Source organism: Triplophysa rosa, linkage group LG22, assembly GCF_024868665.1.
Source record: "Triplophysa rosa linkage group LG22, Trosa_1v2, whole genome shotgun sequence".
In the NCBI taxonomy this organism is placed as follows: domain Eukaryota; kingdom Metazoa; phylum Chordata; class Actinopteri; order Cypriniformes; family Nemacheilidae; genus Triplophysa; species Triplophysa rosa.
Genome location: NC_079911.1, coordinates 16,470,259 through 16,614,437, shown reverse-complemented (window position 1 = coordinate 16,614,437; position 144,179 = coordinate 16,470,259). Strand labels below are relative to the sequence as shown.

Genomic DNA, 144,179 nt, shown 5'->3' with positions numbered 1-144,179 from the left:
GTTAACTGGCCAATCATAGCACACCTCGCTTTTTAGAGCGATGAGCTTTGTTAAAAATCCGCACATTTCAGAGAGGCGGGACAAAGAGGAGATGCAAACATGCATGGTATGTGGAAAATACAGCGTACACATTGCATTACATCTAAAACAAACGATAATATTCATTTTAGCCGTGTCATATGACCCCTTCTACAAAGATTATTCAGTCATTTTAGCTCATTTTAGCTTATACATTCACTAATGTTAACAAATCCAACCTTATTGTAAAGTACCAAATGTTCTTTATATTATTATACATATTGTGTTTTGTAAACAGAAGTTACACTTTGTATTATTTATGCAAACCTTGCAGACGTTTGAATAACCCTGAATATGTAGATCAAATACAAATAAACCAAATAACAAAGATGAATAATAATTCAATATAATAAAGTGTTACATTTGTGTTATATTTCAAGGAAATGTTTTGATTTTCTCTGAATATACTCTACATGACCAGCTCAAAGTCAGCTCTATGGGTCATGGACTTTCAGCGCAAACATTTCCACAAATCTCTCTTAAATGTGAAAGGTGCCTTAGTGTCAAGCAATCACACTGAGGCCAGACTGAGATTAGAACTATTGGATCTAAGGCCAAAGGTTAAAGAGAGGCCCCTCGTGCCCTATGCATTGTACCAAAAGGTGCTGGAGATTCATTTCCACTCCCAAAGTTAAGAAAACTCCCCAGACTGACCCGTGAAACCTTTGCATTACACTTCAGATGAATGTTCGGAGTGCCGGGAGATCGTATCTATCTATCTATCTATCTATCTATCTATCTATCTATCTATCTATCTATCTATCTATCTAAGCAGCTTGCTATAAATAAAGTCTTAAGGGTGTAACATGAACTCAAATGTTGTCACATGTGGCTGCCTCTGGTAGGGTGTAATGGCCTCATGATTTGCGTGACCTCTGACCTGAAAATGTAAAGTAGTGATACTGTATTTTATGTAACCTGAGAGAGCCGTGCTTGTTTACTGTACAGAAAATAGCTCTGATATTCCCTAGACGTGTACAGTAGATATGCACACGCAGTGAAATATCACATGCCTGAGGGTTCATGAGAGATCAAACTCCATATTTACACAGAAAGAAACTGGAGCAGGTCTACAAAACAACTCTTTCAGTGTCACGGGTGTTAGTAACATGACACCTATAGTAAATAAAAGTGAAGCAGATACTCCTCTTAAGGTTGTGTTCTCGTTTAGAGTTGCTAATTCAATGCTTTTTTTATTGTTCTTGCAACCAAAGCCTTCAAATCAAAAGCATTGTTTGAAAAAAGTCCCTGAGGTAACCATCAGATACAAAAGCTTTCATAGCTTTCTTAACCAAGTTTAAAGTGCAGTACAAACATTCTGACCTTCTCTTGTGACTTTGGTGTCCTTTTAGACTTGTACACTTCAGTCTAGGTCCGAGCTTATGCAACTTTCTATTGACTGAAAATATATACACGAGCGCCGCCTGCTGGAAGGTTTAAAAAGGTTTGAAATGTCAGACGGCACACTGTAGGAAAAATAAATCTTTGAAATTGATCTTTTAGTTGTCTGTCATCAGTTAGGGGTTTATAAAGTACGGAGAACAAAAAACAAGGACAAAAAACAGAGGTAGCCTATATTTGTCTAAATGTATCACAAAGAAAGTCTCCACGTTTAGTACTTTTCACATCTGTAATAAAAACTTTATTAACACGTCTTTAATAAATAAAAAACTTCCAATATAGGTAATTACAGTAATTCTTAATGGAAACTTTGCTGCCCAAAGACTTATGTTTATTATATTTATTTTCACAGGCATGAATAACCTAGCTGTGGATGGCTAAATTCAGTTACCTTGAAATGTATTTTATTTTATTTTTTAAATTCAGGAACATGATTTGAAAACTATAAAAAGCATTTAAATAATTCAGTAAATAAAAAGTACAGTCCTGCCTAACTATTTATAATTAAACATGTTAATTATGTAGTTGGATAGCCTATAGAGCTTGTTAATCGACGTCACGCCGCGTTGAATGTTGCGCCATCTTGGGAGGATCGCTGCTAGTGTGTTCAATGCAGTGTTTTGTTTTTCTTGTTTGATTACTAAATATAACTATGGTAGGTCGGTCTTGCTGTGTTAAAAACTGCAGTGGCATTACGCAGAGTCGTTCAGGAAAAGCCCCTGGTTCTTTCACTTTCGATTTATCCATATATCATACAAAACAAGTAACGGTACATATCAAAACAATAATATCAACAGAGTATGATCCTCCCAAGATGAAGTGAAAGTGACCTATTAGTCAGATATGGTGACCCATACCCTAAATGTGACCTCTGCATTTAACCCATCCAGAGAGTAGTGAACACGCACAGCAAGTGGTAAACACACACCCGGAGCAGTGGGAAGTTATCACTGCAGCGCCCGGGAGCAAGTAGGGGTAAGGTGTCTTGCTCAGGGGCACCTCAGTCGTTACCCGCCGGTGTTCTGCCAATTTATGCTACCCATAAATTTGTGCTACCCTCGTGTTGTGATTGGGTTGGGGGAGGGGTTATTTAGGTGTAAGGGTTGGGTTGGGGGAGGGGTTAGTCCTGTTTTGTCTGGAGGTAGCAAAATTTGATAGGGATGCATAAATTGGCAGAACACCGGCCCTGGGAATCGAACCGGAAACCTCCTAGTCACGAGTCCGACTCTTTAACCATTAGGCCACGACAAAGATGGCGGCGCAATTGCGGCGTGACATAGAGCTTCACATTCTCTATTTATGATATTTGCTTTATATTCTGTGTGGGTTGAAAAAGAAACACATTACTGATCTCTAACTTTCACTTTCATTTCTCTGTTACAAAACTATACCTTCATTACAAAACAATGGAGTCATCTGACGTTAGTCTGTGCACGTGTTTTGTGTTGTGGGTGTGTCTTAAAAAAATCCACGTTTGCGTTGTTGGTTTAGTTTTGAATGAATGACTGAACCAATGAAAGAACGGAGCTTTTATTGCCAAGTAAGCTTATGGACACAAGGAATGTTCGTGGTTAGACCGCTTCCAGAGCACAAAAACAAACACGATTACACAAAATAAAGATCATGAATAAAAATATATGTAAAAATATACAATCGACAAAATGTCATATGGGGATACTGAAGCAGGAGTGTTTGTATACAGCAAAATCGCCAGTGTTAAAAAGGGTCAAATTAACTCTCACAGTGTTTATATAATCCACATTTTGAGAGTGTGGATTATATATACACCGTGAGTGTTAATTTGACCTTTTTTTAACACTGGCGATTTTACTGTGTATGAATATTGTTTTGTTGTCCATGTTTTAAGGTGTGTATTTTCGTCGTTTTTAAGTAAGGGCCTGTGTTTTGTTTTATGTAAATATTGTTTTGATTATGTGAGCATTATTTTGGTTGTGTGAGTATTGTTTTGCGTGTTTACTCCATCACTCTGACGTAGGCGCCAGTGTGTGTGTGATTCAGACCCAGCTAATGGATGTCAGAGTTGTCAGATGAGTCTATGCTGCTCGTGTTCGCTATGGCGCCGTTGCAGCGCGAATGAGTACGGGAGATCTTCTCTTTTAACCTCTGCCATCAGAAACTCATCTAGCTCCTGTATGCTCCGTGTTTTACTCTCGAACCTAAATCCATTTCGCCTGGATCGGAACCGGCCATGACCGTGGAGCAGAATGTCCTGCAGCAGCACTCTCAAAAGGTACGGGGCTCGCCGTCCGAACACGCAGACCTGGTTCGGCCCAGTTCGGTTCGACTCGGTTCGGTCGGTGTCATAACTAGGTTTGTGGGCGCGTGCAAAGTTTCTGCGGGTCAGTTTGATTGCTGCGGCCTAGCGTTAGCATGACAGTAGCCGCGCCCCACGTTTCTGTGTTTACTTTTATTTAACTTAAATCTACGCGTGTAAGCTTATACATTTCAAAAAATTTAAACGGTTTTACATGTTTGTGATATCAGTGAACTGAAAACAAAAGAGCACACGCACGCAAAACTATAATAAAGGTGCGAAATTGACGGGTGTGTGCGCTAACGGCTACAAATGCTAAACTTCGGCATGACACACTGAAATCTCACTTCCACTCAATTAAATCTCACCTAATCCTCAACATAGTGTCTGTGAGTGTTTAAATTGATTTAATAACTCAATATTGAGTTTTTGTTTGATTTATTTGGTTGTGTTTATGTTCTGTCACTGCATTATTTTGCTAGATACGGTGGAGATATTGCGTCCTTGTGTTTGTAAACACTGGGCTTTTCTTGGTGGTTAGTGGTATATATTTCTGTTATTGTTGATTTAAATGTCGTCTTATTGTAGTTGCTAGTCGATTTCTTTCAAATTATTGTTTTGTAGGTTTATTTGTAAACAACTTTCTTATTACTGTGAGTTTATGTGGGTGTAAATTATTGACGTCTCTAAACACCCGAGCTCTTTACTGGGTGCGTCATAGTGTATTTTGTGGTTGGAATTTATTTGTAAACATTAGGTGTTTATTTCCTGTTAGTTATGTCATATAATATTTTGTGGGTTGAAACTAAATCTGTTTATACGCATGACTCTCTTTTGAACACCCTTAGGAGAAATTAAATAATTGAATTGTGGTAACCTTTTTGGCAGTTTGAATACTATTTGTTATTACCATAATTTTACCACAAACACCGCGGTTAAACTTTGGTTGTTGAGGTGAGACTATAGTAAATTTGTGGTTACTATGGTTTTACTACAAGTGAAACAACTATGGTTGCTATAGTAAAAGCGTTGTTCATTTATATAAGGGCTAGCTGTTTGCTGCAGTGTATTTAACATTTAAAACCGAAGGTTTTGTTCCATATTAAAATCTCTGGTCAGGTATTTCGTTACGTTTATGGATTATGTACCAGATTATTTTGGTCCCTATGCAGTAATTGAATGGGTAAATAAGAAACATTTATTCAAACTTGATTGTTTGCTGTAAGTAACAGCAGGTGTTGGGAAATCAATAATCTATGTATTTCGCAGTAATTGAAAGTGAACAGTTAGGTTTTACTTTCACCCGCCTTAACTTGGCACAGAGCTTGTGCAGCTTTATCATGTTACTCTTGAGAAATGTGTGTTACTCTGGCCAGGTCGTCCATACCAGAGGCAGGCTGGGTGGGGTGTTCACCTTCAACACTGAGTGTTAGGACATGCGCGCTCCACACATTCCACGTTTCATGTCATATCTTGATCAGAAAGTTAATAGGTCAGCGCAGCATCCTTTCACCCCTGGCATTGAGTTTGTTATGTAACCCAGACTTAGGGTTTGGTTCTGGCTACATATGAGAGAAAACACTGGCACAAGAAATGACGAGATGAATCCTCGAAAAAATTGTATTGTGGTAAGACAACTTGATCTCTGGTACAGTTGGAGAATTGTTTGTCCTCTGTATAAGGTCATATTAAATAGTCTGATGAATAGAAAGAATCAGTCACTCCTCATTTCAGTCTTGGGTGGAGTGCTGTTGTTTCCTCCTAAGGCCGACACAGACCGTGCTTGACTCATGCTGGGCCTGATCACAGCCAGCGCTGTGATAAAAGGGACGTGGCCGTACTTGGCGTTTGCTCAAGCAGAGGTGTGCGTCTGTCGTCTGACGCTTCTGAGTTGGATCCTGGTTGTGCAGCGCCAGACTTGACTATTACAATAACATCTCGTCCACTTCACAGCTTGTTCTGACTTGCTAAAAACACCTCTTTAGATTTTCATTTTCTTGCTGTATTATATTAATTTGGGTAATTCCAGCAACTATCAAGTTCTCATCGTGCACCTGAACATGTTGCTTCTCAGCGGAACACTGTGCATCCTGGTCTTGACAACCTTGCTCTTGACGTTTTTGTTTGCAGCATGAGGTATAAAAACACGGTACATGGTTTTGTGCTTGTACCAATTTAGAGGATAAAGCTGACTGAACCGTGATGTTGGCAGACCACACCCATACCAGAACGTCAGTAGTGAGCAATGGAAGAAGTGAGCTCACAATGTGGATATCTATATATGTGTATCTAAATGGATCCCCTTGAGTTAACCCATCTTGCTTTTTGTTTGTTTTACAGCACCAGCAGACATTACTGAACCAGCTGAGGGAAGTTACTGGAACCACAGATGTTCAGCTATTGCAGCAAGCCCTTCAGGTGAACTGTCACATATAATATTAGTTTTGTGCTGTTTTATATTTATGTATGAGGTAGGTTTGGTCAGTGTGTCTGATGTTTAGACATCACTCTGTTCGGGTTTAGGTCAGTAACGGTGACCTAGCCGAGGCGGTTGCCTTCCTCACGGAGAAGAATGCCAAGGTACCGCAGCAAGATGAAGCCACCTACTACCAGACAGCTCAAATTGCCAACGATAGATACATCAGCGTGGGCAGCCAGGCTGACACAAGTACGTATTAAAATCTCAGAACAATGATTGGCTGGTATCCAGGGGAAGGTTACGCTGCTCTGATGCAGTGCCATGAAATGCCAGGATGCAGACGTAGAACCAGCTGCAAATGTTCTGTTCCCGACGGTCGGCCAACTGTTTCCCGTCAAGGGAATTTGATAAGATTAATGCTAAGATTACTTGACAAGCTTATTATTAAGTCTTATATCTAAGAAAGCGGTTACATTTTGTGGTTCAGGGGAATTTCGGATTGATTTTCTAACCAGTAAACACTAAGCACAACTGTGAGTTGTCCAATCACTACAGTGTCAGATCGAAGAACGTACAGTTATGGCACAAGTTGTGCTCAAATTCCTCTTTTGGAAAGAGACACTCATAACTGGAGCATTATGTAACTCGTAACAGTGGGTGTTCTGGCAGCACACTTATAAATACACACATACATGCACACTAACAAACAGCAATCTGAGAGATCCGGAGATTTAAAGTATTTTCCTGTCAGTTCTCCCCGCTTGCTTTAAACAGTGACGAAATATCCCAACCCTAGTGCTTAGGAAATGCTGATGGGGAATTTAAAGAGCAGGTTTCAAGGTTTTTGTAAGTGTCCTAATGTTGTATTAGAGACCCCAACAACATGTTCAAATGCATCAAAGGTAAAAAAAACGGTGCTATTTTCTTAAAATAAGCATTTAGTATCTATCCATTTCTCAAAGATCCCTAAACGATTCCTCCGAAGCTGTTCAAATGTTCCGCTTCTCTAAACTCCTCCCTACCACATGTCCAGTGTGCTCCGATTGGCCAACTGGTCCAATCAGTTGTGATTGGTCTTTCTTCATACACTGCGTGTCAGAAACGAAACGCCCATTACAACAGTTCTTATCTCAGGAAGGTTTTTGTAAACAAAGACGCTGTGTGTAAAAATGGCATCAGTATTACCATATCACAAGTTTTTATCTTCATAAACTTATCTTCATAAACCATTCAGACTATTGTTTTCTGTTGATCTTTTTTCGTCATAGCTGTGGGAGAACAACAACGGCTCTATCCAAAAGTTGATCATTACTTTGATTATACAGAGAGGAGTAACTGAGCAAGTTAGCGAGAGCTTCCAAAGATAATGCACACACCTTTACATAATAAAATGATATAGTGCTGTAGTCCGTTTTTTAAATAATGACAAGCAAACCGTTTTGTTTGAAGGGGATCGTGACCACAGCTAAACTTTGCACACTTGACAAAACCATAATGTGAGACACGTTAGCAAAGTGCTACCGTGACTAAACGATAAAGGGATTCAGTTTGTACAATACTACGACATGTAGAACGACAGCAGTCTACAATAACCGCCACATTATTAGGTAAGAGTTGGATTATTAAAACTGTAACACTGTTAATTTATACGTTGTTTACCTGGAAACCTACAGCTGTACTAAATATACAACACGGATTAGCACATTTACTTTAACGTATATTGTAAGCACTCAATTTAACAGGTACACATAACGTATTTATCATACTTACAGCTTGTGGTTCTGAGACGCTTGTTAGTCCAAATAAAGTTGGTATTGACTTATCTTTAAGGGTCTAGCGGCTGGCAAATCCCGCGTTGAACTCGCCAGAATTTGAAAAGCAGTCGTCGGTAAAATGACGAGCACATTACACAAGGTTGGAATTGTACTGCAGTGGTATCGTGGAAAAAAAAATGTAACCACTGATCCTTCACATCGTCATCCTTTGGCAGCGAAAACAAAGTACATTTGCGTTCACAGCACAAAACACAGCGTCCCCTCGACATGTTGTATACGCAACACTACCTGAAGTGCTAGTGGGCAGGTCAGAGTGTTCCTGTTTGGCGGGAAGGCGGGGATTGTGCTGATGCGTTACACTGTGACGTATCGATGTTACACTCAAAAGATTCTAAAGCCTAACGATTTGTTTGGGCGGTTCGGAGTCGACTCCTTACTTTGGAAGCCAATATCTTAATTTATCATGGACTTTTTGGAATAACAACTTTGCAGATCGTCAAAATTGAAGGAAAGCTACGTTACACACTGAAATGCCGGTAATTTTATGAGATTCATGAAACCTGCTCTTTAAGTTTGGCATCCTTTTGTGTGTTTTATTTGTGCTCTTGGCACGGGCATAACGCCTCGATTTACTCCACCAGTGACTCGCGGCGACAAAGCGACTTAAAGGACTGATAGCCTTATGAAGTGAGTTGGGTTTTGTGTGAAGTTTGAGCACACATGATGCTCAGAAATGCTTTTCAGGCATAGCTATATAGGCTAAAACCTAAACACTATTCAAATCAACATTTAAACATGCAATAAATAGCCTGGTCTTGGTAGATCACTTGGTCTGTTACTGTTCTTTAAAGGGATAGTTCACCCAAAAATGTCATCATTTACTCACCTTCAGGTTGCTTCAAACCTGTATAAATTTCTTTGTTCCACTGTACACAATTGAAGATATTTGGAAGAATGTTTGTAAACTAAGGGTTCTGGTGCAAACTACTATGGTAGTTTAGTGCCCCATAACTGTTTCCCACGTGCTTCAAAATAAATATAAGAAATTAATAAAGATTTAAAACAATTTGAGAGTAAGTAGATGATGACAGAATTTTCATTTTTGGGTGAACTATCCCTTTAAGGGTTCTTATGTGGTTTTTGATGGTTCAATGCCGGTAACATGAGATTAAAAGTGTCTGATCATTTCAGATGTAATCGATCTCACTGGAGACGATAAAGATGACCTTCAGCGAGCCATCGCCCTCAGTTTGGAAGAGTCAAGCAGGGCCTTCAGGGAGACAGGCATCACAGATGAAGAGCAGGCCATCAGCAGGTACGTTCCCACAATTCTCTTTCAGTTTTGTGTTACGCATCTCAAGAGAAGAAATAGTGATTCATTCAGGAATGCAACAATGTGATGTGTTGTTGTGTAACTGAATATTGAGTCAATTACATTTTGGTTCTTGACGGATTTATAAACATTTGGTTTCTCTGTGCTTTAGAGTTCTGGAGGCCAGCATTGCCGAGAACAAGGCTAGCCTGAAACGTACGCACACAGAGGTATGGAGCGATTCGCCCAATCCTCACGACAGGAAGCGACAGGAGAACTGTCCCGTAGGGCTGAAGAACGTGGGAAACACGTGCTGGTTCAGTGCGGTTATACAGGTCAGTGTCAGCTGGCGTATACGCACTGCGTTCAGTTAATCTCTATCAGACACTAGCAAACACATTTGCTTATTTAATAAACCATTTAAACTAATGAAAGCAACAAATGAAAATGTAACTGGTTACAACAGCTCTTAAAGGAACATTTCACCCAAAAATGAAAATTCTGTCATCTGTCACTCACCCTCAAGTTGTTCCAAATCTGTATAAATTCTTTGTGCTGATGAACACAGAGAAAGATATTTGGAAGAATGCTTGTAACCAGACAGTTCTTGGCCACCATTGACTACCATAGTAAGAAAAATGACAATGGCAGTCAAAAGTGCCCCAGAACTGTTTGCTTTTCTACATTCTTCAAAATATCTTCTTCTGTGTTAATCAGAACAAAGAAATTTATAAAGACATTTTTCCTACTATGGTAGTCAACGGTGGCCAAGATCTGTTTGGTTACAAGCATTCTTCCAAATATCTTTCTCTGTGTTCATCAGAACAAAGGAATTTATACAGATTTGGAACAAGTCGAGGGTGAGTTAATGATGACAGAAATTTGTTTTTGTGTGAACTGTCCCTTTAATACACAGCTCATCCGATCAGGTTTTTCTTGTAATGATCATACAGTTGTATTATAGCACATGATCCAGATGGATTGCAGACTGGAATAGTCATTTTGCTAGCGTAATAGAGGAATCGTCTTTACTTTTTGATGACTTCAGGTTTTACTGAGAGCTGATGTTTGTGTCTCTAACATGGTGTCAGAACATGAACCGTGTATAGACACACGATTAAGGACTGCTGAGTGCTGTCACATGCTGTTTACCTCCCGTGTGTAACCTGATTCCTGAAGAAGCCCTTGTCCGTGTGATAACCACAGGCAGCGTGGCGCACAGAGCTCGCTGGATTTATAGATCTGAATGTGTAAATCTATCACCAAAACAAGCTGTCAGTCATTTCCCATGATGACTATAGTGACGCTTTGAGTGAGCACGAAAAAATGTCATTTTTGAGAGTAGCTTGCGACCTGTTTATTTTGTCTGATGAATCATCCAAGGTTGTGTTGACGTTCACATGTGGTATGTGCTTTTCTCAAATAGCCATATTTATCTCTTTACAGTCTCTGTTCAACCTGCTGGAGTTCCAGAGGCTGGTGTTGCATTATTCACCCCCTGCACGGATGCAGGACCTGCCCCGCAATCAGAAGGTAAAATCACATGCGCAGACTCCACTCGACTGCGGTTAAAGGGATAGTTCACCCCAAAAATAAAATTCTTCCATTATTTATCATATACAAAACCTGTTTGTGACTCTTTCTTCGTAGAAAACAAAGGAAGATATTTTGAGAAATGTCTCAGTGGTTTTGTGTTCACACAATGGAAGTCAATGAGGGCCAATGTTGTTCGGTTACCAACGTTCTCCAAAATAGCTTCTTTTGTGTTCTGCAGAAAAAAGTAAAACATACAGGTTTGTAATGACATGAAGGTGAGGAGGTGATGACTTTTTTTTCATTTTTGGGTGAACTATCCCTTTAACGACTGCTCATGTGCCATCATAGCTTTGCTTACTTTGAGACACATTTTTAAATCTGGTGACCTTGTTTGACTCCCCCTTGGGTTTTCACTCATCTGAGAGGCTTGTGTCCAGGGGAGGTGAACCCATGGAAGTGCTTTTAAAGCTTCTTTATGTGTCAGTTGTCACGGGAGTCGTCTCCTGCTGTATTTAAGTGTGAGTGCAGTGGAAAGCGTCCGTCTCGGAAGGCCAGCAGCTATCTTTGTCATTTCTTTCTTTCTGCGGGCCCCGAGCTTGTAAACGGGGTCAGCAAACATGGCCGCTAATCTGGGCTCATCTCGATCTTCCGTTAGGAGACCACAGAGCCCTGGATTAATCTATTTCTCTCTCGATAGTGCCATTTCTCTTCATCTCCCCGGTCAGTAGAGAAGGTCTTACTTTTGCTAGACTTTAATTCAATTTTCAATGAAAGCACAAACCGTACTTTGAGGAAAATCCAGCCGAAATGAGCTCACAAATGTTTCAGACTCGTGTGGCATTGAAGTTTTAAGTTGTCTCATCCAACCATCTTGAAGTTATTACACAGAGAGTTGGTTCTAGCTAGACAGGACACGGTTAAGTGATTAACCGGTTAAGACATTTTATCGGTGGCTTGGTTTCTATTTTTGTTAAACATATAATTCTTTTCAATACATTACTGTTCCAATGTCTAAAAGTTTTGTTCTTTCTGTAGGAGCACAGGAACCTGCCCTTCATGCAGGAGCTCAGATGCCTCTTCTCCTTACTGGTGGGTTCCAAGCGGAAATACGTGGACCCATCTAGAGCCGTAGAGATCCTCAAGGATGCCTTTAAGTCCAGTGAATCTCAGCAGGTAAGCTTTAATGGTTGAAATTTTAAATAGGAGAATTGTTATTAAAACACATCAAAGCTGACCAATGACAGATGACATTAAGAGTAGGGCTGTCACGATTATGAAATTTGGCTGACGATTAATTGTCTATTAAATAATTGCGATTATGGCAATTAATTGTCTGTTCAAAGGCTTTGAGAATTATAATGATTAATTACAATGAATTTATTCAATGAATCAAATATAAATACGTTGAGAAATGTGAAAATTATGTAAATGACTATTAACATTCCCTTTAGAGTGACCTTAACAGAAAAGACTGTTTTAACAGAATGAAATAGGGGATGAGTTTGATGTCGTCTTGCTGTGTAGATGCAGCAAATCTGGAATCGCTTTAATAAACTTATAAACACAAAAAATAAAAATCTGATACAACTCAAATGATGAAGAAACGTCATTCGAACGTAACAGTGAGTGCAGATCAAGGACGGTGGATGTAAAATGCGGCAGGTCACCCTTGTTTTCTAAGGATTTGCAATAATTGCGGTTATCTGAAATAATTGCAATTAAGTCAAATAATTGCGATGAGACGATTATTTAAGAATTAATTAACCTAACCTAATTAGGAGTGCCGAGCCCTTCCCATTTTCATGAAATCTTTCACCGCAGATTGCTGTTCTATACTTATTCTGTTAAAATGGATAAATGTAGCATCAAACCCTGATATTTAATGCTGTTTTTAGGCTTTTTTAATAGGTTTGGCAAACATGTTTTTTAAGACAAAAAAGAAAACATTTGTTGACGTTGTGTTTGTTTGTACAGCAGGACGTTAGCGAGTTCACCCATAAACTCTTGGACTGGCTGGAAGACGCGTTTCAGATAAAGGCAGAGGAGGACAGGTGAGACCCTACACGGCCCACCAGAAGAGCTGATGGTGAACTCACAGCTTCACACTCCTTCCCTCTGTGTCTCTCTGAATGATGTATGATCGCACCAGATATTCGTCTGGAGCGGTTGGACAATAATGATGTTTAGTGCAGTACATTAACCTGCATGACTTCAATTAGCACCGCTAAATACCCACTGTAGACTCTCTGTGTGACTCCAATGCAGAACATTTCCAGCCCATTGTGACTCCATATTTGTTCTTTTTCTACACAGGGATGGAGAGAAGCCAAAGAACCCGATGGTTGAGCTGTTTTACGGGAGGTTTCTGGCCGTGGGCGTTCTGGAAGGTGAGGCGAAGGGTTTTATCCACATATTATATGTCTTGTAGTAGGGAATGAAAAGTGACTTGCGTCGTTTGACGTGGAAATTCATGGTCTTGAATCATATACTGTCCCTTGACGTTTAAGTGACAATTTGCTTTTTAAACATGACAGGATCATAGCTGGTTTGATTTCCTGACTTAATAAAAATATACTGATCAAAAATGGACATCTTGATTCCACTGTAATGCACTAAGGGATGTCACTGTTTTCACAGGAAAGAAGTTCGAGAACACAGAGATGTTTGGCCAGTACCCTCTCCAGGTGAACGGCTTCAAAGACCTGCACGAGTGCTTAGAAGCTGCCATGATCGAGGGCGAGATCGAGTCTTTGCATTCTGCCGAGAACTCCGCCAAATCAGGACAGGAGGTTTGTAATGACAGTGTCTTTATTTTCCACCCTGGTGCTCTGAAAAGAGATCTCTACAGATCTGAAACTCTTTCCTTTCTAAGACCGTCCTCCTTTTCTCATCCAATCATGATCTTTGCTATGGGAAAAACACGTGACCTTTGACCGAGATGTTTATATAATGGCTTTTCAGTCATCAGAGCGGCCCCGGGCAGATCCCTCTGCAGCTGCTTCCTGCTAATTACTTCAGATGAGTGCGAATAAAGGACGAGATTCTCTTGTGTGTGTTATTCTGAGCACCAATAATCCTGCTCAGGCTGGGATTTTAAAAGCCCAGTGCACAGGGCTCAGAGAGCGATGTGCTCGGCAGAGCCAGGTAAACAGCACTCATCCTAGTTGTCGGCACACAGGGTGGTGCTCGGATGGGTCACATGAAGCATGCTTGGAAAGAAAGACTGAAATTTAAGAATTCCTCCAAAATAAAAAATCCTGTCACGATTGATTCACCCTCGTGTTGTTTAAAGTGGTTTTGTGTTCATACAATCGAAGTCAATGGGGTTCAATGTTAGGTTTCCAACGTTCTATCAAAAATATCAACTTTTGTGTTCTGCAGAAGAAAGACATACAGGGGTTGAGAAAATGCTAAAATGATTTTGTTGACAAGAGCCAGCATCAATGTTAAAATCTAGTTGTTAAACTATATTGCATTTAATTCCAGCACTGGTTCACGGAATTCCCACCTGTTTTGACCTTTGAACTGTCAAGATTTGAGTTCAATCAAGCCTTAGGTCGACCTGAGAAGATTCATAACAAGCTTGAGTTTCCCTCCATGCTGTACATGGACAGGTGAGCGTGAGATTTGTTTTTATTTGTTACTGTGACCGGTTGATGCTGTCGGTGCAGTTTTCTGTGAGTGTTGTGTGGTTGATTTCAGGTACATGGACAGGAACAGAGATATCACACGGATAAAACGAGAAGAGATCAGAAGACTAAAGGAGCACCTGACAGTCCTCCAGCAGCGACTGGAGAGGTTTGTTATTTCAGTCCATCCTCGGCTCAGATCAAGAGCTAAACCTGCTGTTAACTAACATTCTCTCTCTCTTTGTGTTCTCAAATGTTCTCTGTTGTCGTGTAGGTATCTGAGCTACGGCTCAGGGCCCAAGCGGTTTCCTCTAGCCGATGTTCTTCAGTACGCCATGGAGTTTGCATCCAGCAAGCCTGTGTGCACGTCGCCTGTAGAAGACATCGATACAACAGCCCCACCTGGTGGCACAACTGCACAGGTGCCACCTGCAGCAAGGCAAGAACCAGATGTTCTTAATATTTTGTTCTGGAAAGATGTCAGACACTTGTATACTTCCTTTTTTTGTATTGATCAAATGGCTGGATTTATTAATGTTTTTTGGGTGTTTATTGGAGATGTTGTTTTATTCTGCAGTGTAGGGGAGCAGCCCGATGCCTCTCTCTCTGCGGAAGGTTCGGGCACAGGTCCACAAGCCCAGCAGCAACAGCAGCGGGTTCCGATCCATAAACCTTTCACTCAGTCTCGTGTCCCGCCGGACATGCCCATGCACCCCGCCCCCCGACACGTCACAGAGGAGGAGCTGAGGGTGCTGGAGGGCTGCCTGCACCGCTGGAGGAGCGAGGTGGAGAACGACACCAGGGGTACACACACAAGCATATAAACATTTTTACACACATTTATGCTGCCATTACATTATCAGACATGATCAAACCAGATGTACACACATTTAGACAATTACTATTGTTATGTATATCCTGATCGGTTTGGGCCTTCCTTCAGATCTGCAGGCTAGTATATCCAGGATCCACAGGACTATTGAGCTCATGTATTCTGACAAGTCCATGATGCAGGTGAGAAATTCAATTTATGCACTAGGCAGATGCTTTTGTCCAAATAAACAAAATTAAGCTACAGCAAAAATTAGCATTAGCAAATCAATAGCATCAATATAGTTTTCTGACCTTATTGGAAAGAACGACAGAAAAAAGTCATTCTCTGGGTTGTGCATTTATCCCGCATGGTTCCATGTTGCAGGTTCCGTACCGGTTGCATGCTGTTCTGGTCCACGAGGGTCAGGCTAACGCAGGTCACTACTGGGCGTATATCTACGACCCACATCACCGGCGATGGATGAAATACAATGACATCTCTGTGACGAAATCGTCCTGGGAAGAGCTGGTCCGAGACTCCTTTGGTGGATATCGCAACGCCAGCGCTTACTGCCTCATGTACATTGATGATAAAAAACCCTTCCTTATTGAAGGTAACACCATTTGCATATGCTAGTTTACTATCTGCTAACAGTACAGTTAATAAGCTGAGCAGTTAAATATAGAAGATATTCATTTAATTTTCATATTGACAAAAAACTTGAAATGGGAATTGCCGTCTCTGTGTTTACTTCAGAAGAGTTCGATAAAGAGACTGGGCAGATGTTGAGCGGTTTGGACAAGCTCCCTTCAGATCTGAAGGAGTACGTGGAGGCGGATAATAAGCTCTTTGAGAGAGAGATGGAGGAGTGGGACGCTCTTCAGGCCCGCAAACTCCAGCAGGAGAAACTGGCTCTGGCTGCAGCGTCCAGTGTGGCCGCCCAGCCCATGAGCACAGAACCATGTCCTCAAGACAACACAGGTGAGTCTTCAGATCTCAGTGCGTGCTCTTGTGGTGTGTATTGAGATCCAAAGTATACTTTGAGTTTAATATTTAAAATGACTACCTGAAACGGATTCTCTGGCGCTCTAGCAGCCCCCCAGCAGGAACCAGAATATATGGAGCAGCAGTCACCCACCGGAGACGCCAAACACCTGCAGGAGGACACAGAGAGAGCCATAAGCAAAGCTGCGGCTGAACACGACGAGAAGAGCCCGGAGGCTCTCCTTAACACAGTAAGAAACGCCCACATACATGTGTGTATGATGAAACGGATGTGGGTCTAAACACTGGATGGATTTTGTGTGTGCCATTGATTTTCATGACATTGACGAAAATCACGAAATACGCATTCGTTTTCCACATCATGCTGTTCATGCTTTCTCATTAGTCTCTATATCCAAAGAAGCTCTCAATCCATCCGGTTCGTTTTTTATGCGCAAACAATGTTTGTTTTGCTTCCTCCATTAGACCTTAACATCTTTGAATCATAGAGTCACATTCGGGTTTAATTTAGATTCAACAAAACAGTTTGTATCCATCATGTTGTCACTGAAATAATAATAAAACTCGAAGATGAATCGGATTCGTTTCATCATGAGGACACAAACTCATCCTCTTGGTTCTTTCTCTTGCGGCGAGCTTCTCTCTTTTTCTCTTTCTGTCTCTCTCAGTCTCAGTCATATCATCCTGACCACCAGGTGACCTCTGACCCCTGCCCTCCCTCTGACCCTGAGCAGGACGACTCCGCCTCCTCTCCGCCCGAACCTCAGCGGGTGGTGGAGGTGGCCATTCCTCATGTAGGAACCTTCGTTATTCAGTCGAAGGAGGGAGGTTATGATGATGAGGTAGAGTTCCTGGATGCCCAAACCACCGGGGTGTTTGGGCATGAGTTTATGTGCAGCCCTGAAACTCCCAGCATCCCCCTCACAACCTGCTCGGACATGCCAAACCCATTTCAGAATAACATCATTTGCAAGTTACTCCCGAAGGCTCCCACTTTACTAACTGTACTTTGTTTTTTTCCCACAGTCGTGCCATGTCATGACTTTGAGATGATAATAATAGTCTCCTTTAAAATGTCATATGATAAGAAACATTTTTTGTTCTTGCCTGAGTGTTTTTCCTTTATGACGATTTAGCATGTAGCATGGGCTTGAGATCATGTGACTGTTTATTTTTGAATTCACGTTGCAGACCGCGCCGCTAACTATGGCATTGAAAACTAATCGGAAGATATAATAACAGCATGATTTTATTTGGTTTATTGTAAATGCTGTGGGCATGACTTTGAATTGGCGTTTATATACAGTAAATAATTAGTTAATCTCAGTGGGTTGGCCTCTGTGAGTAAGTGACGCATTCATTGGCTGTTGGCTGAGCTGTGGTATGGTTGGCATGCGGACTGCCCAATGAGAGTTTTGGAGGCGTGTAGTAATATCCTTCCCTCCTTGGGCAGGCGATGATGACCCCAAACATGCAGGGTGTCATAATGGCCATTGGCAAATCCAGGAGTGTTTATGACAAGTGTGGGCCTGAAGCAGCGTTCTTCAAGGTACATGACCTGCTGCATGCCACGCCCTCATGCATCTTATTAGCTCTTTGACCACACCCCCTTCCCCTGAGCTTCTCATCACTGTGAGCTCACTTTGACTTATTCTTCAGATTAAAGAGGCACACGTATGATTTTATGGATTGTTGTCAGTTTTTTTTTTTTTAAACACCAGAGATGGAATTTGGAGATCAGTCTTGTTTTATGGTTTACTTGGACAACTTGGCAAGTTTTTCAGTGCTCTGAAACAGTTGGAGTCGGCTATAATGAAGGGAAAGTTGACCAAAAAATGAATTCATCATTTACTCTCCCTCATGTCATTCCAAGCCTGCATGACTTACTTTCTTCTGCAGAACACAAAAGAAGATATTTTGAAGAATGTTGGTAACCAAACAACATTGCCCCTCATTGAGTTCCATTGTATGGCCACAAAACCACCAAGACATTTCTCAGAATATCTGCTTTTGTGTTCCACCGAAAAAAGAGTCAAAAGTTAACAAGTTTAACAACCCTAAGGGGATAAATAAAAGACGTTTTTAATCGAACTGTTCATTGAGCAGGGCAACACTTGTTTGCCACATTAGTTAAAGGTGTTTAGGTTTGTGTTTGTATTATAATTTGTAAGGTTTTAATAACAAACACTGGTGTGTCATGTCGTGGGGGATATTGTCGGCATCTCTTTGCAGCTAAATGTAACTGTTTCTGAGTATAAAGAGTATTTTTAATTATAAACCAACATTGCATTGCATTGTTAGTCTGGCCTAAGGAATATGTACTTTACATTTAAACAAACAAATAAGACCAATATTCAGTTAGTTGTCCAGTTAAAGTACATTTCTTGCTTTATAAATTGGTTTCCGCTTTTCTCTAAGTTTCCCTCTTCCTTTATGTCTTTAACAGGCAATGAAAGTAGAGTACACACGGTTACTGAGGTTTGCCCAGGAGGACACGCCTCCCGAGAGGGACTATAGGCTACAGCACGTCATCGTTTACTTCATACAGAACCAGGCGCCCAAGAAGATCCTGGAGAGAACTTTGCTCATGCAATTTGCAGACAGAAACCTTGGCTTTGATGAGAGGTACAAATGATACGATTCATCTCTCTACACACTAAGCTAAATACAATAGTTGCATTTGAGGCTAGTTTCACACTTAGTTCCATTGCTTTGTTATTGTAATTGATTATTGATTGTTGTCTAATGCAATAACATTCAAAGATTTCAAAGTTAAACTTTTTCGACACCCCAACAAATTACACCATCAGTAATGTTTTCTGTAAATTGCTTTCATACCAATTACAATACCTTATTTTTTTTTTTAGATTTAGATTTAAAAAAAAAAAAAATAAAAAAAAAATAAGGTATTGTAATTGGTATGAAAGCAATTTACAGAAAACATTATAACGCCCGAAAGGCGAATATCCAATTACAATACCTTATGGAGTCTGCATTTACCATCACTGTTATAGAAACAAACCAACTAAACATCATGTACCAAAAACTCTAGCGTAAAAGCGCTTTGAAATTAAACCTTTGACGGAGTTCGTACCACACACTCATTCACATCGCTTAATTTCACATTGACAAATATGAAAGACAATCATTAGCCACACAAAAAAAATCTAGACGGCTTACTGATAACTGATTTTTGCAAGAGGGAACCCAGAGCTTTCCAGACTGACACATTGACACAGATTATCAGTTCGTCACAGCACTCGCCACCATTTCACATCATTGTGTTACCCAACAAGTTCCTGTCTGCACGCCCGAAAGGCTTTTGTCTCACTACACAACCTTACACGTCTCCAGAGCAGACCGCACGCTTCAGTGAGAGACGTTATCCATATTCATAAGCAAATTGATTTCTTTCTCTATTTTGAGCAGTGTAATTAGATTGATGCAGGAGCCGCCTCAGATGCGACGCTCCAGAGAGCGTTTTCCGTTTTGTTTTGGGAAATAAAGTATGATTTATGGCCACAGCTTCCTGCCTCGCCTCGTTTCTGTAAAGCACCTCGCCCGAGCTAATGTGGTGCCTGTGTTGTTTCCCTGCAGGTGTAAAAACATCATGAAGGTAGCACGCGCTAAACTGGAACTCATTAAACCTGACGAGGTTAACATGGAGGAATACGTGGTGAGCCTGGGTTGTGCATTGTTTAGAATTGAAACGGAAATGCTAATTCAATTTCAAATTTTGAATCGAGGTAGCAAACAGGATGCAGAATTTTAGTTTGTTTATTATAGTTTGGCTTCCTTATTGGGACCGTTCACCCAAAAAAAGAAATTCTGTCATTTTCTCGCCCTCAATTTCTTCCAAATCTGCATAAATTTCTTTGTTCTGATGAACACGGAGAAAGATATTTGGAAGAATGCTTGTAACCAAACAGTTCTCGGCCACCATTGACTACCATAGTAGGAATAATTACAATGGTAATCAAAAGTGCCCCAGAACTGTTCTTCTTATATTCTTCAAAATATCTTATTTTGTGTTCAACAGAACAAAGAAATTTATAAAGCGATTTTTCCTACTATGGTTGTCAATGGTGGCCAAGAACTGTTTGGTTACAAGCATTCTTCCAAATATGTTTCTCTGTGTTCATCAGAACAAAGACATTAGTAGATATTTGGAACAACTTCAGGGTGAATAGTTTGGGTGAACTCAATCATTGACAAATTATATAATTGCTAGTTATATAGTTTACAGTATGCCATTTTTCCAGTACAAATTACCCATTGAAAGATTACATTGTACGATTAATGAATTCTTGAAATGGCACCTATAGAAATGTATATATTATTTTATATTATAACATTTTTCATAGTAGAAAACACTTTTTTTTACAGAATACTTAATTTCCACGGCATATTATATAGTCAATAGCTGTACATTTTGCTGTTAAATGTTCATTTTGGTAAAGGTTTATGATTAAGATCATGGCAAAATTGTTTGGATCTTGAACTTGAATGACTGACTTATTCCTGCGGTGACAGGTGTGGCATCAGGACTACAGGAATTTCCGCGATACAACAGTGTTCGTGTTATTTGGACTGGAATTGTTCCTGAAGAAAAGGTGAAGCTCTCTTAGAGACATTTACAGAAGTAATAGCAAACACAAAGTGAGCAAAACAAAAAACCGAGCACTGTACACGATGTTACCACTAGATGGCAGCATATTCGCTTTTATCAAATGTAGCTTGCCAAACGTATGTATGTACATTTCATTGGGATATGAAAGAACAAATGGTCTCGTGTTTGTTTGCATTGTGTTCATTTCAGATACAAATCATTATTATGTTGTATTAAATTGCTCTTTCTCCTGCAGTTATGTGGAAGGATTGATGTACCTGATTTACGCCCATCAGTACAATAAAGAGCTCCTGGTGAAAGGGCCGTACAGAGGCCATGATGAGGAGCTGATCGCCCATTACCGTAGAGAGTGCCTGCTGGTGAGTCAATGAACCAATTCCCTTCAGCCGGAACCTAACTGTCCTAAAGCTGATCACTGATCTCAGATCAGTGCTAAAGCACAACAATCCCTGAAATCCTCGCAAGCACACTTTCCTGTAAACATTAGTGACTGCAATAAGCTTTGAGTTCTAAGTGCATTAAAATGAATCAGTTTGTGTGTGGTTGGATAGATGCAATTATTAACCAACGTCTTTTTTAAAACAAGAAATGTTTGAAAGCACTTTGAATTAAGTTTTAAAGGTCCGTCATGAATCAGCTTTAGCGAACATTTGAACGTTATTTTCTGTACGAGTATCTAGTTCTAGTACCGCTTCTGCACCCGATGACCCCCGTGCGGCCATTGTGCTCGTAATGTAATCATCGGTACAGAAATAGGAAGCATACGGTGCATGGAGTGTAAACACATTAGCGGGAAGCTCGTCGCTGTCCTTGATTCACCCTTTCCGAATGCTGCGAAAGGCCTTGGCTCCATCTCAAAGCGTGCTGTTTACCCTCTGCTCGCTTTAATTGAAAATACTGCTAACATTGACATAGCTAATGCACTGCAGTGTTTTTGCGCGTCCCAGCTAGTTGCTAATTCCGGCGAAAGGGGTCGTTGAGTTTACTGCCGTTTCCGAAGTTCTTTTAAGTGCCCCGGTGAGAACGACGGATCTAACGTCAATAAAAAGAGCTCTGGAACACTCTCGGACGAGGAGGACGCTTTGTCGAACAGACAAGGGCTTGCGGGCGTTTGTTTATTGATTTTTGTTTATACAGAGTTCCTGCACCCACGATCTTGAGTGAACGCAATGTGAATGTTTGTTTGCAGAAACTGAACGAGCATGCGGCCGCACTGTTTGAGACGGGCGAGGAGAACGAGGTGAACGCCGGTCTGAGCATCATGAACGAGCTGGTGGTGACCTGTATTCCGCTGCTGCTGGTGGATGAGATGGAGGAGAAAGACATGGTGGCCGTGGAGGACATGAGGAACCGCTGGTGCTCATATCTGGGACAGGAAATGGAACGTAAGTTCAATTTACGCTTGTCAGATGTCAGAAGGAAAGTCTTACAGAAGCAGAGAAGGTTTAAAATCTCTTTCTTTCTCCTTATCTTCTCCAGCTAATCTCCAGGAGAAACTCACAGACTTTCTGCCCAAGCTGCTCGACTGCTCAACCGAGATCAAAAGCTTTCACGACCCACCCAAACTCCCCTCCTACTCTACACTAGAGCTCTGCGAGCGCTTCAGCCGGGTCATGACATCACTCACCCAGAGTCGAACCCCCGCAGACGGCAGATGAGCTGACGTCATTTCCCTCCACTAACACGCAAAGCAGGCCTTTCCCTAACCTACCGAACCTTACTTTTCTCTTTTGCTGCTAGAGATTTTATCTTCATTGGTATTATTATTATTATTTTGAGAATTCTGTTATTTTAAAGCTAATGCAACAGTGGGAAAGGTATGAAAAGAGCACAGAAAAAGAAAGCATTAAAACTGAGAACGCCACGGCTGTGCTTTAGACATTAGCGCATGCAGCTTTAGCTTTGTGAAACGAGGTTGAGGATTTATTTCAATATTTTTTGTTTTTATTTGTTCTCAGTCGACCCTTTTCACATCAGAAGCGGAACATTCTGCTCATGTGATCCCAGTTTGTAACCGTGTTATCACATTAGGTTTTTTGTGTTTTCTAAAGGATGGTGTACTGAAAAGCTTGAGGTTCTCAGACGCGTCTGCAGACCGGACGAATGGGTCTTTAAAACAAGTTTTAAGTGCTGTGGTTGGCAGACATGGGGCACCCTGTGGCTTGTTAATACATTGAGAGAATAAAATTTTATTTATGGCTCTTTTAAGCCAGATACATATTTTTTTAAACGTTCCTAATCTTTATTGAACTTGGCATTGAGTGAATCTGTGCTATGCTACTTTGGGTATCTCAAAGAGAACAGAGTATGTTTTCCCTAGGGACTTGGATAGGTTTGACTCCTTTTTAGACTCGTCCTGAGTTTGGTTTACCATACAAAGTTTTACAGATACAGGAACAGCCAAGTATTGAACGAAAAGGCACAAACAAAAGAAAATTGATCCCAAAGAAAATTGATTCGAATACATTACTATGTATGCCAATTCTGTCTTTAACAGTCCATCGCTGTGCCGTCATATTAAAATGTCCAGAGGTGAAATGCTTTGATGCATTGTTTCAAAGTTGTGCACACAGGTCTATTGGAAAAATGGGGATTTGATGCCAAGCATCAACTAGGACTGGAATTTTAGCATTCACACTGGTGGAAATTTCCTGGATGGATGCACTCGTAAAGAAGTCTACTCTGACTATCATTGTATATATTTTTACACCCTTATGTTTGTCAAGAGTGTGATTATTTTTTTCTTTTTTTCATCAGAGCAGCCTGTTCTGTGCTTATGATTTTAAAAAGCTATTAAACAAAGCTGACACAAATAAACAAACCAAAACCTACTGTAAATGCATGATTTTCTTGGATTTTACAAAGGCATACTCATTAAGAGGCGGAACACACGTGAGACCACTCCCACTTGTTATTGCTTCCTTTTTAAAAACGACACAATCCTTTGAAGTAAATAGTAATTATAAGTGTAACAAGTAATTCCAAGAAGCAAACATTTAAACCTCTTTACATAAGGGTTGAACACAAGCAAGAATAAACTTTCTAGGAAGTCTTTTGTTGTATTTGATTTCTGCCAGAGCCGTGCACTGAATGACCCACTTCACAGTAAAATAAGGTTAGTGATGGACAGATGCAGAGCAGTCGCTTATCACCAGAATAACTAGACGTGTCTGTTAAACAGAAAGGAACGAATGAAATGATCGAAGGCACCAAACAAGATTTCTAAAGTCTTAACTACGTACTAAAATATGTGAGGCATGCCTAGCAAAAATAGATTGTTGACGTTTTTCCTGTCTTTTTTGTGATCCACCCATTCGACCTCTCTGACCATGTGCAAGTTTAGATTTTCAGGTTGAAGTGTTATTTTGTCAAAATAAAAAACTTGTTTATTTCATCTTGAATGATCCTGCACCTCCTCGCAGTAGATGGTTAGTAGAGAGACAGTGACATATTTAAAATGTGATGATCTGATAACAATTCTGCATATTAAGTATTATAATGTGATAGATAATATCATTAATAAAAGTGGTTAACCTTTTTAGACAATGGGCACACAATGAGTCTTTGGTTCACTCTTCAATTATAATGTTCCCCTCTCCCCAAATATATTTTTCAAAGGTTTGAGCCTTTGATTAGTCCAACATATAAATTTCCTGCAGAGGAGCTTTACTGTGACCACCTTAATCTGTGAATGGATTTATCTGCTTACATCTGATCATCCAACCAGGTCCAGACGACCGGAACTGTTACTTACCTCATAATTGAGTTTTTGGCCCCCTTGCCTTTCTTCTTCAGTTCAATGAATCATTGCTTTCTGATTCCTTTTGGGGCTTTTTTATTAGTTTGTCTTCAAAAGGTCAGACAAAGTATCTGTTTAAACATGACTGGTCCTAACTGTTGACTGTCACACTCCACTGATAACAGCCTGCCTGTTTCCATGGTGATATTTCATTGTCTGTCTGTCTAGACACCCAGTGACACCTGACACGACAGGCCCGGGGGTCGCAGTTGGCCGGGCGAGTCAAAAATCGAAGGCTCAGCTGCCCTCTGCGTCTGGTCTCCTGATTGCTGTTTAGGTCCACAGAGACGTCCCCAAATACAGAGCAAATGCAGGAGTCTTTAAATCACTGCTGCCTCTAATAATGTCGGGCTATTTATCACAACATAATTTTGTTTGCTTTTATCGCAATGGACATAACCATACATTCAATATATTTGTTATTTACCGTAAAAAAAGTGTAACATAACTTAGATTTTAAAAGGAAAGCAATAATTATTTAAAATAATTTTTATTTGCCTAAATTTGATCATGGTGTTTATCCACATGTCCTCCTTCTTACCCCCAAAATCTTATATTTTGATCTGTTGCTGTAAATCTGTTTTGTTCTTGAAATTCTTTTAAGTGAAATTGTCTTTTGATGTAGATTTTTGGTTCTGAATAAGCAGTATACTGTAATTATTGCTGCACGAAGCTCTGATTTGTGGTTACAAGTTCTGAGGTGTTTTTGTGCTTTATCGTAAACATATTTTCACTCAAATCTGTGTATTTTGTGCCACACAGTTCCACAGTATTCATTTTATTTAGACTTTAGGAAACTATCCAAAATGATCTTGTCTGAAAAATGCAAGACCAGCCATGGATAGAGAACGTTAATGGCTTTTAAAATATCCAGGGCCCTTTGAGGAAGCCAGAGGCTGTTTGCTGAGAACCCAGCGACTGCGGCTTCAGAGGACGTTCTGTTCAAAGCCATTCAACTGAGATTTTTTGTTCTGGAGAGGGTTTTTTTTTTGTCTTCCTGAACTGAATATCAATCAACGGTCGCCTCGTTGGTGTGCGAAAGCTTGCGAAAAGAACGACGCCACCTTCAGACTAAAATGATAAAAGAGCGGACGAGAAAAGTAAGCAGAAATTGCCCACCATCCATTTCCTTCCAGTTTAATGATGCTTTGTCGGAGTTGTTGGCGTCTGGGTGTCAGAGACCGTGATTTTCCCCCAGACACTGCAGCCCAGCGGGGTGCACGGTTATATCGAGACTGGTCGGGGGCAGTCAGGTTGAGAGAGCTGGGGGGGCTTGGGGTGGTTTCGAGACCCTTTCAAGGTGCCTCTTCCATGGAAACGCAGCTGTCTGAACAAAATTCCCATCAGTCGACAAATAAGAGACAGGCTGGGCTCTGTCTCCCTTGACGCACAGGCCGTGTTGTTACCAGGAGCCCACAGCCAATCCCATCGACTCAACGGCCTGTTTCAGCAAACAGCTCTGTTCTTGAACCAATCACAGGCCTCAGTGGTGAGGAGCACTATGACATCACACGATAATGAATCATAAAGCTTTTCAGAAGCCGATTGGCTCTCCTAATGACTGATACTGCACCGGGAGTCAGGGTAGGGTCTCTGATGGAGGGCCATCCTTCTTCACTACCCACGTCTGGGTTTGGGACTGCACAGTTGGGTCCTTGTGATCGGCCCCGTTGTTCACCAGCTCTGCGTTTGCTTTTATTGTGCATTAGTGCTGACCCTGACCAATCACTTTCAATCACCATAATTCTCTGATTACATGAAATATGGCATGAGACGGATGAATAGCTCTTAGGTCATTTCAACCCTGGACGGGTTCCAGTGTTTCACTTACCTCTGACATCCCGTCAGTCTCTCGCTCTTCTCTTATCTCGCTCTCTTTCTCTCCCTTTCACATGCATAGCTGGCAATTGATTCTGCCAAATGACACGATAGAATGTAGAGACACCATTTTATTACAAACATTAGTGATAGACGACGTACTGTATATGCCAGGCAGATTAACTGGCTAATTGATAAAACTGCATGTTTCCCCTTGTGTCCGTTTTAAAATCTACTGAATGTGTTGTATATGTATATTTTTAATGATAAAAACACAGCAAACCTGTAAAAATGTATCTTTAAAACATCTGGTTGGTCTAAGTAAATTAGGCCTAAAACTGTTTAGCATAGTATAGTTGGTATAAAACGTTTGACAAATGGGTTTTTTGACATACTGTTCAGTTTTACAACATAAAATAATCGTGAAGATAATGTTTAAGAGTAGCCTATCAGATTCCCTCAGAGTTAAGACCTTGTAGGAGCACAACATCCAACCTGTTTGAATAAACTGAACGAACGTAGCCAGCAATAAATTACTAACCTTGGCTTAATCCCCGTAAATTTTCAATAAGACTTCAGCAAAAAAAATTATATTTTATATTATACGTTCACTTAAAAAAAACGCCCACTAAAAAGAGAAGTATTGATCGACATGTAAACTAACCAATTGTCGATAAGAAGTTACATACGGACTAGCCAATGAGATTACAACTTTGTCTTTTTGATTCGATCGCTGACATGACGGGTCTTTACTTGTAAAGCGATCTAGCTGACTATCAAAATTTATTGAACATTTCTTAATTCTTTAAGAAAAAAGTAAAGCAGCATGGTGAAACAGCTTAAGGTAAATGTAATGTACTTCATCACTTTGCGTTGTAACAAAGGACTGTGGTTTTAATCAGATACAGTCGCGCGAGGGAAAGCTTTCATATGTCTGACTAACCATCGCGCAGGCGCACTACCACGACAGTGCACACTTGATATCTGCGTGATGTTCACAGGTTTCTATATTCTGTGTATCTTGTCCGCTTTCCTTCACTTTACACTGTTTTTCTGCCAGTATAGATTGCGCACTCGATCTGGTCTGGAAGTTTAATGTTTGCGCGAGACTTTTCTCCATGTATAATACTTCAACAAGACTGGTTCACCTTATGCATTTACAGAACATAAGATGATCATTATATATATATATATATATATATATATATATATGCCTGGCATATTCATAATTAGAAAACAAAACAGCTGGCTGTCATGGATCTTTAGAATTAACCTGTGTTCAGGTTTGATGTCCAATGACACAGAGCTACCCTATAACTTAGACAGACATATGCAGCTGTCATGATTTAACTTTCTGCTTCTTAGTAGATCAACACCATTGTTAACTATGGGAGTCACATGCTTGTCATTTAAAGTTTATTGTAAAGCTTTTGGAAAATGTGAAAAGCTTTTAAATGTTTATTGTGGCAGCCTGATTTATAACTCTTCCTTTCAATCTGTATGCATGTTGGTGTCTGACTCGTTGCGTCTTGAAAATAAATGAATAATGTTGGTTGTTTTGTAGTTACAGGTGTTTTAAAAAAATACCGTTGTCTTTAAAATAGTTTTAGATAAGTTTACTGTCTTTTTTAGCTTCCATGTGTTGTTGTTTTCTGGCAGAATATTCACCTCCCTGTAATATTTCACATTTTATATTTTAGGAGCATTGTGAGAATGTTTGGAACAAGATGTGTGCAACTGTCAAATATTGAAATGGTTTCATAGAAATGTTTTAAAATTGTGTGTTTTAAACATTTTCAAACTTTTTCCACTGAAAGAAAGTGGATTGTTTGCTATGCTGACCGTATGTTTTATAAAACTCATAATCAAAACTCATGTAAAAGTTATTTACAACCATTTGAATGGCACATGTTTAAAATTATGTTTTTCCTTGGTATTTGTTCAGACAGTTACCATCTTTTTTCTTCACTGCAGAAACTTTAAACGGTCACGTGTGTGAAAAGAACCACAGCCTCATTAAACATGATTTGAATTCTCCAAATTCTCTACTTGACTCTCCTCAAGTGACCCGACTGCCGCAGGAACTGATATCTGGAGTTTAAGAGCTTCTGCTGAAGGTGACAGAAACACCGAACACATTCCCTCTATTGTTTTATTTTAATAGTTCTATTAGTTACATACTTAGCCAACATGAAACAGCATTTGCAGCACGTTTTAGTTCCTTAATGCAATATATTTCCAAGTAAAACCGCATGTTCAGGATAATAAAATGTTGGGCAGAATGTTTAATACATTGGGATTGGAACGTGATAATTGGTCTCTGTGGCTGTGTCTAGAATGGTATACGGTTAACTAGGGATGCACCGCTAGGATTTTTTTTGACGTTACCGAGATTAACAAAAAACTATCGTCCGATACTGGTCGATATTATTACTGGTATTATTATTATTGGTAGATATTTTACAATACTACCTAGTTTTTTCTGCATTAAATTAATCCAATTAACATTTAAGAGAGGCACAAGTTAAGATAAAATACAATAAGACAACATGACAGTCTTCAAAGGTGATTTTTGCTATCCAATATTTCTTTTATTCACAGCATTAACTCATATTTGACATGTACATTTCTTTAATAAACTAAAGTCTGTGCTGTTGCTATTTAATTATTTTGCACAGAGAAAAAAATTTGATTATTCAAAAAACATGAAACTCATTGCCTCCATGCAGTTAATTAATAAACCATCGGTATCGACCTTTTTCATGCATTTGCTGATATGCCAATGGTGTTAAATTAATCCAATATCGGCCGATTAATATCGGTGGCCGATACATCGGTGCATCCCTACTGTTAACTGAATAAAGCTCAGCATAGTGGATACTGCATACTATTTTTTTAAGTGATTATAGGTATTATTTTATGATGAGTTTGAAACAGTAGTATGATACATTGTTAGCAAGTCTAGTTAATGTATTTGAAATAAACATATCTAATTTGCATGTTTAATCCAACAAGTGTGAAGTATAGAAATAGATTTGTTCATATTGGAAATGGAAGGTCAAGTTGACTGCATTGCATTATGGGTATTAAACACAGTTTGCTCTGTAGTCATACTAAAGGTCTTTGCACATACAGTCTGACATTTTCGTATGCGTTTTTCGTATTTGGCTCTTGTTTGTACGGTGTCTCTGAATTGTTAAAAAAAGGCCACTCAAAATGCTTGACGGATGCGAAAAACGCAGAAAATCGAACCCGGTCCGAATTTTTTTATGACGGACGAAAATATCGGAGGCAGTGTGTAAATGTGATTGACACAACGTGAGGTCGTATTTATTTTTTATTGTGCGGAAAATTCGGACGCAATGGGCTTAAGACTGTAAGGCCCATAACGTGAATTAAATTTAGATTTTTAAATAGAAGTTACATAAAGTAAATAACTGTTTATTAATTTTTTCTTGCGCGATACTTACACCTCGAGTGATTTTTGTCTTCCTGATTCAGCTGTGCCACACTTTCTCCAGACATGTCTCTTTAGCAGCTATGCCTGCTAAAACACACACACACTTGGGTCTCTTACACGCACTTGCCTCGTCTGACCCCCGGGTCAAGCTGAAGTGACTTTGAGCCCTGTGTGTAACTGGGCCTCTTTGAAAGTGGGCCTCACATTCCTGCTCCCTCTAACGGGGGATGTCCTGCTCGCTTCCAGCATGAGAGGGAAGTTTTCTGCCGTCGGGGATTATTATGCGCAGTTTCCTCACCAAGAAGCTATCGTCTCCTCCCACTTCTAAAAAAGCAGAGCGTCCACAAAGCTGAAAACGACATGAAGTAAATACCTGCCTCTCTGACCGCCAGCCTCACCTCCTTTGCCTCTTCCCTTCCGCCTCGCTCGTCTGCGCTCGTGCGCTCTTAGGGAGGAGGCGGCCGCTCTCCGTCCGCTTTTGTGTGGCTGTGCAGAAGTGCCTTGGTTGGGAGGAGGAGGCGGAGGGGAACAGCTGCTCCCCGCACAGAAGCTGGTTTCCCAGCCTGACGGGCAGCTAGAGGCAGTCAGCGCCGGGCCGTTTCCCCCTGGGGCCCTCGGGTTGGTTCTCCAGCCTCCACAGCTCTGATTGGGAGTATTTTACGGCAGCGCTGAAACACGAAATGGACCAGAACAAGTAGGATTCTTTTCCTTCCCAAAGGCCGGGAGCTTCTGTCCTCCGTGAGTACTGTTCTTTCTCCTAAAGTTGCATGGACACAAAGGACTTTGCTTTCTTTTGAGCCGAAATCTGTGCTTGGTTGTTCTCTTTTGCCTAGCTCTAACTGTAGAGAATATCGTCAGAAAGTGCTCTTTCCTGTGAGAAACAACTCGGGCAGTTTATCAGTCGCATTGAGCTGCAGGTTTTCATGAAAAGAGAGCTTTGTGCTTTTGAATTGCAGCTGGGCTAAAGGGTCATGGCCAGAGGCATCGGTGCTGCGTGTGTGTATACACATACCAAATACGGATCCAATCTGATAAAGGCCTTTTTGAATCTCTGAAAAGCTTTTGTTATTACTTATGCGTTTTTGCAGGAGTTTTAATGCATCTGAAAGTTATGGGACATGGCTCTTGCTTTGAACTTTCGGCAGTGAAACTTTGCTTAAACTGTTTGAAAGACTACGCACAGTTACACACCTCATATCTGCCGGGGATTGAGTCTGTGCTGCTTTCACAAAGTATTTAAAGTATTTTCTGAACCGTTATTTTGACAGACTCCTTTGCCAAAAGTAGCATTACATTTTGCAGCTTAAATATGTATTGTATCTGAATATATATCTGTATAAAGGCCCACATTATCTTTTGTTTATCTAAGTAGGCAGTCGTTTTCAATAACACAGACACAGATGAATACGCAATATTTATCTCAGTTGAGATCAATCTCACAATTGTTTTATCGTCCTCAGTTCCTTCAGTTATCTGAAGAAATTAAATTATTCACAGTTCAGCTGTTTCTACGTGTTCATGTATTCGGGAACTCGACAATGGATTCAATCTGCTTTTCATGCATTCAAATTAACGAAGCCAGTAAAATCTGTGATTTTCTGCTACTTAAGACGCTAAAAGATATTTTTAGTTTGATTCTTGTGATTTCATTTTTTATTTGCATGATTTTGTTTTTGTTTAGACAGCCTGTTTGTCTGATGGGCTAACGCTTCACCCCTTATGTTCCGGAGCTCGATTACTGTCCGATTTTATTCTCTCATATAAATCCCAGGTTCACCTTTTCTGTTGCCCCCTCAGATGACCTCGTGTCACAGGAATGAGATGTTTGGACAGGCATTATCGGACGGCTTTCTCCTCCAAAATGCTGTTTCAGAGGATGGCCAGAGGCGTGAAGAAAGAAAGAAAAAAAGAGCCTGAGAGAAAGATAAAAGAACAGCGTCGATTTAGCTCAGCTCGGGTTCTAGTGCCGACATTTTTTGTGTGAGGTGGTCTGCTGTAGAGAGAGAGAGAGAGAGAGAGAGAGAGAGATAGGCCACCAGTGAATCTAGTTCTCTATTTTGGGTATGTAGGTCAGTATCCTCTGAAGTAGTAGAACTGCACACCTTCTTAATGAGGACTTCTGAAGACTTTGTGGCAGATGAGATATTTTTGCCTCTCGCTGTTCTATATGAAAGTTTCTTCAGGCCACGTCGAATAAATGGCCAGGCCTTGTGTTCAAAAACAAAAGGATGTTGATCTGACACTGGTCAGATGTATAGCTTGAATGCACTGTAAGGTGCTTTGGAAAAAGGATCAGCCAAATGGATCTAAATGTCTTATCTTTGCCTCTTTAACCTGTAAATTTTGGTTCGTTGTGCATTTCTTCTGAGCACCCGGAGCATGAGCCTGTGGCCCATATCTGTGCTATTCAGCTCTAAAACACTACAGTACATTTCTTTATTAGGTTATTTATCCCATTGTAGTGGTGTTTCATTTTATAAAGTAGCAAAACCAATTTAGAGGATATTTTTGCAGGGCATTTTTGCAGGTTTTTAGGCTTGTGCCATGATAATCACTTTTAATAAGATGGCGTTGGTTTTATCTCCTTGAGAAAACCAGGGAATATAAGACAAAAATAACCATGCATGTCCTTTGTTGTCGTCTGTGTTTGGAAACGGTCATTATTTGTGTGTTTTTGTTTGGTGCTGCTGTGAACTTGAAATAAAACATGTTTCAATGTGGCTCCTTCACGTTCATCAGTGATGCATACATATATAAGTAGATGTGCGGTTAGATGCTGTTGAAACGGTGTCCTTCAACTCTGATTAAACGGACCTCTAGCATGTTTTTGAGTCTTTCTGCGCTGAATGTTTGTGTAGCTCAAAGGGAGAATGGGTTCAGCCCCTAATGAGCAGCACTTCTCTTAACTTAACGATTTTCAAAGAAAGGAAAAGGACATTATGTTTTGTGTGTGTGTGTCGTCTGCGGTTCTAACGGGCTGAAAGGTGGATGCGCACTTACTCTCAGGTGACAGGCAGAACGCTGAGTGCCGAATGTGTTTAACTGCCTCACTGGCTATAAATTTGTCACACTGTCATTTGCTGGCTGAAAAGCGAAAACCGCAGTTCGCCACATATCTTTATGAGCTGTGAGTTCCAGGTGCTGTGTGGTCATGCGGTTCTGGTGATCAGGAACTAGGCCTGAATACTGTTTTTCTTGGTGTTTGGTTTCTGCAGAAGGTTTGTGTCTTCGACTGGCATGTTTTAAAGATCATTTCTGCCTGGGTCTTTGTAGATTGCGGTATTTAATTTTCTGGATAAAAAAAGTTTTTTTGTATTTTTTGTCGCAGGTTATAAAATGGAGAATTCGTTTTATTTATTTAATTAAAATGTTTTGGGCAACCCAGTGTTTTTCTTTTTATATGTAGATTTTTGTTTAATAACTTATGTCTGTTGTTGATACTCAACACTTCAAATGCTATAAATTTTTACCTGTATTAATAAATTCTAATTAGGGTTGATTAAACTGTTTCACGAAATAATAAACAAAATCTTTGAATTACTACATTTTGTGATTATCTTATCCTGATTTAAGACATTTTTATTATCAAACATAAATCCCTGTCATTGTTTTTGGAAACATAAATCTTTCCCACTTTCCTTCGGGCTTCAATTCATTTGTTCAGTCAGACTCTGACACTCCACAAATTATTAGTCTGAATACAGTTTTCACTGTCGAGGGTTCCAATCCTGGTTTTAGTGTGATTTATAGACACACACACACACACACTTTCATCTTGTTATCTAGAAATGGCACTGAGAAGCTTTCTCTTTCTCCCTTTTTTCTTTCTCTCTTGCATACACACAATTGGTGTCCTGGAGGGCTGTAAAGGAGGTGATGTCATGTCTGAAGTGAGACTGTGTGTGTTTGCTCCGATCCGTCTCTTATTCAGAACCGTTGAATGGCTCGCGTCGCTCTTAAAGAGAACCAGTAAAACCCCTGAAATCCCCAACAAATTCATAGCTGAAAGTTCCGTACTCTGTTCAAATTGAATTTAACTTGAGTTTCTATAAAAACATGAACCTGGTAGTGTGTGCATGTGGCTTTATATCTTTTCCTGGATGATTTATAAAAATGAAATTGAATTCATGAAATGAAATGAAAGTCCGTGGGGTTGAAAAATAAAGGAAATAGAACGATATGAAAGAATGTCATAATAATCCTCAAAAGCTGTTGAAGGTGGAAATGGTTTTGCTTTCTCAGCTCGGTTTAATCTCGAACATTAAACTAATGTCAACATATTGAATAGCAAAATATTTAATGGCAAAAAGGAGAATAGATATTAATCTCTGTCACCGGAAGATGTTTTTAAAAATTGCGTTTGAAGAATGTTTTCCATAAGGTTTCATTTGATCTTATGAATCTTTTGGGAAAATAAGTAATATATCCTTTTAGAGGGTTTTTCTTATTTGCTTTAAATTTCCTGAAGCCAGCTGCAACAAATCCCTTAAGAAAAGCTTTGAGTGATAGTAATCTAAAGAGCTTGAGTTTTGATACAGCTGGGAACTTGTAAAATCCCAAAATATTACCATTTCCTCAAACTCAAACAGATTGTGTTTGGTTTGGGTTTAGTCCTCATGTCTTCTTATTCACGTGACATCATTTCCTCATTGGCAGGTGTTTGGTTACGAGGCTTTGGGGTGAAACGCTTGTTCCCGAAATCCTTGTCTTGTCCTGGTTTACTTGTTAAATGTCCAGCAGTCTTTTGTTCTGGCCTCTCTGACCAGAGGTGGGACTTCATTAGGAGATGCTCTTCACCAGTGGCTTTTGACTGCTGTGTGAGGACTGGGGAGTATTTTTCACACAAAAGACAACCACAAACATTTAGTGTGAGACAAAGGCCGGTCTGAGGTGCTCAGTGAGAGGTTAAACTCTCCTATTGTTTGCATGCAATTAAAAGATCACTGGTTTGTCCTGCTGTGTCATTAAGACTTGAGGATGAATGTCACGAAACCTGTCAAGCATATGTTGCTCATACTTCAAACCAAAATCATAGCGAGAATGCATGATTACTGTGATGAAAATGATGATAATAATTATAGTAATTTATCGAAATGTATGTAAAATATTTGATGTTTGTTGTTTTGTTATTGATTATCACAGACTAAAATAATCATTTGAGCTCTACTGTGTGGAAATATTGTATTACAGAAATGAGAATCACCATAATGGGGATTGCAAAAAAGTCATGAAAATATCTCAGTTTTGTCTCATTTTCTTTGTGATTTTGGGGTGAACTGTAATTCTCATATTTATTCTCATATACACAGTGCTGTTGGAGCTATAAATGTCCTGTCTTTTTTTTATGGAAAATGAAGTGCTTATTTTTATAACCGTACAGTTAAAATCTTTGTCTTTTGGGCTGTCTTGCCTCTTTCTCTCACTCCTTCCCCCTCACTATTAAACTGTGTAAATAAGCAAGTCATTTGAGCCGTACAATTTAACATGCTAACAGTGATGTAATATCCGCTAAATGTCAGGGATGTTTAGATTTGGATAAAAAAGGCAGACGCAGGGGAATGCATTTGTAAAGTGTGTATGTATGTGTTGGACTAAAGCGCCCTTGAGAGTAGAGGCAGGTTTAGAGGCACTAAAGGGTGATGTGGGAAGTGGAAACTCAATAGCGGCCAGGGCTTCTGTTGCTATTGTGCTCATGAAGTCTCCAGCATCTGTAGACACCAGCCTGTGAAGTAATGAGTCGTCTGGCTTTATATTGACCGGTCTGGTGCGGTGACCATGGGGACGATTACATTTGCTATTGAGAGTGAAGGGATTACACATCTAAAATAATTTAAATGCAGGGAATGAATAGATGGAGGTTGAAAATGAGGCGGGCACTCTGCTAACTGGCCTGCCTCCATCTCACATTCGGCTTTTTATATGAATGTGACGTATCAAAAGTATGGTATGGTGGATATTTTACTATAGCTTATTTTTGGCTTAATGATGTGTCCATTCAAACTAAAATTTTTGTACATTGCTAGTTATTGTATGCTTTATTATCTTAAATGTATCTGATGTGAACTGTAAAGGCATAGTTCACCCAAAATACAAAATTCTGTTATAATTTACTCACCCCCTTGTATTATTATATAATATAATGACAGTAATATTGCTTTTTCCTTAAGTAACTATTTACACTCATTGAATGGGAAAAAACTAGGGATGCACCGATATGTAAGATTTGGCCGATAACAATAACCGATAATTCTTTAGCATTGGCCGATATGCAGTATCTATAAAAAAGACTGAAACAAAAGTTTACACTAGGTAACGATTCTTTAACCTTGAAACTTTTCTGGTATGTTTTTTATTTAATAAACAAATTATAGATGTTCTTCCAGAGCAACCCAGAAAAATGTTCTTAATAGCCACATGTCTAACAGGCCTCGAGACAGAAAGCATTCAGACAGCAGTATGATTCAAACAATATGCTTTTGTTCCTATAATTATCACATTCATAAATACTGTATCTACATCAACAATGTTTTGCTAATAGCAGTGTAAGTGAATGATCATGACAGAAAGACAGTACTGTACTGAATTTTAACTGTGAGCAGCATGCTGGAAACGATTTATGATTTATCGCTATAACGTATTGGCCTAAAAATTTTACCGATAACATTAAAAATGACCATTTATCGGCCGATACCGATATGGCCGATAATTTATTGTGCATCCCTAGAAAAAACGGCTTAGACATTCTGCTTGTAAAACCTTTTTGTCAACCAACCTTTTTGGTGCACTATCCCTTTAAAGAATCTCAGGCATTTAAAAGCAACATTTGATTCCTACAATTAAAACGTTCCCAGTTTGCTTGAGCGACGTGACACTAAGATTTTCTCTGAGGGTAGGAATCCGATCCGGGCCGGGCCTTCGGGGATCGGGGTTGGGTCTCTGTTTACGGGCTGTGTGATTGGTTTCACTTACGGCCATGCAGAGAAGCAAACACATGACAAAAAGCTCTGGAGGGGTCCGCCAGACCAGAGGGTGAGCGCTACGCTGCCGAAGGGTTCTGAAGTCTAAACCATGGAGCCGTCTGCTAGCAGTCGAGCATGGTGAACTCTGTGCCCTGATGTCAGCGAGAAGAGGGGGGGGTGGGATGCTTTGGTCGAAGTCCCCAGACCACACTGTAATAAGATCAGACCTTAATGGGGGTCGGGGTGTATTTGAGCTCTGGTCCGTATTGGCTATATCTAGAGTGTCAGTTGAATAAGTCGTGGCTTTAGGGCGGCAGCGGTTCGAGTGTATCTTTAGAATAAATAAGAACTGATGTCATGTTGTTATTTTTGTCTGCGTGCCGTGTCGGATCTGTTCCATCGCAAGGTCAATGGTAGTTTTTATGGGGACAGAAAATGGCAATTTCTCTTTTGTTAAGTTTCTTGGGTTCAGTCTCCTTATTACGGTTCTCTTGACCACAAAGTAGGATTTGAGTTCCTTTTCGTTTATTCAATTCGACGTGCTGTGTATTTTGGAGTTCTTGATTTTATCTCATGTTATTTGGTTTGGTTTGCCAGCTATTTCAGATCAAATGAAATAATTCTGGGTTTATTTTATCCGTGATCTGTTTAAAGTTCTGGAAGACAGGCAAATGGTTTTTTAAAGCATGTGTTTGATTGTTTAAAGGTGTATGAATACATAAGCCTGCATCAGAAAATATTAAGGCTTAATATGAGTGGACAACCTGATATCAAGGGAATGGGTCCATCCATACAATAGAAGTGAATGGGGTCCAGTGCTGTTCGGTTACCAACTTTCTTCAAAATATCTTCTTTTGTGTTCTGCAAAAATAAGAAAGTCATTAAGGTTTGAAATGACAAGAGGGGTGAGTAAATTTTCATTTTTCACTTTAATTAATATAAAAAATTGTAATATAATTATTAAAATCCTTAATTAATCCTTGGCTTTATTAATTAATAAATATTTTACAAATGCACTCCTGAATTAATGCAGCTGCTAAACATCAATGTGTCAACACAACCAGATACAAAACATAGTCAAACCTGATGACATCTAGAACTGAATATATAAATTGGACTTCCTGTTTGATTCTGTTTTATGATCTCTGTGTGTGTGTGTAGCAGAGTGTGTTTCTCACCTCAGTGGCTGTAATACTTTCAAGCTTCTTCCTGTGTGTTCGTGTTCAAAATGACCCATCTCATCTGTTTATTATCTATTCCCATGCTTCCCGGGTCTATAGGTGTCATCATGGCGTCATAGGAAATGAGGTGTGTTCTGTGTAACCCGTATGCGTCTACCAGATCAGATCTGGGCGAGGTACCAAAGTGGTGCAGGCCGCTTGTGTTAGCGAAGCGTGTGTCTGCATGTGTGTTTGGGTTTGACAAGCTGCTCTGTTTGACATTGGGGTTGACCCTTGAATGTATGTGTGTGTCATGCTTGCATATGGCAGAGGTGCTGGTTAAGGAAGGGGATGCAGTGGGTCTATTCTGTATGAAAAGAGTCATTTTTTTGTTTCGTTCTCAGCCCCTCTGTTGACTTCCATGCTGACAGGATCTTGCACTCTCAGGCGCTGATATTATGAAGCATTCAGATGGTAATTTGCCCTGGGGGGGCAGATTCTCACACAAACTTGATTTGTCCGTGAACAGCAGCTTGTGTTTGCTCTGACCTCTCCACTGCCCAGAGACACCAACCATACAGACTCATACAGATTCCCAACACACACACACACACACACACACACAGCTTTGCAGTCTGGGAGAAAGAGTCTGTCTCTCTTATATAATATGTTTTTCATTGTCTTTTTCCCCAGTTCTTTTTTAAACGGATTCCCACAGCTGTATTTTCACTTTTCCTTCTCAACTGTTTATCTTTGAGCTGATAAACCGTTAAATATTTATTTCTCGTTTCATTATTGTCATCTTAGTTGATTTTTAGTTTCTTTATAATGATCCCTTATGCTACTTTACAGTAAGAAATTAGGAAATTGACAAAAAGTGTACCTGAAATTGAGTTAAATAAAATACAATACAATAAGATGAAATGTAAACATCAAGTACAAAATTCCTTATAATAAGAGTTTTTTATGGCTGTTTTGTTTTTAATTATTTTTTTCTAAAATTGCTTTAAGTGCTAATATTCTTTTAATATACTTATTATTCACATATTCACACATTTGTTACGTGCGATTCATAAGAAATAAATTGTATTTTTTTGGCAGCTTCTGTTTGTGCCACAGGCTTAGTAAAGTGTTCTAGAATCTATAAAGTGGCTTCAGGCTATTTTTTTCAGAATAATAACATTTGTCCTGCATGAAATTGTCCTCCGATCTGTTCTGGTCTGCCACGTCACATTATACACACTGATTATGTGTTAATCAGAACCCTCCAAACACACACACACAACATTTCCATACTTGTTACATTTGTTCCCTTTTACCGGCTCTATGTGATGGTTTGTTTGGTGCGTAAATTAGTTTCTTCCCAAACTTTAAATTTTGCATCTTTAAATTTAAATTTCAAAATTATTTTATGCTTGATAACAATAGTGATTCATTTGAATACATCTTTGTAATCAGCAAACACATTTATTTCGTTCTTATTGTCTTTTTTTGCAAGTGTTAAATGTTACATTATCTGTGTTCTAATTTTTGTATGTCTGACAGTCCATATTTTGTTCAATTGTACCTTTTAATTCTCATTAATTTAGCGTGAAAAAATCAAATCCCTTTTTTGTAATTTAGTAATTTAGTTTGTAATGTAGGCATTTTATAATTTAGTTGTCCTAACGCAGCTAATCACAGACCTCTCTTAGTTTGTCTGTGCACTTGCCAAGGGCTGCAGATGGTCAGAACTGCAGATGATCCTAAATTATCAGCTCATTTTTCTGACTGCAGGAGATGGTCTTGACCTTTCTGCACTTATATTCCGAGACGCCCTATCCGAGCGAAAATAACCAGACCTGTGAAGTCACCGGAATCCCCCTTTAAATATGACTGTGACATCAGAGGATATCTGGTCTGTGTCATTGAGATTTTTAAAGGGGACACCCTAAAAAATTATAATAAGATTCGCACAGTCTGATGTACAAAGATATTTGTGTGTATCTCAAGGGAGAGACCTGTGCTACAGCGTTACTCTTTCCTAAAAATGTGTGTGTTTAGACGCTCCAGGAGCTGTAACACCCTGCCGTCTTAAAAGGAAGCGTTTACGGGTCTGCACATAATTATACGATCCTTGTGCTGTGATTATAGTGCTGCTCTGTTCCTGTTGAGCTGATCTGAAATCAGGAAGGTTGGGGTTTATTGGAGTTTAACATCTCGGAGTGTTTGCTTTACATTTGATGGTTTGTGGGATGGAATATCTTCGTACTTTTTAAATCGTATTCATTCGAAAATGCTTGAAGGTTGAAATTGTGCCCATCAGGTGCTTAAAAGCACTTGCAGAATTGACGGCGGTAATGGGCAATAAGCTGTGTTAATTACCTTTTGTGTGTCGAGTTAACAATACGGCCGAGACAATACGTTAAATAACAATGCGTCTGTTGCGGCATAGTCTGAAAGCAGGTGAATGTATGTTTGGCCTATAGGGGGTGGGTGGGGTTCTAAATGTCAATGACAGAGCTATTGTAAAGGGAATGAGACCCTATCCTCACTAAACAGTCACAGGGTCTTGTGGATGTGTAGGTTTTCAAGCAGTGATCAAATAATTATCTATTCTTTTCCTGTTTGTGTTTCTGACACATTTTATTTAAACAACATAAATAGTGCTGGACACTATATATAATTTGTCACGGTTTATTATTTCAGCAGGCAGCTAATGGCACACTCTTAATGTTTGTGTCAGGTGTCCTTTAAATGTCTCATTTTGACTGTCTGTCCTCTTCCGTCTGATGTGTCCTCTGTCTCATTCCTCCATTTAGTCAGTTTTGTCCTGATGTCATTCAGGTTTGGCACAGATGAGATAGATAATTGACAGCCCATATAAAATGTAGATCAGAATTCAGACTAGGAATTATTTTGGTCTGGGTGATTTGAAGAAAAGCAGATGGATTTAGTTGCTTGTGTGCAAATTTACGTATGTTATGTATTTCATCATAATCAGCATCAATATTAACATTTCTATAAATCAGCAATTAATCTTAACCAGGCTTTTTATAGCCTACTGGAATAACACACAAAAAAATCAAGATTTCATGTGTTTGTAGATTATAGAAGTGAATAGTCTGAGTGTTACTTGTTGTGTGCGTGTGTGTGTGTGTGTGTGCGTGTGCGTGTGTGTGTGCGTGTGTGTGTGCGTGCGCGTGTGTGTGTGCGCGTGTGTGTGTATCCGTGTGGTCCATTGGTTCTCTGGAAGAGATTAAACTCTCTGTTCACGCTGTCTCAGTGTGTTTTCTGCTTCTCGTCCCGCCCAGGTGGATCTCTGCATGTGGTCGTCATGATCACCCCATTTATTTCTCACAAACTAGCATTCCGCGCTTATAAACTTTTCAGCTCTTCTAAACTTAAAGTATTTCTATAATTTTCATAATAGAATCAGTTGTGCAGATGGAAATAGTAAATTAAAAATGAACAAAGCTGCAGAGCTCCTCTGCCTTATTCACTTCTTCAGAAAATTTAAATTGAACACAATTAATTTGAAATGAGAAAATGTTTGTATTTTTTACATAAAAATGATGTGTTTTAAGATTTGCACTATATTTATTTAGAATACATATCTGAGTAATAGTTGCTGTATATTTTTAATGCTTTATATATTTATTAAAATGTTGAATTGTTTTCTTCCCTGTAATTTAATTTCAAACAAATAGATGCTAATGAACTTTATTTGCATTTAATAATTAGAAGTCATTATAAATAAATGTATTACTACAACAAATTAATACAGCTATTAATTCGATGTAATATTTAATTTTTATAATAAATCCAGCATTAATGATATTAGTTGTATTAAACAAGTATTGTTTTTGTTTAATTCCAACGAAATCAAATAAACTATTATCATTGATATTGCATTAGTATTACATTAAAATAATATTGTTACCTTTCATTCTATAAATTGTACTACACAAAAATCATTTTGTAAACAATTGTAAAGTATTTACAAACAATAGTTATTAAGACCTGCTGACAAAATACACATTTTAAATTGCATTATTTAAAACAATTATAATTAATATTGATAATTCAATTGAAAATTCATATTTGAAAGTCTGTGTGAAATAATTGGTCTGCACAGAAAGCTTTCTATTCCTTTTTTAAAACCAGTCTGAATTGGGAAAATCCTTCTCAACCTTTTAATAAATGACCCTTGAGAAAGATGGGGCTGCTGATGTTATGTGAAAGAGCATATTTTTATTGTAATTCTGCTCATTTCTCTGAGAACTGCGGTAAATTCCACTGCTTTTTATTTTGAGAGACTGTCTCTTCCTATATCTCTTTTTCTTTCTTCTACTTTCACGCTGTTGATTTTCTGTGTCCTGACAACAATGACATTGTCTTCTCACTTGACTGGTCTCTTTACTTCATTTGCCTTTGAATTTGCTCTTTTTGTGCTGTGGTTTTGTCCGTCCTCTACGTCTCTGCGTCAGATGGATGGCGAGTCTCTCTCTGTTCTTATTCAAATGATGTAGAGACAGAGACACTGATCTCTGCTTTAAAAACATGCATTTCACTGTTGAGTTGTCAGATTTTTGAGAGGTAAAATTATATCTTCCCAAAAAATCATTTAATGACATTTAATGCATGTGTGTGCAAATATTTGTTTTTCTTTGACATAAAAAAATATATATTTCTAAATGAGATAGATAAATTCAGAAAATGATCAATTCCTCCTCACTTTAGGTTTAAAAAAATGAGAATGAGAAGAAATATTTTGGAGTTTAAAACTTTTAAAATTGTGGTAATTGTATATTTAATATCATATTGACTTTTGCAGGGTGTGTTGAAGATTAAAAATGTCTGGTGTTTGTTCTTTATTGTTTAATATTGGATTCACATTTAAATGTCATTTATAACAATATTGTCTAGATGTTTACTTGTTTGTGTGTGTGTACCAGCAACCTGTAGTCATTCGAAGCATGTGAGACATGATTTAAAGGTGGCAAATATTTAAATCCAGCCTGTTCAAGTTTACAAATGCAGACTCTTCATGTTACCACTAAAATAGCACCATTTTAATAGGAATAAGCACTAAAAATGATTAATTATAATTACATAAAAAATATTAAAGCAAAAATTAAAAAGGTAATTTAAAGTAAAAGGTGAATACAATACTTTATAAATAGCATTATTTAATAATGTCAAATTACATTGTGGGTGGTATTGCGAACTTTAAAACCTTAATTTCACTCTTACCTCGTTTAATTTTCATGCTGTTTTATTGCCTTATTGCACAAATGAAAAAGAAAAATATTTCTAAATGCTAAATTTTGATTTAGTATAAACAATATTAAAATCTAAATTTGTTTATTTCAAATCAGTGATTATTGCAGATATACAAAAAATGTCTGATCATTAATTGAAGTTAGAAATGAGGAAACGTGGACTCTGACCGTGTAAAAAAAAAATGCTGGCTAAGCTATCTGTTTCACACACGCACCGACAGAAGGTTCGATATGCATTCGATCGATGAATGAAAAGGCACAATGGCAAAATCGGACGGGCTTCTTTTCAAATCCACGTCCCCAGTGTTTCCCGCAGTCTGCAGTTCCACGGCAGGGAGCAGGGGTTATATCAAGGCTGCTCTCTGGACCGTGCAAACGAGTCTAGACCAATGACCTGCTGAATAGCTCCTTTTGAAGCGCACGCAAGTTCGGTCAGGATGAAGAGAAATTGAGGCGGACCCTCTTTTGAGTGCGGAGCAGCCCGTGGCCGCTGGGAGGTAAGGGGCAGGGGAGAGCCAGAGCATCTGCTTCCATGGTTACTGGCAGGGCATGGAGACCCCGCTATTGTGGAGAATCCGTTCTCATGCTCCCAAGAAGGAAATGTCACGCATTTTAAGAGCGGCCGGTCCGGGACGCTCTCTTCATCAGCTAGACGCTTCTTTCCGAAATGGTAGCACATGGCGGTATAGAACAAGCAAAAAGTGTGTGTGCGGCGGGGTGTGCGGAGAGAAAGATGTTCTGTCACATGTTCCGAAAATCTAAATCTTGTGTTGGAGTAAGATATGTGGTGGGGGGAATTTTTTTGCCTCATATTGTGATGAAGGATCACCCTGGAAAGGGCCAAAGGTCAAGGTTTATATTGTGTAGTCAGAGTCTTTTGTTTGTAGCATGGAGGTCATATTTATGTAATTTGGTTTCATTGCAGTTTGCTTGGACTTGGAGGAATTTAACTGTGAAATGTTAAGTTTTTTTTAAGCTTTTAACGTTTGATAAAATATGTTTTGTTTAGAATGTTATAAACAAAGTGTCATATTTATTGACCAAATTCTTTGGGCGCTGTATAGAAAGGCAGGATGATGTATATGATGATGATGGCTGTCGGGTGGATGCGGATGCTGTTGGCTTTGGTGTTTGTCTTTCTGTGGGGGTTGTGGTGGAACGCTGAATTTGGCCGTGCAGCTGACGCCTGCCCTCCCATTGAGAACACAGTGGGGCCAGATGGCAGCGGTCTACCGAGGGTTCAGGAACAGGATTTTGCCTGGGGATCGTGGGAAAGTTTTAGGCTGAGTTCACCTGCTCAAAGAACAGCCTCAGGATCAAAACTAGCCAAGATTTAAAAGGCGATCCTGAACACAAATAAAGTCCATTTAGAATTGTGCTACCTGGATTTTTTTGTATGAAAATGTGAAATGTCTCTGAATAGGCTTTATTTGACTAACCTAATTCAGTTTTGTTGCATTTGTGTTTGCCATTACTTTAGCTTAGGTGCTGATAACCTTTTTTCTACCGTTTTTTTAAATACTAGTATATTTGTACCCAAAAGAAAATGTATAATTCAGACATTTATTATATGTTGTATCCTGTATAATAAGGACTGTACGCCCCCCAACCCTCATCTTTCTGTTTGTCTCTCACTTTCAGCTCTATATTTTTATTTTATTTTAAATCCTAAAATAATTGAGGTATAGATTAATATTAGAAACCTAAAAAAATGGAAATATAATCTATTATCTGGATTTAGTTTTAGAACGAAAGAGGAAAGAATTAAATAATTGTAAAGGTTTAAACATTGCATGCTGTGATGTAATTTTTTTCCCCTCCCACTAAATATTGAATAAGGAAATAAGGCACCTACCTACAAGATTTATTATTTATTGTAAACTAGTTTATTCATAATTATTAGAATAAACAAGTTAATAAATAAATATACCAGAATAAACTAGTTTTTCTGCTATGTAATATTGTTCCTTATATAGGCTGTTTGTGGTTGCCAAGCAACAGCGAATTGGTATATGTAAAGTAAATGAACAGCCATTTTCTTCTCCCACCTCAATCCTGAAATTAAGCATCTGTTTAATAGCATAATTAGATTTGGGTTATTGTCAAAAGCATGGTTAAATATTCAATCATATTATCATTATTGAAAATCAAACTCATTGTTAAAAAGTTCATGTTGTGTTGTGGCTGGAGAAAGACGTTGTGAATGTCATTAGACTGCACAGATGAGAGCTCGTCTTGTGTTCGTTTCAGCGATTTCTGCAGCGGTTCCTCGTCGTGAGAGGTGGATCCTGGCATGGGATCAGGAATTTAGGCCAAAAGGGATTGGAGGTGAGGACAGAGAGTGCTCTGTTAGCAGAACCACGTGAGGACACTCATCTTTGTGCGTTTCATCCAAGTCCCTCATGTTTCGTAGAAGCAGCTGAACGCTGGAGCCATTAGCGTTAGCTTGCTGACAGGACGGGGGCATCGTGGGTCAAACACGAGACCTCAAGCAGCTGAGAGATCAAACCCATCCACACGATGCTGAGTAATGATATACCGCTCGACTAACTCTTTGAGTATGTTCTCTTTGAGTATGTTTGCGTATGTTTTAGAAGCCTCTCTTGACTTATGTCATACAGCCATTAGATTTGTTTGGCTGCAGTTGAGGTTTGCGTTCTGGTTTTTACCGTCAAGCCATTTGATTTTTTTTTTTTTATGTAAATCATCTGTAGTGGAGTGTGGAAAGTTTTTGTTTGGAAGTATGAGCTTTTTTCTTCGTTCTCTTTAAATCTGGCTTGCTCTTGTAGGAAACCTTTCTGCACCATGTTGTGCCAGCACCAAATTCACTAAAGGAATCATACAGATCGGGTTAGCAGGCAGGTGGGTTGGTATCTTGGGGTTAAAGTTACAAATCTGTGCTTATAGTTGTGTAGTGCTTTTGGCAGCACTGGTCCCAGACGTCCCAACAGAAACAAACTCAGGATTTGATTTGACAAGTGAAAGCGTTTATCTTGACAGCCCCAAGTTCTCAACACTCAATCATGTTTCATGCGAACGCATGTCTGTGTTGATCAGTCGTAGCTTTGATACAAAAGGCAGAGCTTCCTTACACAGCAACGGATTATTGTGTTTTGATTTGGAGCATTGAGAATCCGTAAGTGTCTCAGCTCTTGGGACGGGACCTATTGCAATGGTGTGTAACTCCTTTAGGATCATTGTTCTCAACAAAATGGCCCCCCGGGGCATGTGACACTTTTCTCAAAGGGCTCTTATGAGGGGTTTAACGGGTTAATGACAGACAAAAGTAACTGAGAACGTGTACCTTAGCAGGGGGCTCTGTGGAAACTCCAGGCAGCCATAATCTCAAGCCAGTCACTTCCTGTTTGCTTTACCTAGAATCAAGAGTCTGTAACGGGGCTTTATTTAAGATGCTAGCCACATGTTGAATCAGAAGGATATTGATGTGTGCAAGAAATAATTTGTTGATTTGATGCAATTGAACGACTTTTGGCAAATATTTTTGGGTATTTTTTCTCTCTTGCTTAGAACTACAAACAGTTTTGAAGGTCGTATGGCAAAAGATTCGACAGCAGAATTGCTAAACATTATGATGCTAGCTGACGGGTGCCGTTGTTTATATCACTGCTGTCTTTTTGAAACCTTCATATTTCATTCAGTAAAATTCATCAAAGTTCAGAACCATGGTCAGAATTCTTGGGTTTAATCGGTCCACCAGGATAAAGTGTACCATATCCTACAGTCCTGAAGTCGAGTTAAAGTTCCTATCAAACACATGATTTTATTTTTATTTTGTCATAAATCATTATTATTAGTCACCTTTTATGTTTTTCACGGGGTTTTGCAAATATCTTACCAATAAAAAGTATTAAAAAGTGCTTGTCAACTTTGTTGACGATATATCGTAGTGGCCAAAAGTTTTGTCTAAAGTGCATATTTGTACATATTAATGCCCCATCGATTTAGATTAAATCATGAAAATATGAGGTATATGGTGCAAAATTGAAAAATTGTGGTATGAGGGTTTTGAGGTTTTAGCTTTTCGTTGGAAAAAATTCAATGTTAAAAAGACAACTACATCATGTCAAGGAAATTTGGTTTTATTTTAATATACGAGAAAGCATAAACGCATTAAAAAACATAAAAATATGACATATGTGGTGCAAAATGGACAAAACACTAAACATTTAAGGTATTTCTTGGGCAAAATTATTTGGCAAAAAGGTAGCTTTAGCATTAGCATGGAACTACAGCATTTCAGAGAATGGGGATTTTATTCGAATACACAAAGAAAACAAAGCCTACAGAAAAGAAATGGTATTTATTAATATTTTGTTGATCTTCTCTTGTAGTAATATTTTTTAGCCAATAACTCGCAACAATAATATTTATTCATGTGTTGTGGGTTATTTTTTTGCCAATCCTCCTTATGTTTTCTCTCCAAACTATGCCACATACATACAAAGTTTTTCAAAGTTGGCCATCACTTTTGGCCACTACTGTATGTACTATATTACTTTACTACATTATAAATATATGCTGTACTAATGAACAGTTTATTTAACATGTCTCAACTGCATGTTATTTGCTAATTTGCATGAAGGAGACGATGTTGATTGGCTTGTCTGTTTGCTCAACGCTTTGATTTATTGTGAACCTGCCACTGTGCATTTCAGTTTTCTTGTACACATTTCTCTCTCACCTTTGCTAACCGTAATGATCGTCAATGAGCTGTCACTGTGATAATCAATATTTCAATGCTTCCAGATTCTGTTAGTTATTAAAAGGAGAAATGGGTTTACTCTTTGTATGCAAATCAGAGCTCGGTCGTACTGTCTTTGTGCACTCAAAGGTGGCGGGTTTCGCGTCGCACAGAAATGCTAAGCAATTTTGGTTCAGCAGTTTCCAGCTCGGTGCAGGGGTGAATCATAATTACGCCTTTCCATATCTTTCCTGCTGTGCCCTTACAGCCTTTTGCTGAATCAGCAATGAATCAGGCAGCAGAAAATGCCATGATTTCCATGGTTAACGCGTTTTATCATGGGTGCTAAAAAATGACTTTAAAACAGGAGCGATTTTGTGTGTGTGTGTGTGCCTTGAGTCTATATTAGTCTGCTATCTGTATAATTATATGAATTTTCCCTGGTTAAGTTTGTTTGTTAGGCTGACATCATCTCAAGTTCAGAAGAATAAACGTTGTGCCTCTAGATGTTTAAGATGTCAGAGACCAGGACTCATCAAAATCTTGGTGATGATTTTAAAGGAATTTGATATTCTCGATTGTGCAGGTAGTTTTTTAATGGCCCCTGTAATTGAAGATGATTGCTTTAAATGAGCCCGAAATGTGTATTTTAGGTGTGTAATTGTTTCTAAAAGCTTGAACACATTTGAGCAACGTCTGAGGTCTGCTGTCCCTGTCTGCTGCGTATTTTCTAAGACAACAAAAGGCCAAGGGAAAATCTGAAAGGAAGCGTTCAGAGGAGACAGGAAGTCCCATAATGAGCTCTAGCACCTCGCCGGAGAACCAAAAATGAATTTGTGTTGAGACAGGTTAAAACAACCAACTAATTCCCCAGCGCTGTCACATTATGACGGTGGAAACATGTATTAAATAATGAGCAAACGATTTCTCTTGCGGTTTTCTGACACACTAAGAACACTGGTTTCAATTATTTCTTGATAAGGAAAAGCCACAGCACCAAAATAATTGTATTTTCTTATTGCATTAGCCTAACTGGTTGCATGCAATGACAAACGTACAGTCTAAAGGTCTTTGCACATACAGTCCGAAATTTTCGTATGCGTTTTTTCTTATTTGCCTCTCGTTTGTACGGTGTCTCTGAATTGTTAAAAAAGGCCACTCAAAATTCTTGACGGATGCGAAAAACGCAGAAAATCGAACCCGGTCCGAATTTTTTATGACGGACGAAAATATCGGAGGCAGTGTGTAAATGTGATTGACACAACGTGAGGTCGTATTTATTTTTTAACGTGCGGAAATTTCGGACGCAAATTTCGGACTCAATGTGCAATGGGCTTAAGTCTGAACCTGAATCGATCATTACTTTAAAATTCCCTTACATAGAGACAGATTGTTTAGCATTCTCCTTTGTGTCTCAGTCTTGGTTTGTTGTGAAATGCAACGTTTTTTCCTCTGGATCTTTACCTGAGTGTCCCGAGACTAACTAAGCCTGAGGTCATGTGAATTCATTTTAATGGCTCTGATTAATTAACATGATGCTTTCTGAAGGCTCGTTTGATGCCATTTTTATCGATCCAGTTCTGCGTCGTCACGTGTGGAATAATATTAGGTTTAATATTCAGGATTCATGATGTATTGATTGAGCTTTGTGATGGTAAATAAGATCCGTGTCTGTTTGTCGCTCACGCTTAGCGGCGTTCCGGTAATCGATGCGTGCCGTTCATGCATTACGTCACTTCATTAAAAGCCCTCTTACTTTTCTGCACTGATGATATTGGCCAGAAGAGAACTTAGAGCTCAGGCGGTATATTTATTCTTTTTGATTATTCTTTTTAATTAGCATCAGTGAAATTCAGGTTTGTACTACTCCGTTTTGAAACGAGCGAGTATGTGCATTGTAGGATCTCCATGAGGAGGTGAACTGGAGGTGAAACTTTTGAGATTCGAAAACGTGCCTTTACGTGCCGTTCATCCTCCTCATTTTGCTAGCAGATCAGCCGATCGGGGTTTCTATTGTGATTCGATAACCTGTCCCAGGTTGTAAAGCTGCCTAGCAAGCATCTTACTATCTTACTCTTTTTAAAGACCTTATATTACTGTTATTGATTAACATTTAAGCCATACCCATGAATAAATTCATTAAATCAGCTTTAGTCTAATCAATGCTTAACCAGTTTCTTCTATGGGTTAAACTTCTATTGGCTGTTGGTGCGCTCTGCACCAGCTCTCTGCTTCCCTTTTCCCCATCAACAGCCTTGTTTCTTAACCTGTCTCCGCCCACACAAGGCAACCGCGGCCAATGAGGTTCGCTGAAAAAGTGCTGGCGTTTAATACGGACCCACCCAGCCTAACTGATTGGCAGTTGGGTCAAACAAAGTCATTTTCTTGGCTCGTTGCCTGGCAAACCTCTGCAAGCATTTAAGGGAGAACAGGAGGCATGGCCTCTCTGCACCGAGAGACCTGAAATCTCATTGCACAAAACCTATTTGTGCATTTCACAGTTATTTTTTAGACTGTTGTGTCTCCTGTGAGACTAAAGCAAACTAATGCTGACAGCTAATTACCGAATGCATTAAGAATAGCTGTTTTTACTGCGTTTGGTTGCATGTGAATCTCTGCCTTTGTTCTTTCTCTCACATTACATGATTTTCAAACTCATGCAGGGTTGAAATCCGCTCGCTCTGACTAATGCATGTCTGTTTAAACGTGCAAAAACATCAAACCAGACGCAATAAACACCTGATGGAAATATCTCTAGTGTATCTAGTGAACGAATGATATCCACCCATCGAGCTCAGATTCGGTGTTGCAAGTTTGTGGTGGAAGTTAACAAGGCATGTTGAAATAAAGTTTACTTTTGCCACTAATGATTTGGCTCAAATTTGTAGGGAAGGTCGGCGATGCAGACAAACGGCATTCTGCTTTCTCATATCTTCATCTTTAATCTTCTGCATTACTGAAGTACGTTGTTGATTAAAGTCAGGCTATTCCATCACTTTTGTTGACTTTGTTTATAGAGTCGGTGAATAATTGCCATTCGGAAGAAAAGCACCCAGTGTTGATTTTCTTTAGCCATCTGGTGCCTTCATCTCTGTACTGTGAGCAGCGCGTGCAGTTGGTTCGCCCTGGCGAAGGGACCGCATTACGACTGTTTCACATTACTGCGACGTCTGTCTGATTTTCCCCCTGTCTGGTTTTCAGTGGTTCGTTCTGTCCTGCGGGAAAACCTCTCTGTGCTCTGTGGATAGTTTTTTATTTATTTATTTTTGCCAGGCTCAATTGAACTTTGACCTTAGCGTCCCGCATCTTCGGATATGAAATCGCTCTTCTTTGAGGTGATGAAGCAGCGTTAGTTTCTGGTAAAACGAGATATTTTATAAAAATGGAAATTAAAGTACAATGCATCAAGGTTATTTATTACATGATGTTATTTTTGTTTTATTTGTGGATTTATGAAGTTGAATGTTGAAACGATGCATCTTAGCACTTCTCAAATTATTATTCCTCTATTTTTTCGGCTCATATTATTGCATCCTCAGAATGAATTGCTTTGTTGTTTTCCTCACTTTTCAGTGCAGTTTTTGGTTTAAAAAAGCATCTGTTAAAGCCCTAAATGTAAAGTAATTTAGGACATTATCGAAAATAGAAAATGGAGCCAAATGCAACGAAATGAATAGCTCTGAATAGAGAATAGAGTTTATTTTATTAATAGAGAGAATATAAGATGTGTGTGAACGTTTGTGTGAGAGAAAAGGGAAAGAAAGGGGAACTCTGTGTGTGCATGTGTGTGGATGAATCAACACATTTCTTGATTTTACATTTTTTCTTTCACGCCTAAAAAATACCATGTCATTTCCATATTATTTTTGGGCATGTACCAGGTAAATGCCATGTTATTTGGGACATATACCAGGGTATATATGGTCATAATTTAGTACCATTATATATGTCAGTGTCCCAGAGTATAACCATCTGAGAACATCGCGGCACTGTGCTACAGTCACAATACTGTTTTAAAGAGGCAGCCTGCAACAGAAAAATGAAAGAACATTCAAGTAACATGTGACAGATGCACCCGTCAGATGCATGTTTCTCAAACATAGACGATGCTGACGCAGCCTAGCGTTTGAAAGGTAAATGATGTGAGGAGAACACGATGGAATTCAGTTCTTTCTGCTGAGTCCTGTGGCGTGAATCAGTGATGGCTCTGCATTGACTCCAGAATGAGGCGAATGTCTCAGTCTGGGAAAATGTATTACGACTGGTACAGAACACATCAGCTTACCGCACAAACAGAGTAACCTCTATATTGAATAGTTGGCATTAACTTTAATTTTAGTTAAATAGACTGAGGTTTTCAGTATGTTGATCATAAAGTTTGGACAGACATTTATGAAACGATTCAAGCTTGCCTGTGTTCTTCACGTTGTCCTTCATCTTCATTGGTCCTGCAAATGTGAAATGTAAAGAGCTTTCTTATTAGCTGATTTGTGTGTGTGTGTGTGTGTGTGTGTGCGTGCGTGCGTGCGTGCGTGCGTGTGTGGCTGGCTTATTTTAGTGAACCAATAATATATATACAAAATAATCATGTTTAGCCTTAAACCTTTGTTTTTGCAAACTGAGTTCATTGAGTTCATTGGTCCTACAGTAGGACACACAAGTACACATGCATAAACATGAATAGATCTTGTGGTTAGATGCAGATCTGCTGACTGTGTTTGTGTGCTGTCAGAGACTACTGAGAAATGTATCCATCCAGGAACAAGGGTGGATGAGTTCAGAGTGATCAAATCCAAACATCTATTATTATAAGCTTCTCCGTGCCTAAATCAGGTTATTTTGTATTTTTTTAAATGGAGTGCATTGCTTTGTTATTATCAGATTATCAAGTTTTGAAAATAAGTGAATGTGGAAAAGAATGGAAAGAAAGAAGTTTCTCTGCGGAGTGTCAGAAGAAGCATTGGTAGAGAATTATGATGTGGCCTTTAATCATATTAGTTCCAGCAGTTCCAGTTTCTAATCCAGCGGTTTTAACGGTGGTGAGGATTACAGTGGCCCTATAAATATTGTACACTTCATCCACTCTTAATGTATGCATTTCATCACATTAGATAATTAATGATCAAACCAAGTGGTGTCTGCAAAAAAATATGCTAGATGTTATCACAAAACTAACTTTTCGTACTTCTAGCCAACTAATCCAAATACCATTTGATTGACTTTTGTTTCTCCAGAACCACACATGTTACATAGCTAAGTAACTCATGGGGATAGTTCATAATATATCTATCGGCATGTTTTTGACAACCAGAAAGTGTCCAAATACTTTGTTTTAATTTTGAAAACTGTATTGAAGGGGGAATTGATTGTGAATGCTGATGGCATTATTGTAGCACCGGATTCACTAAAGCAATTATACCCATCACATGCCCAAGAATTTGTGCCGAACACAGTTTGCTTACTGCAATTCCCCATTTAGCAGGCTAGCTTTGAGCACCAGGTTATGGGGATGCAGCAGACTACTGCAATCTGGCGTGCTTTGCTGGAACGGTACAGCGATGTCTCGCCGATGTGATCCAGGCACCTGAATTGGCTCTTTAAAATGCTGAAAAGATGCTTGATTTCTTGGCACATCTTGATAGACCTCTGGATATAACACTCTTCTCCGTCATTTATTCAGAATTTGATGAATTACTGTTGCCATATTTGCTCAAAAATCCCTTATCTGTTGCCAGCAAACTTTTCGTGGAATGTTTAAAGGGATACTTCACCCAAAAATGAAAATTCTGTCATCATTTACTCACCTTCGAGTGGTTCCAAATCTGTATAAATTTAAAAGATATTTGGAAGAATGCTTATAACCAAACAGATTTTGCCCCCATTGACTCCCATAGTAGGAAAAATTACTTTATCATTTTTTTGTTCTGTTGAACACAAAAGAAGACATTTTGAAGAATGTTGGACAGCAAACAGTTCTGGGGCACTTTTTACTACCATTGTATTTTTTCCTACTATGGGAGTCAATGGGGGGCAAAAATCTGTCTGGTTATAAGCATTCTTCCAAATATCTTTCTCTGTTTTCATCAGAACAAAGACATTTATACAGATTTGGAACAACTCGAAGGTGAGTAAATGATGACAGAATTTTCATTTTTTGGTGAAGTATCCCTTTAACCTGTGTGCTTGTTTGACTAAATGCCATTTTGTTTTAATTTTGTTTACGCGTTAAGAGTAGCTTACGTCCTCAGTTACTTATGTCTCTCTGTATGCAACGACAGGTAGAAGTAAATATATCTCTTTGAAACTAACAGGTGTTACGTATTCTTGTCATTTGCCCCTCATCTCATTTGTGGATTTTAAGTGTTTGCTTTAATGTTGATGCTACACCACGGTCATCCAAGTATTGCAGGAAACACCGACATGTCCCCTCTGTCTGCTCTCACGTTTAAAAAAACCCTGATGGGAACTTTTATCAGCCCACCACAATGTCTCATCTACAAACTACGATTATGACTCATAATGGATATTGAGTGTCTGTGTTTGAAATAGAGCTTCACTGAGTCACTCCAGGCAACGGAAGACGTATTCCAACGGGGCGTTTTACTACCGACTTCGATCCAAACGCACTCTTCACCAAGAATGACTTTAGCAGCCCTCAACTCCGTGATACGAGTTTCATTGAAATATCGAGAGGCATTTCCTTCACTTGTAGCATCTGACTTCCTTGTTAGAATTCAGCTCATCTCATGTGCCACTGCACCAGTTCGCCTGTCCTTACGACGGGCATCGTGCCAGGTGAAGGTTGCCATGGCTCCCAACGCCACCCCTTTTTCCCCCAGTAAGGTGGTGGGTTTTCAGGGCTGTGCTCGGGGGTTTGTTATGTAGACAAAAGATGTCTACTCAGCATCAGCTGAATACCTCTGATCTCAAGCAGAGCGTCACGTGACCCGCTTGTGAAGATTTTGTGAAAGTGCCAGCATTGAGAAAAGGAGAAACTTGGAAAGCGAAGCTTGTGTTTTTTTTCCTGACTTTTTTTCTCCTACTGTGTTTGCTTGCTGAGAAAATGGCGGAGCGCTCCGTGCAGACTTGCACCTGAGTTTGACCTGTTTTTGCACTAAAAGAACCACTAGTATTGTTTTTATTTGATCGTAAGGGCTTCCATCTTTCTGTCTCTTTTCTTGATCTCACAGGTTGGTTTAGCCGATGTAAAAACAATTACTAAAAGTGCAGATGTATGGGCGTAAAAGCTGCCGCTTGCATTGTCACAGCTCAGGTCTGCCGTGAATTTACATCCGATGAACATCAGTAATCGGTCGTTGCAGAAGAGAAGCTGCAGCTGTTCGTGAAATGCACAGTTTTCCATCTTGACAGCTTTCGTGTTGTCTTTTAAGATCGCTGTGCTCTTGTCAAAGCTCACCTCGTCCTCAGTCACGGTTGGCGTTCTGTGGCAGGGATGTGTTGAAACAAGCTTCTGCTGCCAAACCTTTCACTATTTTGCCAGCCGGAGTGGTTGTTTAACAGTCTAATCTTTTACTTGAATCAGAAAGTTCAAATCTTGTGGGTGAGACATTTTTTGACTATGATTAATTTCATTTTCCTACATTGACACGTTTGAGGAATATGCAGGTTGTGCAACTTACATTGTAGATTCGTGGACAAAATATTTTGTTGGCACTAACATCTCACCTCTGTGTAGATACGGTATGAACATAGGAAAGGTGTAAAGTTAACATAAAATCAAAACTGATGCATGTTTTTCCAATAAAAACACGAGAAATAATTCTGGCCCCTGCGAACTTTCATCAAGTATCACCAAGCCCTTTCAGTTTTGAACCCCTTTAACCACACCTCATAGAGACCATTTTTCTTTTAAATATCCCTTTCATTTAAAAACACACTAGTAACTAATTTTTTTGTATGTAGATAAGAAATGTATTCACATTTATTGTCTACTGGGTGCTGAGTTCTAATGTTGCGATTTCTCTTCACAGCACGAACAACAGAAGCAGACGTGGATTAAATCATCGCCACTGAAATTCAATCAGGTCAGTCTAACATGCTTTGCTTTTTTCACTCTTCTACATTTACAGTTGTTCATGCAGGGGAGTATCTCTGTGGTTTATCTGATCTGCAGTGGCTCATCCAAAGACTCTGAGACACGAGTATGACCTGGGTTTGGCTTTCATACGAAATTTTGACCACTTGTCATAAACCCGTAGATCCGATCTTGTGGCGTAATCGGCAACCCAAGCTCGATTCTGTGGGTTTCTGTCGCTGTGGTGAACTCGACGTCCTGTGTGAACTTTTACATTTACAGTGTGAACTCTCCCTGAAAGTGTCTTTTTCTGGTGTAAATGGTAAAAACAACATTTAACACAACTAACAATTAGTTTCAAGTATTTTTTATTTTATTATTTTATTTTTAATAACTAGCATGTTCCTTTTATCCGATGCACCTAAATGAGTTTAGTGATGTTTTTGATCTGATAGTGAACTCATGGACCTCTTGAAAGAAGCTCTCCTTTATATCATCCATAGGGATTCTGGTAGACTATCATATCATATTCGTGCAAAAATTAGAACCGTTTCTCCCGTGAATGTGCAGAGGATGTTATTTTTGGCTCCAGAAGGTCCAGCGGATCAGTATGGACGTGTGCATCCAGGATGAGGTAGTAGGTTGTATGGTTTCGAATGACACCATGGGAGTTAACTGTACAACCTTCTAGCTTTCCTTGGAGTACACTTATTTCATCAAGCAAGACTCTTTCTCTCCACAAAGAGCAAACCTGTAAAATAGCCAACCCGGTCTCATGAATTGCGTATAAATAACACGCTGTTGCATTATCGTGTAATACGTACGCCAAAGTTAGATTTTGCGTGCATATGATACGCCAATGTTTGCGTGCACCTCGCTGGAGAGCAGCCATTTTGAAACGTACATGAAGAGGAAACTCTGAAATAATTTAAATAATACTGTTAGGTTTAGGGTTTGGGTTAGGGTAGAGGTTATAATATGCACGCATGCTAACATTAGGTTTAGGGTTTGGGGACAGATTAATAAGACAAATTGCCGGTTAATATGCACGCGCGCTAAATTGGCGTATCATATGCACGCAAAAATAGGCGTATCATATGCACGCAAAATCTAACTTTGGCGTACGTATTACACGATAACGCAACGCGCGTGTTATTTATACGCAATTCATGAGACTGGGCTCAAATAGCACATGAACCAGTGTCCCTTAGATCCCTTAAAAGATGGTGGTTTGGATATATGGGTCGGCGCATGTGTGCTAACTGCAAAAATAAGGTGTGCTTGTGTCTGTTTGTATTACACTTACAATGCAAATCTAGAACTATATTTCTTTAATAGACAATATTTGAGGATTAGCGCAAGATCTGTTTTCAATGCAGTTTAACACAGAGATGATTCAGAGTCATCCCGCTTGCTAATTGACATTTCTTGTTTCTCTTAAATTGAACAGGCTGTCAGTTTCATTGTCATTTACCCTGTTGTTCAGTCAGCTGATGCCACAGACGGTGATGTCACATTGTCTTGTCTGTTTTCCCTCGAGACGTTTGTTATGCAGTGTTTCTGGATGCATCCATAAACCAGCATGCTTGTATTCAAAAGCTTGAATTTTGAGAGCAGTCACTTTCTAAATTCTTGTACAGTATATATAGTGGAGACTATTCTTAATTTTGCTAAGCCTGCCAGTGATGGGTGATCAGGGTATATCAGCACTGGTAGACTTCTGCCCGATTAACCGAAAATATATATCACGTGATTTATGCACAACTTGTGAGTGAAGTACGGTAAAATGTTGCTGCATCCGAAAGCCAGAGGGCGCTCTCGTGCTGAAACTTTAAATATGCACTGCAGAAGAAGACCATAACACACATAGTTCTAGGAAATGCCTAAGGACATGTTTTTATCACTGTTCCTCAAGCCTCCTCAGGTATTTTTATGATAATAAAGTATATTTATAATGATCATGTTTGACGGGTGTTGCTTTTTTAAATGCACGTTATAAGCGACTCAAACTCGCACTGCTTTTAGATCGAGCAGCATTTCTACTGATCCCAGAGCCGTGCTTCACGGACAAGCTACGCATCAATAAAATATTTGATACCTTGCATTATCGCAGCCAGCTCGGTTTTAGCAGGATTTAGTGGTAACCGCGATTAACCGTGCACATGTCTAATCAGCAGCGAAACTGAATTTAGCCTTTTTTTTCTTCAAAAAATACTTTGGACAGTAGCACAATGTTAAGTTGTTTTTTCTTGTTTATTTAACATGCATAGCAGGTCATTTACCAGATGAGGCGATCTCCGTAAAACTATTTGAAAAATCGTTGCATATCAAACAACACGACCTATCGTCATTGTTTGTCACAAGACCGTTTGGTTATTTTGAGAGACTGAATGTTAGAGATGTTACAGTTCACGGCTGATGTTACTTCCATCCATCATAGTGGAAAAGGCAGGTCAAGTCAAGTGCATTGCATTCTGGGATGCAATATTCCACACCGTAAGCGCTGTTGTATCATGCACATTTTCACAAATCTAGTAGGTCATCCAGATACACTGTGTTGTATACAGAAAACGGTATACACTACATAGCTGCGGAAAAAATAAGAGACCATTCCAAATTTTCATTTATTCAGCATTTCTAGATGTATTGTAAGCCATTCCAGTCTTTTATCTGTTTAATTTCAACTAAATCAAACCTTAAGAGTGACACAAAGTCATCCAACAGCAATGTGAATGACTGACAGCATGACAAGACACATGAAAACTGTGTTAAAGTCAGGTTATCACATTAAAAAATCCATTTTGAACTTTTCGTAAAAACATGTACAAATATTACTGTTGTGTTCCTTAAAAGTGAATATAGACTTGTTTTCTTTGCTCTATTTTAAAGAATACAGATTATCTTTTCTGTTATTCTGACCCGTTTCTCCTTTTCATTTTCTGCAAATAGAAAAAATATTGTTATTTGAAATTTGGGAGAAATGTTGTTCGTAGTTCACAGAATAAAACAAAAATGATCATTTTACCTAAACACATACCTCTGAATAGTAAATTCAGAAAAACTGAAAATAATTTCGAAATGTTCTCTTAATTTTTTCTGCGGCTGTAAAATGCAGCCATACTTTCCTGTGGCTCAGTGGTTAGAGCATGCGCTAGCAACGCCAAGGTCTTGGGTTCGATCCCAGGGATTGCACATACTCAGAAACAAATGTATATTATAATGCAATGTAAGTCGCTTTGGATAAAAGCGTCTGCCAAATGCGTAAATGTAAATGTAGTATGCTGTTTTAAACGTTCCATCCATCGATTGTCATGAATCTGGATGTTTTGGCCATGCACCTGCTCAAATTTAAGCTTTATGCATTTTGTGTTTGAAATGTCTGTTATAACATAAGAAGGCACTTTTAGAGCCCTGCATTTCATGTAGCAGATTTTCCCACAGAAATTTATATAAAGTTGATTGATATTTTGTATAGTTTAAATCGTGTCTCCAAGAATTCCTTGTTTGTCTTGGCAGTTCGTAACTGACTAATTCGTATGAATTCGTACGATCTCATTCATATGTTTAGGTGCAATCTGCTGTTGCCTCAGTGACAGTTATAGGCGGTCATGCTTTTCATAATAATCATGCTTTTATATGAATAACATTGTGTGAATCTACAGTATATAAAATGTCCAAGTTTTAGTTAAGGTTGGAATATTCCCACGACAACATTAGTGATAATGAAAAAATATCTGGCAGAAGGTTGCATTCTTACCAATCAGAACTTAACAGAGTTATGTTTAGATTTAGAATTTTGCTTCTAAAATGTAGTTTTATAAGCTTTTGTTCTGCTCTGTCAGTGTAGTGTAGAAACCATGCAGTTAACAGCTCTGTTTGTCTGCCCGGTGTCTTGTTTTGGTGTCTTTCCAGCATCCATGCCTGCAGTCTGTGAAGCCCGGCGTTCATGTATTGTTTTAGTCTGCCCTGAAAGCCCCAGTAAGCACACATAGGGCCCCACAGCATCACTGTGAAAGGGACTTAACTGCCATCAATTAAACACAGACAAATGAGCAGTGAAATAGATGAGGATTCAATAGGCAGGCATGAGAGTCCGAGTCATTGATTCCCCTCTCACACGACCGGCAGGCTTGGAACGAGCTTAGCGTGGCCCCTCTACGGCTTGAAAAGACGCTAGCTCCTCTACCCACAGCTTAAATCCACTTCACTAGCCTTTACTATGGAGTCAGCTGTCTTCCTCTGTCAGCCAAACCTTCGTGCGGCTTACGTCTGAAATCTGCAGGGGCTTTCGTGGGATTTCATTTATAGAGAAACAGTAATCGAACCTCTGATGCAGTTCTTGTCTTAAATAAATAGTGGTTTGAAGCTTAAAGGTATACTTCACCCAAAAATGAAAATTCTGTCATCATTTAATCACCTTCGAGTCTGTATACATTTCTTTGTTCTGATGAACACAGAGAAAGATATTTGGAAGAATGCTTATAACCGTACAGATCTTTCCCCCCGTTGACTCCCATAGTAGGAAAAACTACAAAGGCAGTCAAAAGTGCCTGAGAACTGTTTGCTGTCCTACATTCTTCAAAATGTCTTCTTTTGTGTTCAACAGAACAAAAAAAAAAGATGAAGTAATTTTTCCTACTATGCTAGATAGAAAAGCACATTCTAAGGTAATAAAAACACAACCCTTCATTACACCTCTGAAGACATAGTTATGTATATTAAATTGCATTTCTTCAATAGATCCTCCAAATAATTACACATTGTTCCTTTAAGCTTTAGTCTTTTTTCTCAGAAAACTTGACGAATATATAATGTTATACTGCGAGATAATTGTGGCCATCCCTATAAACTGCTATTTTATGGAAAAGACCAGCATGTACTTTTCCTTTAATTTAACAAGAGAGCTAAATTGACCTCAGTGGAAAACCCCTACCTTTGGTTTTCCAGAGCTTCCTGTTTAAACTGACAGAAGGAGTCGAGCTGCTTGTATTTTAGGAGGGATTGTTTCGTCTTCACCTCCGCTCTTGGATGACTCTTCCAGATGTAGCCGAGCAAACCCGGCCCAAAATCCTGCTGGTTCAGCAAAAGCTAGTCCAGCTGGCAGCGGAGTCGAGCTGCGACTCGTCCGTTACAGCTGTGCTTAAATTTATATGATGGCTGCACAAATAAATGAGTGGATGTGATGGAGAGAAGGTTGAGGCTTTTGTTTCGCGAAGGCGTGGACCAACACAAAGGTGAAGAACATCAGTGTCTTAAAGGGTTTTCTCAGTCAATTCAGGTGCTAAATTTTTAAGTTTTTATTCAATCTTTTTAAACAGGCTGGTGAACATTGAGTGCATTTACATGCACAGTCCTACATTATTATGTTTAATAAGATAGTAACGTGTAAGATCTTGTAAACCCAATGTGTTGTAAAGAAAACGTGAAATTGCAGTGCATTGGACTTCCAAGTTATTTTCTGGTAAAACATTATTTCGTGGTGTGTCGTGTGTTTCATTTAGGAATCTAGATTTGATTGGATTGTGATGTTGGCCTATAATATTATTGGTTCATAATTTGTCCCCACCTGTTTGGCCTTGGTTACATTACAAGGACAAAAAGCTATTCTAGAAATGCAGAAAATGTTTTATTATTATGTCAACTGATAACTAATCTTTAGATAACACCTGGAATATTTAATATAAATGAAAAAAGGTAATCTGATCTCATGTTGTCTTTAAATGCGTTGTTGTACATTTGGAGTACCAAACATTTTGGCCTTTGTTCTCCAATTCTGGCCTGTCTTCCCAAAAGCTTGTTTTGTTTCTGATTAGAAGCCCCGCGATTGGTCATTTACCCTGGTGCCCCCTGTACACAACAGCAGAGCACCGATGAACCTGACCTCTTGCTCCCAGACCACAGCTGCATCAGGAGCCACCAAACGTTACCGCGGTGATGAGGTGATGAGATTTATGACAGATGAATAAGAGTAATCTACGAGTGGCAGACAGAGGTGATATTGATTTGTCTGGAGTCATGGCTGAATGCTGCTGATGACACATCTTTCCGTCGATATGCGTTTGACCTCTGACCCTGAGGAGGGATCAATGAGTTCGATTTGGAGGAGCGGGCCTGCACGATGGGCCACCAGACAGAACTGTGTGTATGTGATTTCTTCTGTGTTCTCGTGATTGTTCTTTAAAGAGATGGTTCACCCAAAAATGAAAATTCTGTCATCATTTACTCATCCTCATCACCTGTGGATGAGGATGGGGGTGAGAATACTTTGTAATACTAAATGTAATACAAAAGGAGATATTTTTAAGAATGTTGGTAACTGAACAACAGCGGTGCCCATTGATTTGGTTTTGTGTCCGTACGATAGAAGTGAATGGGTACCCCTGTTGTTCGGTTACTAACATTCTTTCAAATGTCTTCTTTTGTGTTCTGCAGGTTTGAAATGACAAGAGGGTGAGTAAACAATGACAGAATTTTCATTTGAGCTATTCCTTTAAAGCTAACGTTGCATAAAACTAAAACCTACTGAAACGTTTTGAGTTTCAGAGTTGATCAAGACATGATTATGTGCCTTAAAGGAATAGTTCACCCAAAATGACAATCCTGTGGTCATTTACTTGCCCCCACGTTCTAAAATTGTGTTTGTATTTTCAGAACACAAAAGGAGAAAATTAAATGAGTGGCAGTACATTATGACTAATTTTAATGCTGATTAAGCACCCGGGGGTACGGAAGAGTATTAGGGCCAAGCAATAAAAAAAATATAAAACCATTTTGAGATTAAAGTCATTATAATGCGAAATTAAACCCGCAGTTTTTCAGGGAAAAAAATCGAAATAAAATGTTGAGAATAAACTCAATCAATTTCGAGAATAAAGTCGTTGTGTTTTCGAGAAAAAACTCGTTAAATTTCGCGAAATAAAACTCGAAATAAAATGTCGACAATAAACTCACTATACTTTGAGAATAAAGTCGTTGTGTTTCGAGAAAAAACTCGTTAAATTTCGAGAAAAAAGTCTAAATAAAATATCGAGAATAAACGTTTATCCTATATCAGGGTCTTGTTCATTGCGTAGTACTGAATGAGGACATGGCAGAGTTGTATCACTTAGTCAAGCTATACTTTAGGCTTTCCTTCAGTAACAAAGAAACACTATCAGCGACTGGGTCTCTTTAGAAGAATTTAACACGTTTTTAACACGACTTTATTCTCAAAGAGTTTTTTCTCGAAATTTAACGAGTTTTTTCTCGAAACACAACGACTTTATTCTCAAAGTATAGTGAGTTTATTGTCGACATTTTATTTCGAGTTTTTTTTCTCGAAATTTAACTATTTTTTTCTCGAAACACAACGACTTTATTCTCGAAATTTATTGAGTTTATTCTCAACATTTAATTTCGACTTTTTTCCCCGAAAAACTGCGGGTTTAATTTCGCATTATAATGACTTTAATCTCAAAACGGTTTTATATTTTTTTTATTGCTTGGCCCTAATACTCTTCCGTACGGGGGTGTCGGCAAGAGTAATGACGAATTTTTCTTGGAATAAACTATTCTTTTAAGCCTGTAAGTCAAATTTGATGCAATTTGCTTTGGCTCTTAAAAAGCAATCTTAGCAAACGTTGTCGCAACGCCATGGCAACATCTTTTGTATTTTTCTCTGGATAAACTATAAAAAACCTATTTCAGATTTCTAATTGGTTGGCTCAAATAAAGTGACCCATAAGTATTAAACTAAACATTTTTTAGTGTATTTTTCTATATTAAATTATAATTTTTTCTCATTTGGATTATATGAGAATCAAGGATTTCTGGGTTCTGTTTATCGTCATTCGTAATCGTAATGTTTAATTTCATTGTGTTGTGGTTTATGGTTCGGTTTATCGTCCGTTTTGTATTGTTGTGCGTCTGTGTGTGTGCTGTCTGGTACTGTGGTGACAGTCTCCTATATGGCGAGTGCGTGAGTTGATTGATCACCATTCCCGTTCAGTCCCTGCTGATGTCTCCAGCTTCCCCCTGGACACAAACATGCCCTTCGCTTACAGACTTGAACCTGTACGCTGTTTACTCGTATCCACAAGCCTGTGTTCAGTCTCTGACCAGTCTGATGCGAGTTTACAAACAGAATCTGTTGATTCGTGATCTCTCGTGCTTTGTGTGTGCATGTGAGCGCGTATCCGTAGCTCTGCATTGCAGTAGGGAAGACATGGTACGTTTTTGCATAAGCTTGTAATCAAAGGCGTATTTGGTGGGCAGCCGGACCCCTCGACTATGGGGTCACGACTCTCACACACCCCTCAGTGCAGGCAGAGAAGGTCAAAGGTCATTCAGGGCCACTGCCAGACGGATAAAGATGCCTCGGGTGCTGTGAGAGTCACACTGTGCATAAACAATGTCTGTGTTTGTTTGTTTTTATTATTTTTGTTTAAAATTGCCTTAATTTGTTGATTTTAAGGGTGCTTTTGATTTTATTATTTACTTAGTTGTGATATAAAAATGAAGTCTCGTTCGCATTGCTCACTTTCAATCAATTACATGTTCAACTTATTTGTTTGTGGTTTTATCTGTTGTTTCTTTTTTATGATGTGTCGGATCTAATCCTTGTTTCGTTTGAACGGCCGTTGTTTTTGTTTTAACCTGCACTTCACGATAAACAATAGAACAGCACTGCTTGTTTTTTCTTTAGTCATATCATCTCCTTGTTTTATTTTAATGACCATTGTTTTTCCTTTCAAATACAACAAACGAACAATATCGCTTGGTTTATAATTTAACACCGAATCGACGAATCGCTGCACCGTGGCTGTCGAACACGTCTTCGCGGAGGGTGTGTGTCCTCGAATCGGTTGTGGAAACGTTGTCACAATATTGTGACACACAGATTGTCGTGTGGCTGCAGAGTGCGAGACGCCATTTCTGGATGCGTTTTTTCGAGCCTTCTGAGAAAGTGAGGGATTGATCAGTGCAGAGGGGAAGCGGAGCCGAGATGAAGAGAGGGAGGGAGAGACGTGGACGAGGGGGGGGGTTTGTGGGATCTCGCTGCAGAATCCGCCGCTCGCTGGCACTCAGTCACACCGAGAGAGCGAGAGCGGGTCTCGCAGACGGCCCAGGTACACAGGTAGAGAGCCGCCCGGGACAGGTGTCCGGACCGGGGGAGGAGGAGGCGTTAGGGTGAGTGTGTCTCCAGCGTAAAGTGTGTGTGTCAGACTGTTGTGTGTGTGTGGGGGGGAGTGACAGCGACAGGAAGATGTGCAGTAATTTTGATGATGGTTTTGTCTCGAGTGCCTCCCTATGGTCACATCTCAATGTCTGATGAAGTCCACGATGTCTCGTTCTTTGTCTCACTTTTTCTCACTCTCTCTTCCTTGACAAAGCAGACACAGGTTTAAAGGTAGACGTGTGTGTGTGTGTTTGAGGCACGTGGCGGGCGTTCTTATTTCCGGGAGCGTCCACACTCTCTGGTCCCCGAGGATGAACGATGCTGCTTGTTTGTGGGGGGAGGAGTCTTAAAGGTGTGTGTGTGCGCTATACGTGCATTTGTAGTGTAAATGACATGCATGTTTTGCCTACCGTGTGCACTATTGGATTCGCTTACCGTCTGGGTTTTTCTGCGCCTGCGCTTACAAAGTCACAAAATGATAACTTATTTCTGACGCCTGCCGGTGGCGGGGGATTGCAGGGGTTGTACGTCTGGGTGGGTGGCTGTGGGGGGGTTGGTCTTGCGGGGAAGGTTGGGGGGTGTTTACATAGAGCTGTATCACAAGCCCTGTAAGATGCATTGCCGGCATCTGAATCGTAAGCGGCATTGTTGTCTTTTCTTTTTTTTTTTTTTTTACGTGTTAGTTTAGTAATTGTGGATGACCGGTTGTTGCTTTTTTTGTGTAAAGGAGTCAGTCGAAGGACGAGAATATAGACCCAGACAGACAGACAGACAGACATGCGCACACGCACGCACTCACACACACACACACACACACACACACAGAAGCTGCAGATGGTTCAGAGTTCAGCGGTTCGGCTAGTAAATGCTCACTAGAGATCCCGGGGATGAGAAACACAGGCTACAAGGACAAAGAAGAATTTTAAGAGAGAGACTGACCATCAGACCGGACGAGTTTCTCAACCAACAAAGGCTAATTTGAGCCGGGCTGGCTGTATTCCGATCCATGCCTGTCCGCTCGCAGGACAGGTTGAAATCCGTCCGGTCGTGTTAGTTCCTCACAGAATTGTTGTACAATCTTTTGTACCGGTTTGCTTTTTTGTGAATGCATGTTGGTGCATGACATACTGTGTGTGCTGATGTGTGTGTGAGGTCCTGTTGAGCTACTGGGAATTCTGGGAGAACTTATCTGCAGTGAAGAAAGATTTTATGCACAGGCCGAATGTTATTCGAGTAATTCAGCGAGTGGACGGTTGCCGGACACCGAAGGACATGGGCGAACGATACGCGTGTGTTGTCTGTGCCACTGCCCCTGTGCAGACACCCAGCTCTCCTCCTGGTCCCTGAGACCCTAACTTGTGAGCTTTGTGTGCTGAAATCACAGGTTAAGCTCTTAGGACCCGGGCAGAGGGTAAAGCTCTCAAACACTGGCCGTGTCATGTCGGAGACGGGCGCAGGACAGATGTCTGTGATGGATTCGAGGTTGTGGCGCTGATGAGTTCTTTGTGTCAATGATAGTTTCTTCTGTTCGTTTTTTTTAATAAAGACTCGTTCCTGTACATCCGCTGATGGGTTTTTTTTCAACACAAGCCGGTGAGAGGTATAGGAGAGGGTCGATGTGCTAACTCCTGTCTGGCTGTTTAATCACCACTGCAGCTCATCCATATCCGACTGTTCATGCTTTATCGCATTGAATTTATTAGTAATGCAGAAATGTATTACTTTGCCAAATAACAATAGCCTTTACATCATGATATGCGTTGTGTTATTATTATTTCATTTTCCACCTTAGAGATTTTCTTTCTTTCAATTTCTAGAACATCGCATTTAGATTTCTCGTATGTTGTAACGTTTTTCTTCAATAAAGCTCAAATTTGTTAGCGTATAGCCGTTTTATGGCAATGTTCTCATAGGAGATCCCAGCACCTGTACGATCATGAAAAATGTCAGCTCGGCTGCGTTGTCATGCATGCGGTTTTATTCAGTCCAGTAATATGAGATATGTCTGATGTACAGCCAAACATGTTTGTCTGTTTTATTTCGTTGCACAAAAAAGAGCAACGTATTGAACCAACATATGCTGATACCTCCTAGCACATTTTTTCATTTACACAAACATTCTCTATGAATTGAGTTTTAATACTTGTCAGGACCTCGTGTAGAGGATGCTAGCAGATGTTTAATTTATAGGCACAGTGCGCGTACCTCCACGTTCACGTTAACCGCATTTTAAGACATGACATTCTGACACCAGAAGTGCTGTAGTTTAAGGGGGTACAGTTGGCACAGCGCTGTGGGCTTCTTCCTGTTTTAAACACTGAAATCATTAAGTTCTACCACCGCCTTTGTTCTGTACCTCCCTGGAGTGTTTAACTTTCTAAAACCTAATTTTGTTAAATTATCCACATTACAAACATAGTTTCAAAACAATTGATTCCCCTGTTTTGCTCTCTCTCTCTCTCTCTCTCTAATTATATTTTTCCCCTGCTTGGTTTCATGCTGAACAATGGCGGATGCCAACTAATCAGGCTGGGTCCGTGCCACGAAGCTCCCAGCAACAGCTGAAGTTCTGCCATGTTCCGTGCATACCAAGCAGTCAGCCACGACCGTCGAGTGCCAGCCCGGTGCCCACCGCAGGGTCAGACAGTTTTATTAGGATCTGTCTGACACTGCGCAGGCTGGCAGTGCCAATGCCGAGATGAATTCTGTGCTGCTCACACACTAGCGGTCAGCTGAAAGAACCTTCATACTGAATGCACACAAACAGACCCGTCAGCCAGATGAAGAAAAGGAACAAAGACTGGATCCAGCCAGGAATTAAGATTTTATTCAATAAACGGGCTGCTTCCGAATGGTCCAGCAAGCATCAGGTCTAATGTCCTAGCGGTTTCGTATTTACATTTTTGGCTGAAGGCACATCGGAGTGCTTTTCATTTGTGTGCATTAGAGCAAAAAATGGTTCGTTTTCTGGCTGATAAGTTTGGCCGGCATTTTGATCAAAGGAGAGAGACCTGTAGACAGACAGATAATGGACATGCAAGGCATAGGTGCAGACGAATGAAGAAAGAATTAGTGTAAAATGTTAATTAACTATAACCTGGTATCTGCAAAATGAGAAAGTGTTTTTTTTTTCAAATATAAGCCTTTTTAAGCATAAAGCTATTCATATAACTGTTTATTAATTAATATAAGGCTCTAAAAAAGTGATATTGTTTAAGGTAATTGCATTTTTAATATTTAATATACATTTCATATAATGCTAATATAAAATATGAATAATGATAAAACATTAAAAATGTATGAACATGAAGAAACTGCTCGCCAGCAGATCCTACATGTATAAAAATATATATTTTTTATTGATATAGAATCAATTTAAGAAAAACGCATTTGTCATCAATCATATTCGTCTTTGTCTTAGACCACAAGGATGGTTCCGGACCTCAGAGGCCGGCAAATTAAAAGCCCTTGCAGACGATGTGTGTGCGTGTTTGCTTCCTAACCGTGTGCTGTTTAAATAAACCTAACATTAGTCTGGGATAAAAGCTTCTGAAAGTAGATTAGGAACTGAGAGCTCAGCTGGGAGAAACTGTAGGAGCTGGATGAATTGACAGGATTACAGGACGTCGGTTGTGTGGAGTCGTTGTTCGGCGTGTTATCGGCGCAGGTCAGATGTGTGTGTGGCTCTTACTGCAGGTGTGGAAATAACAGGTGTATATGCAGAGAGGCGGCTCACGTCTGCGTATCCAGACTCCAGACGATGAACGGTCTGCGGCGAGCACGCTTTCTCATTGAACTACAGATGATTTACATTGAAATTGTAGGGTTTTTTTTTGATAAAGCAAATCCAAATCAAGCTGTATACTTTTTTGCTTCCGATATTGCAGATTTCAAACATACTTGTACACTATTTTGTTCTTTACTGTACACTGTATATTAAAAATAAGCCTTGTTGGCCTTGTGGATATTTCGATGCTTGCAAGTAATGGGTCAGTTCACAAAAGATATGTCACCAAACTCTTTCTTCCCCGTTTTTTTCCTGCCCTCTGTACCCTGTGACCGCCTGCCTTTCTCTGTGATGTCTGCTGTAGTGCTGTGGAGGCGTTGCCAGGGAAACGCAGTATCTGGCTGCCAGCGTGCTGGAGTTATTGAACCACAACTGGCTTTTTGCTTTAGAAGATAATTAGGCTCTGTCTCACAGGTTGCTGATGGGACTCCAGTGGAACCCGCGGCTGCTCTGAGCCGCCTCCTCTCATCATAGCTGTTAAGCCGTCGGACGGCGGTAAGCGACAGCCGCATGTGCCCCCTTTACCTGGACGAAAAGTCGTGTGAGCCTCAGTTCCCCTCAAACACACAAAAACACCTCGGCGAGACAGACATTTTTCTTCTCCTGAACACAATGAACTCTGGCTGAGATAAACCTGTCTGTCATCTGTCTCTCTCTCTCTCTCTCTCTCTCTATCTGTCTCATTTTTCTGCATCTCTTTTTTTATATGACCAATAAGGTCATTCCCTGTTGCAAAATGTACAAAATACCCCTCGGATTTATTTGACGTTATTCTGGACAAATTGCTGTAATTAATGCTGTTAATTGCTGTAATTTTCTCTCTTTTAGGTGTACAGAGATGATGAGGTGCTGTTTTCAGCTTGTGGCCAAGTCGTGGTTTTTTTTAGGTACTGCGCAACTCGTATCTGAGCAGCTGTTCGTTAAACCCTTTTTAAAATAATTGCATTTAATCTTACTGTATTGCAACATACTAGTTTATTAAACTGCACGGTGTCTTCGACGTGCGTGTTGTTAACAAGGTGTCATCTGTTTTTGGCTTGTGCGCCCAGACGTCGTTTTCCAAAGTAATGACTGTGATATCTCAAACCCTTAATGTTCTCTTGCAGCGTGTGCTGCAGAGATGAAGCGGTGTGTGTGTTTGTGTTCCAGCAGGTGAGTTTGACACACAAACACAGTCCTGCATTAAAAGAGGCGGGGAACAGAGACGAACCCTACGACCTGCTTTCAGACACTGTCCCGCACAGCAGTGCTTAAACACACACAAAAGCATACATTCACAAACGCTCAGACAAATTTATTCCTATGTATTTTGTTTTTATGTATTTTTAAAAATGTTGTAAATCTTTTAATAAATTATTTATCTTGTCTCCTTTTGCTGCAGTGTTTTTTGGGCCTGTGGTTGACTGATTGTATATCTTTTGAATTGTTTTCATCATAAGTTTACCCGAATCAAACAGGTAAAAGAATTTAAGAGGTTAAGATGTTTAAATTGTCATGTCATCATTTACTCGCCCTCTGTGTTTTCATACACACGGATTGTGGGAAAATGGAAAGAAGACACACCTGAAGCATTTAAATGATTTAAACTATAGTCTACATGATTCTGGATTGTATTTATTATCTGACTATTTATCGTGTCAAAGGTGTCCAAATTGACCAGAATTCAATTGGGATACTTGTTGACATTCTTAAATAACTGATTTCTGTTTCTGAATTAACCTTAGATATTTGTAGAGTTGCTATTACAAATACAGCTGTTAAAAGTATCAGCCAAAAATTACTATTTTTTCTTATTTAGCAATAATATGTTCAAATTTAGCAGACAATCACAGTGGACGTTGTATGTACTTCTGCTTGTGTATTACCATAGTAAAGGTTGTAGTAGCAGCATCACAGCATTACTTACACATGCGAGTGTGCGCACGCACAACCTCGTCGGCTTCAGGAAGTGTGTGCGCGACCCCGTCTGCTCGCGGACGTGTGAGTGCGTGCGTGCGTGTGTGTGCTCAGCGTGTCCCTCTCTCCTCCCATAGAGCGACCGGCCAGGCTGCAGATATCATCCATCTCCTTGTCACAAAGCGCTGGGGTTGCTGGGTAGGCAGCAGACAGCCGCTCGGCGCTGAGGATGAGAGCTGAATCCTAATTCAGAATCCGCTCCTCTCCCCCGCCTCCCACGATGGAAAATCGTTAACCTCTGGATTGGAGAACAAAGCAGAGAGCTTTAGCCGGCTAGCTGCTGTTATCACAAAACGCCCCCGCAACAATAAGTCAAAGTCTTAGAGAGGAGACGACGGAAATCATCCCAAATATTCCCAGAATTGCCGTGGAGTTCTCCTGTGTGATTCACTATGAGTCGTGTGGTGATGACAGGATAGATTCGAGAAGGTGTCAGAGATATGAGATCAGTGTGGGGTGATGTTGCTGGGCTTTGTTCAGAACATCATAAAAATGCCAGACAAACAAGCTTTCATTTAAGTGCATTACAAATTTAGTGATTTGTCTTTTACTCAAGTAATTTAACATTGAGTAAAAGAAAGTGTTCATGTTATTAAGTGTTAAAGGTAAAAAATAACATGTGTTTATGAAATGTATTACGAAATCCATAAAAATAGGGCACAATATAGGAATTTTCCGTGTGAATCTTTTACAGTTGTTTCTGTATTTTACTGTATTTTGCATCTGCGTTGTGTTGTAGCGTTAACGGAAACGTCCGTAAAATATTTAGCTGTGCTGTACATTTTCACTTTTTTTCCACTGTATTGGAGTAAAAAGTATGATATGTAAGGAATAATGTACAGGCAGCCAGTTGTTATCGCAGAATACAATAAGCCCCGACAGTGTGATCAGGACCCGACGCGGAGGGTCTTGTATCACACTGAAGGGGCTTATTTCGCGATAACAGCCGGCTGCTTGTACATTATCCCGCTTATTACACGGCTACTTGCCACATGAGAAAAAAAACGACATGAAATGTGAATTTGAAATATTAGCTCATTTTTACCGAATGCTGACCTTCCGCGAGGAAAAGCCGTTTAAGGTAGCCTAAGAAACGACGTTCAGATGTCACGAACAGGCAATTTGGTTTAATCCATTGTGAATATAATGTCATATATGTTATTAGAAGATATATTTACATTTAATTTGTCAAAAAAAAAAACTGTCAAAATTATTTATTATTTAGCTATATATACGCGCCGTATAATAAATGCTTTATAATGTAGTGAAATTTACTACTAGTTTACATGTAGTGGAACATCTAAAGAATTTTAGTTTTTCTGATCTGCAGTTTTAAAGATTTATTTACAGATTTAAATCATGTTTTAACTAAAGGCCACAGAAAGCACAATATGCAATACAGTATCCCACAATGCAATGTGCTCCGCTCGACCTTTTATTTCCAGTTTGATGCATCAAACGCCAACATCAAATGTAATTTTTAACAAATCCTTAGATGTTTCATCAATCTGACTGCCAAAAATAAAAAATAAAAACTTCTGAGATGATATGAATAAGAGTAAAGAGGTAATTTGACAACAATGTAACAAACTAGTGTTTAAGCCTTTAGTGTTGTTTACTGCATACTCTTTGCTGTTTTTATTAAATAGTAGTAGGTAGCATTCTGTAATATGCAGTATTTAGTATTCTGTTACATAATATACATATCATCGACAATGCAGTGGCCTTTGCAGGATTACAGTGTAGACATCTTGGTTTCGGCCTCCTTTGTTTTTGGAAAAAGTTGAAGTCACTTTCTTTGGTCCTGTGATCTGTTTGCTCAGGCTGTTGGCCGGGTCTGAGCAGGGACATGTAATTCTGTTACTGCTCTTGGACTTCTTTGTTGTTTTGAACTCGTGGACCCTTTTGAATCTGCAGGCCTGGGAAACAGATCCGGTCCCACACACAAAGGAAACTTTGATTCGAGGGTGAGTAAAACAAATGCTTTGCTTGTACGTTATCGAAATCTACTGGCCTTTCTTCTGAAGTCCGGTCTCGAGGGATCTCCCCATATAAAAAGGAAAGAAAACCGAATTATCTTCTGTACCAGCTAAACAATCGCCTTGCGGTCCAAAATAAACAACTCTGAGCGAGAGAAGGAAGATGTGCTCAGACATCGAGCCCAGCAGGAGAGCGACTCTTTGTGTGATATCTGAAGATCTGTTGATGTTCACGTAAATGAACTCTTTAACCCGAGTGTTCAAATTGTTACTGGACATCAGCTGTTTGGGATTTACAATAAGGAAACACATAAAAGGAATGTTGTTTGATTCCCAAAGCATGCAGCTTGAATAAAAATCTAAAATTGAATAATCTAAAATTGTTTTAGATTATAAATGGACGAATTTAAAAACTACATGTGTGGAATGCGGTCGATTACCCAAAGCAAACATTCATTGTCTAACTCTTTCCTCCAACAGTTAAATGAACAACAAACATAGACAGCTGTTATAACTAGAGGGAACATGGAACTGTTTTGGCAAAATAATATTATTTTATGAATTTCATTTTCTCTTGGCCACAGGGCACAGACTAAACATGTAGTTGGTGCATACATTTTAAATGACAATGTTTACTCTCTTGTTGTTCCAAACACGAGGAGACATTTTTAGTTAGACAATAAGATATTTTTCAAAATATTTAAAATCGTATTAAATTTACCATACAATGAAAGTAAACGGGAACTTAATCTGTCAGTCCTAAAACCCTTGTGTCTGTCTTTACCCACTTACAGGAACAGTTCTCCCAAAAATGAAAATTCTGTCATAATTTACTCACCCTCAAATTGTTCCAAATTTGTATAAATTCCTTTGTTCTGATGAACATAGAGAAAGATATTTGGAAGAATGCTTGTAACTAAACAGTTCTTGGCCACCATTGACTACCATAGTAGGAAAAATTGCTTTATAAATTTCTTTGTTCTGTTGAACACAAAAGAAGATATTTTGAAGAATGTAGGAAAGCAAACAGTTCTGGGGCACTTTTGACTACCATTGTCATTTTTCTTACTATGGTAGTCAATGGTGGCCAAGAACTGTTTGGTTACGAGCATTCTTCCAAATATCTTTCTCTTTGTTCATCAGAACAAAAAATTCATACAGATTTTGAACAACTCAAGGGTGAGTAAATGACAGAATTTTAGTTTTTTTATGAACTGTCCCTTTAACGATTTGGAGACAGATTTGTACCCAAAGTGAGCAAAACTTCCCTTTGGTGACATCTTCACTTGCAAAAACACTACACAGTTAAAGAAGCTTTTTTTAAACTGTAAAAAGTGCAGAACGGATTAGAATGTGGGTTAGGGTTAGGTTAGCATCTTATGAAAACAAAAGTCTATGGAATGTGCTCATTTGATAGATTTGTAAACCTGCTTCGTGAAGGAAAGTCGTGGGTTTTTGTACAACATGAGGGTGATGAATTTTCATTTCTGGGTGACCTATCCCTTTAAGACAAGCCGTAGGCTCTGCAAACCCCCACTACAGCATTGACCGTGGACTGAACAAACACACAGATAGTAGACAGTAATCCTACTATTCTATCGCCTATTTACTAACAACTGTCAAATCATGTATGACTACGGAGTGTGTCACATTACATCATTAATATTCATAAAGAAAGATTTATATTTATGCATTTGGCAGATTCTGTTATTCAAATCAACTTATAAGTGTATTACAAGATATACAAACCCCGTGACCTTTGTGCTGCTTGAAACATTCTTTTTAGGTGAAAACCAGTGCCATCATGAGCATCAAAGTTTGATTTCAATCATTCATTTTACTATGATTTCAATCTTTGACGTGGTCTTAAAGATATCAAGATCATTTTCACAGAAGGGTCTTTACATTATATAGGCTGATTTTATGTAGAAAAGAGTAAATCACAAAAAATTACCAACAAAAATCCTGTGGGTGGGGCTTGCGGGGGTGTGGTCATGCACATTCAATTATGTCATGTCTCTTTCTTGTAGCCAGATTGCTATTCACAGTTACAAAAACTGAATTTGAATGTACATTCATGTTTGGTTAGTGAATCTATAACATTAGTCTCATTCTAGCCATAGTGTGATTGTTGCCTACCACATTGACAGGCGTGGGCTTTCCTGCATTCAGTGAGTATTTACAGAGGGCACGTGTCTCCTGTCGTTCAGCAATAATGCAAGTGTTGATACAGCTGTTTGTTAGACACGGGCGCTCACGTCTGCCGCGGTCCAGGAACTGTCAGCCGAACCCAGTCAGAACATGAGAACGTCTATAGCGTGCAAACAGTCGGCCGCTGTGGCGGGTGGGCAGCACATCTGATGGACATACTTGTAGAGCCAAGTGTCCTTTTCTGAGGACATCTGTGAAAGTTCAGTGGTCTGTGAGATGAAGTCCAACATCGGTCGACTCGTACCTCAACGTCGGATAAGATCCGTTTGTAAATTCTGCAGAGGTCACCGTAGATGGACGCTATGTCACAATCAGACAAAATGTGAGCGTGGTGGTTGTGGTGTAACGTTGAAGAGATGAAATGAAATTTCTTTCGTTATTTACGCACCGTCATGTCATTCCAAACCTGTATGACTTTCTTTCTTCTGCAGAACACAAAACAAGATATTTTGAAGCATGTGAGTAACCAAACAACACCGGACCCCCATTGACTTCCATTGTATAGACACAAAACCACTGAGACATTTCTCAAAATATCTTCTTTTGCATTTTACAGAAAAATATACTGCAGGTTTGATAACAGAATTTTATTTTCAGCTGAACTATCCCTTTTAGCTCCATGTTTTAGATTCACTACGGTCACCCTCAAATTTACTGTCTTTGCTCTTCTGTCTCCATTAATAAATAATGACAGAAACCTAACGTAAAAAAATAATAATAATTGTAATTATTAATCCAAAATGATTTATATGTGAGATATAATGCACAGTATTTCCAATAAAGTGTCTTGGGAGTGTAACATAAGTAGCCTACTGTGCAGAAGTACAAGACGTGGGCTGATAGGTTATTGAGCCTGAAGTCAGCTGACCTCTGCTCACACTTTCTCAGAATTATTGTTATAAAATTTGTGTTACCATGGCAGCCAAACCACTGTGGTGTTATTGGTCAGATCAGGTGAGTTATCTGACCCCAGGCTCTGGTCGACCGGTCACACTGATGAAAAATCATCTCTTCCCACTTTCGAGTCCAGCTTGATGCGCTAACCTCTGACCAGCAATAAAGCAACAGAGATCTTTGGTTATGTGCTCCAATCATTCTCAAGCTCACTAAAGTGACATTCAATGCACACTGAGCCATTAGTCTTAAAGACAGACATCCGGCTTCTCTGAAATCTGAGTTAAATCTGTTTTCTGGAGGAGCGCTCACACTGGTTCGAGAAGGATAAGGACAGTGCAGGTGTGACAGCAACTTCTGAGAAACACTGTTTATGAAATTTAATCTACATATGGTTTCTTTTAAACAGCAAGGAGTTGACTTTAAATGATGTGCTGACTGTGTTATGTAGATCAGATGGATGTCTGGATGCTATAGCTGAACAATGAGACTGTTAAGAAATCGCTTGCGAATGTTTTTGCTATGATAGTCATATGGTTTAGGATAGTAAACCTGTGTCTTATTAAATTGACAGATGTTTCTTATTGAACTCAAATGCAGTCATTGCAGACTCTACTGCTCAACAGTTCTTACTTCTTATTAGATATTGATAAATGGGACGTAAGAAATGATAATAAATATGTCTGGATTATCTTAAATCTCGGTTATTGACAATTAATAAAAACTACATCAAACTAAAATAAAGTCAGTTTAGATTCAAACCAATATGTTTTTTCACTAGGTAACTTGATGGTTTGACTGGAGCGTTTGAATACGTCTTCAGCTTCCAAACGAAGCTCTGGCCCCATCTGGTGGACAAACTGACAAATACATGAGGTGATTTAATTTAAACTGAAGCGAATATAAAAACGCATTTTCGTATTTCGTATGTTTTTATACATACACATATATTTCGCCTAAAGTTGTCTATAAAAATCTAAGTAAGTAAAATTACTGCGAAAATCTGACCACTTCTGTCCTTTATCTCAATGACTAAAGGAAGCCTGCACTATTGCTTTCGCTAAAACTTTTAATTGACTACGTAAACAACTCGAAACAAACAGATAATTAACCTTGGGAAAATTAAACATGCTTTTAATGATAAGTGTAATAGCCATGTTCGATTACAATTTGTATTACCATAGTTTTACTACAAATACCATGGTAAACTATGGTAGTTACTGTAGGAAGATTACAAAGTCCTTGACTAAACATCATACTAACCTGCCGTAATGAAGCCATTATTAATTAAAAAAAAAAAACGTTTATGCTTAACATAATTATTGTTTAGTGTAGCTGTATTAGGCTTCATTGTGATGCTGCAAAAATGTTTTTACTGTAACTTCCGCCAGAATAAATTACGCCTTTAAAATGACGCCACCTCATTGCATAACCACGCCCCCATAAAGACGTGCCATGGTTTTGATATATAAACTAATTTCAAAAGTCCTAATTGAAATACATTTTGGCAAAGCAGCTTTAAATGTAAAAAAAACATTTAGTACATTTAGTACAGGCAGTAGATAAAAAACAGAATATAAATAGCATAAAACAGGAAAGTTATCAAATATATTGAATGTACTTTTACAATTACAATTACAATTCGCTACATTGCTAATGTTTGTCGATATTGTAAGTACTCGTGCTGTCCAGAAGGGGGAGCAGCGCGTCTAAACCAAGCCTCAGTAATGAATATGCAAACTAACATAATAATGTGTAATCTGAACAATCTGGAAAGAAAACATGTTCTCTGTGGTTAATATGACACTAATGTTAAAGGATGGTTTGAATAAACAGCATCTCTGCTGGAATGTGAATTTCATATAGTAAAATTAGAAGCAGTGATAAATGGGCAGCAGCCGTCACACAGACCCATACAGTTCAGACACCACACACACTAATCAAACATATTTCTCAAATGTAATCTGCCATATATGTGTCCCATGAGGCCCAGGGCTGCATGTGAAATGCTAAACTAATAGGAATTGATTAGAGACTGAGCTCTCTTGCTGTATGTTCCCAATGGCTGTGCTGATTAATGTGCCTTGTCAGTTTCTCTGATGAAGATGGATGCACTCCGAATATCTTCTGCACAACTTCACCTCAGTTTGATGCATTTTAATGGCTTTGATTCAGAGAGGAAATTATTATTATTATACTGACTGATTGAAGCGGTTGCAGGACAACCAGCGTGTGTGTGTGTGTGTGTGTGTGTGTGTGTGTGTGTGTGTATGCACGCGCGTGCTTTTGTGTGTGTACAGTTCAAAAAGCATTGGAATCACACAATAAGCCATATCTTCCATATCAGGAAATATATATTATATATATAGTAGATAAGTTGGAAACTCAGCTGAAGATGACTTCCATTACGTTTATGTGCTTGCATTAGTATACAGTGAGTGGTTTAAACCAGATCAGATCATGACTGAAAAGGAGTGACATAAAAATATCATTTGTCTATATAAATGCCATTAAGTCAACATACAATACTCATTTGTACACAAACGTTTCTACATAATACAAACAACAGATCATTTATGACCCAATCAAAATGTGAAATATATTTTAGGTTACATTTTACATGTAATATAAAAAATAATAACATTTAAAGTTAAAAATGAATCCCGCAGTGCCTCTAGACCAGTGTTTGCATCTTGCGAAGTGGTCTCTAGAAATGTTTTGCGTTTTGTTTGCAATTTTGTAAATATCGTAAAAACATTTCATAGTGTAAAAATGAAAGTTGGGAAAAAGGTCAAATCCACAGTAAAACAATTCATGCACGCGTTAGAAAAAAGCAAAACTATTTTAGATGTTTTAAGATAGAAAACATTTGCACAAAAGCTAATCTTTGGAGATGTCTGTGTTAAGATGCAGAAGTCATAATGGGTGGTCATGTGACCTGTTACTTCTGTCATGTGATAGGCCCAAAAGAACCAAACATGCTTGCTGCGTCTAAACTGTTTGGGACAGCAAGGAGTGGGATACCCCTACATCTATCAGAAGGCCAAACTTGTGGTAATGTCCCTATTATTTGTATGTTTTTAGCTTTGTTCGATGAAAGGTTTTATAATAAACCTAACCTAAAAGTCATGTTGATGGTTGAATGTTGTACTGTTTGAGTTTCTTTGTGGAAGAATGACAGGTTTGCATGGATTTGCACACATAGACTGCCATTTTTGTACATCTTCCAAGTATGCACAGATGGCAGGAATGACAGGTGATAACATGTTTGGATCAATGTTTCGTACAAACAATCTTTCATGAGCTGCTTCTTCATCTCACCACTTACATATACTTTCTGGTAGAACTGAGCTTCAAACTATCTGCCTTTTCTATTGAAAGTAAAAAGCCTTCAATCATCTCCAACCTTTCTGAAGTGATATTATGGGCTGTTGTTGATTCTCGTTCACGCCAGCAGAAGCGGCAGCATTGATGTGTTTTCTAATGAGAAATGTGTCAAGCACCCTTTTTTTGACGACTGTCTGGCGGTGGGCGGCGTCCTTGCGTCCACGGCGTACGAGGTTGTCATGGTGATCAAACAGCCGTTGTGGCGCACAGCAAACAGCTTGACATGACTGAAGCATGACGGAGCTCGCTTGGTTTCCGGGGAGACACATGCTTCGGTACGAGTTACACAAGCTGACAGATGTTCCTTTCATGAAAATAGGAATCTTTCCCAGTTTTGCACGCTGAACCCTTCTGTTTTTGCCTTTAATGACTTGTGTGGTCCCAGTGTTGGGAGTTTAGAGTGAATCTGTGCATATGTGCGTTGTGTTTGTGTAGTGTGTTGAGGGTTGGTGGATGGTGTTTGCTTTTCCAGCCCTGGACTGAATGTATACTACTGTCAGAAGTTTGGGATCACTTGACCAACATGTTTTTTTTGTGAGCTTAAAAACCATTGATCTAAATGCATTTGCTTATGTATATAATGAAATAATCAAAAATATAATTGTGAAAACACAGTAACTTCTTCCATTAGAAAACTACATTTGTATTTAATAAAAACGTTTTTGAAAGATTCGGATTAAATAATGAGGAAAAGGCAGCCAATAAGAGCCCATCATAGAGACGGGTAGTTAGTAAACTATACCGTACATGGGTTCTATGTACATAGAAAAAAAGGAAAACAAACTGTTAATAATATATGATTCATATTTATATTCAACATAAGAGACATTTATCTTCGTTGTTAACTTTTTTCAAAATTTTAGCTGTCACTTTATAGGACACATACGGTTTGTTGGTAAACTAACCTGACAGAAATTGCTTCAATAAAGTTTAAAAAGCATCTCAGGGTGAGACCTGAAGAAAAATGACAATTCTGTAAATTCAAGGCAAATTATAGCTATTTTGAAGATACTAAAAAAATGTTTTTCATTTTCTTTGGTCGCAACATAATTCTCAATATCGCATTGATTGTTTTGAAGTTTTTTTTTATTATTCTACAATCTAGAAAAATGTTACTAAGGAATAAATAAGTGATCACTTCACAAACACCAGTCAGAAACACAGTATGGACTATTGTATCGCCAAAAGAATTAAGAGTGTTCAACTCTTGTAAACCGTGTCATTTCATTAGGGAACAACTCACCTAGTAAATAGAAATTCTGTTATCATTTACTTTATGACGTTCTTTCTTGTAAGGAACACAAGGAACATTTTTAGAGAATAACCTGGGGTTGTCAAAGCTCCAACATGACAAACAAGCACCATTAAAATATCATAAAAGTAATCAATAAAACATGTGCACTATATTCCAAGTCTTCTGAAGTGAAGCAAAAGCTTTGTGCAACTAAACCGATGTTAGCTCTTATTCACTGAAAATCATTTTAAGGAAATTCAAGGTCTTTAAGATTTGATTTAGATTCTAATAAATGCTTGATCCTTTTTGAAAGGAATCTGTTGGATGAACTTCGTTTAAGTGTCCCCAAACATTCTTCACATCTTCTGACAGATCAGAGGAACATTCAGCATGGATAAGAATTACAGTCAGATGGTTCGAGATGCTTTATGGATCATCTAGGTTGGTTGGAGGGCTCTCTGTACGTTTGTAAATCTTCCAACAGGGTCATCAAGAATCAAGTCAGACAAACTTCAGCAGAAGGTACAGTGGAAGCCTATCAGCTTAACCTCAGGCCTTTGAGAACCGCAACACTCTTTTCTAAGATAGTGTTTGTTCTGCCAATATTTCAGACATCAATAACGTTCTTACAGTGTACAGTGTGAAAAGAAACAATATTGATGGGATGGTTTCTCTCGTGTTGTAAAATTACCAATGACAGAGTGACTGGAGCAGCAATGATGCTTGTCTCTCTCTCTCTCTCTCTCTCTCTCTCCAATTATCTGTGCTGCATCTGTCTCTACCTGCAGAGTTATTGTTTGATGTTGACCGCATGTTAGTGATGTTTATTATAAAAAGTTTCACTTTAGAAAATGTTGTATGTAATATCGATTGATGTGTATGTGTGTACGTGATAGATAGTTCGTAATAATCCAACTAAAATATTAAACTTGAGTCAAATATGGACATGGGTCTGAGGTTTTTTTCAGCAAAATGGAATTTTATTTTCCACCAGGTATTAAGAAACCTTTCTAATCACTTAAGAAAGCAATAGCACATTTTTTCTCACCAATCTGTGTGATTTGTGGTTTCATTCAAAGATCCAGTGTGTGAAATTTAACGGCATCTAGCGGTAAAGTTGTGAATTGCAACCAACGGCTCACTCCACCCCTCCCTTTCGTAGCACTATGGAGGATGACACAGAAGTAAGATGTCGTCACGTTTTCACTTCTTTTCACTTGCCGAAGGAACTAACGTATTTACGAAACGCGCTCTGTAGAGCAGTTTGACCATTTAGAGCTACTGTAGAAACAACATGACAATTCCATGTAAGGGGTCCCGCGGTGCATGTAGATAGAAATAGCACGTTACGCATCATTATGTAAGGTCTTTATACAGCTCTAACAACATAGTTATGTATATTTTATTGCATTTCTGTCAATAGATCCTCCAAATTACACACAGCACCTTTAAGTGATAGTTATATAGAGATTATCATATACATACACTTGCATTTTTGCTGAGAAACACCACGCTTCAGTACCCCACCATCTGTTTGATATTTATTTGGAAATAAAAAAAATTATATTCATTAATATGGATGCACTGAATCTCACGCCTCACCTGCTGCATTGTCTCCGCTATAGGCTTTCCTTGAATAATATCTGATCCGTTATCTGAAATACTAGTTGCCCGCTCAACTCAACATAACAAGCACAAACAGAATCTGCTTTTATTTTTGGTGATGTTTCCTGTTCCAACAAATCAGTGAGCAGCTTTGTCATGCTATTTTTCTGTTAATGCCTGAAAACGTCTCCAAAAGACTGCACAAAGATGCCGTAGCCGTTTTCTCTACACAATTATTACACACTACAGTACATCAGAGCTTATTAGCTAATTAAGTAACCCACAATGCAATGCAACCGCAAAATATGCTGTCTTGGAGAAAGAACCGACAGATGCTTTAATGAACAGAGTGTCACTGAAATGTATCTAATGTATATATATTTTTAGAAAGCATATTTGTGCTGTTCATAGTGAATAAAAAAGGATGTGTTTGCCACAGACTGAAACGCGTTTGCTCAAGGTGACTCCTCTCAGGCTTTCACCGCAGTCCTTTGAGGTTTATAAGCTTCACACAGTATAAGTAGGTTGGAGTCTAGTGTTAATGAATGTAAATTTCTTATCGTTTATTCTTGCACACCTTCCTCCCTAAGCACAGATGCTCGGCAATGCATGTTCAGTCATTGACATGCTTTGAAACTTAATGTCTGTTTCAGCTGAATGCTGCCAGACTCAGGCTATTTTCATGACCAATGCCCTTGTTTGGACAAATTTGTTTTCTTTATTGTCTTTGTCTGACAAGGGTGTATGTGACTAAAAGGGGTTTGTGGTTTGTTAGGTTGTTTGTTTCTGTAGTCTATGGGGAATTGGACAGCAGGACAGAAGGGGGAGATGAGAAAGCGACTGTTGGTGCTTTTGACTCGTTCAAAAGCTTTTTATGTCATTATCACTTTAGTGTTCTGCTGACCAAGGTTATTTTAGTTTACTAAATTAAAACATTTGAAAACGTTTCTGTTCATCGAAATCAAATAAAATATTGACCTAAAATTATTGGAAAAACTTAAACTAAATGAAAAATTGAAATGTTGCCTCAAAAATAAACTGATAGAAGTTTAAAGCACTAAAATTAGAATAATAAACAAAAACTTATATAGTAACATAACAAATCAACAAATAAATTATAAAATGACAAAAATACAGCAAAGTTGCTAAAACTTTCACTAAAATTAACATAAAAAATAAGTCTAAAAATAAAAGCTAATTTAAAATATTTATAAAACTAAATAAAACTAAAATCAAAACTATAATAACTATATGCTGCTGACTAGCTGAATGTGTGTTCTTTATTTTCAAAATGAGAAAATCTCTGTTGCTTCAGCCTGATCTAACTGGAATTCGTAACTATTTTATGAGGTGGTTAATTCATTGAATTCGTAGAATGTGAACCGTACAAAAACGTATGATTATTAGAAATCCCGCAATACTAAAGCTCCTCCCCAACACTGTAAAAAACTGTAATTTTACAGAATTTCCACGTAAAATAAAAAACCCCAGAATTTTATGTTTTTTTTTTTTTACATATTTTTACATATTTTTGAAAAACAGTCAAAAACCGTGAAATTACAGAAAGGAAGCAAATGTTCAAGAAAACGGGGCGGGGGCTGTAATTTTACAAGGAAAACCCGTTATTTTACAGTTTATGTCTGGTGCCCCAGCACTTATAAACAAGATTTCTTTTTTTTACAGTTTTATTTTTGAAATACGGTTAAAAAGTATAAAATTACAAAAAAAGACAACAAATTTACAAGAGAAATGGGGAAAACAATTGAATATATATCCTTATATCCTATAATTTTACAGAAAAAAATTTTTTACGGTATATTTCTGTTTTTCCAGTTTACAGAAAATTCGTTTTTTTAAGTTTTTTTTACAGTGAAAGCAAATTAAAACGTGCAAATGCAATCATACAATTTTATACGTAAAATAATTACGAATTGTCGTGAGATTGTGTTGGCTTCCACTATTCTTGTATGTTGAAGTTAAGAGTAGATGTTTCCTCTAATATCACCGATCTGTTTCTGTAGTTGTGGAGCACGCTGTTGCTCTGCAGGAGGGAAATGACAGCACAACATTATGAAATCATTAAATTGTGTCACATGGTGATAGATTATTCCAGCACCGTCACACAATATTTAACAGATGGACAGCCTGCTTGATGTGTCAGTGAGTCTTGGATGTGTTTGGCAGGGACCAAACAGAGCAGTCATATGCCACAGTTATTTATGTCAATCTGTCAGATTCGTACATACGCACCGCAGGAGCATGTGCTCACATTTTAACAAGGGAAAGGGAAGCAAGGGATTGAGTTTAAAGGCTAAAATTCTCTAGAAACAATATTTGAACTGATCTTAGCTTTGAAGCTCCATGATCTCTGCTCAGAGTAGTGTCCTCGTTTCAATTCTTGGAAAATACAAATGTTTCTGCGTATCAAAGCAAGGTGTTCTTCAAATGCTCTCTCAGATGAGACCTGATGGAAGCCAGAGAAACTTTTCTTTTCAGCTCAATCTTTTCGTTTCTTAAGGATGACTTGGAGAAGCTATGTAATGTTTGTTAAATGTGACAATATGGACAAATGGACAATTCAAATGAAAATCAAAAATTCATGTCAAGTCAAAAATGGAAATTCTCTCATAATTTATAGTCCTCCTCATGCCACCCCATACATTACTTCCTTCCTTCAAATAATGGCAAAACAAATGTCTGGAAATGTAAAACTAATATTTCCTATACCGACAGACTATAGCAAAAGAAATAACTGGCTTAAAAAGGCTTTGTTGGTGGTAGACTATTCCTAAACATCTGGGATGGCATTAGGGTAAGGAAATTATGTAAGAATTTACATTTTTATGTGAATTATTCCTTTCAGTCAAGACTTATGATAAGATTTAGTTGTTCCCAAACTGAAGTATACTAATAATAATCAACCAATATGTTTATGTATCTTTACGCATGCTAAAATATATGAATTCACCCTACGTAACCTTCACCGCACCTGCAATTTGAGTTTTAGAAGCACTTACATCTAAAGATGTACCAGTTTATCATTACGAAACTCTAATATACAAATTACAGCATGCTACCGTTATCCCTCTCAAAGAGAAATACCACAGAGCTTTCCTGGCTTTTTTCCACAAGTAGGTTAAGTGTCTTGCTCAAGGCCACTACGCTGGCGAAGGAACTTTGCGTTCCCAATGTACCTCTGTCTCTAGTACATGGGCTGAGCCTGATATATATCCAGTCAAGCATATGCTGAAAGAAGACCACAGTTTCTGTACAAAAGAAATGTGTTTCTGTCTGCTGTACCTTCAAAACCATGGTTTCTTTACAGCTCCTAGGCAGATCATACAGAAGTGAACAAATAAACCTAAACGTCTGTCCATTCTTTTCGTAAGGCTGAGATTCTTTACTTAATCTGTGATCTGTAACCTCTTATTCAACGTTCTTATGGATTGATGTCTGAATCATTAGTCATTGCAATAGAATGTAATAAAATGATGTGAAGGACACAAGCTGCTTTGATGTGCATGAGCGAGATGTCTCTTTTGTAAAGAAACGGTGTCCGTGAAGCATCTGTCTGAAGTGAATGCACCTGGTCCCATCTGCGCCTTTGAAGAGACTTTGACCCTGAGATTCCAAACGCAAATCAGAAACAAACATGTAACTTTATGTTTTCATTTGTATGTTTAATTTGAGTTAAGTTTACAATACTATATAGAATACTATACTGAGTATAGTAGGTTTTAAATAATGCTAGACATGCCAAGGTCATGTGTTTTGTATGGTATGTATACACTTGAGGGTCAAGAATAAAATAAAAAGAAACCGAAGTGTTTTTAATTGAATTAGTTTATTGAAAAAATCTACAAACTAAACATAAATTCCTGTCGTCCAGTAAAATGTCAAATTCGACAACTAAACAAAAGTATAAGACAAACCAAAAACGAGTTTTTAAAGTTTTTAGAAACGTCATTTGAGGCACTTTGTGGGTCCGCTTCATCCACTCCAGTAGGGGGCAGTAGCTGTGTTCATGTAATCTCATCTGTGCATGTACTCTTGTGGTAGTCCACTGAGGTTTCTGTCACTGAGAGCTTTATCAACAGTTTGGATGTATTTATCTATACGTTCTCTCATTTCAGAGGTAAAGGGTTCAAAGGTCAGAATATGAGATCCAGAGCGTTTAAAATGTCCATCTCTGTTGCTTTCCGTGCAGAGAAGTCTTTCCTCGGGAATGCTGATGTTCAGGAAAGCAGTGATGGTCTTAAACTGTGGAACAAGATCTTTCTGAAGATTCTCAAAGTGGACCACCAGCAGGCGACGGGCGAACTTCAACCAAGCCAGAGCGTGAGACACCCACCAGGAGGAATAACTGTCCACAAACTCCAACCACTCTGAAACAGAAACAACAACATTGTGAAAACGAAACGCCTCAACTGACAACAAACGGTTTCATGGCACACAGATAAAACCCAAGTGGCCCATAAGCTTTGATTGGCTGAAATAAATGCTGTACCTTTGCTCCTCCAGTGAACGTCTGAAGCGTAGCCCAGGTGTCCGGCACACTTGCGGTTAAACTCGGCCATGAGCGAGCGATAGGGGTTTCGCATCAGCAGGATGGCAGAGTCAAACATTTCAATCTCCCGCTGGCCGCTCTCGTGAGTCTTGACGCAAAGGACTCTTCCACTCTGCCAGTGATCTTTCTCACCTTTAAAACCTGCAGCAGGGTGGAAAACACACATACACCTGTGCATCAAAACTCCAGCCTTCTCAATTTTTTTATTGGCTTAGAGAAGGCTCAGATGGCTTTAGATGTTTATTCTAATATTTCATAGTAGAAATGCAATAGAAAGATACAAGACCATTTTGGACAAAAAAGCTGAAGATGATGAAGATGTGGGTTTGTGTGTGCATTAGTTGAATCTCACCTTTGTTATAAAGCGATCCGTCAAAGTAATAACTGCCAGTGTAGAATCCAGTGGCCGACTCGATCAGGTGTCGCAGCCAGGTGTTTCCTGCCCCTGGAAAGCTGGACAGGGCCACAAGAGTGCTGGACCTCTGGGGCAGAAAGGTTCTTTCTTTGCATTTTGCATCTGAAAAAAACAGATATTGGTTCAGGTAAAGATTCTTAAAATTCTTAGCCAAGACCAAAAAGTGTTAATTGTTAGCTTAATATGCAGTCTTTTTACCTAAAACAGGCGTACTGTACACCTGGAGGTAGTTGAGGTCATGTGGGGTGGTGTGGGTGGTTTGGTTGCCCCTCCCACATGTGTGTTGCTGTCCACTCCTCTGCAGTGTAAAGACAAAAGGGGCGTGGCCGCAGAAACAGTCCTGCCCTCTTAAAAAAGCCAATGGCAGCTCCTGACAAAGTCAGATATAAATAGGCGTTAGAGAAAGTTGTCATGTAATAATATAATATATTATATCATAATCTGTATATTATATGTAAAAGTAAATATATCAACTTTTTACATATTATAAAGACTATATGAACTAAACATATGGCTAGTTCACCCAAAATGTATTTTTTCATCATTTACTCACCCTCATGTCTGTCTTTCTTCTGCAGAACACAAAAGCAGATATTGTGAAGAACGTTGGTAACCAAACAACATTGACCTCCATTGACTGTATGGACACCAAACCACTGAGACCTTTCTCAAAATATCTTCTTTTGTGTTTCACAGAAGAAACATGAACGGATGAATGAACCAATTTTTTGGGGTGTCTTATGCCTTTACGATGAGTATATGTGAATGAAACCTGTTCTGTGCAGATCTCTATACACTCTTGAGGGGTGTGTGTGAGCCCAGAGGTCTGGTTGAGGACGTCGTCAGTCGAGTTCTTTGGCTTCTTGAAACATCCGTGGTAGTGCACAGTTCTGTCTGTGAAACATTGAATAGAAAACTGTTGTGTTGCACGAAGCCTCAAGTGAACTGAAGTTGAAGCCCTTTACTGCTCATCTGGATTTATTTTTGGCACATGATACTGGCCGGTGTCCTGTGGCCAACTTCAAATGTTAAAGTTTTCGTAAAATTTCTTCATTTTTCTAACTCTCAAAAGATATTAAACATGTCAACTTCTACCATAAGGGCATCTTGTACAACTTATTAAAAAGTGTTGTTCTGTTTTTGTGTTTATGTTTGCTTTATGTGACTCACATTTTCTCTGACCAGGAAGCCGATCCTCAGCTCTGTAGACAGACAGGCGTCCCACTCCTCCACAGGGGGATCCCTTTTCTCCCCGACAATCCAGATTACATTCCTCTCCCCGAGCCCGACGGCCACAGACTCTGTTGCCACAGTGACACTCCGCTCCATATTCCAGCCCTGCATACCGGAATCCACTGTAAAGAAAAAACATTCTTCTACATAGACAAGCACATGGCATTTCTATTCCATTCAAGAAAAGATTCTATTCAAATTCATAGAAAGTGGCATCAGAAAGCGTATTTTTAAGTGATTTGTTGAACCCCGGGTCAGCCAAATCGAGCGGCTCGCGTTCTGCCACCTGTTTCCGGGAATAAACACTGAAAGCATTGTTCTAAAGAACAGCGTTTCTTTCATTTCACTCTTCAGATGCTTGACGTCTTTACCTCTCCGAGCAGGTGTCCTGACACAAGGCGCTGGTCATTTTACGGAAGTCGTAAAGAACGATGCCTCCAAGTGCATGCTCCGTTTCGTTGTTTATGAAACATCCAATGTAGGTCCCTTGTTAAGAATGATTCAGAAAAAAAACAAGGAATACATATTTACAGACCCATCTTTATTAAAAAACTCAAAGTAACAGTACGGCTTACCTTTATGTCTGTTTTTCTTATGTAACAGATTACGTTCAGGAGGTCTTTGCTGTTCGTCTGTATTTCCGTGGAACCAGCGGCGTCTCTGATATCTGCTTTCCAAACTGTGAGATCTGAGGTGTTTCTGGGCTGATCTGCTACCTGACAGATCAACAGGTTGGTTCTCCACATCCAGCATAAGTCTGGCACCATTCCTCCTGTAAAACCATCTGACAGCAGGATCCTCCTGAGCTCTTGGCGGTGCGGGTAGAGAGGGGATCGTGATGCTATCCGTTTCTCTCTGAAGTGATGAAAAACTATAGCGTTGAAACATTAAAACACTTCCTGCCATGATGTAAGCCACGCCCAGGAAAAGGAGGAGCAACTGTGCCCGCCTTAAGAAGTTCAGTAGTCTGTGGAATGCTTTGGCCATCCTACCTTTGTACCAGTTTAGACCGCAGGACTGATCAAGACTCGGTATACAAAGCAAATAGATACAAGAATGTTTATTTTGGAGGCTCTGATCTTCATCCTTGAGAAGTGTTTTTAATCTTGGCGTCTACAGCATCACTGAGTGTTTACTGGAGAGCAGCAGCCCTAAAAGAAATAAAAAGACCTGTCAGGATAAATACATGAACAGACAGACAAAAACAACCTCTTCAGAGGGCTGAAATCGATAAGGGTCTAATCTTTTCTTTTTCGATTAGAAAAATGAAAAGAGAAAGAGAATGAGCAAGATGAAACGTTTATGTAGTACACCATAATTCGAAAGAAGTGGGTTTCCTGTCTCTCTTGGTCTTCATTCATGTCTGGTGGTTTATGGTAAGTGAGTTGTCTGTCTTTTGGAGTGATGCGTTCAAATTTCTGCCTTCGGGAGGAGAGAGCTGTCTATCCAGCTGAATGTCAAGTCACACATCACAAAGCCCATTGCAGCGAAAAGCTGTGCTCTCAAAACCATCGGCTCAGAGCAAATTTTCCAAAACTTTAATAGAATCTATTTCCTGTAAGAGCAGGAAGAATTTTGCCAGAGCGCTATTATAATATTCAGCTGAAACGGATTGAAATGTTGGATCCGTATGACCCTTAAATCCATTAGAACTGTGACTCACCGTTTCATAACAAGCAGAGGTTGGTTAGTAATGGAGAATTATTCATACATCACATCTCTTTATAGATACAGATTCTGATTCAAATATCCATCACGTCTCAACCCAAAACAGTAATGCTTTTCTACATTATCTGACAAAATGGCTTGTAAAATTCGGAAAGAAAAATAGCACTGAAATATGATGTACAGTAAATTATGACTAACAAACCTTGCTAGGGTGGCTTGAAATTTAAGGTTTATCTAATAAGTCATTGTACATTTTTTGACAGGATATTTCAAGATAGATTTCATCTTCCCTTTTTGTAAAGCAGTGGGCTTGTTTTTCAAAGCTGATCTACTGTATATTTATTCTGGTGTATATACGATATGATCGTCTCGACTATTTTAGTCTGACGGAACGGTAGCATGCTGGGAAAGACCACTCTAAAGACACATTTAAAACTTAACCACTTGTTTCTATAGTGATTGAACACAGCAGGCAAATGGACACAAGCTATGTTACTACATCCAAGAACTCAATGAAGAGGGTAGGAGACATCAGTCCTTTCTAAGATTTATGTATGGATATTGATAGATTTTAAAATCCAGCCTAGGGATGTCTAATCAGATAATGCATCTTATCTTACATTTAAAAAGAAAACTCTGGTTAGTTTAAAACGTAAAATAGTAACACGGTCTCATAAGGTTATTTGGCTCATCACATATAGTAGTAGTATGCAGCAGAAATCTTAACCGCAGGTCATTCATTTGCTCTTTGAATATATCCGCTTTTGAGCCAATTTAACTTTTTAAATCCAAACTGATTGTCATATTATTTCAAAAGGACCGAGACAGAATGAAGTTTTTTTTTAACATTTAAGTACGCAAGTACTTTGAGTCTTCATAGTGCTTTCAGGACCGCGGACAGCTCCCAATTCATTTCTATAGACTCTGATCTATACATTCTGATCATTTGCCCATCATTTAGGGATTATATGACCATATACTGACGAAACGATATAATTACAATCTTAAAACACTGAAATACGTATAGCCTAGGCAAAATGAAATCAAACGTAAAATCTGGGGTGTTTTAAAAGACGACCGAGACAACACTTCCTTTAAGTACGAACGATATACATTTGTGGACGCACCATTCGATTGTACGTCAGATATGAAAACAGACGCACAATTAGAGTATATTCTGAGATTAGTCTTGTTTACCTCAGTGTTATTTGATGTTGTGTCTCAGATCAGATGTTCACGGATGTTTCCAGCTTAAAAGCTCCGCGCTTGAGTCCAATGATTCCTCGCGTGAAATGCTCACTTCCCGCTGTTGGATGTTTCTTGTCGATTATCAGAGATGTTGTTTAAACTGGTAAAGTTGTGCACTCTTCCTCCATGTTGTGTGACTTTCGGTATCTGTCGTTCCCGTTAAACTCGGTGGGATGAAACGAGCGGGTCGTGGTGAATAAAACGGGAGCTGTTGTTCCCAGGCAACGTGTAAAACACGGACTGTACTCGTGATGCCATTAGAGTTCATTACAGGCGTAGGTCCTGTTAGACACAAGAGCACTGTCTCTTAACTCTAATGTGGATATTTAACCTGAAAGGTTAAAAGATTTTAAAATTGAAACTTTGTTCTCGGGTTCTCTAGTGCATTTTCTTTATAAATGTTAAGTTGGGGCAGGTTGTCACACGTTTTTTATGTCTTACTGGGATTTTTAGCTAAATCTTATTATCAAATAATGTTGGCCAAGTACAAGTATATACTGTTTTGTTACACTTTAAAAAATGCAGGGTTATTTTCAACACTGTGTTGGGTCAAGAAGGGATTTTGTAACTTATGCTGGGTACCCGTTGTTGGGTCAATATAAACATTTTTAAGTCAACCCGGGTTTGTCCCTTTTTCACAACGCTGCTGAAAATAACCCATCTTTTTTAGTGTACTCTTGCATAATGTAATGGATTTCGAAATTTCAGCATACTATAACTTGGGATGCTGTGATTTTTAGGATGCATTGATGGTCTACATGTTTTAAATCTATGCATCTTTCTATCCGCTTTTAGAGCAAATGTGTCTGCAGTCCCAGTTAATAAATCTCGCTTATATTATTTTGTGTTTGTCTGTTTGATTAACGTGCATTGATTCATCCCTCGCTGGCTTTCAAAATCTAAGGTTAAAAGGTTTTCATGCTGCTGTTATTGAAGCATACATGGATTCTGTTTTCCGGCCAATGAGAGCCGACAGAAAAACCCAAGCTTTTATATGGGTATCAGTTAGTCAGCTATCAGCTATTCAGATTGTTAAGCCCATCAGAGAGAGAGAGATGATGGCTCAGTGTTGTTGTGCTTCTGAGATGTAGCGTTCCCTTTGGCTCGAGAGATCTTTCCCTATCTGCGGCGAGCAGAACTGAGCATTTGTTGTAGTGCAGACAGAAGACGAGTACATTCATCTGGCAAAGACAAACACGGACAGACAAACACACACACAGAGGAAACCAGCTGGAAAACGAGACCAAGAAACATAAACAAACACAGAGCTGAGATGAATTTTCTTAAACATCCCGTAGAAGAGAATAGACCCATAAGTCCCCAGACCATCTGAATGTCCATCATTAAATTACATTTATAACTTGAATAGGTGTTCTAAAATATTACTGTACATTTACTTAATATTTATTATTATTTTTTATAAATATGTTTTGTGTAATATTGTGAAGCAATAGTTGTGTTCAGGTCACACAACTACACAACAGTCATCTGTATGAGTGAGTCATGCTGTATGTGTCCAACACGCAGGGCTTGTTTTCCTCACACTCGTCGTCTTAATCTGTTTTTGAGGTTTGACACTCAGGAACACTGACTGCAGAACAGTCCGCCGTGTTTTCAAGTAATTATACAGCACTGATGTTCAAGGTCAGGGACCAATCGACGAATCGATTTCGTTTGGTCCTGGCGGAGAAAGGCAGATTTAAATCTCTTTGAGTCTCTTGATGGCCACACACTTCAGGGCTTCAAGCCCATCCACAGATTCAGTCCGTTGCCCGGAGCACCTCTCTCTGACGAGAGCCATCTTCATTCTCTCTACCTTCTCTCTCGCTGCTGTCTTTTATTCTTGTAGGCTTTTGATTTATTAAAAACAGCAGCTGTTTTGAGTTTCGCAATCCCGTCAAATGGATTTTGTTTCTCTTGCATGTCATTTTCTGTGCATGATTTATGAGCTGTGTGAAATGAATACATTTTCAAACGTTAGAAAGAAATGATATAAATGCAAAAAAATTCTTGTTGAGAGTGATTTTACAGTCTTAAACAGAGAAAACTTATGCAATGGTATTTTGATTGACACAAAATTATAAGTGTAAGAGATCAGGTGCTGGATTCTGATTGGTCAGTGCATTTCTAGTAAATAGCATAGATATAACATTGCTTGCATAACTATTATTGCATAACTATTATAACTATTATTGCACTTAATAGATTAACTAAATTGCAGTCTAAGGGTGTGTTCACACTTGGCGTCAAGAAAACCTTGACAAGTTCCTCACATGTTGTTCTTGTTGTTATGGAAACATCAGATTTCGCTACTTGCTACTTGCTTGTCACTGGTCAGCTGTCAAAAAGGCGCTTGACGTAGGGCGTTTTTCTTTCTCAGAATAGTTTAACTTTTTTCAACTTGAAAAGACGGTCTGAGCTGCCGAAAAAGATGCTGGTGGTGGCATTTGAAAAAGCGCTCAGGACTTTTTTTTAAAACACGGTTTACTCTTCAGGATTATAATGTAAAACAAACGCTGGCAGCTTAAAAAAAGATGCCAAGTGTGAACATATCCTACGAACGGCTGCAAAAGATTTTAAACGAAGTTTCTTACTGGAACAGCTGTTGTGAAGGAATCTTTCTCTCACTCTTAAATGATGGTCTGCTCACTGTAAGCGCATACCACAGTAATGAGAAGAACAGGAAATAGCAACGTATACTGTAGCCGTATACTGTATGTTGATCTATATTAAAGAAAATATTTTGGGTGGACTGTCATCACGCAGATAAGCACAGCAATAACATTCACCTGGAATGCATTATCAAGGGTTTTTAGGCAAATGAATACATCATAAATATCACTTAGTAAGATAAGGCACCAATTCTGAGCAAATCAAAATCAAGTAAACCGCAGCAGGGAAGACTCTAAATTTAATGTCTGCGTGGAGATCTGTGACTAATGCATGTCCTGCCCTGACTCTTGGGTTCAGATATTAGCATTGTTATTATGATTGCTCATATTTACAAGTGAAAAATATGTAGAGACCAGAACATTATTAAGATATGATTCTCAGGCTTATTTCTCTCATGTTAATTTCGAAGTGACAGAGAATGCTGACCTTGAACCTTTTCATCATTGTTTGTTGTTTGTAAAGCTCATCAGTCCTGAATATTTTCTCTCTCTCTCTCTCTCTCTCTCTCTCTCTCTCTCTCTCTCTCTCTCTCTCTCCAGCTCTTCTCTCTCTCTCTCTCTCTCTCTCTCTCTCTCTCTCTCTCTCTCTGAGAGAGAGATCCTGCAGTGTGACTCTCTCATCTGGATGGCAGTCATGCTTACACTGTGTTTTGATTCACCAGTCCTGGGGGAGAACCTTCTCTACACACACACACACACACACGAACGCACAAGCACACACGCACACACACTGAGGGTCCAGGAAAATAGTGGCCTGGAATTTAAATGGGTGAATAATAGACCAAGCCGAGGTCTTTGGCCGCTTATGCACGAATCCAATACGAGTAGTTCTTTATCTCTGCGGCATTTTGAAAAATCAAACCTGACATTTTATGGGGACTCGTGGGAAATACCTGCATACAAACAAATATGTGATATAAAGTCAAACAAGTAAACAAAACATTTGGAGGCGAGGCTTCTCTCTTTTCAAGAGATTGAAATACTTTTATTTGAATTTCTAGTTTCTTTAATGTAGATCAGTTTTTTGACAGAAAGTGGCTGAATTTGTCCTGTTTTGTCCTTTTAGGAGTTTACAGTCCGTAATAACTGGGTAAAATAGGTTTTAGGATTAATGGTTAAATGGTTTGGAATGAGACGATGCCCTACAGAGGTAAATAATGACCAAATTTTCAATTTGGATGACCTATTCCTTTAATATGATTCTCATTGGTCTCAATGTGTTCAACACTTGATGTTTGTGAAAAAACCTCAAGCCCTCATTTGAGATGAACAAATCAAACTCCTTGATTTCTGCAGGTGGCTGGAGAGATAATGGCTCAATGTTCCCTAAATGATTCTCTCCAAAGACCCCCAATATAAAACCATTTAATTTCGTAATCATTTGTCTTCCTTTCCTTCATGTTTTATCTCTGTTGAGACAAATGCAAACCTTCAGATACAATTTGAATAAAGCACCTACACTCCAAAGAAATGCTGGGGTTTTTTCCAACCCAAAAAACTAACCCAGTGGGTTAAATTAACCCATGTTAATTTACTGCATAACCCATCGGTTGGGTTTGTACCTTTTTGAGTGTATATTTGGAAGATTCTTTGGACGTAACACATGGTGGTTCTGGAAGCTGAGAGTGAGACACTCTTCACTCTGATTTTTAATAAGAAGAAACAATACTGTATTGTGCATGGGTAAATAGTAATCGTTTCTGCCTGTCACTTCAGTGGGTTTAATTGGCTTAGTTCAATAATTATGTGGCATGCGAACAGCACAGCATGTGAATATGTGCTCATTTCTGTGATTGAGATGTTTGTTTGACAGCTTGAGACGTTGAGGCATGCAGCATTATTACCCTCTGATTCTAGTGAAAGAATGATTGACAGTGATCGCAGCGGATGCCATCTCTACAGTAGATTGAGAAACTGCTCAATTATGATTTTCAGTCTCAAAGTTACGAACATGGTGCCAAAGCTGTAGAAAAACTGCAAAAGTGTTGTAGTTTAGCATGGATGGTGAAGCCACTATAAATGCTGAATTGCTGAATGAGTGACTGAGAATCAGACATCCAACATGTGTCATCCGTTTTAATTCTGCACTTGTTTTTCTGGGTTTCTTTTACCTTAAATGCGATGATTAAATGACACAGACATGACACACCAGAGACAGGTCTGTTCTCTCTGATTATTACACGGCTCATTTGAATGCTTGATTCTGATTGGCCAGTCGCGACATTTCAAGGGTTGTTCTTTACAAATAACAACCGCTCAAAACTAATAACACATGACCGGTACTACTTGTATGTTTAATATCCCTCCGCTCCAACAAAGGTTACCGTCTGGCGCCATCTTGTGACTAAAACACTAGACAACCGCTTAATAGCCGCTTGGGACTATATCTTTTCGCGGAAGGTTTACGCTTTCAAAATAAACCATTAATAAGCTAATAAAATGTTTCAAATTCATATTTTTTGTCCAGTTTTTTTCTAATGTGGCAAGTAGCCGTGTAATAAGCGGGATAATGTACAGGCAGCCGGTTGTTATCGCGAAAGAAGCCCCGACAGTGTGATCAGGACCCCACGCGAAGTGGAGATAACAACCGGCTGCCTGTACATTATCCCTTACATAATGGCAGTGTATTGAGGGCCATTTCAAAGATGAGCACACAAGAACACACTGTCATGTCTACAACATCTCACAATTCAGCTGTATTGACGTATTTTGACTTGGGCCTCAATTAAGAGATGAGATTTCTGTCTCTGGTTTCAGTAATAAAGGCAAAACTTACATAAACTTCCTGATATTGTTGTTGTTCTGACGACAATTAGAACAAGTTATTTATCCAAGAAAGAGCATTAAAAAAATTACTGTCCTACAAAGGCAAAGTGCAATAACTACACATTTGGTCAAAATTGAGATAAGGCTTGAAATGGGCTTTGTGACATTTGTTCTGTCTTGTGACCAGTCTCCTGGTTAAATTTTTTCCTGTTTCAGAGAAACAAGAGTGTCAAAATTGCAGCCAATGACTGGCTGGTGTGAACATTTTAAAGGCATTTTTCTCAGATTCAGTGTTTGCGTAGTTACTGCACTTTTCCTTTGTGGGGCAGATTAGGAGTTCTATTCAGTGTTTTTTTTTTTTTTTTTGCTGATGCCAAGCAAAATGTTTTACTGTTAATGATCTGTGTATGAATATCAAGGTATACTGTATAAAAAAGATAATATTTTATGTACATTTTATTTTACAGAATTTTCACATATTTTTAAAATGCAGTGAAATTACAGGAATAAACGGCAAATTTACGTGGCAGGTGCAAAATAACATAAAAAGCATACAAAAATGTTATTTTATGTTTCTTTTTCTGGCGCCCCATGTGCAGTAATATTACAGTTTTTACAGTGTGTCTTTTTGAACTGTTTGAACTTTCATTCATCCAGAAACCTATTCTCAAATCTCAGTGATATTCTGGTTGCCAGATATGGCTCAGATCCCCACACCTTTCTGTATTTAAGGTATCATTCATGCCTGTAGCACAAACTGTGCAGGACAAATTGCCCGCTTAATTTTACTTACTCACCATGAAACAGAAGTTGCGATTGACTTCTTTTCCGTATCTTGACGTATATCCGAGTGAAACGGCTTCTGAAATTAGAAAAATTGTGGGGCGGGGCTTTATTTTGCCCTTCCCTTTTTGATTGGTTTGTTGTAAGTTGGGCCTGGAGGGGAGGGCTAAAAATGCCTGGCCATTGGACAGTCAGTATAGTCTTACCCTTTTGGTGTTGCTTACGTCATGTGGTGAAGAGTTGTTGTTGAGAGGGGAAAGGGAGCTTCATGTTTTTGATTAAAGATTTCATGCGCAAATGAATTAAAAAAAAGAAAATTGTGTGCACGGATAAATAATTTATAATCATCACTGCAACACTGTGTAAAACACATGGAATTTTCCTCTTTGATTTCATGGTGACTTTAAGTGTTTAAAGTTGAAGGCTTGGTCAGATAAGTATGAGAAACACTTATAGTCTTGTTAGTCTTATACCAAGCTCATCTAGTGAATCATTTATACTGCATTCTCATGTCTGTCCGGCAAGACATGTGGCTTTCCGAAGCCCCTGGAGAAAATATGTGGTATCGCCAATACTGTTGTTAGTTTCTTCTGTTAGTGAGGCTATCAATCACATGATCCATTTAAGTCACGAGAGAAGAGGAACCCAAGTCACCTGATTGATTATGGTTCATAAATCCAGTGTTATAACACCAGGAACAGATAACTCACCAGTGTGATTTGTGCGTTTAAGCCACCCGGGGAAATGTATAGTTTCTGTTATCTACTAAAACTGGCCACAACCCACCCTGGAATGATGGTTACTGACAATATAAAGTGTTAAGATGAATGTTAAGAGCACAGTCATCCATTAAACATTGACCTTTGAGGAAGAGTGGAAGAGAAGCTGAGATGGTCTTCATGTCCTCTGGCTTCCGGGCATTTAGATCACTCATCTGTGATTTTTTGGGGGGGTCTCTTAGGTTATGTTTCAGGAAATATAGATGACATTCTATGGATATTTTGTGAAATAATTGTACACGGCAAGAGTTTTTCTTCTCCATTTTTGTACTTTTTCTTGTCTTTTTTGGACATGGTACTATATAAAAACATGTTTTACACAGTGGTTGCCATTGAAATAACAGATTAGTAAAAAACATTTTCTATGACCGAATCTTACAGTACATCCTGATTTCATTTCTGTTATGATATAAGTGTTGGGTATCGCAAATTTGTATTTTTATTCAGTCAGATTCTTTAGTTGAACTTTAGTTGAATTCAGTTTTTATTGTTTTTAAGGACATTCAGAAATATTTTTCTTTACTAGTAAACATCTATTTACATGGAGCAAATAAAATGATGTAAAAAAAGTAAAATAAAATTCGTTTTCAAAGAAAATATATATATTTTATTATGAACTATCTATCTTCCCCATTGGTAAATTATTTTAACCATAAACCTCATTTAATAAATTAAATTAAATGGATTATGCCTAAAAATACTATTTATATGGTTTAGAAAAGAAAAAAAGACAAACTTTAGTATAGTAAATAAGACAAACAATACTGATTTATTATTATAATTAATAAACTAACAACAACAATAATATTTTTGGTGTGTGTAAGGGAAGGATATATTGAAAAGGCTATACCCCGAAAACACAAAACAACTGCAAAAAGTATATGCATGTCTTATTCAACCTCAAACTTAGCTGCACACATTAATTAATAGCCTTTTATCAGGTTCAATGTCCCATAATTCCACAGCACTGCATCTGTCATACCAGCAGCGCCTCGGTGCTATCTCTCTGCATGCAAACACAATTTTCATATTAAGTTACCTTGGCACAAGCTATAAATATTTTCCGTCCCAGTTGCCTTTTATTAAAGGAAATGTGATGGCTGAAGGGAGAGTTTATTAAACTCTCTGTATTTCCTCTGTAATAACTGTACACCACGTCCTATGATTGTGACAGGTGCTATTATTCTTTCTTCTCATACACTGTTTTCTGGCATACTTTTTATAGTCGGCTGTTGGAATAAGGATGCTTTTTCACACAATAACAGTTATATAATAAAAAAAACTACTTCCTGTACTGGTAGAGCAACACCAAGGTCAGGGGTTTGATTCCCAAGGTACATGAATAATGAAAGCTATACTGTATGACCTTGAATGCACTTTTGGGGAACAAATCTACCAAATGCACATGTAATGGAATGGATGTTTGTTGAATTTGTCAGCTGTGATAATCCTTCACACCGTTTTGACTACATTTTTTATAAGATTGCAGGGCATTCTAGCTAAAAAAGAGTACATGCATTCCTTGGGAAGCAAACCCAAGCTCAAACACAAATTTGTACATCCATAAACGGTGTGTAATGTTACACAAAAATGAAAAGACATAAAGGCTAAATTAGCCAAGGGCAGTCCAGTTTAATACAGCAACACGTAAAACTGAAAAGAAGGAAATCACAGGCTAATGACTCATCTTGCACTGTTATGACAGCATCAATTAAGCGTTATGTTTGTGGTGTGCTTATAGTTTCCTACAATCTGAGCCTGAGATTATCCATAAAAATAGATCTGACATAATTCTAATGAGATCGGATGTAATTAGCTGCCATGCTGTCCTGACGTCTTTCCTAAAGCATCAGATTCATCCGGATGCCTGACAAATAGCGGAGACTAATAATTTGCTGAAATAACTCTTATTATATCAAGTCTTTTTTGCAGTAGACAGCTTTGTTGAGCAATCTATAGATATATTTGCTTGCAATGCAGATATATAATTTTGGAATCACTTTTAACTCCGGGTTATGAAAGTCTGCTCCAGAACAGCGTTAACACCACTTATCAATTTCAGAATCGCATAGTGAGATGTTAAGCAACAGACAAGCAATCAAACCAAGCGTACTTTGTAAAATAGAAGCTTTTATTCGACTTAAATTGCGGCGTGTGAGGGAAAGTGCTAATGTGTCAGCTGGAATGATGAAGAGTTTAAATAATTATATCATCAATTTTCACAGCAACATTTTCACAGATGGACAAGCAGTTATTAAATTATTATTTTTGTCCAATCAGCATTATTAATCTTGGAAATATGCAAATTAGAATGTTAATTTATGGTTAGTGTAAAGTCTCAAAACCTGACTATCCAGGATTAAATAGAAACTGTCATCTCCACCAAACCAAAACATCTTCTCCACCATGATCTAGTGGCAGAAATCAACATTAGCTTTAATAAGAGACTTACTATATGTTAAGTGCAGACATTTTGCTCATGAGCAGCCCCATCTGAGGAGTTAATGGTATGGAAATGCTAATCGTGCCTCAAGGTGGCAAACTTGTCTTAATGATACAACTGTTTCTCTCCGGCTCTAATTAAAAGGCCATAGCATCTGCATCATTAGCCGTGTACGCCAGAAATGAGATAACTGTTATGTCACTTATCAACAGAAAGCTGTAGGAGGAAAATCAAGGTCTTGGTTGCGCGTCTTTAGCAACATCCAGGTGTTAGACACACCTCTCTTTAAAAACAGATGACATTGTGGAAAGCTATGTAGTTTGTGCTTGTGTTTACTTGTAAAGCACTGAATAGACATCAAGTGAGAATATAAATATCGCAGTTATTTGTTGTTTATATGCTCTTGTCATTCAGGAAGATCAGTATTGTATAACATTTATAGTTTTATTGGGTTTTTGTTATATTTTTAAAAGACAGAGAAGCATTCCCTTATGGAAAAAAAACGAAAATGTTGTGCTTAGTGCCTTAAATGAAGATAAAAATGCCAGATATTGTAAGTTCTAAGCAGACACGTGCATCGGCTCCGAAGGGATGCTAATTTCCATTTAGCCTCTAACATTTAATTATCCTCTTACCGCTTGCAGACATTTTGATTTATTCAGATCAACAACACTGAGGTTGGCTGAGCATTCTGTACCGAATATTGTATTACAAAGGCGACATCCGAGTAAATGATGTTTCTGAGTCCCTAATCGAACCAGGAATCAAACTCTGGATAAAATTCCCTGGAAGAAAGTTTCTCAAACTTTTCAGGACGGAGTATTAATGTTATTTTTCATCTGTGAAGGGGCCCGAGGTGATCCGTCTTCTCTGACACTGACTCGGTTTAGCCGTAATCTTATCGGCCCATTTTCCCTGCAATTTCATTTGCTTTTTGACTTGCGCTTTTACCGACTCATAAATGTCTTGATTGTGTTTGGTGAATTCGATTAACCTGCAGCGGGCACCAGACGAGCCACAATCCCTTAAATCCTGTTGCCATGTTACCAGTCCTGACTCACTTGAGTGGGGAAATAGTGAATGGGTTCGGCCTGAATATATTTTCAAATTAAATGATAAATTAAATAATTAAATATACAAATAATACAGATAGCAGCAAATGTGTCTGCAATCAAAATGCAGCACTGACTTGTCTGGTCTCCTGGGATGGACAGCAAGAGCCAAAAATTCCAATTCAAACCCATCCAGCATCAGATATGAACTGTAAATGAGTGTGTCTCGGCTGTAATTAGACTCTACCTGCATGTCTGATGTGCCATGTGCCAGCTAGATCAGCGGAGTCTGGCATCTTCCAAAGACTCGTTTAATGAAAGTTTGGATGTGCGGTTTGGCATCCGTATCAATGCCCAGCCACAGAAAATCATGCAGAAATAATGTAGCAATGATGTTGTGTTTGTGCCATTTAGAAGGTTCAGTGTATGAGGCAACTAGTGGTGAGGTTGTGAATTGCAACCAACGGCTCACCCACCCCTCCTTTTCGAAGCACTACGGTGGCTGACACAGAACTTAATATGTTGTCACATTTTCGCTTCTTTGCCGAAGGTGATAATGTATTTGCGAAACGTGTAGTGCAGTTTGTCCATTTAGGGCCACTGTAGAAACCACATGGCGAATTCCATGTAAAGGGACCCGTGGTGTATGTAGATAGAAATATAACGCTTTATTATGTAAGGTCTGAAGACACAGTTATGTATATTATATCGCATTTCTCTGAATAGATCCTCCAAAAATTACACATCGGACCTTTAAATATTAGATGAAGTTAAAACAGGAACAAAAACATGTTTCAAGTGTGTGTGTTGTTATATGTTTCCTCTCTAAAATCATCAGTTTGGTCTATGACACGTGAAGTAAAGCTTCACACTGAGTTCAGTGTCTGTTTGTGACAGATATTCAAATTAGTCATAGAAAACCACAACACGTCAAAACATGGTTCACATTTCACCTCAATGAACATTAAAAATGTTAAGAATACATTTATTTATCTTATTGAAAAGATGGTCATATTGGTTATGCCATTTATTTTATTACTAGGTTTAAACTGCAATACTCTAAAAAATGGCTGTATAACTGAGAACAATGAGATTTCATTAGATGCACCGTTGTTCAACAAATATGTGTTTGTGAGAAATGAATCTACTGAAGACACATAAGACACTATGATTCATAACCTTCGGAGAGCATTGTATTAAGAACTGTTTGTTTTGATTCATGAATCTGTAATCAGCTGTCATGTAGAGAATCTCATTCAAGTGATTGAACTGATGAAGATGAACTCTGGACAGAACACAGGAAGTGGTTATGATTATGCTCCTAGAAAATATGGATTTTCATATTTCTATTAAACGCACATACTGTGATCATTTCATGAATAGTGATGAGATACTCAAACCGTACAGGGACTGAGAAAACTTGCCTCAGATGAGAGAGATTTGCATGTATACGCTGATAAGAATCTTTCTTCATCTGTGCATTTTGTCATTCAGCAGAGTGAGATTGGAGAAACCTGCGCTGGGAATCTGCATGTTTTTGTGATGACTGTTTTTTTTGGGTTATTTTAATGAACACTGTATTATTGAAGCTATCAGTCCCCTCATGTGTGAAGTGTCTTAATTTGAGCCGGGAAAGGAATCATCTGTCCCTGTGATACATGTTTATGTTTATCCTTAAAGGTCATATGTAATTTTTTGGAGGATCTATTGACAGAAATTCAATATAATATGCATAACTATGTCTTCAGAGAATGTATAAAGACCTTACGTAATAATGGAATTTGCCATGTTGTTTCTACAGTAGCCCTAAACGGACAAACTGCGCAACAGAGCGTGTTTCCTAAATACGTTATCTCCTTCGGCAAAGAAGTGAAAACATGATGACATCTTAGCCCTGTATATACAACGGTAGTGCTTTGAAAAGAAGGGGGGAGGGGGGGAGTGAGCCGTTGGTTGCAATTCGCAACCTCACCCCTAGATCATGCTAAATTTCATACACTGGACCTTTAAAATAATCTGTGTTTGTTTTGGATTGGTTAAGTAAAAATGTTTCACAACTTGGTTAACAGACTTCACTTTTATAGAAAGATAATGCTGACCTGCAAATTCAAGGGAGAGTTCGGCCAAAATGAAAATGATTTTACATTATTTCATATCTTTGTTCAATGACCACTAACCTTGTGTATTTGTCCCTAATGAACATTTTTCTGCATTGAGCTAGTTGTGGGGTTTTTTTTGTATCCCTCCACACTTTCAAATCAATGTCCATTCCCTCATTTGTTTGTAAGTAGCCGTACAGTATAATAAGCAGGATATTGTACATTCAACCGGTCATTATCATAATGTAATATCCCTTAGTACAAAATGTAGATAATACAAGTGCCTTCATCACTCTTGGGTTTTTTATTTTGCAATAATGACCGGCAGGCTGCACATTATCCAATAGCAAAACACATGAGATTCTAACAGCATAAGCTCTCTCTGACACTGTTGTTAACATTAGGCAGTTTTGGTGTTATGTTACCACCTGCTGGTGTGTGTTAATGAGGTAAATATCCATATGTGCAGCATGTTACATGCCAACGCTGGCAATTCGTGAACACTGTCCCACAGCATTACATGGTTTACTGTAGTCCAAAAGGGAATGTCAGAACCCTTTCATTAAAACTGACACTGAAGCTCAACCTCATCTGTGATTCTTTAACTGCCAGGCTTGCCATAGCTGCTGTTTGGGTGTCAGAGTTATTTTAATTTTATTCATATTTTGAATTTGCTTTTATGTTTGTTTCTATTTTTTATTATTTAATAATTTTCTCATGTGCGTCAATGTTTAGCTGGCTACACTTAAAAAAATGCTGATATTTTCAACCAGCGTTGTGTGAAAAAAGGATGTACTGTTAGCCGCTGTTAAATAAATCCCCCAAAATGCTTTAATTTGACCCAACAAAGGTTAAACAACCCAGCATTGGTTCATTTTTAACGCAACTGTTGGGTTTGTGCCTGTTTGAGTATATATATAAGTTTCATTTATTTTTATCTCAGTTTTAGCTTGTTTGGTTTTTATTTATTTCCAGTAAATCATTTTAGTACCTTGAATTAAACTTATTTCTCTTTATTGCTGGGGCAGTTTTTTCTATTTTGAATCTGCTTTTATGTTTATATTTTAGTTTTCTTGTTACTTTTGTTTTTAAATTTTTCAGTTTTAGATTAACTTTAGTTTTTTGTGCCTCAACTCAAACTTATTTCACTTTATTGCTAAGGCAATGTTTCTAATATTCACTTTTAAAAAATTTTAGGCCTGCGTTACATTTGATTTCAGATAACAGAAATGTTTAAATAGTTAACTATGATAGCTGTGCACTATATTAATATGAATGTGCTTTTGTGTCTCTGTCTGAAGGTCTGAAGTCATCTTCTGTCACTCAGCCCAAGTTGAGTCATTTATCTCTCTCTCTCTCTCTCTCTCTCTCTCTCTCTCTCTCTCTCTCATACTCTCAGAGAATTGGCATGTGCTCTTCTACACATTCTCCTGTTGACAGACTTCATGTGGGCGGTGCATTGTGGGTCTGAAGTTCACGAGTGAGAGGCGTTATTGTGCCAGAGATAACTCGCCATATGAACTGTGTAATCTCCAAACATTAGCTAATCAACACAAAACATTTTTTGACATACAAGAGAAATAAATGTGGGCAAGATTTATTTTACCAATCTGAAATTGATTGGACTGTGAAGTTTCCTTTGGAAAACCATGTACCAATGAATCACATTAAGACCGGGAACATGCATTAAATAGCACATAGGGTCAATTTTGATTCATGTTGCCTTAATGGCTGGTAACTGGAAGCTTTGCTGGTTCAATTCTTGCTAGGAGTTTCTCCTATCTCCTATTGAAATGCTTTAAAACTTAGTATCAAAGCCATTGTGTGTGATTATAAATTAAGATTCTATTCCAGTAGTTCCAGTCTTTCTAAATAATGTGCTGACCTCTAGTGGTATAAACTCCCATTGCATGACTGTTTCTCACCTGACAGAAATGACGTTTTGGTTCTAAATCCGATGAGCAATGTCTGCATTGACTGGAAAGATTTGCTCATTGCAGAAAACAAACACATAAACCTGCTGATGTGTTCAAATACGGCCTGACAGGCCTGTAGCCGCAACAGGCAGAACGACAGACGTGCCGTCAACATCACTCAACGCATTTTGCGTTAATGTCACTCAGCACGTTCCGTGTGAGTCAGAATTCGCCGTGATTCATGTCTGTGAATGAAATGAGAGGAAGAGAATTAATCCCTCCCCTTTTCTTTCTCACCTTCAACCCTGTTGTTGTGCTATGGATCGGCCACACCTGCAGGCCTTTGAAAGTCTCTGTGCATGAATGGATCAGTAGCCATGGGGCTCCCCGTGAGGCCGTGGGGATTTTCTTCATGGGCAGAGCGCACACTTCCTTCCTGTGAGGTCATAAATCTGTCCCCACAGCACATGCTAATGGTCTAATATTAAGAGTGTTTAGGTTCATCTGTTTTAGGAAGGACCCTACCTGAGGCTCCCTTACAGCTCGTATTCCAAAAACAAGGAACGCCTTTCAAGATGGGAAGTACAGTAATATGTGCGGTAAACATCTCCTGCTGTGACTAAAGAGAAGAAATGTAGATGTGTAGAGAATATTTGCTTGAGCATATGAAATTGCTTATGCTAATGCATACTGTACAGACACGCTGCTGGTTGCCATAAGAATGTTAGGTCGTGTTATGAAAGATAGCGAGAATTTAAAAAAGATCAAAGCTCCATTCTACCAGAAATTAGTAGACACTTTGTCTCCGTACATTTACCGGCATGTATGAGAATTACGCACACACACGCACAATTGCTTATCTGTCAAATGAGGACATTCTTCAAAATACCTTTTGTGTTCTGCAGAAGAAAGAAAGTCATACAGGTTTTGAACAACATGTGGGTGAATAAATGACAGAATTTGCATTTTGGGGTGAACTGTCTCTTTAAGTTTGTACGCACACAAGTTGTTGATACCTTTGTGGAGACTTGCCCTGACAGAAACATTTTTGTTTTTATAGCTTTATTTAAATTATGATAAAGACAAAGCATGTGTACATAAGATTACAAATCTCCCCCTTTTATTCCTTTAACAAAACTGAAAACAGAAGGAAGAAAGCAGACTAGGTCACTTTAATTTGCAACTGGTTTGCAATAAGAGAGATTAAACAGATCCGGACATTTTTTCAGGGGTGCAGCATTGTAAAAAAAAGTCTTTGGTGTTTTCCTCACACTGAAGAATATGTTTAGGGGTGCAGCATTTTAAAAATGCCAATTTTTTTAAGTGGCTCACTCTCAATTTCGAAAATTAAAGGAACAGTCTGTTTCCACAAGTGATAATTTGCAATTGTACCAATTAAAAAATGTAGTAACCGTCCAAATTTTTACTACTTTACGTTGATGCCTGAAATTATTTTGTTTACAGTGAGTAAGTGAATTTATTGATCTGTTGTCTTGTAGATGAGATGATTTCCAGTTCACTAATATACATCTGAAGAGTTTATTTGTATAAACAGATAACTTGGTTTTACAAAATTTTCAAAAATCATGTTTTTATTATATTTTTTGAATTAATATTACTTAATCAAAACAACCCAACTGCAGTTTGATTGATATTAATTGGAACACGCACGCACGCACGCACGCACGCACACACACACACACACACAAAAACATAAATTCTGAATCTGATTTTGCAAATGAACTCTTCATTTTCCCCACTGTTTCAGCTAAAAGAGTAAAATACATTTATGATAGGAGGAATCTAATAAGTTAGTATCTCCTAGTATCCAAATTATAGGCTAATTACCATAGCTATGAACTTTGAAGATACGTCAATTATATAACCTTTTTTCATTTTTACATGTTGAAATAAGGACCATTTAGAACGCACAGTGTATAGGTTTACACACATGCACATGCACACGCACATTCTTTAAATGCCTACATTTAGCAAGAAAGACAACCAGTTTAGTGTGATGCTACTTTTAAGATTTTATTTCAAGTCTTATTAAAATCACCAATGATTTTTGACAAACAAGTCTTAAGAGACCTTTTGAATCATCTTTCAGCTTATCAATGCATCATGGTTAATAATACTCTAAAAACACGGAATTCCTTTGTGTTCTAATATATTTGCTCCTCTATTATGTATTACAAATTCAAATTACATTCACAATATCTACAAATACAGTGTTTTTCCACCTCCTAGCAGAGTTTTGCAGAATGCTTGCAGTGATGTCCAAGTGCTTCAGTCTGTGATGGGTTTGAGTCATTTTCCTGGGGATCTCGTTTACTGTATGTGTGCGTCCATCAGAGTGTGTTCTGACAGTTCTGAGGGCCGGCGTCCTGCAGGTAACTCATGTGCCAGGGCACCGGGAGCGTCTGAAGTGGTTCCCCAAAACTGTCCACATAACTAGGGCCACAAGAGCCCCAAATTCCCGCCTGATAACCCCCAGCGTCACTCAGTCTCCCATACCTGGGTGGGCTTGCCGTATCGCTAGGAGGGGTCCGGCAGTGTCCGTTTGGGTAGAGCTGGCCGTCAGGAGAGAAACAGGGGTAGTGAGGGGACGGAGGACAAGCAGGGCCTGTATGTCTTTGAGTGTCCATGAAAACATGTTGTTCTGAAGACAGCCTGTGCAGGGGGGTTTGGATATGATGGGCGAGTGGCTGGTGCCAGGAGAGGAAGTTCTGGGTCTCCAGTCGGAAAGGGGGAGACGGTTCCGTCTCCGACCACAGGCCACCGGGCTGACACTCGAGGTGGCTGCAGGGTTTCATCACATCAGCTGGTGGGTTGTTGGTGAGGTAGACGGATAAAGCGGAGATTCGATTGATGGCTCTCTGGAGCGTGGCGATCTTGGACAGTCGTTTTCCGCTGAGGTCATGTTGTAATGCCACCCGGAGCGCGTTGAAGGCCTGGTTATAATCCAAGATGCGTTTCCTCTCTCTCACGTTGGCCGCCACCCTGCGGGCTTTGGAGCGCACCGGCCTGTTGCGCTTCTTGGCCTGGCGCTCCTCTGGCTCGCTTAGGGTGCTGCTGGGGTAACAACAGCCGGGGCTGCTGTCCAGCTCCTCGGGTTCTTGAAGACTCACCTCCAGTTCCTCCTCTGAGAACTCCGAACTGGTGAAGCTGCCTCTGCTCGCCATTGGAAAAGCTGCAGATCGTTTCACGTGTCATAGGTATCCCGCACCCCGCGTCCGTCTCCCAGTGCAGCGGTGAGAATCTAAACAGCACTTTCTCACACTCGTCTGACGACCTGTGATTACCTGTGATGCCTCTCAACAGGTCGAGCCGCTCTTTAAAGCACTTTGCTTAGCAGTCACATGGTACAGTCACCTATGAGAAATGCCGCTGTTTATGAGCACCCCAAGGCAAATTCACCTTCTCCCTCTTCAGACACGCCTTCTGCTGCAAGAGCCGTACAACCTCTTAAAGGCCATGAAATAGTGAGTACATTTCCCCCAAATTTCAAATGAAAATATTGTTTTTATTTGCATTTATGAGGTTTGCAGTTATTGAATAGTGCAAAGAAACCAGACCACTTTCTTAGAACTAATGTCACTTTTCTTTTTACTTTCCTACAGTAGGCACAGCAAACTAGTTCCATAGGTCATTTTCATTTAAGTGGATGTGAATGAAGTCAGGTGTCAAAGGTCATCATACAGTATTAACTATTTTCACTGGTCTCACAACCACAGGCTCCTTAATGTTTAAACGTATTGTTTTACCAATACCTCACCTTTTTTCTGAGATGTTCTGCCTAAAAACTGTGCATGTGCAAGTCAAATATGAAAAATCAGATGCAGTTCTATTTATTCATATAACTTTGGCTTAAAGGCTTCCAAACACTTTTTAGGTGCATGTAGAGTAATGCGTCAATGAAACCAAATCAAACACCCACTTGGTTATCAAAATAAATGAACGAATGAAATAATTTCTCCACTGATTTTAGATCATATAGTATAGTAGTGAAAGTTCTACTAGGATGGTTTGGTTCCTGTGTGTGATTAATCACACGGGGATCTCAATCTAAATTTGTCTGTTATTGCTCGTGACAAATTGTAGATTTATCAAATAACTAGTGTTTTGTGGATTTCCTCTCATAAGTGAACGAGGGGAAGCCAAGCGAGCCATTATTTTCATGTGTCCACAGATACCGTCATCAGTCTCCAGTGTGCGATCCTGGTGCTCGGCTGGTCCTCGTGGACATATAATTTGAGTGTCTTTGTAACAAATCATAAATCAAGCCAGAACACCACCCGAGGAAAAGAGAAGAAATGACTTGGACTTCAAAGCCAGCAAAAAGAGAGCAAGTATTTGACAATTATAACATTCAATAACTGCTGGCTTCACCAGTGGTTAGCAGTGGGGAATGCACATTTTTGGTTGGTTTGTTTATGACCGATTTCGTGATGGACAGGGTTGATGTTCTTTGTGATATCTGATCCATATCTCTGGATCTCTGTCCTTTCAATGCCCCCAGTCATCTGAATGTTTTCTGCTTCAAAAGAGTTTTTCTCAACTCTTAAAAGTCAGTGCTGAAGCATTAATGGCTGTTATTTTCTCAATCTTGTGTGCAAATGAGTGTGGTACAGTAGTATGTAGTATGTGTGTCTAAATAACCGATGAGCCTGTGTTATTGGTCTATGTTGGGCAGAGAGACACAGAGAATGAAAGGTCAGACCTCTTCCTCTTCTCTTTTATGGAGTCTGTCTAGGCTGATTGACGCCAAACCCTGAAACAATTACACAGCCGACAGTTGGAGAGTTCACAGCTAAAGTAAGAAGATTGATCTTTTTAATAACTTTTAATAATAAAAAAATTATGAAAATTTATTTTTCGTAAAAAAAATTGTATTTATTAGCTGATATGCTTCATTGATGTTTGCATTTATTTAAAGCAATACATTAAACATTTTTAAAGAAATAACTATTTCTATCTCCAACTTTAAGCTTTCTGTCATCATCTTTTCACCCTTATGTCATTCAAAACCTGTATGCGATTCTTTCTTCTGTGGAACCCAAAAAACATATTTTGAGAAATGTCTCTGTGGTTTTGTGTCCATACAATGGAGGTCAATGGAGTCCAAAGTTGTTTGGTTACCAACATTCTTAAAAAATATCTTTTGCATTCTGCAGAAAAAAAAGAATGAATCTCGGATAGGTAACACTTCAGCATCATGGAAAGTCATCAAAATAAACACTTTTACAGTCAAGTTCATTTGCGTTCAGTTCTGCAGTCTGTTTCCATTGAGTAACTGTGTCCAGGAAGACATCAGCCCTCTGATTTACAAGGGGTCCTTGAAAGATTTATGGCCTCCCTGAGAGAGCACGAAATCTGCACCTCGGACCGTCCAAATCTCTCCCTCCTTGACAGATGACAAGACAGTAGCAATTATCAGCCGCCAAGAATAAATCAAAGCCTTTACTTTGCGTCCTGTGACGCCCTTCAAGAAATAACCGTTTTCAAGCAGAGGGGAACCTGCCTAACCACACTTTCCTGAGATTTGTAAATCTCTGTCCCGAGCCGCGGTAATGAGTGGTTGTTACCCGTGTCTTATTAGAGGTCTGTAGAAAGCGTTATAGATATTTATTTCCTGAGGGACCGTAAGCATAATGAGTGAGCACAGCTCTCTGTCCACTAACCTTGGCTTTGCGCTGGTATGTTAATGCATGTTTTCGGCGCTTACTGAGGAATTTTCACATCTCTATAAAAGTTTGCTCACTCACAAAAGGATTTCCCCATTCCTTTTAACTAAAGAATAAACACTTTTTATTCAATAAAATAAATTTGCTGCATGCATCTCTGTGTTTCCCAAGATTTTATGTGGATCAATTGAAACATGATTAATTTTAGGCTGAGAAGGTGTTGGTTCAATAAAAATGTGCTTAGGGAAGGTATCTATTTGTTGTGGGTTTTTCTTTTTATTTACAGTATTTGTCTGTATTATTTCACTATGTTGTAGTTTTTACCATTTTTGTATGGTTTGCAATGTAGATGAATTGTGTTATTTCTTATAGTGGTATGACTACAAGATAGGGATAGTATATTGTTTTTCTGTTTGTTTTCGATTATACATAAAATGTGTATTTCAATTTTTAGTTTTTAAGATTAAGTGTGCAATTTCTGTTGCATAAGAGGCTTAAACAGAGCAAAATTTTATCTACATAAAATTCCTGTTGTCACTAAAAATTTATCTGGGATAAATAAAAAAATTGTAATCTTGTGTTTTGATCTGACATTATATCTAAAGTTTCTCTAGCTCATCTCTTGTAAGACTTACAACAAAACTAGAGAGTTGTACATATACTGTATAGATACTTATGTGTATCTAATGTCTATTTCATATTGCGTTTAGGTTATTCTGTGTGTGTTCAACATATGTTCTCTTTCTGGCTTTTGTTCTTTCTTGTATAGCTGCTTTTATGCAATGCAAATTGTAAAAGTGCCATAAAAATAAAACTGACTTGACATTCTAAAAGACATGTTCACTTAGCAGAAATATAACAAGATATAAGCTTTTTTATTCAAAGCAAAATCTAAAGCTGAATAATCCGTGCAAAATCCATAACACAGAATCATTTATTTGACTTCAAAATCTATAATTATTCATTTCCATTTTGCTTTGAATCAGGTCAGATGGTTAATACTGATATGCTGAAAACAAAGATATTCAGCATGTATCTGAACACAGGCCTTAAAGAGACCCATAAGAATAATTGTAAACTGACAGTGGGATGAGCTCAGGCTTCTTGTTAGCACTCCTGCATAGAGCGTTAATGAGAGCAATTCCTCAGGCTTGATGATGCCACTCGATGACATCACATTTCCCACTATCTCTGCCGAGGTGAGAGTTCTGTGAGTCACAAGCACAAAAAAGACTCGACATCCCAGTCGTGTTGTCACAGCCTGAGAACCCTTACTGTCTGTGTGCACAATGATTCAGGAATGTGTGCATAAAATATCCTACAACAAACATATTTAACAATTAGTGCACATTGTGTTAGGAGTCATCACGTCTGTGCAAGTATTAAATATGAGATGCCCTCAGGGAAATCCTGTTCACACGTATCTACTGATGGCATGAACAAGGCTTTACAAGAGTTTGTCATCGTGGTGAAGCTCTGACACATTTTTTGTTTGGTAGATACCCAACAAAAACAACACAATATAATGTGCTTGGCCGGTTATTCAAAACCATAACAGGACTTGATTTGATGTTCGTATACTCTTATGAATGATGTGTGCATGCTGAGAGTAAAAACGTCAACTTTCAATTTAGCAATATATTAAAATAATTATCTTACTTTAATATGCAGAGACTACTAGATATTTTGTGTCTTTGCAACTTGACAAAACTCTGAGACCACACAAAACTCTTGTAGATGTTATTATAACTCTTATTCTTCTCCATCAGAATACAGATCATTCACAGCCCGGAGGCTGGGATATGAAGCTGCTTAATGTAAACCTCTTGTTGTCCTTGTACTGTTTTATTAGGCATGTAATTGAATCCCTCTAATTGTGTATTATCTTGTCTCCCTATCCATACAGTCAAATTAAATGAAATATTCTTTTAGTTATAGAGTTTAATGTTCATCCTGTGGCTTGAGGTTAGCAATTATACAGGGTCGAGAGAGAGAGAGAGAGAGAGAGAGAGAGAGAGAAAGTATAAAGGTGTACATGTAGCGGTTCCCACGCCATTAAGAGAAACTGAACTAGCCTTTGAACTTCATTGCCCACCTTTCATGACTAGTTAGTTAGTTATTTTATTTTAGAATGAAGTGTTAATTTCTAGTATGTTCAATTTGTCCTTTGAAATGAATTTTCACTTTATGATTTTTCCCTTTATTTTTGTGTTCTGACTAGTTTGGTTTTAATTATTTAGCATATTTATTTTTTATTTTATTTTTTATATTTATTACAGTTAAAGGGTAATTTCATCCCAAAATCAAATTTGTGTGATTTTTTACTCACCCACTTGACGTTAAACATGTTTTGAGACCTCATGGCATCTTTGGAGCGCAAATAAAGATATTTAGGTTACATCCGAGAGATTTCCAGGCCTCCTCATAGACATAATGGTTATACTTGTTGTCAAGGTCCAGAAAAGTACTAAAGACGTCGTTAAATTGGTCTATCCGCTCATAGTGGCTCAATTGAATTTTTTTGAAGCGACGACAATACTTTATGTGCGAAAAACAAACCAAAATAACGACTTGAATCGATATATTCTCCTCTGTCTTGTCAGTCTATGGTGCGCGTTCACGAGAGCACTTCGACGCATGCGCATTTGGTGGGGGCAGACGCCGGCGTTCTTACTGACAACCCGGATGAGCACGAGAGGCCTGGAAATCTCTCGGACGTCACCTAAATATCTTTTTTTGTGCTCCATAGATGCCGGGAGGTCTCAAAACATGTTTAACGTCATGTGGGTGAGTAAAAAATCTCACAAATTTGATTTTGGGATGAACTTATCCTTTAAGCAAAATGCTTTTATTTTGTTTTGGTTAATGACAATAACACTGACTTGAGAACATTATTATCACTTATTATAAGTGTAATGTCTTTTTCTACTGACAATGTAGAGAATAGTTTCATGGTTCTGTTTGCAGTTTCCAAAATGACACTTTTAGTTACGCTTAAAGAGGAGATAAAGTGCATTCATTGATTGCTCTACGACTATGTGTACTGTATAACCGGTGTCTGTTCAAGATTTGTATGAAATTAGCGCCTTCTAGTGGTTAAACATTAATCATTATTTGACCCATTCTCATATTCTAGCTAATCTCCTATGTAGATCTATACACTCCACAATCCACTTTAGTTCTTATTGTTTGTGTATTGTATCAATTTATATATGTATATCAATTAAAGTAGCCAATTATGTTATAGCAGCAAGCCTCTCAATACTTTATAGGCTATATTGTCCTGCTGATAACATGCAAGTGTATTGTGCTTTCAGCAACCCCTTCCACCATTTATGATGTAAACAAGATCTGCTTCAAACTTTCTCCATGATTTAGGCTAGATGAGTGTCTGCGACTCTCTTCTGTGTTTGAAGAAACAAACACACGTTTTAATTCATTAATGATATGTATTTGCAAGAACCGACATGTTTTATTGATTACCTTTCTTGTCGTTTGGTCACGAGACTCTCAAGAACCAAATCAACCAATATCGTTCGACGTCATCGATGTCAAACCTGACGCAGTGCAAGTTTGAATTCGCAAAGGCGCGAATAACGGTAAGGATATGCGGTTGAAGGTAAACATTTCGCCTAAATAACGTACATTCCGTTTGTCTTTTGGAGCTGAACCACCGTCGGTAACTGCCTGATATGTTGTACGTACGGACTAGAGAAATTTGTGAGAATTTAATGTTTCTTGGTCAGACGCGTTTCAAACGACTCAAATATATAAAAGATTGTTTGAGTGAACAAACAATGGTGAATTAATGCTGCCTTCACGTGCTCTCTGAAATTCGATAATTCCCACTTTAACATTAATTTACCACAACCGAAAAAAATACCAGAAAACAAACGTTTTTTAATCCTCTTAAGGATCTGTCCTAACATGCAAATACAACAGAGGGCGCTGTAGTGTTTGTTAATGTTGAACTGAATCTGCTGAAGTCTCAAACACTGGCTGATCCCAGATCTGTTTCAGTCAAGTAGGAGTGCTTTTAATCATTAATGTTTTATTTTAAACTTGCAAACGACCTTCCAACTGAATAACGTTAGCGTGTTACAGTTTTGAAACCTTTCTTGAGTTGAGATACAGCCTATATGGATATAGTTTATAATGAAGTGGATGAATCCTATTTACGTCTTTTCCTAATATTTTTGCAACACATTTTGTTGTCATAATTTAGGGTTTTGATATTCTTGTCAGATATATTTAATTTGTTAAATATGCAAGGTTCTTCAAGTTGCCATTCAGCAAATGTAGAACTGTCTGCATGTTTATTTTGTGGCCTTGTAAACAGAACAATATGTTGTTTTTGTTTCCTCAGTCTTTGATGGGCCTTTAATGCATTTTGATTATGTACTATTTATTTTTCTCTTTTGAGTTAATTGTTTAGCTCTTTGTTCTCATTTGAAGTTAAGTCGTTTAATTCTGCAGCCTGTTTTAGTTCAGCTTCACCAGCAATAATGATTAACTTGTTTGGCATTGATAGATTGAGTGAAACATTTTCAAAACGTTCTTTTTTCAAATGTTTTTTTAATTAAAACTATAAATATGCTGTTCTAAGTGTGTTGAAGTATTTTTTCCCAAGTGGCTGTCATATTGTGTCTGTGCTAGCAGAAATCCTACTTTAATAGGCCTATTTAGTATTTTTTTGTTTTTTTCCCCTAGCATCATGCTCTGACAGATGGTGACCCTGATGACCCCTGAGACCTGCATGGCTCCAGACCAGAAACTCAATGGTACAGTAGGTACAGTAGCACTACTGTGTTTTTTGCATTTCATTTATTACATTCATATATTGCGATTTGCTGAAATACCACACTGGTTGGACTTGATAAGGTGTTAGTACAGTATACTGTATTTATTTAGTCTCTTAAAGCTGAACCCCACAGAATATGTGTTATTTCTGCGTCTTGAAATGTGCTTCCACGGATGACGACAGATTTGAGATGCCCCGCTGAAACCTTTCAGAGATCAAATATAATGGACTGAAATAAGCGCGAACAGATGGACTTGGATCTATTTTTGGGTGGTGATGCAAGAGATTCTGATGGGTGCAAGTTTGCGTTGCAATCTTGGGTACTTTCCATCTAATTTTAGAGTCTGGACAAGCTACTGTACAAGGACACACTTGAATGCTGTTTTTTGTAGTAAAGGCGTAAATGGGATCATTTTTAGTGATTAGTATACTACATAGAATCTGCACTGCACAAATGTAAGCTATAGGTAAGATGAAGTGGATTGTGTATTAGCTACTCAATCTGCCATGTTGCAGAAAATTACATATTGATCTGAGTAAGTTGTGTGTTGTGTCGAGACTCACCCTTGAGTACACATAATTTGTGGCAGAGATGTGAGGTGTGAGACGGAAATTAGTATAAATCTTTTAAAATAGATTTAAAATAGATTTTTTTCATTGTGTCTCATGTCTGTTTGGTAGAAAGTATTGGTAGATGGATAGACAGATCTCAGTTTTTCTGTTCTGAGAACCTCAATGGTGTTTTTGATTGCTGTCAAGGTTGTTACAGCTTTCCAGTGTCATGACTGCGTTTGTCCAGTAGGTGGAGCTGTGAGCTTACTGCCTATGTGGCATTAGGTTAAAAGTCTTAAAATAGTACCTGAAAATTAATGGAGATTTTGATTAAAGTCATTTTGTAAGAGTCAAAAGTGATCGTTTTAACTATACAGGAAACAGTTTAATGCTGATGTTTAGATAACATAAGTTTATTTTATTGAATGGATGGGAAATTATGGGAAACACAGAATCGCTACAGCTCAAACCTGTCAAAAGCATTTATATTATGCCTCATTACAACGATCACAGATTCACAGTTTTGAAAAAATATATATAGAGACTGATATTTTACTGATGTCTGGATTCTATCAACAAGAGTTTAGGAAAATATACATGGATAGTTCAATATATATGAATACATTCTCTTTTCATTCTCTTTATATTTGAAATTTTGGCTGAAAATGTCACATCCATAATGCTGGAATCGCCCCCTTCTTTTTTATGTTCTATTTGTAGCTCAGCAGATGTGGTCACTTTGAATAAAAGTGGTGTATTTCTTTTAAAAACAAAAGCATACGGGTTTGAAACGATATGATTGTGAATTAATTATTCTTGTTGCTATTTGTTTTGTTTTTGGGTGAAGTATTCCTTTAATACCAATGCAGAGTTTTTTGGGAAACCGCAATTCTTCCACAACCCTTTTTTACTGTATATTAGGCTTCAAGCAGCCAAAGACTTTGATTAGCAATTATAAATTACAGCATCTGTTCAAAGAACAGGTGCTCTCATCAGTGAGGCATGTAACATCAAACGCTCTCCTGACGGAAAATAGAAAAGTATTACCATAGTTTAGCAAATCATTCTGCTCCAGCACATCATGCGTCGGTCCTCTCCTCGTTGCGGTTGTGAAGTCTGTTGTCGGCAAGGCCCCGATCTTTCCCTCGTGAAAACGACAAAGCCCATTCGCCTTTTCCCCCTTCAAGTCCTTTACTTCAGACGAAAACTGACAGTATCTATCCTCCCCGGTCGTCCTTTTTGCTGACCTTTCCTGTCTGTTTTTCTCTGCCCAGGCAGGAGTGATGTAGCCACTGAGTATACGGGCCAGTATGACTAAGACAGAACAAGATTACCTGTGACATGGGTGGCAAACTGAGGCACCGGAGTGTTTTCTTTCAGAGGCGCGAGCACGCTGCAGTGCATTGTGGGGGAAGAGTCAAGGCATGTTTCATTGAGCTGCCTCATTCGTCCAGAAATGACCGATATGTGGTCTCTCGCTCTCTGTCAGCAAGCTTGACGCCGCTTTTGTAATAAATTCACTGCATTAGATAATACATTTCAAGACAATTACTGTCAGACTGTGAGCAATGTTTCTTTTTACTATGCGTATGGGTTTTTTTTGTAGGGGCTTTTTGTTATCGCATATATATTTGTATAGAATAGAATGGAATGAGCTTTATTGGCCAAGTATGTTTCCACATACAAGGAATTTGTTATAGTGACAGAAGCTCCACAGTGCAACAAAAAGACAGCATCAGGACAGAACACATAAAAGAAAACATATACGAAACATGTCTGATGGTCTGAAAATATGTTGTTTTCTTTACTTTGAACCATTTGATGTGGCCTTGAGAATTACTCTATTCCTCACACAAAGTCCTTTCACCTCTTGTGTTGAGATTGATCTTATGTATTTCAGGGTCAACATCCCTCTTGTGTCTAAAAAAGAGACCATCTAGAGAACGCTCACAAAGCCAAAGGGTTAAATGAAGGGAGCTTTTTTTGTTGCACGCCCGGAGGGAAAGCCACAGATTTTCCCTCCATTTTCTTCCGCGCTGCGTGGCTAACAAAAGAGGTATTGGATATCGGGTTTGTTGTCATTTGAAAGAGATGACCTTGCCTTAGCGTCTTATAACGGGTCGTACTGTTTCGCCACAGAGGCACTCATCTGGATGCCTCGCCTCGGCGGGGCGACCTGCAGAAATACCTCCATAATGATGGAAGCGGTGATTGTTCACAAACAATCGACTGGAAGGCAATCCAACTGATAAGAGGAGACGGCTTTAGCAAGGAGATGGGTTATGAACATGGCAATGAGAGGTGCTAGATCTGAAATAGGAAAAGGCAGAGGCTATATAACCTGTAATCCCGGAGACAGCCCAAAGCCCTCGCAGTCAATGAGAACGGCAATCACTGATGGATCACCTTACTGACCTGCCAGTCACGGCATAAATGGGTGCAGTGATATTTCTCTCGGAGGTTTGTGTAAAGTTAAATGCGGGTTGCTTGTCACATAGTGGCTTATAAAGCGAGCTGAAAAGACAAAGGTCGTGGGTTCAGCGGTTGGAAAGGGCGACCTAAAAAAATGTGTTCTATCGACATAGCGTTTCAGAGAAGCAGTTAGTGAGCATTTACCCTTGTGTACAGTGGGTCAGGAAGGGGGATGTGAATATAGATCTGTGCATCAGACACAGTGCCTTTTTATCCTTTTTAGCAAAAAATCCTTTTTAGCCTTTTTATGCTAAAGTGTGTTTGTGAGGGATGCATTTGTGAGATGGAAATGTGCTGACACTAGGTTTCGCGTTTATGCGAATTCAAAGTGATAGTGCACCCAAAAATGAAAATTCTGTCATTATTTACTCACCCTCTTGTCATTTAAGCCTGTATGACAAGCTCTGCAGAACACAAAAGAAGGTATTTTGAAAAAAGTTGGTAACACCCATTCACTTCTATTGTGTGGACACAAACCAATGTAAGTCAATGGATACCATCGCTGTTCGGTTTCACAATTTTCTTCAAAATATTTTCTTCTGTGTTTTGCGGAAGAAAGAAAGTCATACAGGTTTGAAATGACGAGAGGGTAAGTAAACGATGACAGAATTTTCATTTTTGGGTGAACTGTCACTTTAAGAGGGTGTGCTGAAATCTGATTTGGAAAAATTTTGCAACTCTGTCTGAAAGATAATTGATGTAATGTTGATTAAATGTTATATTGGTTATTCTTAAAATTGATTCAAGATTAAATAAATTATCTTTGCTATCTGGGTTATGATAATCTGAAGTTAATGATTTCAGAATAATAATAAAAAATGACTTTTTAAAAAAAGATGTACTCATTCCTAGAGGTTTTTCCAGGGATGAAACAGAATACTGCCTTTATGATAATTTATTTTTCGCAGTCTTAATAGTTCCTTGAAAGGTGCAGTAAATTGATATTTAGTAGTGAGACCAATTGACCACTGTGAGTGTATGAATCAGTAAGGCTGAGTTGAACATCCCTCCTGGCTTTCCACCAAGCGCTGACAATATTTCATTTTAAAAACACCTTTGCAGGCAGGTAATTAAGTGTTCTACTCAACTCCTCGCGCAGATACGGGCCTGTAAATGACTTGAGTTGAGTTTGGACAGGAATTTAATTGATTGAATGAAACGCAGTACTCTCTGTCACTCCTGGAGACACCACTTGAATGAAGTGTCTTGGCGTTTGGTATATGGGAACAAAAAGCCCATGATGGAGAACTGTGACAATTAGTATGAATTTATAATGCAAAGACCAAAACTATGCCACTTTGAAGAAGGCCCCTTTTAATGCGAGGATACAAAAAGCTTACAGTATAACCTAGATAAACTCACAACATTCAAGGATTCAATATCCTTATTTAAAGCAATAGATATGCTTTTAAAAATGAAGTATTTGGTCACTTTCAAATGGTCAGGCTCTATAAACCTATATCTAGTCTAACCTATTGTCTACAAGTTGTGTATTATATATATATATTTGTTTCTTAAAAGTAATTTCCAATTACTTATTAGGCCTTTTAGTTCAATTTCAGGTCAGTCATTTGGTTTGTTGTTTGGATGAGAGTGCATATTTTTAAAGCCTGTCTAAATGTTACAAGTCTCAAAATCGAATTATGGAATAATATGCAACAATGTTCAATTACAGCCATTAATTTCACTATGATTTTGAATTTTTAAGTCAATATTTATAAAATCGAGATATTTTCACAAAAGTTCCTTACAGTACATTATGTAGGATGATTTTATGTAGAAAACAGTAAGTCACTTAAAATTATATTAGCTGGGTTTTCACAGATATGTGCAATCAACAAACTGTTTAGATCTTTTTAATTCAATGAAACAAAGTATTCATGAATAGGCAGAAAAACCTATAAAACAAGCTTATGTGCGGAGAGGAAATATGTTGATGTTATCTTCTTTAAAAACAATAAGACTGGCGCATATTTAATAAGAATGCAGACAGGGAGGGCTGGGTTTTTAAACTGTTTTTGTGACTTGTTGATAAGGGAGCGCCTGTCAGTCAGTTTGATGGACAGCTCTGAGACGCAACTGTAAATTTGTGAGCGCGTGTGTGTGTACTGGAGAGGAAACTGCTTTGAATGACTTGTTTTATCTGCGGGTTTATATCCTGCTCATTTTCACTATGGAATCTTCCAGTCTCTATCTCGACATCTCCCTCTCTCGTTTTTTTAAATAGCTTTGTCTGGGAAGAATGAAAGAGCCCCTCTCTCTCTCTCTCTCTCTCTTTCTCTCTCTCCTGGGGTTCTAGGATGATTAGCTTATGAACTGTGAGTGACATTTGAGTGTTTGATATTGAGGCTTCTGTGCACTTTTGTGTTTGTGGGCGTTAATACTTTTCGCTCTGCTGATTTGCATTGCAGAACGCACGACGTCTCCATTCTCATGCATGAGAAGATCTTATCAGGATATAAATGTCTCTGATAGCTACGGTGGATTTGATAATAAAATGAATTAATAAACAATTTGACATGTAAATGCTCTTTCTATAATGACAGCGAAAGAGATGATGCGCGCACGCGAGCGGAGCGACATCTGTGCACTCTGGGCTCCGGCTATTTCTGGAGGGCTGGATCAGGCCCTGTTGTTGCCAATGATGAGGTATTGATTGGTCGAGAAATGTCAGTGTTAAATAACAGCCTGGAGCTGTGAGGGCGATTCTCCCATCAGCCACTGGGGGAGGCTGTGAGCGTTCAGTTCTGCAGGACGGGCGCAGCGGGAGACGGATCACACAGCGTGCGGCCCACATTACTGGAGGGCCGTGACAAGCCGATCTCATAGGAACACATGCTTTTCACCGAGCCCGCTCTCCTCTAGGCCTCGGCTGAGGTGATTGCCGATTTGAGCTGTGATTTCTTCCAGCTTTGCTTCTGAACGTTCATTTACCACGAAAGAGGACGGTCATGAGAGCAGACATGCGGCGGTCACACACGCTGTCGGAGGAGGAGAAATGGATCAAATGAGATAGAATTGCTTTTTCTTCATCTCACTGTCTCCGAAAAGCCCATAGGAACATAAGGCACAGCTTTGACCGCGTATGTGTGTTTGAGAGTTTGTGGGCCGTGTTGCAGAAACATCTTAACTCGGAATCTTGTTATCTGATGGTGATATTATGTTAGGAACTCAGATCTTAACTTAAGGCCTCAGGTTCGGAATGTGTGAAGGAAAGAGAAATGTCAAGCAGAAGAGGATAAACCCATAAATTCGAGAGAGTAAATTTATGTTTAACATTTTACACAGGGCATTGTTGGCTGACTTAGTTCAGGTGAATCTCATACCTGTCAAGAACATGAGGATTTATGTGTTCAGTTATGCAGGTGGTTGTGGGCTGAATTTAATGAAAACTTGTCAGGATTATATTTTAAAATTGAGTTTAAAATATTGATTATTTTTTATCATAATAATTGTAATTACAAAGGTGCTTCTCAATGCCATAGATTAGATGAACCGTTTTGGGTTCTTTATGCTTCCGTTTTTGGTTATTTTTCGTTCTTTATGGTTCCCTAAACATTAACATCCAAACCTTTATGTTTCACATATCTTTCTTTGTAGTCGAAATAGAAATGAAATGGTTCTTTTAAGAACCTTAGAACAAAACGGACGAACTTCTTCTACTCTACCGGACAAATAAGGATTTGTCAATCTCTGCTGTTTTGTGTTTCGTGGAAACGTGGCTAAATGACTTCATCCCGGACAGCGCACTACATCTGCCCGGCTACCAGCTGTTCAGAGTGGACTGCGACTCAGAATCAACGGGGAAATCGCGCGGTGGTGGGGTATGTTTCTACATCAATGAAAAGTGGTGTACAGATACAACAGTGATGAAGAAGATGTGCTGTCTCGACCTAGAAAGCACTCTTCATTAACTGTAAGCCCTTTTACTCGCCGCGAGAGTTTTCCTCATTCATTCTCGTGTGTATTTACATTCTACCGCAAGCGCACGTGAGCGTGGCGTTACAACAGCTCGCCGATCACATCACGGACACTGAGCAACAACATCCGGACTCTGTTATTATTATTCTTGGCGACTTTAATCAGGCAAAACTTACACTCGAGCTGCCAAAATACAGACAACACATCACATGCCCTACCAGAGACAAAAATATTTTGGACCATTGCTACACCACAATAAAGAATGCATATCGCTCTGTCCCTAGAGCAGCTTTAGGACTGTCTGATCACTGCCTGGTTCACCTTATCCCAGCCTACAGGCAGAAACTAAAAGCTGCCAAACCTATGGTAAGGACTGTTAAAAGATGGACCAACGAAACAGAGCGGGCCTTACAAGCCTGTTTCGAGTGCACCGATTGGAGTGTTTTTGAAGCTGCTACCACCGATCTGGACGAGCTCACAGAGACTGTAACATCATACATCAGTTTCTGTGAGGATTTGTGCATTCCTACCAGGACTTCCATAAAATACAACAATGATAAACCATGGTTCTCAGCAAAACTCAGACAGATTCGCCAAACCAAGGAGGATGCCTACAGAAAAGGGGACAAAACCTTGTACACGCAGGCTAGGAACACATTGACAAAGGAGATCAGAGTGGCTAAGAGAAACTACTCTAAAAAGTTGGAAAACCGGTTTTCAGCCAACGACCCTGCGTCTGTGTGGAAAGGCCTTAAAGACACCACCAACTACAAGCCACCATTTCCCAATTTTGCAGGCAATCAACACCTGGTCAATGATCTGAATGACTTTTACTGCAGATTTGAAAATGCTAACTTTACACCTCACTCCAACTCTGACATTCTCTCTACACAACACCTATCACCTTCAGTCACCCCACCTCCTGCACTTCAGATCAGTGCCGAGTCTTTAGGAAACAAAAGACAAGAAAAGCACCAGGCCCAGATGGTATCTCCCCAGCCTGTCTTAAAAGTGAAAGTGACCTATTAGTCAGATATGGTGACCCATACCCGAAATGTGACTTCTGCATTTAACCCATCCAGAGAGTAGTGAACACACGCACAGCAAGTCGTGAACACACATACACCCGGAGCAGTAGGCAGCTATCACTGCAGCGCCCGGGGAGCAAGTAGGGGTAAGGTGCCTTGCTCAAGGGCACCTCAGTCGTTACCCGCCGCCCCTGGGAATCGAACCGGCAACCTTCTTGTCACGAGTCTGACTCTCTAACCATTAGGCCACGACTGCCCTAAAAGCTGTGCTATTCAACTGGCCTTCATCTTCTCACAGATCTTTGCACAGTTCCTTCCTGTTTCAAGCGCTCCACCATAATCCCCATCACAAAGAAACCCAAAATCACAGGACTGAATGACTACAGACCCGTCGCTCTCACATCTGTGGTCATGAAGTCATTCGAGAGACTGGTACTGGCTTATCTGAAGGACATCACAGAACCCTTACTGGACCCCCTGCAGTTTGCCTACAGAGCAAACAGGTCTGTTGAGGATGCAGTTAACATGGGGCTGCATTTTGTCCTGAAACATCTGGATAGACCAGTGACCTATGTGAGGATCCTGTTTGTGGACTTCAGCTCCGCTTTCAACACCATCATCCCATCACTGCTCCAGACAAAGTTAACCCAGCTATCTGTTCCTGGCTCTATCTGTCAGTGGATCACCAGCTTTCTGACAGACAGGCAGCAGTTAGTGAGAATGGGGAAACTCACATCCAGCACCCGCACATTCAGCACTGGCGCCCCCCAGGGGTGCGTTCTCTCCCCACTGCTCTTCTCCCTGTTCACAAATGACTGCACTGCCCAGGACCCTTCTGTCAGACTTCTGAAGTTCGCAGACGACACCACACTCATTGGCCTCATCTAGGATGGTGATGAGTCTGCGTACAGACAGGAGGCTGAGCAGCTGGCTGTCTGGTGCAGTCATAACAACTTGGAGCTGAACACGCTTAAAACAGTAGAGACGATTGTGGACTTCAGGAGAAACCCCCCTGCACTCCCCCCTCTCACCATCATGAACAGCACTGTGGCAGCAGTGGAGTCATTCAGGTTCCTGGGCATCACCATCTCTCAGAACCTGAAGTGGGACAATCACATTGGCTCCATTGCTAAAAAAGCCCAGCAAAGGTTGTACTTCTTACATCAGCTGAAGAAGTTCAACCTACCACAAACTCTATTAAAACAGTTTTACTCAGCTGTCATAGAGTCTGTCCTCTGCACATCCATCACTGTCTGGTTTGGCTCAGCCACAAAGTCAGACATCAGAGGACTACAGAGGATGGTTCGGACTGCTGAGAAGATCATTGGTGCTCCCCTGCCCACCCTCCAAGAACTGTATACATCCAGAGTGAGGAAAAGGGCTCAGAAAATCACCCTGGACCTCTCACATCCAAGCCATCATCTCTTCACAATGCTGCCGTCTGGTCGGCGCTACAGAGCACTGAGCACCAAAACAACCAGACACAAAAACAGCTTCTTCCCTCAGGCCATCTACCTCTTGAACAGTTAAATGTTTTTACACACCGTGCAATTAATAACTCTGCAATAATAATTAATTGCAATATTAATTATATCCTCCAGATAATACACTATCTATTTTTTATACAACTTTTTCCGTAAATTATATTTCATTCATTCTGCTGTATATAGCACATACCTTGTACTACAATAGTCTATTCTTATTTTTTTACTTGTACATATTTACATACATACATAGCTTTACACTCTATATCTTTATCTTATGTTTATTGTATTGTATTTCTTAATTTTGTATACCCATAGGCCCTTATTTAAATCATTGTGTACTGTATTCTATTGTGTTATGGTCTCTGTGTACTGTTGTTGCTGTTTCTGTGTACTGAATGCTCCTGTCACCAAAACAAATTCCTTGTATGTGCAAACATACTTGGCAATAAAACTCTTTCTGATTCTGATAAATGGTTCTTTTGGGAACTAAAAATTGATCTTCTATGACATCACTGAGAAGAACCCTTTGTAGCACATTTTTTAATTGTGTAATTGTCATGTAAAAGTAAAAAAAATGTTGTGGTATATATTTAAAATAGGCTTTGACTTTGTGGTGAGTTGTGACCCAGACATGTTTCCATAAGATTCACCATTTAATCCTCCCTGCCCCCCATAAACTTGAATAAATAATCAGAAACTCGGTGACATCATAGGCTGTGTGGTCGGTGACTGACACTGGCATCCACTGAAACCTCTTAAGGCAAATGCCAGAAGATGCAATATTCATGCAGCCACGCTCTGTGCCATTGACAGACAAACCCAAAGACGCTTGGTTTCTTTCTCTCTTCTTCCTTTCTATTTCTATTGAACTGGCAAACAGGCTTTTCAAAGACTGGCGTTTGCCTCTAAATGTACCTCTCGTGCACAGACACAGCCTCCTGGGTAATATTTTTAGGTCTGATTCATTGGAAAGGTTGTGCATTTCTGAATTGGCTGCTGTAACCGAGCTCTCGTTCGCTGGGTGCCTCAGTCCCGGGAGACTCTTCAGAGAGAATCCCAGATTCACTTCACTGCAGGGCAGAACTTTTACCAACCTCTGCCCCCTCTTGAAGGAAGATTAAACGTTTTTGCAAATCAGTTGGATCATATCAATGATGAATTATGTGGAAGACTCTCCTGGTGAGACGACACATGTGGGCTGTATGTGAAAGCCCGCTGGTGCAGCTGTGAGTGCTGGGCTGTCTCTCTCTCTGTGGCTGGAAATGTGAGCGGTATTAACATAATCGATGTTGTGCCAGCATCCGCTGCACTCTGTTAGTCTAGTACATTTCTGTATATGGCTCTTTCTTCAGTGGAACACAACAGTAGGGTGACCATACTTGCCATTTTTCCCGGACACGTCCTGGCCAGGATTTTGGGTGCGTCCTCCGGAGGTCGCATTTGTCCACCGTATACGACATTGAGGTTCTCACATTTAATTAAAAAAAAAAACATTATAAAATTAACATTTATTTCTCTTAAGACCTATAAATCATTGTAGTTTCATTCTAACCTTTAAATATAACGCTTGCTTTTCTGAAATAATAAACCTTCTTGACGTATGGGGTGGAAAAATGCGACCCAAAATCCTGGCCAGAACGTGTCCGGGAAAAATGGCACGTATGGTCACCCTAAACAACAGAAGATATTTTGAGAAATGTTTCAGTGGTTTTGTGTCCATACAATAGAAGTCAAAAGTTGTTTGGTTACCAACATTCTTCAAAATATCTATCTACAGGTTTGTAATGACATGAGTTAATTTTTGCATGAACTATTCCTTTAAATGCAACTAAAACAATAGATTTCCACTTAAAGATGTACATTTACATTGATATGCTTATATAGTGTATGTTGTATAAAAAGTTTGAATTCATCGGGTTTAGATTAAACTAGTGTGAAAACATTCAGTGTGATAGCTGTTGAACGTTTGACCAGACGGAGGCGTTGCGCTTTACCGTATGATTGAGAATTTGATTGGATTTGACATGAAACGCTAAACGGACACTGTGGCAAAACTCCTACTACCTTCCTGTCTGTGGCTCCCCGAAATTAAGCTGACAGGTCTTTGACAACATCTCCTTAAGAAAAGAAGGATTAATGAGTTAATTAATCATTTTATGTCACTCTGAAAAAGACCCTCCAGAGATGTCTGGCCTCTTCTATTTTCTTTTCTTTTTTTGGAAAATGTAATTGTTTTCAACGATATGCAGCAGCTTGCTATTTTGGCCATAGTTCTTAATTATGATTGGTGTTATTGCTCTTCAGAGCATAGCAAATTGCTGTTATGTTGTTTGCCTGAGCCTAATCTCATTGGCACGTTGTCACAAAAGTAATTATCTGTCATTTAAATTGATGCCATAAGCTCTAGTCGGAGGCACACCTGCTGCCACCAGCCAGGCAGAGAGGAGTAAAGATCAGGGCTCCTCCTACTCTCTGTCTCTCTCTCTCTCTCTCTCTCTCTCTCTCTCTCTCTCTCTCTCTCCCTCCCTCCCCCATATGTCCTGCTCTCTTTAACTCTGGCTGAATTTTAATTCATATACCGCTACAAACGTATACTGTATGCAGGCGATAGGAAGGGACACATTTTTAAAGTATAAAGTAACCATTATTGCTATATTGGGACACACTACAGTGCTGTAAAAGTTTATATTAATTTGTATATGTATACTGTATATAGCTGGGTAAAAAAATAAGAGACCACTCCAAAATTATTTTCAGATTTTATTATTTGAAGAGTTGCAAAACCCTCTAAAAGCCACCTCCGTCAAAAATGAGATTACAATGTTGAGTGAATGCTCTTCACACAAAGTAAATGTTACTCAAATCATTTTGCTTTAAAACCCGCTAAATACCACACTGTGCCCGGTCTGAACTATCCAGTATTGCTGAAAGTAAATGTAGGAGCCTGACAAAAATGCTCAGTTAAACCAAAAGCCATATGATGAATTTAGAGGTCTTCAGTTATAGGTATGTTTTTTGTTTAATTTTGTGAACAACATTTCTCACAAATTCCAAAATTGTTTTTATTTGCAGAAAATTGAAATGGAACAAATTGGTCACAATGACAAAAAATGCATGCTTGCATTTCTTGAATACTGAAGAAAACCAGTCCATATTCACGTTTAAACAACATTATAACTATGTTTTTGCATGTATTTTAGGATCAGTTCAAACATGAATATATGAAACCTGATTTTTTTTTCTCAACTTTCATGCGTCTTTGCATTTTCTCACATTGCTGTTGGGTGACTTTGCCTTTCCTGAGGTTTGTTTCTGTTGAAATTCAACAGACACTTGACTGGAATTGTCACAATATGTGCAGAAATTCTGATTAAAGACTAAACTTTTACATTTAAATATATATCAAATTAATGCATCTGTACCTTGCAATATATATTTTACATAGAGGATAGATGTCATGCTAAGTACTTCCATAGTTGAATGGATTGAGCACATGACTGAGGCCTAGTAGGATCCTACATTGTTAGATGGTCTAGTCTGCTGTGCCAGAGATTGTTTGGCATGGACTCTGGATGAGTTACCCATAATCCTCTTCAGACCTGAAGCTCTGTGAGGGATCAGCTCCTGATGGATGATCTAACACGGGGTTGGCGAATGCTCTTTTCAGCCAATGAATAACATTAAAATTTCAAGAAGCAGAAACAGGAGACAATGATGAATCTGACCTTATTAATTTTAACTTTGGATAAATAATGCAGGCCTTTCTGTTCAGCCCTCTCCCGGTCCCTCCACCTCCTTCCCCCGATGGCAGCCGCCCCCGTCTGATCTCTGATGATCCATTAACATCCTGTTCACTGTAGCCGAGAGTCTTTCTAAAAACAGCCGAGCAAATTTGGGGTTTTGCAGTAAGGACAGTGGAATCAGGATGTGATGCTGAGAAGATGAGAGGGCTCAGGTGGACGCATCTCGTTGGAGGTTGTTTTGGCATCGCATTCTCTCACACAAAACAGCGGCTGTGCAAACATCTTGTTATTTTGCATTGTTACTGTCTGACCTTGCACTGACATTTTTAAACATTTTAATTACCGTTCAGTCACAATTAAAACGAACACCAGTGATTACAGTAAGAACAAAAGCTTCTTGCAGTTGTAGTAAATTATTATAATTTATCTTTGATTAAATATAAAATAATTTACATTTTTGATAAAATATGTGGATAATTGCCAGGGTGTTTCTATAGTTGATGGTTGCTATGTGGTTGCTAGGGTGATGGCTAAGTGGTTTGCAGTAACCACTAACCCCAGTTATGTGATATTAAATGCAAGCGCCACTAAACATGAAACACTTTTTGAGAAAGTCCTTGTGGAATTTTCTCAGTTTTATTATTCCCTTTCAGTTTTTATGTCATACTTTAATGTTAACTTAATTCAGTCTGGTAAAGACAGGTCTAAGCTGCCAGATGTTTCTGTCTGTAGTCCTGAAATCCACACTGAACCTGTTTCAAATTCACCCTTGACAAATTGGAGTCTAAAAGGCGATCCTTTTTTTAAATAAGAACCATCAGCTTGACGGGACAGAGACCTGCTCAAGACTGTGATATAAATAAAATGACAATGAGTAAGAAGAATCTGCCGAGCCTTTTCTTGTTTCTCGTCCGGCTGAAGTTGTCAGCGGCGCCGTTCTCTTCTGATGACCGTTTGCGAGATTGGACAGAGGCAGTCGTGCTTGACTCGGGCTCTGATGGTCCGCTGATTGCACAGATGTCCCTAAGAAGGCAAGTTGCCGTGGAAATGATAAATGACGTGTGTCCTGCCCTTCTGCCCCTGGCTATCAAAAGCTGTCTGGAAAACAACGGAAAACTTCTCAATCAATGGAGAGTGTCAGGAAGTTTAAAATGAAACAAGTTTTCAGACGGAGAAGATGTGCTGGTGTTATCCGCTTAGCTGGATGTCTTAAAAGGAAATGAAGTGACCCCTGTGGGTTTTTAGAATAAGTGGTCCTAAGACTTTTTGGATTTATAGGAATAGTGGAGAGATGAGAGGAAATGATGCGGAGAAGAGTGGGAAGCTGGGAAATTTTGTGTGCTGGATTCTCTTGGGGCATTCACACTTGAGTATATTCTGGAGTATAAATTGTCTTCCTGTTGCATCACTGTACATTTACATTAAGTTCTCAAATTTGTCTTATTTGTTAGTATTGTTGCCCCATCTCCAAGTGAAACTGGGTGACAACAGTTTCTTAGCAGCAGTTAGTGTAAAATCTTGTTTTGAATCTTACTTCTTTCTCTTAAAGGGATAGTTCACCCAAAAATGAAAATTCTGTCATCATTTACTCACCTTGAGATGTTCCAAGTCGGTGTAAATGTATTTGTTCTGATGAACACAGAGAAAGATATTTGGAAGAATGCTTATAACCAGACAGATTTTGCCCCCCATTGACTCCCATAGTAGGAAAAATCACTTTATAATTTTTTTTTTGTTCTGTTGAACTCAAAAGAAGACATTTTGATTAATGTAGGACAGCAAACCGTTCTGGGTCACTTTTGACTACCATTGTATTTTTTCCTACTATGGGAGTCAATGGGGGGCAAAATCTGTCTGGTTATAAGCATTCTTCCAAATCAGAACAAAGATTTATACAGATTTGGAACAACTCGAAGGTAAGTAAATGATGACAGAATTTTCATTTTTGTGTGAAGTATCACTTTAAAACTACTATCTCAGGAGTTAAGACACAGTGTACAATATTAAAAGGAGAAAGCAATGTCTTATATAGTGTGTATAGGCCTATACATTATATTCTGTGTATCCTATAGTCTAAAGTTTGTGTTTGTTTTATTGTAGACTACTTAATGTTTTTTCACTGTCTGCTCAGTCCTTACTTTTTCTTTTTATATCTTGCGTCAGATCTTGTTTGCTGACTCTAAAAGCTCTGCTCGAAAAATTTCAATGTGCTCGTATTGCCTTTGTGTGTACACCCTTACAGAAAGAAAATATATTTACCTTTATATTAACTGTCACCATATTAAATCATTTACTGTAATATATGCTGTAATATATATATACTGTAGAATCATACATTGTTAATATATAACTACGTATATATTAAATACAAATAAATGTGGTTCCATTATTTTGAAATGTAACTTATTAATGCAGTTAGTAATTTCATGTCTTGTTTATTGTATGCCAGTTTTACAAAAAAAAGAGAAAGTATCACTGAAGTAAACATTCCGGAAAGGATAAACTTCTGTGTGTGTTTGTTTGCTAGCAATCTAACTTCTTCAGAGTAACGCAGTTGCGAGGACAGCAGAGTCCGAGTTAGTTTAGTGGCGGAGTGATACAAACAGTCAGTGAAGCGGTTCAACGGTCAGTTCCCGTGATGATTCTGGTGGAATATCTCACGGCTATTAGCCAATCAGATTCGAGAACCAGAGAGAACTGATGTATAATATTTAATATATTGCATTACTATATATTTTCTAGTATATTCCCATATATTTTCGTTTCATAAGAATATAAATCTAATTATTCTACTACTAGTAATTTAATCTAATCCTTTTTAAGACTCAATGTCAATTTTAAGCAGATTTCAAGGTAAAATAGGTCTAGAAAAGTGTGTAATTTTTGTAATTCTTATAACCAGCCCTATACTCAAATGGTGTATTTAAAAGTGGAGAAGATGTGTGTGCTTTTGTCAGCGTGTGTGCAACATTTTACAGCTGTCCATTGTTTCTGTATTTTAGGTGTTAAGAACATAAACGTGTTTGTGTGTGCTCAGACCTGGTGGGCTGCAAGATGTTCTTTGTCTGTCTCTAGAAATAACAAAAATGTGTTAGTAAAAACAACTTAAAATTGTGAGTCACACCGAAAAAATGAAGCAATATCCCTTGCTGGGAATAGGGTTAGGTTTACTCAAAAATTTAAGCAATGCCTACTAAAGAATTTAAGGTAATGCTAGAACTGGCATACAAAATTGGTCACAAAAATGATGATATTTAGACTATTTTTTTAAGTAACTTGAGTGTAAAAAAAATTTCAGTGCACGATGGAAATAGATTATTAAGCTTATGATGCATATTTAAAAATGCAGATAGGTTTGTGTGAGTGTTAGGTTAAGGGGTAAGGTGAGGGTTAGATGATAAGACAAACACAGAGTTTGTGTAGGCCTTTAAAAGTCATTATGTCTACTGAAAGTCTCCACAATATAAAAAAACAAACGTGTTTGTGTGCTCAGACCTGGCGGGCTGCAAGATGTTCTTTGTCTGTCTCAGCCGGGATCCATAACAATTCTGCCAGTGTTTGACTCTGACTGCCGGGCTCCCAGCAACACATCTGAATCCTGCCTTATTGACCATCATCTCGACTGATCAATATTTAATGCCTTCTTTGACAAGATCACATTCAGCAGAGAGAGATTTTAGCCTTCTTGGCCGCTGGTCTGGCAAGCGACGGGATCTCTGTGTTATTACATGAAAGAACAGCGTTTGGAGGGCCTCTCGCCTCACTGACTCGTGTGATTTCAGACACGACAGAGAACGCGGCAGCCGTGGGGTTTGCGGTTCAGACCACACAACCGCAGATCGTTTTGACGATTCACACCCACAGACGGGCTACTGTACTGTTAATTATGCAGATGAGAAATAAATACTTTCATTTGGACTGGGGCCAAAAGAAATGAAAGGCTCTGTAGTTTGTACAGCAATAAAAACAGCTGATGAAATAAGATCTTAAGAGAAGAGAAAGATGAGGCATCCATGAAACGTAGCTGATGAAACAACACTGAGAGTGGGACCTGAGCGCCCTCAAGTCAAAGCAACCACCAAAATGACAAATTCTGTCACCTCTAAACAACCTGTGTGTTTGAGGAGAATGTAGGAACAGGATTTTACTTTGTTCCCAGGAAATAAAATGTCTTTAGCATTGAATGTGTGTGATGCACAATATATCCAATTGATCAAAATATTGCAAATGTGCTGTAATGCATTTTTCAATGGTTTGCTATTACATTGTCAGATTTGTTCTGCTTATAGTACAGACTAAAACATATTCACTTTTTAGATCATGCTTTCTTTTTCAAGAAAGAATGTGAAATGTATGTTGGTAAGAAAATGTCATATCAAATGTAATTATAATTTAACTTTTAAGTGTATTTTAATATAATTAAAATAGATTTTACAAGCATTATCATTTCATGTATCACAAGTATCACATTGCAAGTTATTGCGTATCACATTTTTCTTCAGTATCTTGCAGCCATATCTAGCAGTATTTCCTTCCTTCTGACCCAGTCTGTGAAAACCCAAATTTTTTTTTTACATAAAATCATTGTACATTAAGAACATTCTGTGAAAATATAACCTTGATATCTTGACAGAAATCAATATTTAGGAAGCCAACTTCTGGTATTTTTGGCAAAATAATAAAACAACCAATGATTTTTGTATTCAAAATCACAAATTTCGCTATTATAAAACTGAGTATTATATACAGAAATCTATTATATAATTTGTTATTTACAGCAATATTTATTTATAGCAATAAACACACATACAAACTATGACTACTTTAATGCTCCTTATCTCATAATCAGATGATGTGACTCAAAGGGATAGTTCACCCAAAAATTTATATTCTGTCATCATTACTCACCCTCAAGTTGTTCCAAACTGCCCAAAGAAAATTTCCATTTGTAGGTGAACTATCCCTTTAACTGTTGAATGAGCAATCACAGACATGCATAGAGACATATGCACTCAATCATGTCTCATGACACCGGCTCTCTTGCACGTGTCAGAAATGATATAATGTGGAGAGAATTCAGGAGAAGCAGCGCAGGGGAGCGGCCCGGCGCACCGGCCCACGAAAGCAGCCGATCGCCTCATATTTTATTGTTTTGCAGATCATTAGTTTGAATAAAACTAGCACTCTGGCTTCTCTTGAAGCAGAAAAGATGAAAAGAAAAAAAGACAGCAGGCAGAGATTAGAAAATATGCTCCTTTTCAGTCTATTGAAGCATGAGGAAAGTGCAGAGTGCCACGGGAAGGGACACTTCAGTCATTTAGCTGAAAACACCAGAGAGAACTGGGCTCCGGTCCAAACTAAAGACTCGGAAAGAAATCTTAGCGAGTCAGGGTCCAGAACTAGACACGGATGGAGTATTAAATGCTTATGTTGTAGTGTGATGATGGTAAAATCGACATCTATCCAACTAAATATGGTTTCTATCTGGTTCAAGCTGGTCTAGTCTTGGTTAAAGCTTGTAAACCATCTTGGACCAACAACAACAAAAAAACACTTGACCAACTTAAACTTGAATGGCTCAATTTTTTAAAAGGTTGTTGTATGTGGGCTTTTGGATTTTCTTCTTTTCACTTGGTTGTGCGTTGGTCAGATTGACTTAAAATGTGTTGATCTGAACCCTTTCTCTTTGGCACTGTGATTACAACATAATTTTGTGTTTAATTTACATTATTATACCATAATTACTTTCTTGAGTTACACTTTCTAAGACTGCAACTGTGTGTGCTGTTTGATTTAGAGACATGATTTGGATTTCTGTTGTTACCTAGTTTGTAAATAGTTTTAAATACTAGTTGCCCTGAAAGTGTTGTCTTGTTTAATGTGTTTGCGTATATGCAAGAGCAGAGCTGTTGTTTTCACACAATTAAATCGTCACTTTTATAATCACCTCTGACCACACGGGAATACTGTTATTCAAAGCTGGAATTAATTAAACTCACAATGTGGGACAGGATGACACAGTTTGATTATATATTTTGAGTGATATGGGCCATTGACTGCTTTTTCCATCGCTCAGGAACAATAATGAGGCTGATAATAATAATAATAATAATAATAATAAATGGAATATCTGTGGATCCATTCAAGGCGTTGATTGTTTGTGGGTATTAAATTGTCCGTACATCTCTCAATGCTGCGGCAAAAGGAACCCATTGTCAATAGTCTCTTAGCAAATTGCTACCGCTGCCATTGTGCCCGCTTTGATAGATTTTTGTGTTTTCGAAAGGGGCCGCATTGAAAAGCGAGGATTTGTCTGGCTTGGTCAGTTGTCCACTGCAGGGATTTCATTCTGGGAATCTGAAATTCTGATTGTTTTTCGACAGATAACCGAGGTGACAGCTCCCACAAAAAGGTTGTATCATTTGATCAAAGTTCTTATATAAATGGGCTTTGAGTGATGCAGAATGGGCTGGAATGAGCTTTGCTGATTCTGCATATTCAAACACATGCACAACTCCCCAGCTATTTTCTTCTCTCAAATAAAGAATTAAAATAAGCCGCTTTAAAGGCTGATTTCAGATATCAGAACTCCCACGGCATTCCCAGACTCGATGCATTTACTCTGTGTTATGTATGAAGGTTGCCTAGAGGACGCGTAGCTGTGTGAACTGAATGGGATGACAGAAAAACAAGTATAAGGAAGTACAACCAAGACGTCTTTCTGTTGTCTATCTATCTATCATCTAAAATAATATATAAATATTTAATTTATAGCTTAAATTTATAGATATAGATTTTAATAATATTAAGAACAATAGTGTTGTTTTAAAGTGCTGCTGATCAGGGCTGTGGATGGCATGATTGATAGTCTCACAGTTTCCTCCATGTGTTCCTCAGTCGCGTTTGCTTGGAGGAAATTGATCAGGAGAAATTGTTCAGGCTGATAACAGTATGAGCTAGACGCTTTGTCTGCAAGTTAAGCAGGACATAATGTAATAGAGGAAAACAGACAGAAATTAAAAAATATATTTTGATGGTGCATGTTTGTGTTGGAATAATGAACCAGAGTGTATGACTCTTTCTTCTGTGGAACACAAAAGAAGATATTTTGAGAGACTTCTCTGTGGTTTTGTGTTCATACAATGAAAGTCAATGGGGTCCCAAATTGTTCGGTCACCAACTTTCAAAATATCTTCTTTTGTGTTCTGCAGAGGAAAGAAAGTCATACAGGTTTGGAATGGCATGAGGATGTTTTAATTTTTGGATGAACTATCCCTTTGAGAATGGCAAATTTATAGTTGCTAAAATATTTAGCATCGAATTAAGTACAGTACATTAGTTTAGTAGATGTTTTCTTACTAGAAAATGTTACATATCAAGAGCATCACTTTTTAGTAAAGTGTTAGATTAATGTGTTTTTCAAACACGTGACTCTTTTTTAGTGTTATGGGAATAAAATGTGAAAATCTGTGAAAACATGCAGATTTTCTGAAATAAAGGTATTCATTTATTTTCATATTTATTAATAATTCCATTTGGAAATGAGAGCCGTTTTATTAGAATCTGACAAAGCTTGTGCTCCAGTGACCGTAAAAGCTTTCGAGAGCGCCTAACTTTTTAAAATTAAACAGCTATGAGACCTTCATTATTTTGTCGGAATGGGGTCAAGGATGAACTGCAACAATGTAATTATATTAGATCAGCCAGAACTCAAAGGTTATTTTAGACATTTGGCAGCGCGACGGGGCTGCTGAGCCAAAGATGATATGCTCGCTCCACGGGTCTAAAACAGCTCATAAACAAACCAGTTCAATAAAGATAATAAGAATCGGTGAAAGGCAAAAACAGGATATTAGCGCAACACAAATTTTAGAAACAAATTTTTAGAAGAACCTCCAGTCGCTCCTTTATCGGAGTTCTTGATAACAGGAAGGCTGGCGTGTTTTGGAGACGGGAGGGGGGCCTTTGCCATTCCCGGAGAACGCTGCCGTCGCTTTTCTCTGCTGGCACGGCTGTTTTTCTCTCCCAGAAGGTCGTTTGGTTAATGCACATTTTGGTCTTCACAGGCTCTTAACTGGTTTTTAATCAGTGATTATTAGAGAGCTGGAAGCCTGTGCAGGCGCCGAGGTCCCCAGACACACGAGAGTGCCTGTCAATATGTCATGTCAATTAGCCCACTGTGAGATGCCCCCCCCACAGCTGATCTACTTGAACACTTACATCAGCCTGCACGAGGAGGAGATGATCTCATCTTCAGGTATGATGCGAATGGCTAACTACTTACTATTTTTAAAAGGAAGCATTTGCCCTGTGTATACTATGCAGGATATGCAAATTCCTGAATGCCTGGAATACCCAGTTGCGTAAAAAACCATAGTACTCGGCGTGAGATATCCCACTATGCAATGCACTCGATCTTCAATTATAGAAATGATATTAACTGTGCCTTTTACCTCTGTTGTCTACTTCTTGATGCATTTGTATTATGGTGTTCATATATAGTAAGAGATGTTCCTAGATCAACAGAGTTTGGTCAACAATATTGACCCAAGACCAGCTTTCACATGGCAAAATCTGGAAGGCCATATTTTTACACCTAAAAATACATCTAATAATAGCAAATATGTTTTTTTTTAAGATTTGTTTTTGGCGTTTTTGCCTTAAATTGTACAGCTATTGTTAGAGAGGACAGGAAGCGAAGTGGGAGAGAGAAGTGGGTGGGTTCGGGAAAGGACCACAAGACGGGAATCGAACCCGGGTCACCCGATGTGCAACCGCGCCACTTGTCGAACACAGTCACATCTTGTGACAATTTTAAACGCTTATTGTTTGTATAATGTGTATTGCCTTACATACTATTTTTTACTATACTCTTTTCTGTGGTTTTGTGCAGCGTAATGCCCGTTTCATACTGCACGCGTGAGCAGCGCATAGGGAAAGCATTAGCAGCGCGTGCCCATTGTCTTTTCACACCGGCAGCGTACGCACCATGCACCGCGCTGCCTGGGTACCACAGTACAACAATGCAATTTCGCATTACATTATTTAAATACATCAATGAGCAAAATATCTTCCAGAACTTCATCAAAGCGCTTTTTAAGTAGATTGCATAACTATGATTTGTTATATCCGCCTGTTTCATGCTCTTTTAGATCTACATAGTACAAGTTATAAATAAAAAGCCATCGTGCTTTGAAGGATACGAAGTCACTAAAGGGTTAACTCACCATAGGAGAGTGATCCGATCGCTTTTCTCTCACACATAGGCAATATAAGCTAATAAGCTAAATAATAAAAACAGATTAAACTACATAGACGTCATGTTATTTAGTAATAACGTGACGTCTATGTAGTTTGATCTGTTTTTTCAGAAGGTTATGATGACAATGGGTTTCAGACAGTATGCTGACAGCGTAATGCGATCGTTTTCCACTCCTTCACATGCAATATAAGCATAACATTTAAGATATACTTGTATTATTAATCCTTTATGTGCTATTGTGGTTTTGGCCAAAAAAATCCTGGCAAAAGTGTTTTTGAAAGTCAAGACACCACATACATGCTTTTAAGGTAAAAGTGTTACTTTTTCCTGCCAATCCATGTGGATTTTGTCCGTAAAGAATGCACTGATGCTTTAATTGAGCGTGAGCAGTGCAGCAAAAATAGACCCATGAAATGATCGCTGCACTGCTGCTTACGCGCCGCTTCTGCTCCGCGAGCACACGCTGCTTACACGTGGGGTATGAATGCTCTCAAGCATTTGTAATGACAGAGCAATTGGTAATCCTTTGTTAAACTGTAAACATGTGTATGGCTAACTACTTAAAACACGTATCTAGTTTAACAGCGTACAGGTTAGAAAGTGGCTTTAACATCCCCCTGAGTCCTGAGGTTTGCCACAGTGACGCAAGAACGCATGTGATGCACAAATAGCCGGCATGTGTTAGCCAAACATTCCCGTCTGCTTTGGAGTACTTAAGCAGAGTATGTTTGTGATGCACTCTGTCTGCTTATTTACCTTAATGTATTCTAAACATAGACCTGACACGCTCACCCTCATCAAACACATCGTTAATTGCTAATTAAGCCTGAGCTTCAGACTGGCGCTTAATTACCGTTCACGAGAGCCGAGTTACCGCGAGGTCCGCTCGCCTCCCACGTACCTTTACCGCGGGAAACTCATAAACACACCAGAGCCGCAGCTGATCCGACTGTAAGAGCCTCATGAATATTCACCCGCCAGATTGCGCACGCCTCTTTAGCGTTTTAAAGATGAACTACTGGAGGGCCGCCGCAGCTTGATGTCGACTGAACTCGGCCGTGCCGCACTTGTGCAGTTAGCGTTCTGAAAGTTTAGACGCGGCTTTGAGCGCAGTCGCCACAGGACCAGGAGACCCATCAAGACACGCTGAGCTGAAATAGAACAAGTCTCACGATACGCTTACTGTATGACACCTGGATATGCAAATCTCACCACGGTGGGCCTGTAGAGACTCTCTCAACATGAATTCAGAGAGAAATAGTGACATAGAAAAATGTGTTTTGTTGTGTTGTAGCATATACCGTAGGTTCTCTGAGAGTAATGTGTTGACTAAATTTCTGTTGTAGAAGATTGTATTGATTCAAATCACCAACGTTAATTCATGCGGAATAGTTTTTCACAGTATGCATCATATGGCCATTATATTGCCATAAATTACATTGTGGGAATTGAAAGTCATTAAATTCAAGTTACGGACATCATTTAAAACCTCCGCGGAGTGTTTTAGCATCTAAAACGAATGCAAACAATGAGCATGGGATGAACTTTTTGTGCTGACTGGGTATAATAAGAATAACTGGGTATCATTTAAAGAAAAATGGATCGAAGAACATTATTACACACAACAACAAAACAATATTTTGCTTTTAATGAAGGGAGGGTATTTGTTTTCTCATATTTGACATTAAATCTAATGAACTCCCTGTGAGCTTTGAATGATATTATTAAACAGAACAGTAATGGAGATATCGGAGCAGGATGAATGATCTTTATCTCTGACAGAATGGTATATTTGACCTGTCGCCTTGACTAAATGAATGAGTCTATAGGCGTGCATATGTCCCATCTGTAGTTAATTCTGTTCAGCTATTTTGGTCAAGCTAAAGAGATGAAATTTTAATAATAAAGCCGGTTTGATGGAATATATATGAGAGGCATGTATTTTATCTATCGATCATATTTCTGAAGCTATTAAAGTTATGCGTGGAATGAGCTTTTATACCTCAGCGGATTATTTGACGAGAGTTATTGTTCGTTTTAAGCAAAATGTGAATTTCTATTATACTCCAGCGGCTAAGCACAGCTCAAGCTTTAATATCCATTTACGAAGATATTCATTTCAAATTCACCAAAATTCATGAAGTAGAAAATGTTATTACAGACCACATGAATGAGCCAGTTGGGAAAAAACGTCACATGTCTGAACGGGTCCGTCTGTAAAACCTCTAGCTGATGTCACAGAAAAAAAGTCAACTAGAAGGGGTCAGATTATACATTGGCCAGTTATTAAATAACAATCATTAAACATAACAGATTTCCTTCCTAACATCGAGATCCTTTTGCAGGATATGTAGTGTTGCTCTTCCAGTTTTTAGAAATATCATTTTGTTACCTCACTGGTCGGCCAAATTCATCAACACCAGATTAGAGGTGGATGTTCTCAGACTTTAATAAATAAATCGTGTGTTCATAAAATAATAGTAATAACTGATAAATGAAAGTGCGTTTAATAATAATTTATAAGTCACTTTGCATCATCTGGTGAATGAAGAAATGTAAATGTAAGACGTTAAGAACATTCATTCTTTCAGGTTACTTTAGAGATAAATGGTCTTTTTTGACAGGGAAGGAAATTTTGAGTATATCTAAAATTAAAATGGACTTTTTTGTTCCAGAAGATCCATGGAAAATCATTTCTCATTTGTGATGTGGCATTCGTTGTATGTGAAGAGGTCCTATAGGTACAACACAAGCCCACAAATAAGTAGCAATGAATGACATGAGCTTCACACCACACCTGTGGAAACAAATTAACATCTGTATAGAGAAACACTAAACAGAGCTCAGAAGACCTGTCGGTGTGCAGATACCACCGAAAAAATGAAAGCAAGCTGCAGACTCTCTGCAGAGAGTCTTATGCATTATAAAAATGGAATGTAAAGAACAAAATGAAATTAAACTGAATTCTGCAGACAAGTGTAGTATTGCTGATTAAATCTGATTCCAGACAGAAATTATTTACTAGTCACCAGAAAAAGATGATTGAGTTAAAGCTAGTCTGAAAGTCTATGTCAAACCCTTATGATTGACAGATTCAGGAAGGTCAGGGATTTGCTGTGTTGGCATTAACAGTAAAGGAGTCAAAATAAGATGGAGGCAGTTTGATGTGTGCTTAGTGTGTCTGCAGACTCATTATTGATCAGTATCATGTTTTCAGGAAATGAGCTTTGTTTTGGTCGATTGAGCTCTGCGGTCTTGCTTGGGAACCTTGACAAGCTCAAAGATCATGATGTGTTGTGTGGGTGAAAAGAGAATTTAAATAGACCTGAAATATTATGATATTTCTATATTTGTATTTGTTTAAAGGCAAAAGTGAGATCTAAATGTAAATGTGAATTTTGCCATTGTTTTGAAGCACACCAACACATTCATACTAAAAGCCATAAAACTCCCATTTTGATTTCATGGGGACTTTAAAGGTGATGGAGAACTGGGTGATAATGGAGGATAAAGACAGCAGTCTGGTTGAGGAAGGATGATGTGATCTTGACAGGGACATGGGTCATCTGGTGAGTTAAGACAGCTGGTGACGTCCACTTTATGAGTCAGAGCTGATGGGACAGACGTGGCCAAATATAGTTACAGGTCTGAAATGCAGGGCCACTCAAACCTCACATATCTCAAAACCTTCAGACCATCTAAACCCTCAGGAGAATCATTGGCTGGGGTTGATGTATGACCATTATAGCTATCAAAGGACATTCATTCTTTTATTTTCTTTTTTAAACAAGCAGCTGTATGGACTCCTTAGAAGAAATGAATTTATTTGAAAAATGTAATACTTATATATTTAATATAATACCAAATAAAATTGTACTCACTAAACCATGTGTATTTTCCATTGAATACTGTGGGTTTTTAATACTGTAAAAATATTTAATAACGCCCAAACAAACAGTTTCATTTGTCTCATCTGTTGACGTCACAAATATATGTATACTTTCGCAGCTTTGGATGTAACATCTCACCGGCCATGTTTGTCTCCTATTTGATGTTTTTTTTTTCATTCTTATTTTACAGTAAGCACAAACAAGCAGTACAAGAGGACAGGTGTACAGTTATCTGTGAGCTCCATCCGTCTCCCATAATAAAACATCAGTCATGAGAAAACAGAAGTCAGTATGAGACGGATTATCAGAGGAGGTCAAGGAAAGGACAAACGTCAGGTATGAAAACATCACACTGCCATACAGTGATGTCTTACATTCCGACAGACTTTCAACAGCAGAGACAAGAAAATGTCTATGTATCAGCATATAGAATACAGTACAGTACAATAGTATTGTAAAATGCTCCTATTTATCATATTTATTTATTCAGATTAAATTGAATATTATTATAACATTTGTTAAAAACATTTGTGTAGTTTATTGCACCAGTGCTGGATGGCACATGAGCATCATTTGAGATAAAATAAGACACTGGTCTTTAAGAGCAATCCAGGAACTGTTCTAGCTAACATTTAAATGATATAGCAGTACATCTGTTGAGATTACATACAAACACAACAGATCAAGAGAAACACTCTCCTAAATGCTTTGTGCAGTTTGGTAAATCCTAATTAAAATCTGAAGGAACTGATACAAATATTTTACACGTAAACTAAATCGGACTTTGTTTGTGCATGACCTGTTAAAAAAAATAATTTACATGAGGCCCATATGAAGTCACTGTATCTTGTACTACAGTAAGTAAAATATTTATGGAAATGCTGCAATTCATCACTCGACAAACTTTTCATCAATCATAAAAAAAGCGTTTTATAGTTTTACTTATTGAAGTTCATGTAAAATATTTTTGCTACTCCTTGAGTAAATTTAATTTGAGCTTATTGTGCAAAAAAACACTTTGCTGACTGCAAAATAAAATATTAAAAACAAACATTATCTGGTTATTCTATTTTATAAATTTAAGATTAAACATTTGCTTCAGTGTAGCTGGTGTAGTCAGCTCCTGAGGGAAGCTGGACTGTTGTCGAGTTACTTTGAAACTACAATCAACTTAAGTTATAAAGTAGTTTCCTCAGTACGGGTAGATATAATATTTCCCATTTATCACCAACAGCCCCAAATACCCTGAATAAAGAACAAATTTATTGAACAAACACATTCTCTGTCTTTTTTAATGTTTTGTATTACATTTTTCTTTTACATTTGAACATTACAACAATTTTCGTCCCTCATTCTGTTCCTTCCGTTTGTTTAACTATTATTACGTGACTGGATCTTTAAGAGGCTTCAGTGT

At 38.7% G+C, this 144,179-nt stretch overlaps 4 protein-coding genes and 2 long non-coding RNA genes across 13 annotated transcripts in view; 3 read left to right on the top strand and 3 right to left on the bottom strand.

Annotated features, from left to right (window-relative positions):
- The first annotated feature begins 3,484 nt into the window (after positions 1-3,484).
- On the top strand, positions 3,485-23,712 carry usp25 (ubiquitin specific peptidase 25). Of its 7 annotated transcripts, XM_057322009.1 has the most exons (27): positions 3,860-4,143; positions 5,885-6,008; positions 6,095-6,172; positions 6,278-6,422; positions 9,140-9,263; positions 9,433-9,595; positions 10,707-10,793; positions 11,832-11,969; positions 12,771-12,847; positions 13,110-13,183; positions 13,434-13,585; positions 14,283-14,410; positions 14,499-14,594; positions 14,700-14,864; positions 15,003-15,229; positions 15,369-15,439; positions 15,624-15,852; positions 15,996-16,220; positions 16,332-16,474; positions 16,913-17,086; positions 17,698-17,793; positions 18,691-18,869; positions 19,842-19,920; positions 20,778-20,857; positions 21,110-21,233; positions 22,064-22,259; positions 22,354-23,712. In XM_057322009.1, the coding sequence occupies exons 2-27, from the start codon at positions 6,000-6,002 to the stop codon at positions 22,530-22,532; spliced, it is 3,438 nt and encodes a 1,145-aa protein (XP_057177992.1). In that variant the 5' UTR covers positions 3,860-4,143; positions 5,885-5,999; the 3' UTR covers positions 22,533-23,712. The 7 variants fall into 7 exon arrangements, with proteins under 7 accessions (XP_057177991.1, XP_057177990.1, XP_057177989.1 ...); XM_057322008.1 differs by lacking the exons at positions 3,860-4,143; positions 5,885-6,008 and adding an exon at positions 3,485-3,730 and having other exon boundaries at positions 12,774-12,847; XM_057322007.1 differs by lacking the exons at positions 3,860-4,143; positions 5,885-6,008 and adding an exon at positions 3,485-3,730 and having other exon boundaries at positions 16,335-16,474.
- A 5,816-nt stretch (positions 23,713-29,528) lies between these two features.
- LOC130546629 (uncharacterized) lies at positions 29,529-86,598 on the top strand. Its single transcript, XR_008961790.1, has 3 exons — positions 29,529-30,689; positions 56,028-56,081; positions 86,489-86,598. It is a non-coding gene; the product is annotated as an uncharacterized LOC130546629 (long non-coding RNA).
- On the top strand, positions 66,637-70,384 carry LOC130546631 (uncharacterized). The gene is made up of 2 exons (XR_008961791.1): positions 66,637-69,510; positions 69,844-70,384. It is a non-coding gene; the product is annotated as an uncharacterized LOC130546631 (long non-coding RNA).
- Positions 86,114-92,253, bottom strand: wscd1b (WSC domain containing 1b). Its single transcript, XM_057322013.1, has 9 exons — positions 91,362-92,253; positions 89,072-89,647; positions 88,868-88,982; positions 88,434-88,618; positions 88,036-88,157; positions 87,462-87,633; positions 87,201-87,365; positions 86,789-86,989; positions 86,114-86,666 (listed from the first exon to the last, which is right to left on the bottom strand). The coding sequence occupies exons 2-9, from the start codon at positions 89,481-89,483 to the stop codon at positions 86,314-86,316; spliced, it is 1,725 nt and encodes a 574-aa protein (XP_057177996.1). The 5' UTR covers positions 89,484-89,647; positions 91,362-92,253; the 3' UTR covers positions 86,114-86,313.
- Positions 92,254-107,948: 15,695 nt separating this feature from the next.
- bhlha9 (basic helix-loop-helix family, member a9) lies at positions 107,949-109,340 on the bottom strand. Its single transcript, XM_057321792.1, has one exon. It carries the CDS (start codon positions 109,105-109,107, stop codon positions 108,274-108,276), a length of 834 nt encoding a protein of 277 aa, XP_057177775.1. The 5' UTR covers positions 109,108-109,340; the 3' UTR covers positions 107,949-108,273.
- Positions 109,341-144,013: 34,673 nt separating this feature from the next.
- Positions 144,014-144,179, bottom strand: part of msi2a (musashi RNA-binding protein 2a) — a 134,133-nt gene continuing 133,967 nt past the window's right edge. For both annotated transcript variants that reach the window (XM_057320809.1, XM_057320808.1), the window contains one exon: positions 144,014-144,179. This exon is cut by the window's right edge and continues 1,675 nt beyond it. The gene's annotated coding sequence lies outside the window, so the exon portion shown is untranslated.

Excerpts from the sequence above, each read along its gene's own strand:
- wscd1b (XM_057322013.1), bottom strand. The coding sequence starts at position 89,483 with ATGGCCAAAGCATTCCACAGACTACTGAACTTCTTAAGGCGGGCACAG. Across the intron at positions 88,158-88,433 it reads GCTTCCTGGTCAGAGAAAAT|ACAGAACTGTGCACTACCAC; the intron begins GTGAGTCACATA and ends AATGTTTCACAG. Across the intron at positions 86,990-87,200 it reads CGGATCGCTTTATAACAAAG|GTTTTAAAGGTGAGAAAGAT; the intron begins GTGAGATTCAAC and ends ACCCTGCTGCAG.
- usp25 (XM_057322006.1), top strand. The coding sequence starts at position 3,689 with ATGACCGTGGAGCAGAATGTCCTGCAGCAGCACTCTCAAAAG. Across the intron at positions 9,264-9,432 it reads GAAGAGCAGGCCATCAGCAG|AGTTCTGGAGGCCAGCATTG; the intron begins GTACGTTCCCAC and ends TCTGTGCTTTAG. Across the intron at positions 17,087-17,697 it reads AGGGAGGTTATGATGATGAG|GCGATGATGACCCCAAACAT; the intron begins GTAGAGTTCCTG and ends CTCCTTGGGCAG.
- bhlha9 (XM_057321792.1), bottom strand. The coding sequence starts at position 109,107 with ATGGCGAGCAGAGGCAGCTTCACCAGTTCGGAGTTCTCAGAGGAGGAA.